Here is a 125,250-nt window from a genome sequence, read left to right as displayed (position 1 = left end):
TAGGATGGAGTCAAGAGGCTTGGGATTGAAAGATGGATCTAATAATAGCGCGCACTCCCCAGGTGCGGGGCGTCTGAGGATACTTCATATCTACTCGGAATCAATTGCGTCAGGCACAACAGAAGAGTCTCAATTTTCTGTGAAATTCAGTTTCCTTAGGCTCGGAGAGATAAACAGCACAAGTGTGCTCCAGCTCCAAGGTTAAGTGTGAACACAGACAGGTTTTCTTCCTCGGTTCTATGCAATTTCTACTCGCCTCTCTGCACTTCATTGAGAAAGGTACTTTTCAGATAGTACACGTCATCACGATTGATGGCTCCAGCAGTTAGTTACTCTTCTAACTTCCAAGTCCCTCTGAATATGGAGTGAATCGTGCTTGTCAACTGCACCAAATAAACACTACTTCTTCATGGGATTTGTGACTTACCATGTGCAGTAACAATAATCAGAGATAATCCTTTTCTTAGGGTTTTATTGCTGCACAAACATCCTGACCAAGAAGCAAGTTGGGGAGAAAAGGATTTTTTCAGCTTACACTTCCACATTGCTGTTCATCACCAAAGGAAGTCAGGACTGGAACTCATCAAGCAGGTCAGGAAGCAGGAGCTCATGCAGAGGCCATGGAGGGATGTTATTTACTGCCTGCTTCTCCCGGTTTGCTCAGCCTGCTTTCTTATAGAACCCAGGACACCAGCCCAGAGATGGCACCACCCACAATGGGCTGGGCCCTCCCCCAACCTTGATCACTAATTGAGAAAATGTCTTACAGCTGGATCTCTTGGAGGCATTTCCTCAAGGGACACACAAAACCAGCCAGTGCAATTGTATATAAATGTTAAATTTCCTTTCAGGCAGCTCCTGTGATATTACAATGATGAGCACAGAATATAAATCGAAGGCAGGGACTGGAGAGATGGCTCAGTGGTTAAGAGTACTGGCTGCTTCTCCAGAGGTCCTGAGTTCAAATCCCAGCAACTACATGGTGGCTCACTACCATCTGTAATGGGATCTGATGCCCTCTTCTGGTCTGAGGACAGCTACAGTGTGCTCACATACATAAATTTAATAAGTAAATCTTCAACAAAAAAAGACTGTACAAGCTAAAAAAAAAAAACTGAAAGTATATCTAGGAGCTCTTAGATTTTAACTATGAAGCTTTTAATACTGTACAAAATGGGCAGCTAAGGATGGTGCTGGTATAATTGAAAGGTAGGCTTTTGAAGCTGCATTTCTTAGTCACTGTTCTATTGCTGGGAAGGGACACCATGACCAAGGCAACTCCAAGGAAAGAAAGCATTTAAGTGGGAGCCTTGTTTACAGTTTCAGAGGCTTAGCCCATTATCATCATGGCAGAGAGCACAGCAGGATGCATGGCTTTGGAGGTCCTCAGGCAGAGAGAGGGAGGGAGGGGGGAGAGTGAGAAAGAGAGAGAGAGGGACAGACAAAGACAGAGAGAGACAGACTAGGCCTGGCATAGGCTTTTGAAACCTCAAAGGACAGGCCTGGCCTCATAAGACAATGGGTAGGAGTATCACTACTTAATCAGGTGAGGGTGGGGGTGGTTCACACCCTTAATCTCTGCCCTTTGGAGGCAGAGGCAGACAGATATCTGAGTTCCAGGCCAGCCTGGTCCTAGTTCCAGGACAGCCAGGACTACACAGAGAAACCCTGTCTCAAGAAAAAAAAAAGTGTCACTACTTGAACCATAAAAGCTGGGTTCCCGGGTTGGGGATTTAGCTCAGTGGTAGAGTGCTTGCCTAGGAAGCGCAAGGCCCTGGGTTCGGTCCCCAGCTCCAAAAAAAAGGAAAACAAAAAACAACAACAAAAAAAAAAAATAAATAAAAGCTGGGTTCCCAATCTATCTCCTATGAGTGCTGGAAACATGACTTTGGGTCTTTATCATACCATCCACAGTCATAATTATATATGTTTACTTAAACATTAAATAATGTATGTTACGTTTCCTACAGTTAAAAATATGACTTATAGAATGGAAAGTAAGCAGGTCCCAAAGATTCATTTATGATATTCATAAGCTGATAAGATTGTAAGGCTGCCTCAAAGAGAATTGGAGACAGCGTTTGTGATGTCAGAAAGAAGAGTACTGGAATAACATCACTTTGATAGAAATCTGGTCCTGTACAGAGCAATGAACTGAAGCTTACAGGGTTATTGTCTCTACCAGAAAATGATTTGTTCGTCTCTGACGCCCAAATTTATTTTGCTTCATTAACAGCTGTTTTCAAGTGGGGAATGATTTTGTTCCTCAGGGGACACTGACAATGGGAAACATGTTAGTTGTTACAATTCGGGGTGCACTAGAAGACAGGGATGATTGTAGGCACTCTTAGAACACCACCCATAGAAGACCTCTATAGCCTCAAATGCCAGCGGGACCAAGGGGAGAAAACCTGGTGATGTTTGCACAGGTTAACAGACACACTTACAAGATTTAAACTGTTCTACTCAGGAGAGAATTCCCAGTCAACCAGTGCCAAGAGAGAATTGGATAACCTTTGGCTGAGTCAGCTAAGCCTGAAGGAGCAGGAAAAAAAAACCTGCCTTTCCTGTTTCCAGGCTTCAGAGTCTGTTTCTCCCCTCCCACTCTTCCTTTTGTGGTGTTTTTGAGGTAGGCAGGGTATCACAGCATTGTCTGGGCATGCCTGGGTCTGGCAGTTCTCCTGTATCAGTCTTCTGGATGTCGGGACTACCGGCATTGCTACCAGTTAAACCGGAATTTTGTTTTCCTGTTTTTATATTTTATTTATTTAATTCTGTTGTTGAATTTTTCTACTTGAGAGTTTGATCCCAGGCTGACCTCAAACTTAGTTTGTAGGTGCGGCTGGCGTTGAAGCCCTGATCCTCCTGACCCACCCCAATGTGTGTATGCCATCACACTAGCCAGTATGTTTTCCTACTAGCATTTGACACTGCATCTAGATATGGTTAAATGCTCACGATCGAGCATTGTAAGATTTCGGTTTCTATGTAGTTGTCTGTATGCTTGTGTGGTAAACTAAACTCTCAGCAGACTTTGGATCTTTAATGAATGTTGTGACAGCATCACTGTCGGAAATGGTCTTCCTGGCAGATGATTGCTCACGGTCACTTTCAAGTGTTAAGAAAATTCATGTAGTCTTCAAACGAATGGATGGTGGCTTGTGTTTTAAAAGGCAAGACTTATTTTAAAAGTAACCTGAAAAACTAGACTCAAGAAACCCGGTCTCTCTCTCTTCCCAAAGAGGCTGTATTGTCAGATGGAGATGTAGGAAGGAAATCCACTGGGTATCTGATGTGGAAATTATGAAAGTGCAAAATGCCAGGATTGCAGTTTATGGCTCATTGACTGATTGGTTGGTTTATTGATACATAGGCCTAGGAACTCTGTAAACCAGGCAAGTTCTCTGTCAGTGATCTTCATCTCAGCTTTGACGGGGACACTTCTCATTGGCTAACACATGTTTTTTTTCCTTATGAGTAAATCGTATAGTATAGCAGGACTATCTAGGACACCTAAAAATATAAATAATGGCACTGTCTTAGGGTTTTATTACTGTGAACAGGCACCATGACTAAGGCAACTCCTATAAAGTCAACATTTAATTGGGGCAGGCTTACAGGTTCAGAGGTTCAGTCCATTATCATCGACGTGGGAGCATGGCAGCATCCAGGCAGGCATGGTGCAGGAGGAGCTGAGAGTTCTACATCTTCCTCTGAAGGCTGGCTTCCAGGCAGCTCAGATGAGGGTCTTAGAGCCCACACCCATAGTGACACACCCACTCCAACAGGGCCACCCCATCTAATAGTGCCACTCCCTGGGCTGAGCATATACAAACCATCACAGACACAGAGGTTTATTAATATTTTAAAGCTTAGGCCTTTTGCTAGACAGTCTCCCAACTACTGTAACCCATCTAATCCTGGCACTACTTCTACCAATGGCCAGGTCTACCTCTTGGCTCCACACCAGTCCTTCTGTTCACCTCTGTGACTGCTCCATGAATCTCCTGCATCTCAGTTCTCCACCCTGAGTCCCTGTCTCTGACGGGGAGGTTCCCCTTCCACATCCACTTCCTGCCCAGCTACTGTCCGTCTTTATTACAGCCAATCAGAGACAATTCTAGACTGTCTTAGGCAAGTGAGGAAGGTACACATGTTTACAAACTATGAGACCAATGATGGGCCATAGAAATAACCACACCAAGATCTGGCTACTCTTTAACTCTCTGCCAGTGTAGAGTCCACAATTGAATAACCAGAGACACACCTTTGCCTAACACAACGCACCCTAACAGTGTATGCATATCTCAGAAATAAGAAATGGCAAATTAAAAAAAAAAACACAGGAAAAAAAGATGCACAGTTCCTCAAACCCATCTTCTATAACCAGTTGAACAGCGTGACCAATAGTTGGATTAGTCCGAAACCAATTGGCAGGGGGGCCAAATAATGAAGCCTGGAAACTAACATGAGATGAATTGAATGTATTACTTGAATGAAGTCAGTAATTACTTTTAAATCTAATAATTATATTTATATAAGTATAATGGCATATACAGTGCATGAATGCATGAAATATTTGGAATATATGTATATGTTTAAAGGAGGTAAAATGTAAACAATATGATATACACATATCTTCCTAAATAGGAGTAGATATTTGTTATATAAATAAATAGCAAAGGATTGGGGCTGGTAAAAAGCACAAAGAACTACACAGAAGACACAGGAGACACTGCTGCATCCTGTAGAGCTAAGAAGGCACCCAGGGAATCTTTCCTGCCTTCCTTCCTCTGCACCGGGGTTGGCCAGGTGGTGGAGATGGCTCTGGCACGGCTCACTGAATGACAGGTCATGGTGGTGCATTTGCTGGAGCTTCATTCTCTAGAATGTTGAGGAAATCCACCCTCTAGAGGTATCTACCACAGCTGCTGACCTCTGGAGGCTGCCACCTGGAGGCTGCACAGTGGACTGTGCCTGGAAACTTGGTAAGATCCAGTGGGTTGGAAGCCCAAGAACCTCTGAGAGAACTGTAGGAGCGGCACCTCATTCTGACCAGGCCCTGTCACATGACCACACTCACTACCTAGGAATGTAGATCAGAACATAGTTCTCCATGCTAATGAGATATCTAGAAGCCCCGAGGGTTTAGCCAATAAGCCTCCCTTCTTGGACATTCCTCCCTGCAAAAGGTATTTAATCTCTGGTCCACCCTGAGGAGGTGGTATGCACCCATTTCCCACAATGAACAATCAATTAACAGTTTGGAATCAAGGAATATGTCTTTCTTTCATCAAGAACTGCCCTGGGAAGCATGGAGGAAACCTTGTCTACAGAGCTGCTGTCTAAGTCTCCTGCAGAAGACCCCTCTGTGCTCCTGGACTTGCCACCGCTGAGCTAAGCTGGAGTTCCCAATTCTCCTGTCCTTTCTCCGCTCCTCTGAGACTTCCAGGGGAATCTGGATGTCCAGGAGTTTGGGCGCTGGCCTTCTGCAGCCCCAACTCTGTTCCCCCAACTCTTCCCAATTCTGTGACCCTGCAGCATCTAGATGTCCAGGAGTTTGGGAGCCCCTGGTCCAGGGCTCCTCATCATAGGTCTGTGGACCCCTGACCCTCCATTCTTGACCCTCCATTCCTGACCTTCCATTCCTGACACTCTTCTGTGTGGTTTCCAGCAGTAACTGGACGAGGAGAGCCAGGGAACCCCAGCTTCAGTCTTCCACATCTTAGGCTTCATTTTCCCACCCCCTGAGCTTCTCTTAAGCCCAGCACCTGACAGAGGCACAGGGTAGATGTAGTCTAGTGTCTGTGAGTTTCCTCTGTCTAGTGGAGTTCCCACACCCCAGTGTTGGGATGAAACTGGGAGCCACAGCTGTCCTGTATCTAAGATGTTTGCCCTGAACTTAGGATCTGGACAAGGGGGTGGGGCAATGGGAGGATACATCTGCTGCAGAATCCTGGCCAGCAAAACCCTAGGCACACGAAACAAAACTCTCTCCTCCTGCCGTTTCTCCAGCAGCTACTACTGATGATTGCTGGTTTTTAGTGTTCACACATGGTCAGTGTGAGCTCTTCTGTGTGTGCAGCTGCTTGCTGTCTGTTGATGACAAAACAGTAACTGAAAGGGTCCCCCCTGGGATAAGGATGTCACCATCACCTAGCAATGTGTTACATCAGTGGTATGGACCTACTGCAATCTACAGAATCAGAAGTTCAAGGTGGGGACTGGTAGTCTATATTTAGCAAATCTTCTGAACGATTCTCAGATACACTACAGGGTAGGGGCAAGTCAAGTTTCAGAAGGGTGTGTGTGTGTGACAGGGGGTGGAGAGGAGAGAGAGAGAGAGAGAGAGAGAGAGAGAGAGAGAGAGAGAGAGAGAGAGAGAGAGAGAGAGAGAGATATTTCGAGCACTGTTTAGCATCTGGATCTTTAAGTACTAACATACCAGATGCATTTAGTTCAGTGCCATCCAGTTTCTGATGTTGTCTAGGACACGCTCTTCAGACTAGACTCTCTGATCTACTATTTACTAAATTTCTGTATGTACAGAGAAGTGATGAGCAACGTTCATTCACTCTGTAACTACAGTTCCCTCCCTTCACACCGCTGAGCGCACACTGAAGGATCCACTTGTGCCACAAACCCAAGGTCAGCACAGTCAGCATCATGGAGCTCCCAGGAACTCCTCACGGAGCCTTGCCCTATGGCTAACCTCATGAGATGGCTTGCTTCCCTGACTGGGCTCCAAAACTCCAGAACAGAACGCTTCATTTTCCCCTGACACAGCTTTTGCTTTCCCAGGCCCTTGCTTTGTTCCTTTCCAGGGAGGGAGAGGTGGTTTGTTTTAGCTCTTTCTCTGTGGTTCTTTGCTCTAAAATGGAAAGTCCATGTGTCTGTGCTGGGGCACTGTGGGGTAGTAGCTTGGCCCTGCTTCTGCTACTAGCTAGATAGGTGGCATAGGTGACCTCATGTCCTGTGGTTTCACTGGCCATACTGAGAAGCAGAATGGGGGCAGATGGTAATATCATAGCATGATTCTAAGTGATGGACAAGCTTACCCTTCAAAGGGAAGCTGGTGCCTACAAAGGTGAAGCTTTAATCTTATCTGCTGGCAAAAAATTGTGCATCTTAATGCAGTCATTATGCAACCTTTACTGCAGTAGTCTTGTCTTTTTGTGTGTGTGTGTGTGTGTATGTGTGTGTGTGTGTGTGTGTGAGATATGTACATGTGTTTGTGTGCATGCATGGGAATACATGCTTGGATGCAAAGGCCAGAGTTTGACATTGGGCATCTGCCTTTATTGCTTTCCACCTTACTTTTTGAGACAGTGTTTCTCACTAAACCCAGAGCTTACCAATTCAGTTAGTGTGTCAGACCAGCAAGCCCCAGGGATCCTCTTATCTCTGCCTTCCAAGTCCTTGCACCAGGATGTTTTTATTCAAGTACTAAGAACCCTAACTTTCACGCATGTATAACAAGTACTTCTGGTTGGGAACCTTAGCTTTTAAAAGCCAGCTACTTCTCCAGCCCCAGTCTTGTCTTTTCAATCTGCCATGTTTAATACTAAGTACAAGTCTTCAGCCAGCACATCCTAAAGGGATTGAGAATGTGCACATTTTAGCAGACTTGCTCCTTGTCAATATGGAGGGGGCAAACACTTGCTCCCTGTATGTTTCTGCATTCAGTATGATCATTGACTGATGAAGGAAACTGTGATCTGAAATAGCGCATACAGAAACAAAGCACTGGGACTTTTTTATCTTTAATTTCTGACTTTTTTTTTTTTACTGGTAAATAGTAAGCAAAAGACCTTAGTTTTCTCAAACTTAATACAATGTTTCCATTTCTAGCTTTTGCTGTTCAGGGCCTTACTACACTCCCTCACAAGGCAACCCTTCTCTCCTCATTTCTTCAAATGATGAAACAGAGCAAGAAGTCAAGTACAAAGATTCTCTATCAAGCAGTGACGATGTAGAGGGAACATCTCAGAAATGCTTAAAAGGAAGTCTGAACAACTGTATACATAAAACGTACAACCTGTCTACATAAAAATACTTATTACAGGTGGGCACGGTGGTGCATACTTCTAATCCCCATACTCAGGAGGCAAGTGGATATCTGTGAGTTCAAGGCCAGCTTGGTCTACATAGTAATTGCCAAGTCACCTAAGGCTACATAGTGAGAGGCTGTGTTTCCAAAAAAAAATCTATATTATATTTTCATCCCAAAAGCAACAAAATCCACTATGATAATAACTCAAATGACAGCCGCTCGATTTTGACAGAATCTTGACGAGGGAGGGGAGCAGACAGAAGCTGTGACAGACAATTTCAGTTCCTATTTCTCCATCCTTTCTTGCTAAAATATCCTTGCCTTGTCCTATGGCAACATTCCAAGGTAATGCTGAGTCAAGGCTGGCATGAACTTGTCATTAGGCTGTCCTCTGCCCAGCCCCCACACACTGAGAAGTGACCATATGGCCCAGTTCTGACAGGGATTGAGACCAAAGAAGCTAGATCAGAGAAGGCCTTGGAGGCCACAGGGCAGATTCTGAAACTTGCCCTTTAATCAAGGATAATTAAAATCACTTCTTTCAACAGCTTGGTCAAAACCATGTATGTGGCTGGTAATCAGAGTGTAGGCTTTGTTTATGTTTTTTATATGTGTACAACTCAAGCACTCACTACTTACTGATGAACGTTAGAAATAAAGAAATAATGACAACTGACCAAAGGAGGCAATGTGACAATATGTTTTGTACAAATTGAGATCATGGGCAGTTATTTTTATTATTAATAAACAATCTCCATACATGAATTCATGATTTTAATTCCCACATTGAAAGAGGCACTAAGAGATTCCCCAATTCACTTCTCCTGCCTGTGCTTTTCAAAGAAAGGCCTTGGTTTTATATATGATTGAAGAAACTATATGATTCTGTATTTCGGAGTGTCAGTTTCAGAAAACCAAGTAAAACATACCAAAAACGTCTATGGATATAAAAAAAAAAATCTCACAGAGACACAGTATTCGACAGATACAAGAAAGCCTATGGCTACAAGCACAAAGTCTCCAGGCTCTGCCTTAAACTGCTGACTCAGTCAATATGGGACCTTTACTTTGGGTAATGCCGTCAGTTGTAGGTGGGGGGGGGCACTGCTATGAGACCATTTTTCAAATTATATATTATAATCAATAGGAACAAAATGAAAACTGGAAAAAAAACATGCTGTGTAGTATACAAGGTTCATTTTGTAGTATGTGAGCATATGTATAAATACATACATATACATACAAATGCAGAATCATACACAGCACAGCACACATTGCTGGTGTACATGGCAATGGTTTCCCTGCTAGGTAACAGTCAGGAAATTTTGGCTTTTGTTCCTGTAGAGGGACTGACCCTTTGTGCACAAACTGTGCTGTGCCTCCCGCAGAGTGAGATCAAGCCATTCTTGCTTTCCTGAGAAGGTTCCTGTCTGGTGGCGTGCGCACACATGGCTCCGTATGTTGGGGAAAGTGTGAGAAAAATGAACATACAGACGAGCTGTCACTGCCAGAAAGACATACTGAAACTCGGTTAATGTTCTTCAGAATATCCCTTCAAGGGTCCGAATCCATCCCGGGAAGACTTGCTGCACTGCATCTGGGTGGTGTTATCACAAACCTTAGGAATGAAGAGAAAAATATGAGAACTTCACATCTTATTTGGTTAGATTGTCACATCCCAAACTGTAATCCCAAGAATGTTAAGATCACAAGGATTTCTGAGGCAAAAAATTTTGCTTTGTCCTCAAAGAATAACACTGGATCGAATTCTGTTGTTTTAATACTTGCATCAAAATGTAAGCCTGTCTGAAGAAATTAGACACCCTCGGTAGTTGAGAAGACTCAGAACGGGTTCAAGGGCTGAGGATAAGCACTGTTGAGTGCTCGGCCATGAACAGGACAGAGAGAGAAAGCACTAACTACCCTGCCCCCAAGGCTCAGAGAACACTGTAGAAGAGGGGGCAGAAGGAAGCGGAGAGCCAGAGTATGGGGAGGGATATGAACACTGTTGTTTGGATGTGACATAGCTGCTGTACCAGCGAACTCACTGCGACTGTGGTTCCCAGGACCTGCCCAAGATGGGGCCCACCAGCACTCTATCATAAGGAGGGTCTCCTGAGGCCTCACTCCTCCTGAGGAACTATTTGCAGCTAATGGTGTCAGGGAGAGGGTGGTATTTTCTGAAGTGGTGCAGCCACTGGTAAGTTGCCTATGCTCTGCTAAATACTCCCCTCATATGCACACTCAACACTAACTAAACTCAGTGTGGCAGAAATGACAACAATGGCCATAGAAGTTAACAACCAAAGTAAGCAGAGAAAACTCCATGAAAACTGGACACCATGTCCTAAGAGGAAGGGTTCTGTGGGAGTGTGACAGAATTCTGACAGAAAGTTACAGTAATATTATTTACTATGTAAAAATTATATTTCAAATCCAGTGTAGGAAAATACAAATACTTGATCATAAAGATTTCATTTTTCCATTTCTTATCCTTTTATCTGGTATCTGCTCTCAGACATCTTGGTTCCAACTAAAATATCAACACTAAGTTTTAGATTTCACCCTTGTGTATTAAAAAAAAAAAAGAACTCAGCTTTTGACCTTCTAATGGCTGTGACACTTAGTTTCATTAATAATAACCTCTACAAAGCTGCATACAACAGCATACCAAAGCCCAGGAATCACGACTGAGTTCCCAGTGCGCTCACAGCATCTTGTAAGACAGGGATTGATATGAACATAGTTATGATTTCTCTCCTTTTGCCTTTCCATAAAAATGCTTACAATCAATGTGTTTTAAAAATGAGATGGAAGTAATAACTTTTAAAAGGAGCTTGGACACTCCTGGTGTTAAGAGCACATTGTCTGTAACAGCTAGATGAGGTAATGATTACATTTTGCTTCACGATTCAGTTTTGAATTAGGACCGCACGACATTTTTTTTTATATAGCCTTCCTTTTCTGGGTTATTTATGGTTGTAATGATTAAACTCGATCTTTTTTATTTACCTATCAGTTTTATTACCTTGTCATGATCATGACTCCATTTTCTTATAATGAAAGATTTGCTGAACAGAGTACACAAAGTGAAGCATCCCAGAAGAGCCAACACCACCCTGGCTAGCTGAGGCTCAGGGCTAAAACAGGCTTTGCTGAGGATGTTTCTGGCTGGAAGAACCCGGAAAGGTAATAGATTACTATAAATAGCATGGTAACTTATCTGTGCAACAGAAGACTACTATAAATCTTGGGGGCAGGAAAAGTGAATCTGCTTCCAGGTTTTGTCTTTTAGTATTTCTGTTATTCTTATTTTACTCCTATCTGTGATCCAGAACAGATAGGCTTGAAGTGAACACTTCTTACCTATCTCTAGACTCTAGATGCAGGCAGGGAAGGTGTATGTGTGTGTGTGTGTGTGTGTGTGTGTGTGTGTGTGTGTGTGTGTGTATGTGGGAGGGAGAGAGAGTCTCACACATGGACAGGTACAATCTTGTGGGCTTACAGCACATGCTGCTACATGCCAGCTCTTCTTGGCCCTTGTGGCAGATAAAAAAGAACTTGAGGTGCCATGGGGAATAAAGCATCCGAGGAACATGACTAGGGGTCCCACTGTCTCTATTGTTAGACAGATACTAAGGTCAAATTTCAATATATCACTTAGTCAGTAGTAGGGAACTGGGTCTAAGTCTTGGCCATTACTGAGAAGACAGATACTGGTATCCAAGCACTTAAATGCCCCCAAAGCCTCTCCCTGGGCCAGGAAGAGGATCTGATCTCTCTTAGATGAGTAAGTAGTTCTGGCTCAAGGTTATCATTTATGAAAGCCGAACAGCCCTGGGCTGCATTATGGGAGGCCTACCTCCATCAGAGTAACATATGGTACAGGTAAGAAGGGAGGGGTGGGATTGTGGGGGTAGAGGGAGGGAGTCAGAAGATGGGGGTGGGACGGAAGACTTCGTAAGGATTATTAGTTCTATTTATAAGAAGAAACTTAAAATGGTCCTAAAATTTCCTCAAAGGGCTTCCTGCCAATGTGAAGGACTGACCTTGCAGTCAGCAACTATCAGGGTCAATGGGCTGCCCAGGTGGCTTGGATGGCTACTTAGAGAGGAACTGCTGAGGAGAGAGTCCATGGAATTCTTACCAAGTGACTGACTGTGGCCTACAGCAGGTTTTTCTCGCCCTAAACCTGGCTACATTCTTCCCTGCTGTTGAGGTCTATGATGCTTTCTTTCGAGCCAGCTGACTGTGACATTTTATCTGTGTCAGCCACAGGCCTTTTCCCTTTTCTGAGACAGGGTGTCACTCTGTAGCTGAAGTTATCTTTGAACTCGTGACGCTCCTGCCTCATCTAGACTTAGTGCTGTGACACAGGCATGCATTGCCAGTTTGGCATGGGAATCATTTTAATCGCTTCTTAACGATTTATTTTTATTACACTGAGCATGGTGACACATGCCTTTAATCCCAGCACTAGGGCAGCAGAAGTTGGATTTCTGTGAGTTCAAGGCCAGCCTGTTCAACATAGTTCAAGGCTAGTCAAGGGTACGTAGTGAGACCCTTACTTAGAAATATTTTTTGTTTGTTTATTTGTGTGTGTGTTCATGAAAGAGGGGGCAGGTACATAAGCACACAGTCGCCACCGGTGGCCAGAAGAAAGTGTCAGATTTCCTGGCAGCTGGAAGCAGGAAACTGAACTCTAGTCCTCTGAGAGCAGCAAGTGTTCTTAGCAGCTGAGTCATTTCTTTAACTCCCATTTTAATTCTTTTTCTGGGGGGGAGGGATGGCTTCTGTAGCTTTTATTTTTGCATGTAAACCACTGGGGGAGTCTTGACGGTGGGCACCCTAGAGGTCATACTGGAGTTCTGAGGGCTCCAGACACTGGCTGGGAAATCAGGTGACAGAAACGATGATTCAGACGGATCACATGATTACAGAGCTGGGGGCTCCAGGAGGGTTCAAGGTGGTCAGGGGTGGATGTCTAAGGAAGCAGTGACATGGGAGGGGCAAGCACTGGGCCAGCCTTGAGCCGCTTGGATGACTTCAGGGACAGAGGATCCGGTAGCTCCAGGGATCTCCAGCCCATGCCTTACTTGGCCAGGGGTTTCCTGAAGGACCTACCAGCAAACTTGGCTTTGCTGCCCAGCTCCTCCTCGATTCTAAGGATCTGATTGTACTTGGCCAGGCGCTCAGATTAGCAAAGGGCATCAGTCTTGATCTGTCCAGTGCAGAGCCCCACCACCAGGTCGGCAATGAAAGTGTCCTCAGTCTCCCCAGATCAATGGGACACCATGACACCCCAGCCATTGGACTGGGCCAGCTTACACACCTGCGGAGACTCGGTCACAGAGCCAATCTGGTTCACTTTGAGCAGGAGGCAGTTGTAGGACTTCTCGCCTGCAGCCTTGGGGATCCGCTTAGGGTTGGTCACTGTGAGGTCATCCCCCACCACCTGGATGCCTGCAGTAGCTGTGAGCTTCTGTCAAACATCCAAGTCATCCTGGTCAAAGGGATCTTCAATGGACACCACTGGGTAGTCCTGGATGAAGGACTTGTACAGGTCAGCCAGCTGGTCGGGTGTGATGTACCGGCTGGCGTCATCTGGAGACTTGAAGTCCAGGTCATCCTTGCCAGCCCTGTAGAACTCGGAGGCAGCCACATCCTTGTTGATGACAACCTGGTCAGTGTAGTAGCCAGCCTTTGCCATTGTAGTCCTGAGCAGCTCCAGGGCTTCTTTCTTCTCCAGGATGTTAAGTGTGAACCTGCCCTCATCACCCACATTGGTGGCGTCTTCCCCATACTTCTCCTTGGTGACGTTCTTCAGGTTGTGGTAAACCTGTGCTCCAATGCGCATGGCTTCCCTGAAACAGGATGCTCCCACAGGAAAGATCATGAACTCTTGCATGGCCAGCTTGTTGCCAGCGTGAGAACCACTGTTGATCACATTGAAAGCTGGGTCTGGCAGGATGACTTCAGGGTTGCCGGCCAAGTCAACAATGTGAAGGTAAAAGGGTACCCCTTTCTCCACAGCACCAGCTCTGCAGACAGCCAGGGACACCCCCAGGAAGGCATTTGCACCAAATTTAGATTTATTCTCCGTGCCGTCCATCTCGATCATCAGCTGGTCAACCTTCTCCTGCTCCACAACATTCAGTTTCTTGCTAACCAGAGCAGGTGCGATAGTGTTATTGATGTGCTCAACAGCCTTTGAGACACCCTTCCCCTTGAAGCGGGTCTTATCATTGTCTCGGAGTTCTAGGGCCTCGTAGATGCCAGTGGATGCACCGCTGGGCTCCGCAGTACGGAAGAGACCTTTTGAGGTGTAGAGATCCACCTCAATGGTGGATTCCCACAGGAGTCAAAGATCTCTCTGGCATAGATCCTGAGAATAGACATGGTGAACTTCCAGCAGTCGGACCGCTGTGAAGGAAGGAAAGAGGGTTCTGTAGACTCTGAAGAGAGCCTTAAGGACAGATGTGCCCCACTTTAATTCTTGTGCTTCAAATGTAGAAGCAGTTAGAGTTAGAGATTTGTCCTCCCACCACAGTATCCCTTCTTTCTTCTTCTGGGTTCTTTATACTTTTTCTAATCTGCTTTCTCTATACAATTAAAAAAAAAAACAAACAGGTCTCACCTGGGGGTCTTTAACCATGACAAAGTATATGATTAAGTTCTGACCAATCACATGCCATCGCTCTGGCCATAGTAATATAATAGTTTAGCAAGTCATGTGATCCAGGGAATATCAATGCAAAAAATCTTCCCTGGATCATTTTAGCTGAGTTAAGTTGTAAAACTATTTTTTAAAACACTGTTGAAGTCTTCCAGGCAGTGGTGGTACATACTTGTAATGCCAGCACTTGGGAGGCAGAAGAAGGGATATCTTTGAGTTAGAATCCAGTATGGTCTACAGATTTGAGCTCTAGGATAGCCAGGGATATACAGAGAAGCATTATCTCGAAAAAACAACCAAACACACCAAACAAACCAAAATGCAAAACTGTTGGAGGCTGGGTTTACAGCCTAGTGGTACTAAGCAAAAGCATGAAGGTCTGGATTTAGTCCCCAGCACCACAGAAACAAACCTGTATAAAATAAATCATTTTTTTTTTTTTCCGGAGCTGGGGACCGAACCCAGGGCCTTGCGCTTCCTAGGTAAGCGCTCTACCACTGAGCTAAATCCCCAGCCCAAAATAAATCATTTTTAAGCTAGGAAGTAGTAAAGATAACGAAAGACCATGCAGCTCCCCAATTTACCCACTAATATCAACTATGCACAGGGTAAACTATCATTTCTCGTTGAAAGCTGACAGCCTGATTTCAAAATAAATCCAAACCGAACTGTAGGGAGCCCTGAGGACAAAATTCTAGCCTCTTACTCCAGCTAAGCCTAAAGTCATCGACACGTCTGGATTTTCTTTTCACTGGAGCAAGATTTAGCTGGTTTTCTACGTCTTTCAGAAACACTGTATTTGCAAAACAGAGACCTGGTGAAAATCTTTAAGAGAATAAAGCAAAGGGGGAGTTCCGAATATGACAGAATCTGCATCACAGCCCATAGGGCCAGTCTCCTGCTATGAGTTTAAGTAACATCCAAACTAAGAGATGTACCAAAGACACATATTTCCAAACCTAAAAGCTATCTGACAAGCAAAAGGATCAAGATCCAGCTGGGCACTGAATCTCTGACTTGAGTTTTAAGTAAAGGATGAATGAATGCAGTCCTTGTGAAATTTGTGCACACCATTCCTGGTGTGCAATCAACGGTTGTTAATATTCTTTCTCCCCCACCGCACAATTTGCCAGAACAACATTTACCATTTTGCTTCTCCAATTCTTGCTTGACATCTTCATACACTTGGGAGAAGAGGTCCTCTTCAGACCTTGTTCCGTCCAGGTAAACTGAAAAGGGAGAAACAGCAGTTCGGATGTTGACGGGCTTATTAGGAAAGGATGCTTTGGCGCCAATGGCTTTCACTGAAGAACCCAGGACTATGGCCTGAGGAAGGAAGGAGGGAGGGAGGGAAGGGATGAAAAGCAAAGAGAGAGGCTCTGCCTTGTGCATATGGCACACACTGTGTACCTATTTCTTCTGTTTTGGGTCACTCCCTCCTAGAGGGAGAAAGGAGGCTCGGAAGACTCCATAGTAAATGAATTTATTGGCTCATCGAACTCCTGAGAGTTAGATTCACAACAAGCCTTCCAGAGGCTGCATTAGCAGTAACAACTCTCACACGCCTAGAGCAGCCAGGTTACAGAGGCACTCACAGGGATGCCGCCTCGGTGAGGCATCACCTTGGTGGTGAGATATCGCCGTGGATGGGGAGGAAGGCTTTTTAGTGATGCAACTCCCTCTGAGTCACCCTGCTCCTGGCTGTAACTCCAATAAACTCACCGGGTCACTAAGCCAGACATGGGACAGTATCCTTGGTTTGTCCTTGGTGCCTGTTACACAATCTCACGTCAGGAGGCCCAAAGAGGAGCAATTTCCCAACTGGGATCATCTGCAATGCTTTTAAACTGTGTGTCAGTATACACTCTGTCACGTACTACCGTGACCAGAAGACGCATGTTTTTAATAAAACTCGCACAGACACTTTTGGAGAAAAAGAAGTTACCTGGGTTAAAGTAGTCATAATAATGCAGGGATAAGGGGATCTGGACAGAATTTCCTGTTGGGAAGTGTAAGTGGCTCATAGCAGGGGAAGGAACAGCCTGGGAGACGATGCTTCGTACAAGGGCTGTACCCTGGTGTCTGTTTAGATCTTATCCCCAAACGCTGGAAACCATGGACTGACCGCACTTAAACAAGGTGTCTGAATTTTGTTGTGATAAAACTCTCTAACCAAAAAACAGCTTGGGGAAGAAAGGGTTTTCTTGGTTTACACTTCTAGATCACAGTTCACTGAGGAAAGTCAGGGCAGGATCTCAGGGTACCTGTCCCTGGAACCCTAGAGGAATGCTGCTCATGGGCTTGCTCCCTGGGCCTCTCAGCTAGTTTCCTAGACATCCCAGGCCCACCTGCTTAGGGTCACATGCTCACAATGAACGAAGCCCTCCCACACCGTCATTAGTCAAGTCAATCTGCCACCGATGTGGCTACAGGCTGTCACGCTCTAGGCAATAATTCAATTGAGTTTCCCTCAGAAGACATTACAGTGAGGTTGACAGCTGACATTAACTAGGACACAGGGCAAGAACAGAGCTAGACTTGCAGTTTAGAAGGAGGAAGCAAAGGGTGTAAGAGGAAGTTTCTCCTCTAGAGCACAGTAGCTGCTGCTGCTGCAGGCCTAACCCAGGACTAGTGCTGAGATGGACTCTGCCCTTTCTGCACATATCAGAACAAAGCTGTCCTCCCTGGAGGCCATCGGGCTCCGTTCCCTATGGATGAGGTCCCTTTGTCCTGAAAAATATGCCAGTCTGATTCCTCTGCCCTGTCCAAGAGACACCGTCTACAGAAGCACTCTATTCCAGGGATAGTTTCTTAGCCTAGGTCCAAGTATTCATATTGCCCCCAAATCGGTACACTGTCTGTAAGGGACCTTGATCTTATTTCCTTCAAAACATATATGCGGTCCTCCCTCCCATATCTATAACCCCTTGACATTTTCTCCTCCAAAATAACACCTGGTGGTTCCCGGGGTGTCCGTCATCTTCAACGCCTTCCCGCTCCACTTCTACTGAGTGCTTGTGTTCAATACTGAGACCTCTAATTCTGCCCTCTAACTCTCAAGAGATCTTACTGAAAAGAGTATGTGTCAACCATGACCATGTTTCAAGCCTCTCTGTAGAGCTTCTTAATTCTTTCCAGATATCCTATTGTCATTAGAGGGCCTGGCCCGTCATTGTCATCGTAGTCATCATTGTTGTCGTCGTGGTCATCATCACCACCGCCATCAACACCACCACCACCACCAGCAGCACATCCTTTCCTTGTTTGTCTCTACTACAAACATGACAGCCTCTTTCAGGTATTAACCATGCCTTTCTGTTCCTAGGTCATTTCTAGGTTCTTCCTCTGGTCTAGATGACAGTCAGTCCCCTTAACTTTCTCCATCTCAGTCCAGTTAAAGTCATATGAGTTTGGCTACAAGGATCTTCTTCAAGGAACTTGGAGGTGGGCACTGACCTAATGTCCGTGCTTACTTGGGAAAAAGACCTGTTTGTAAAGCTCACACTTTTAATAGCCTTTCGCCATGACGTCTCAGCTGGGGAGAGTAGACTGGATCTGGGGAGAGTAGAGACTGGGTCTGCCTTGCTACCTTCCCTTGCCATGGGCAACATTCATGCACAAATGGTCCAATGAATGATCACTTGGAATCTGACAGGCTTGACAAAAACTGCCAGTTGACAAGGAAACCAGCAAGAATCAGCTGCAGAAGAGGGGAACCCAAGGAGCACCCCAGCACTTCTTTATAAACTCCTTAAGAAAAGTGTTTCCCAAGTCATCTTTCCTGTACTTTGATGTAAACGTAAGGAGGTAAGGGCCTTAAAGGGGTGAAAGGTTCTTACCAATGTCCCAGGTGATGGAGTTCATCTCCTGCCTGTGCTTCAGGTACATGGGCCACACGTGGCCATCGAAGTACCCTGGAGGGTCTGGAGGCTCATAGACTCTGGTACTGGAAAACATGCAGGAAACATGATGCTGACACAAAGCTATGACTGACAAAGTAAATGGGTCACTGGTCAAGAGAATGTGAAAATCATTCAGGTTAAATCTAAAGAGGAATTCAGGCTACTTGTTTTAGACTTGATTGTAGTGAGAAAGGCAGCAAAATGGATTTAGTTCCAAACCAAACCAAACCAAACCAAACCAAACCAAACCAAACCAAACCAAATCAAACCAAACCAAACCATACCAAACCATAAGCCTGCAATTCATATCTCATAATTTTCTCTGCCTCTTGTGTATTATGAAAGAGTTATGGGATAAGTACAAGAAGGAATAAGGAGGGAGATACTCACAGGTTGGCCTACTCTCCTGTCTAGCTGGTGTTCTCTGCAGTTAGAGCAGAACATGTTGTGAAGGGTGAGGGACAAGGAGCTGACAGGATGCCATCCTATCTTTCTTGTACTTTGATGTGAACAGGAAGTAAAAGGCCTTAAGGGGGAAAGGTACTTACCAATCTCCCCGGTGATGGTGTTCATTTCTTACCTGTCCTTTAGGTACAAGGGCCACACGTGGCCATCAAAGAAAGTACCCTGGGGGCACTGACAGGATGACACTGGCCCTTTTTCTTAAGAGAAGTTTCTGTATACTACCACCCAATGTGAGGAACATTTATAGAGGAGAACTTGACTTAGGGGTTCAGACACGTTCATTAATGGCACTTTTCTCGTTTTCCCTGGATTTCACCTTTGGAGTAACAATGCACAGACGTACCTCCTCCTTCTCTTACATTCTTCATATGGAACGGTCAGGAAATAGCTTCTGTTCCATATGGTGTCCAGAGGCCTACGACAACACCATATTCAGGTCACAAGGCTCTCCCTCCTCCATACCAGCGTCCCTCCTTCTCCCAGCACCATGTCCCTCCCCCACCCTCACAGTCCTTCACGTTGGTATGGCAGTAGGGAGGCTTACTTATAATTAAAGAGCAGGAACCCTTCAATAATTAAAATGGGAACCCCTTGAGCACTTTCCAAGGCTGCTGGCCCCGCAGAGCTTCCTGGGTTCTCCATCCAACAGGAAACGGCTGACATCATTTTTTCCATGTTAAGTGCTTCAAGCACTGAGGAAAACATAAAACACGTGGAATTAATATAGCAAACTTTTTTGGGGCTGGGGGTTGGCTTTTCGTGATAAGTATCTCCAGGGCTCTGGAGCCTTTTACCTATCCTTCAAGGTAACTAATAATAAACACTTTAACTGCTCAATTAAAACACGGATAGAGATATATTTAAGTGGTACGTCTAAAGCATTTTTATTATGAAAAACAATGATGTACAAAATAAAATACAACGAATATCATGCCACTCTTTCTAACTATAATTTTTTACATTGATGTATTTACTGTCTACGTTATGGAGGTTTGAGGACATCGTGAGGGATTCAGTTCTGTTCTTCTACCATGGAGGTCCTAGGGATGGAACTCAGGTTGCCAGGCTTGGTGGTAAGTGCCTTTTCTCACCGAGTTCTCTCACCTACCCTCCAGCCTTGACTTCTAAAAACTCATGGCTGACTACCACATCAACTCCTTCCTGACATTGAATAATTAAAAATTTATGGTACTGGAGACTGAACCCAGGATTTTCTGGGTTATGTTAAGCAAGCGCTCAACCATTGAACTATATGTCGAGCCAGACCTTTAAAAATAAAACTAATTAGGGCTGGTGAGATGGCTTAGTGCCTAAGAGTACCTGATGTTCTTCTAGAAGACTCAAATCAATTCCTAGTATCCACATGGTGGCTCACAACTGCCTATAACTCCAATTTTGGAAGACAATATATCTATATATGCATTTGAAAGATAAATAACATATGTTATACTATATTTGTAAAGTAGCTACTATTTTTAATAGTATTAAGTGAAAAGCTTTTATTTTTTATGTTTATGGGTGTTTTGCCTGCATGCATGTGTGTGCACGTGTGTGTGTGGTGCCCAGAGGTCAGAAGAAAGCTATTGGGTCCCCTGGAACTTTAGTTACAGATAGTTGTGAGCGGCCATGTAGGTGCTGGGAATTGAACCCCAGTCTTCTAGAAGAACAGTCAGCAGGTAACCACTGACCTATCTCACCAATTCTTAATGAAAACCCTTTACATGTAATAGGATACAAATGTCCCTTCAAACTCTGAAATATGCTACCTTCTAGAACTTACAGTATGATTCTGGAGCAGAAGAATGGGGATTCCTTATGCCTGGTCTTCAGAACAGCCCAGCAACTTGTTAGACATGGAAATTCTTAGCCTCATTCCTGGACCACTAATCATACCACATGACCTCACAAGTGTTTCTACCATAAAGTTTTAAGGTGTGGGCTAAGTTAATAGAGATAAGACTATTAAGACTTTCTTACAGCTTCACTGCTAATTTGTAAGTGTAACTTTTCCTAGGAAACTGTCAGTTTCATCAGAGTTTACAAATAAATCTTGAAAGAGTATCCATGATCTGGGCTACGTCAGTATGACCTACAGTCCTGCTGTCTCCCAAGTTTGCTATGTGTAAGTTGTGCCTTCCCTATTTATTTCTCCATCCCCTTTAATGAAATTTACTGTTCCACTGAACCCATTCAGAGAGTTGTACAATTTTAGTTATTACAATTTTTTTTTCAGTAACCAAATTTCTTCTTGATTCCTTTTTGAGATGGTGTTTTTCTGTGTAGTCTTGGCTGTCCTGGAACTTGGTCTGTGGATCAGGCTGGCCTTGAGCTTGGAGATCTGCAGGCCTCTGCCTCTCGATTGCTGAGTTTAAGGGTGTGCTGGCATGTGTCACCTCGTCTGGCTTTTGGCTTCTTTTTAACATCTACTGTTTCTTGGGGCCATTTAAACTCTTCTCTTGTCCCGAGTCTATCTACAGTCCTTGCTGAGCTTGTTTTTTTCAAAGCCACTTTAACATCTTTGTCAGACAACTTTGGCGGTGTTGTCACAGAGATTTAGCAGAGTCAGACAGTGAACCAAACTTCCAAACTCTGGTCTGCAGAGTCAGAAAGAGACAAGGTATGTGTAAGCTGGGCCCACTTCTTTTTTCAAATTGAGACTTGACTCAACTGCCTCTTTGAGTGACTTGGCTTTCAGGTATGTCCTGATGATCTGGGGCGCTGTACATTGAGGCTCCTATTTAATCTTTGTGTGTCCAGGGTTCAGAATGGCATGCGTATTCGGCATCCTTATGATGCTGGGATGAGGGGAAAGGCTCATATAGAAAAGGCTCCATTGCTGCTACCTGAGGGCAGAAGCTCAGCCTTCCACTGCATCCTGATGACACTGGTGACATGGTCTGGGTGAGGAAGATGGAGGGCCAGCCTACACATACCTTGTCTCACTCTGACTCTGCAACCCAGAGTTTGGAAGTTTGGTTCACTGCCTGGTTCTGCTAAATCTCCTACTGAGATTTATATAAAGGCCAGGTCACTCCATTTGCTGGTGGTGGGTGATCACCTCAGGGTGTAGCCCTCCACTGCTCCTACAGATTTTCCTTTTGTGCCAAGCTAAAGTGGGACAAAAGGACACTGTGTTCTGGTAGGCCACCCCCGTCCTGGTCCTTTGGTTGTAGGTTTCTGGGTACTTCTTTTGCCCACTACTGTTCATGTTGCGTGCATTTCTAGCACTCCAGGTGATATAAATATGGGGTGAAAGAGAAAACACAGGGATCTCAGGCCCATGCCATGCCATCCCTCGAGTCACAAAGCCCCCAGCCAGCTGACTGTCTTCTTTTGCAGTCTTTCTTCCTTTGTTATATTGTGTCCCAGGTTAAACAAAGGCAGCCCAGTGAGAAGAGGACAGGGAATTAAAACATTTTCTGTTTCTTAGTGATTTATCTTTTAGTCCAAGGAATCCATGTGGCTTGCTTCACATAAGATGTGATGATACTTAAGATTTGCTTCAAAAAATGCAGATTGTGAGAGCGGGTGAGAGTAGAGATGAACTATAACTGCCAAAAGATTCATCATATGCAAAGCTGGGTAGTAAACTCATGAGCATTTAATATACTTTTTTGGCTATTGTATGTCTGAAACTGTCCACAATAAAAATAATCTCTAGTTCTATCTATTTGTCTGCTAAATTTGTGAGGTCACCATTTTTAATAGCTGAGTAGTGCTCCATTGTGTAGATGTACCACATTTTTTGTATCCATTCTTCCACTGAGGGACATCTGGGTTGTTTCCAGCTTCTGGCTATTATAAATAAGGTTGCTATGAACATAGTGGAGCACGTGTCCTTGTTATATGTTGGAGTGTCTTTTGGGTATATGACCAAGAGTGGTATAGTGGTATATGTCTAATTTTCTGAGAACCACCAGAACTAATTTCCAGGTTACAGCAGCGTGCAATCCCACCAGCAATGGAGGAATGTTTCTATTTCTCCACATCCTCGCCAGCATCTGCTGTCACCTGAGTTTTTGAGCCATTTTAACTGGTGTGAGGTGGAATCTTAGGATTGTTTTGATTTTTATTTCCCTAATGACTAAGAATGTTGAACATTTCTTTAGGTGCTTCTGAGCCATTCAATATTTCTCAGTTGAGAATTCTTTGTTTAGCTCTGTACCCCATTTTTTAATAGGATTATTTGGTTCTCTGGAGTCTAACTTCTTGAGTTCTTTATATATTTTGAGTATTAGTCCTCTATCAGATGTAGGATTGGTAAAGATCTTTTCCCAATCCGTAGGTTGCCTTTTTGTCCTATTGACAGTGTACTTTGCCTTACAGAAGTTTTTTCAGTTTCATGAAGTCCCATTTGTCAACTGTTGATCTTATAACCTGAGCCTTGGTGTTCTGTTCAAGATTTCCCTTGTGTCAATGAGTTCAAGGCTCTTTCCCACTTTCTCTTCTATTAGATTCAGTGTATCTCGTTTTATGTTGAGGACCTTGATCCACTTGGACTTCAGCTTTGTACAAGGAGATAAAAATGGATCAATTTGCACTCTTCTATATGCAGACCTCCAGTTAGACCAGTATCATTTGTTGAAAATGCTTTCTTTTTTCCACTATATGGTTTTGGCTTCTTTGTCAAAGATCAAGTGACCATAGGTGTGTGGGTTTACTTCTGGGTCTTCTATTCTATTCAAATAAGCTACCTGTCTGACTTCATGAAATTTGCAGGCGATTGCTTTGTAGTGACCATGCTGTTGGGTCACTATCCTGCTATTATATGATTCTTTGTTTACTTCATAACTGGAGAAAAGGTGATTTCCAATTATTTGATGTTTATAGGCTGACCTGCTTGCTTTTTTGGAAGCACTTATTCACATTCTTAGCATTTTTTCTTATCTTAGTATTACTTTTTTATTAGCAGCTTATGAGAACTCTCCAATGAATATGAACATATAATGCTTTCAGACTGTTGACATTGTTTTTTTTCTCTTTCTTTCTTTTTCCTTTCTTTCCTTTTTTTTTTTTTTTCCGGAGCTGAGGACCGAACCCAGGGCCTTGTGCTTTCTAGGCAAGAGCTCTACCACTGAGCTAAATCCCCAACCCCCTTTCCTTCTTTTTTAAAATAACGAGTCTTGATTGGCCTGTGCTACTTGAGGGGGATGAATCTGGAGGAGTGGGTGGCACCAATAACAGGCTGGCCATGCTTCACAGGCTTGTAGATGATGGAGAACTCGTCCAGGTAGTGGCCGATCATCTCTGGTTTGATCTCCACCTGGTTGAAGGTCTTGCAGTCAATCACTTCAGGCAGAATGATCACATCCCCAGGTGGATCTTCCCCACCCCAGGCTTCTCCACGGGTGGCGCCTCCTTCTTGGCCTTTCTCCAGCAGTGAGTGTTGCTTCCGCCGACCACAGTTCAGGTGTCGTATCTGGTGGGTGCTGTGCAACTGCACCAGCTGCTCACAGGACATATCCAGCAGTCGGTCGAGGTCCACGCCGCCACCGTAGGTGAACTTGTGGAAGGCTCGCTGCTTCTTCAGTCATCTTGGCAGCTGCTCAGAAAAGGAAGTGTTTCTTCATTCTTTCTTTATAAAATGTTTAATAACTTTTAGAATAAAGGAAGAGAAGGAGCAATGAATCGAGGTTGATTGACCTAGAATAGCATGGAATGGATTTGGCCTGAAAACTTGTAAGAACTGGTACACAGCATTGGCTCCTCAGACTCTCAGAGTTAAAGATAAAGAACACATTTTTAGGAGCCCCCCCCCCCCCCGTTGGTCTGCACACACACTGAGGAGAGCTGCTACCTGTAAAAGAGTGAGGACACAAACTCTATTATGCTCGTCTCTACAGGCAAAGATGCTTTCTGGATGACTTTTATTCTTTGGCTTCCAAACAGAATTAGCCTGGGTCAAGAGAATGAAGTGAGTCTAAAATACACTTCAAGATTTCCTACGTAGTTCTTCTAAACATTCTTCTAGAGGCTTGGCTATCAGGAAGGGAAACAGGACTCATGAAAGCTTAGTGTGATGTAGATGAAATGTTCCCATGGGTGAGGGTCAAAGTATTCAGCCTGGCTAGCCACGCATGCCCCAGGCAGGAATGGACATACGGATGACAAACCTACTGTGTCCTAGCTTCTGGAAAACATCTACCATTACAGTCTTGAGTTTGAATTATAAATCTGTGGGAAATTTTCTACTTACTTAAATAGTTGAACAGAGATTAAAAAAACTACAGAGGCAGGCTTAAAGGATAGTAATCTTTAAACATTCAGAACTTAACTTATTCGTGGGTATGTGAGTGTGTAAATGTGTGAGTGTGTGTGTGTGTGTGTGTGCGCGCGTGTATGAGGGCACACGTGTAAGATGTGTTAGGGTATGTGTGTGCATTGCCGCAGCATACGTGTGGAGATTGGAGGGTAACTTTGTGGAGTCCGTGTCTCCTTCCACTTTTACAAAGGTTCTAGGATATCTTACTCAGGTCTTCCGGCATGCCTGACAAGTGCTTTTACCCACAGGGCCTTCTTGCTCTCCCTACGTAAACATTTAACATTATGTTAATAGAGAGAGAAGTTGTTTGGATTTGAAAGAGAAAATGAATATGACCTCATAATAGTCAACATGTGACGATACTTACCATCATACTGCAGAAAACCATTCTCATCTATGTCTATCTCAGACTCTGGCTGGAAAAAAAATTTAAAAAAAATCCATCAAAACAGTATGGAGGACAGAAATGATGCAATCACACAATTAAAAAGATAAGCCTTTAAGAAATGTTTTGGAAAATGAGGACCAAGATTGAAGGCGTTCACTGACGTATACTGCCATCTAGTGGACAGGTAACACTATGGCACCAAGTGTGTTCTCCGCAAACAGCTTTGGGCTGTGATTTAATTAACTTTGTCCTTAAACCTTTTCTTGTGTTCAATCAATTATCTAAGAAGCTTTATAGATACCTTGAAGAAGTCGTCCTGAGATATTACGCTGCAGTTGGGAAGGCGTTTCTGCAGGTTCTTAGCCAGTGTTGTCTTCCCTCCATTTGTCACACTGAGCCGAGATAAATCATGAGGTCCAAGAAGACATTAGGGAACATGAAACATCCTTAAACAGTATTTTTTAAAAGAATATTTAAAATAGTATTTCCTGCTTGTATTAAATGTTCAGAATACGGACACTGTCCGGAAGCACAGTCAGGTTCTGACTGTCAAAACAGCTCCAGGTTATTCTCTGCACACCAGAGAACCCCTTATCTCCCCTTTCTGCAGGCTTACAGAACTGCCCATGGTCACAGCAATTGTTTCAACCACACAGGAAAAAAAGGAGGAGCGGATTATCAGAAGCCAGCTGCCTGTGAGTCCACATTTCCTCCCCACCTCCTCTCTGTACCTGGGCCCAGGTGGAGGCCCACTGTTACTGCCCCCCTCAGGTCAGTATTTGTTGCCTCTGGCTGGACTGTGACACCTGGCGATACAGGTGCCTGACTAACTTGTGTGTCCTGTTTCCTGCTCTCCTGCATGGGAGAGGCAATTCTCTAGTTAATCTTTCTTTACTCTTTGGGTTTTTCTCTTGAAATGGTAGTCCCATGCCATCCATATTGACCCAGGTGTGTAGCCCAGGCTGCCCCTGAACTTACAGCCATCCTTTGCTTGGACCCTCCTGAGTGTTGGGATTATAGGTATCAGTCACCAGGCCTGGCTTATGCTATCATTTTTGCAAAGAAGTGATTAGCTCAGGGCTCAGTCACATGCAAAGAGGGTCTATGAAAGAATCCAGGGTCATTGTGAAGTTGAAAGAGATTACATCATCATCACTAAAAGTTCTAAGGGGATATTAGCAGCTTCTTTTATTATACCCAATAACCACAGTTGTGACAGTCCCTGGCCTTAGACATGGACAAGAACTGCACACTGAACTAGAGGTGGGCAGGTGACTTATCACCACTGCTTATTATTGTTTCAGACTTACATACGCTCTTTTTTTTTTCTTTTTTTCTTTTTTTCGGAGCTGGGGACCGAACCCAGGGCCTTGCGCTTCCTAGGCAAGCGCTCTACCACTGAGCTAAATCCCCAACCCCACATATGCTCTTTAGTACACTGCAATGATCTATCACAAGGTCACAGATTTGCTTGCAAAGACTTTATGGCTGTATATCAATAAGCTGATTTTCTTTGAATTCCGTGTCTTCTTTTGTGCACTTAAAGTCACCCTGAACAGAGATCAAGATTTCACCACACTCCAAACATTCATAGTGTAAAAATCCTGACTGCATATCTATTGGCAAGAAGCTGTGATTAGTTCTAGGTGAGATCAACGCCACAATGTTTATTATCTAGAGAGGGATACATTCATCGAAAGTCCTTGTTGTGAGGCTGGGCATGGTGGCATGTGGCTTTAATTCTAGTACTCAGGAGCCAGAGGCAGGTGGATCTTTTGTGAGTTCAAAGCCATCCTGGTCTACACAGTGAGTTCCAGGCGAGCCAGGGCTGCATAGTAAGACCTTACCTATGTTTAAAACAAAAAGAATTACAAAACACCAAAAAGATCCATCTTGCCAAACAATAAAAACAACAAAACCCAAAGAATGCTCACCATATATAAACTATCATGTAACTACTGTATTATATCTGCGAAGTAGAAGATATTCATTAATAAGGCTGTCCACTTTGCCTTACAATACACATGTAGGTAGGGTATGGGGCTACTACTCTTTATACTGAGAACCTTCTATTCTTTAACAAAAATGTGACCTTTCTTCTTTAAGAAAAATGTCTATAGATCATGCCGAAGTCCATATTCAGGAGGCCAACCTTTTGTTTAAAAGGATGCAACTTTACTACGGCCTGAGCAATCTGGCAAGAAACTTAGTCTTTTAAGATCGTATGACTGAATGGACAATAAGTAGAGCCCTTCCCATTGAATCAGCAGAAGCCACAGCAGAGCACAGACAGAGCGCTTTTTGTAGGAGTCCTGTAGGCAACGTACTGCCTGGGAATGAGTTTTATTACAGCACAGAGCCTGTAATCCACACGTGGAACGTAGCTATCCCAGAGGTCAGAAAACGCCTCAGGACCCACTGCTTTCCCTTCAGCAAGCTCAATCTCCCTCCCACAAGCTCTCCCTGCTCCAGGGAAGGCTTTAGGATCCAAGGGAGAGAACAGTGAGCAGCTACACAATGCATTGCCCTTCCTTGTTTATGAGTAAATGTACAGAGCTCCTCTTCTTTTAATTTTAAACATGTAAGGCAATAAGAGGGTGCAGCAATCCAGGCAGAAGCTAAAAATGGTGTTCATAGTTAATCAAACAAGCTGAGAATACTTCCGTAACAAGGTGATATTAATACCCTCACATCCCAACAAGGTGATATTAATACCCTCACATCCCAGCTGAGGAAAATGAGGCTTAGGTGACTGCTTACTGCTGGAGTGGGAAGCCAAGTGTAATTCTAGCAGGGGTCTTCTTTTGCACAAGGATTAATAGGACAGACATATGTAGGAAAGTTAGATGATTACTGGGCAGTGATGGCCTACTATGGGAGGGTAGTGCTGAATGTGAAATGAAGGGCAGGACAAGAGTAGTCTTGCTGAGTGACAAACACAGCTTTGGCTCTGGGCAGAAGGGAGCCACAAGGAGGCACACTGTGATGCTTGACTCACTCTTCATTTGTTCTGCCTGACTGCTGGGGAACCTAGGACCTTCCCTATGCAGGAAAAAGCTCTGCTGCCCAACCATACCCAGGACTCTGAATTGACTCCTGTATTACACATCTGAGCATCTCCCTCAAATTACATTTTTAGAATCTCAAAAGTTTTGTCAGTAAGACACACGTGAAGAGTGACAGACATAATCCGGTAGCAAGATCAACAGTATCTTCCCAATAGCTGCTTGATGTCACATTTGCACATCAGTCTCTGGTTCCACAGGTCAGGTGACCACACAGTTTGGAATGTTTGTGACGGTGGGATATGTGGATTCTATCACACCAGAGCAACATAAACTAGACATAAAGTAGCACCTAAGGGTGGAGGAAGGGGACTAGATATAAGGGAGTCTGTATTCCTCATGTCCAAAGCTGGCTGTACAAAACAGAAGGGAGTGTTTTTTTTTTTTTTTTTCTTACACCATGCCAGAATACCCACAAAAGAAAGAATAATCACCCTCCGCCAAAGGAGTGACCAATCAGGCCTCATCTCTTGTGTCAGCTCCAGAAAGCACATGGAAATCCTGCCGACCCTACCTTCGCCTTCCCTGGGACACCTTGGCCCTTCTCCATGGCAGCACTCTGGGACTCCCCACAGCTTTCTCTACCATGTCCACTTGAAAAGCCATCCAGACATCTGGAGCATCTCGCCCAGCTGTTTACACAGGAATTACTCACCCACCAATTCCAATGACAAATGTCTTCATAATTGGCTTTGGAAATCACAGCTTCCTAATATGTCCTAAAATATATAAAAATAAAAGAAAATCAGTATCTTTAGTTGTCTAGGGTTAGTCCTGAAAAGAAGTAATGGCTTACAGGGTGGTGGTGGGGGATTGGCAGTCCCAGCCCCATATTACCCACACTGCCTGTCAATAGCTGATGTTTTCATGGAGTCCGTTTACTAATGCTAGGCCTGTGTGACCTGTTTCCTTGGGTCACCCTGTGATAGGTATTTGTAGTTATCACCTGACTACATCTAGAATGAGCTAAAACTGAAGGATCTGGGTACACCTCTGAGGGACATTTTAATCATTTGAAGTGGGAAGACCCACTTTTAATCCAGATCTTCTGAGGTGGGAAAAAAAAAATCACCTTATGTTGGCAGCCTATATAGTGACCAAGGAAGAAGGAGCTTGCTCTCTTTGCCTGTTTGCTCTCACTCTTGCTAGCACGTCCTTTCCATCACTGGCATTAGAATCTACTTTGAGATTCTGGCATATACTGAAGACCAGATGACACATCCAGCCTCACAGACTGAGCAACTACTGAATTCTTGGACATTCTGTCCACAGTCAGCTATTGTTGGACTAACTGTACCACAGCCTGGAAGCCACTTGTCTTAGTTTGGGTTTTACCGCTGTGAGCAGACACCATGACCACACAAGTCTCATGAAGGACAACATATATTTGGAGTTGGCTTATAGGTTCGGAGGTTCAGTCCATTATCATCAAGGTAGGAGCATGAAAGCATCTAGGCAGGTACAGTGGAGGAAGAGCTGAGAGTTCTACATCTTCATCTGAAGGCTGCTAGTGGAAGACTCTTGTTTCCAGGCAGCTAGGAATAGGGTCTTAAAGCCCAGGCCCAGAGTGACACACCTACTCCATCAAGGCCACACCACCAAATAGTGCCACTCTCTGGGCCAAGCATATACAAACCATCACATTCTACTCCCTGCCCCCTCCCCCCACCCCCATAGGCTTGTTCAAATATGTGAGTCTATGGGGGCCATACCTAGCCATAGCATAACAAAAAATTACATTTAGTCCAACTTCCAAAGTCTCCATGGTCCACAGCAGTCTCAACAATATTAAAAGTCCAAAGTTCAAAGTCTCTTCTGAGATTCATCCTGTCACTTAGCTGTAATCCCCAAGGCTAGACGGGAAACCAGCTGGACAAACTCCAAACATCCCCACGTCTGATGTCAAAGCGGTCTTCAGATCTCCAACTCCCTTTTCATCTTTGTTGACGCAGCAAACTTCGTTCTGGGCTGGTTCCTCTCCCTGTTAGCCGCTTTCCTTGACAGGAGTCCCGCAGCTCTGGCATCTTGAACATCTTTGGTCTCCAAGGCAACTTCAACTTTACAGCTTCTTGTTCCAGTGTCTGGGATCTACCATGATTGTCTGGGCTCCTCCAAAGGGCTTGGATCACATCTGCAGCTCTGCCCTCTGTAGCCCTCTAAGTTCAGGTTGATCACTCCACTGCTGCTGCTGTTCTTGGTGATCTTCTCATGGTGCTGGCATTTCCAATACACCGGGGTCTTTTGCTGCAACCAGGCTTCACCAATAGCCTCTTATAGGCTCTCTTCATGGTGCCCAGCCTCAAATCCTTTGCATGACCCCTTCAGTCCTGGACTGTCAACTACAACTGAGGCTGCACCTTCACCAATGGCCTTCCATGTCCTCGCACAGTGCCAAGCCCAGCTGCTCTTCCTGACCCCTTCATGCTTCAAAACCAGTGCCACCTGGGTGACTTACACATTAATTACCAAGTCCAGCTGGAGCACCAGAACAACCTTGGTTATCTCTGGAACACAGCTCCAGAAAACATTTGTGCTCTCAGAAAACATTTCCCAGAAGATTTCACCTCAGTCAGTGATGCTGGTCTCTTCTTACCACCACTAATTTCTTAGCTCTGGCTAAACAGCATCAATTATCCCAGTAGTTCCTTCTATTCTTGACTCTAAAGCAAGAGCCACATGGCCGAAGCTGCCGAGTTCTGCTGCTTGCAGGAACTAGAACATGACCTCCAGTTTCATTACATCCTCACCAGCTTTCTGTTTTCCAACTCCTTCACTGCCTAAGATTGGCTGTCCTTGATCTTGCTCTGTAGATTGACCTCGAACTCAGAGATCCAAATGCCTGCCTTCTGGGATTAAGGGTTTGTATCACCATACCTGGATTTAAGCTTTTCTTTACCTACAATTTGCTGTCCCAGGCTGGCCTTGAACTCAGAGATCTGCTGGGCTTTATATGCTGGGATTAAATGTGTGTACCATCATGCCTTGATATAAATTTAGCTGGGTAGGATCTTGCCCCAAGGTCCTATCCCTTAATCCGTTATCTCCTAGGACACAGGATTTGGCTCCATTTCAATCCCTGGTTCCCCTTTCTAAACTTGCCATGCTCGTTCAAAATGCTCTTCATGAGGCTTAACCAGAGAGCAAAGTCTCCTGGGCTTTTCTGAGACTTCCTTTGTCAATGCTAATACAGCTCTTTACCTTAGCCTTTGGCAGTCTCTTCAGACAGTGGCAAAAAGCAGCCATGTTCTTCGCCAAAACATCACAAAAACAGTCTCTTGGCCCCATATTAAAGTTCTCCTTCACTTAAACCTCTTGAGCCAGCAGGCCTATACCGTTCAAATGGCCCTCACACCACCGACTTCCATATTCCTACTAGGCTGGTCCATTAAGCTCCACTTAGAGCATTCCATTGCTTTCCAAATCCAAAGTCCCAATATCCACATTTTTCCAAACAAAAGCATGGTCAGGCCTATCACAGCAATACAGTTGGTCCCTGGTACCAACTTATGTCTCATGGTTTTACTGCTATGAGAGGACACCGTGACCACAACAAGTCTTATGAAGGACAACATATATTTGGGGCTGGTTTACAGGTGCAGAGGTTCAGTCCATTATCATCAAGGTGGGAACATGGCAGCATCTAGGCAGGTACAGTGCAGGAGGAGCTGAGAGTTCTACATCTTCATCTGAAGGCGGCTAGTGGATGACTCTTGCTTCCAGGCAGCTAGGAGTAGGGTCTTAAAGCCCAGGCCCAGAGTGACAAACCTACTCCAACAAGGCCACACCACCAAATAGTGCCATTCTCTGGGCCAAGCATATACAAACCATCACATCACTCTAATAAAATCTCTCATATATGTATATGTGTGTGTGTGTGTGTGTGTATATATATGTATATATATATATATTCTCTTCCTCTAGAGAACCCTGACTAATCCCTTTATATGCCCTTTCTACTTTCCTAGTAAAAAAGGTACAGCTGTCAGTGGAAGAGGCAAACAGAAGTCAGTCTGTCTCTCATTCTCTTCTCTCCATTCCCCCTCCCTGCCCCACCTCACCCCACCCCCTTCTGAAAAGTTTACACTGGTACAGTATAAATTCTCAGGCTTTGCAGAAGGGCAAATGACCCAGACTGGAATGACATATCCTTCTCTCGAAAGCCAGACAGGAAACTAGATCAATTAAGTGAACGTCATCCTATCAGCAGGACAAGCTATGAAGCACTTTATTACCAAGAACACAGAAAGGATGGTGCACGTGTGCTAGCTTATCAGGCCTTGATGGGTAATCTGCGTCATCCTTATGATGTATTACTGAAGGGCCATGGATTTGCTGTGTACAGTTAATGGAAAATACCGGTTCCCTTCCTTCTTGACATATCTGTGCATATGCATCAGGATGCTGTCTCAGTTACAGAGGATAAAGTAATGTCTGGGGTTGTGACACTAGAAAGACTTGAAGGGTTTGTTTGTGAGGGAACTCTAGCAATGCAGAGAGGAGAAAAGAGGTGGAAGAACCTTATTATAACATCCCTTGGGTAAGGGGTGGAAACTTCCATAGCCGAATACAAGAAAATGGAAGGCTGTGTTTCTCTCAAATCAAAGCAGCACCCCCCCCCCCCAGCACCCCATCAGCAGCGTGATGACCTGGGTTACTTGCTGCTGCTGCTGCTGCTGCTGCTACTACTACTACTACTACTACTAATACTACTACGACACTACTACTACGACACTACTACTACTACTATACTACTACTACTACTACTACTACTACTACTACTACTACTACTACTTCTACTAGAGTTACTTGATGACTTGAATTCAATCCCCAGAACTGACATGGAAAGAGAGAACCAAGTCTTCTGAGTTGTCCTCTGACCTCTGCACATATGAATGACATTCCTCGGTCCACATATACACTAAATAAGTAAGTGAAAAGTTTTAAAATTCAAGCACCCTGGGTGTACATTAGTTAGCAACCCGGAACTGTCCAAAGCAGCGTCTGGGTGAATTCTTAACCTATCTCGCCAGGTACCAGCAGGTGATGTGAGAAGAGTGGAGAAGAATGCAGAAACAAGGCTGGGGGCCAGGCTGAGTGGCCAGTGGAGCTGTGAGCACCTACCACTTCCTTCAAAAACTGTGTTAGATACACAAGGCAATTCACTCTAGGTTGAGACATGGCACCATCAACTTCCATATCATTCTATTTCATTCTATGTTAGAGCCTCTTTAGACATGGCTTTAAAACCAAATGGTGAACAAATTGCAATCAAGGGTTGTCATGCTTCATATATGTGCTGGAGGGGTTTTGTTTCATTGTTTGTTTTAGAGGCCTTTGTGGCTCAGCCTGCCCTTAAAGCCTCTGTATAGTGGTACTTATACTACACCTCTGGTCCCTACTCTCTACCACTCAAGTGGTGGGAATACAGACGTGTGTCTGTACACTTGGCCTTGCAGGACAGTATGTTGTGAAGCACATACAACATGAAGGAAAGATAAACTATCTTATGATGTCTCTGGAGAGACAACCTTGTGAACTTTTCAGAGTCTCGAAGTCAGGGTATCCTGTCACCTTGAATCCTGTGATATTTGTGCAGTGTCTTCTCAGCAGCTAGTACCATTTGCACAGAGAGGGACAAGAACACGCTGAGAGAGAAGCAAACCTTAAATGACTGGTTTATATTTTTACAAATTTATTATTATTTATTAATACTATTTATATGTTGAGACAAGATCTCACTCTGGCCCAGGTTGGTCAGGAACTTGCCGCACAGCCAAGGCTGCTTCTGTGGCAAAGCTACCTTAAGTACTGGGATCATAGGCAAGCATTACCAAGAGTGGCTCATACACAGAACTTTTAAAAATATCTTTGACTTAATCTCAGTGAAATGTTAAATCTTCTTCACAGTTGGCTTATGTTTATACTTGATCTGTCCCACTTCAGAACACGGCTCATTTTGAATTCTAAAGCACAGAATGATCCCCAGGGATATGTGAAGAGTCAGTAGGCCGGAAGGAGACAGGGACTCTACCACCAACTCTAAGGAATGCAAAAGCAAACACATGTGCTCTTCAGATGAGTTCAAGGCCCATGTTGTCAGGACTTCTGGATGGTTCATGGATACTCTTTCATGGACAGGACTAATTTCAACTTTGATCCCTTTTGGTAAGCATAAATCTCCCACGGGTAGAGTTCCTGGGGGCATAGCCATGACAAAGTTTCTGGTAACCTTTGCCCCTTGAAGTTTCATTTTTTTTTTTTTTAACCTTCAATGGACTCGTTGACATTACATTTTCTAGAGGTTCTTTTTCAAAGTTGCTTTACTACTTACTACATTTCTATTTATGTTGTGTGCATGTGTGAGGGCAGGTGCATGCCATGGTTCACCACAGAACACATGTGCAGGTCTTAGGTCTACTTGTGGGAGTTCTCTTTCCATCATGTGGGTGCTAGAGATTGAACTCTGGTCAACAGGTTTGGCAGCAAGGGCAGTTGGACCATGGTGCTGCTGACCCTGTAGTTTCTTACATAACCGATGTTTTCACTTTTATTTCCCCTAATACAATAGGCGTATAAGACTGCAACACTATGAGTTTACTTATGTGTGAGCATAAACTCTGAGGAGAGGAGCTGTTAGGTTAGGATTGGGCAACTTGTGTGAAGTAACAGTCAGTAGCATAGTTTTGGCTTTGTGGGCAACTATTCAACAATGAAGCTGTTAATGAGAAAGAGGCCACAGTCAATGCATATGCAAACGAGCATGGTGCGTCTATGGAAATCTAAGTTGCCCCTAACTGTCATGTGCCACACACCACAAAATACTATGCTTTTGTCTTAGCTGTTTAAAAACCGCCAAAAGCATTCTTAGAAGCCTTTACAAAGACAGGTAGCAAGTGGGTTGGAGTTTTTTTTTTTTTTTTTTTTTTTTTGGTTCTTTTTTTTCCGGAGCTGGGGACCGAACCCAGGGCCTTGCGCTTCCTAGGTAAGCGCTCTACCACTGAGCTAAATCCCCAGCCCCTGGGTTGGAGTTTGTTAACCAGATGCTGCAGAAAAGACTGTCCTGTCCCCGTGGGGGATCAAGACCCGATTCTCCTGCCAGCAAGTGTGAGGTCTCCTACACTTAGCGGTGGCTAATTGCTTTTTAGGAACGTGAATCCCAACGCGGTTTCCCTTGCGGCAGTCAGGTTCCAGGTACAGCGCAGGAGACTCTGGAAGGTTCCCAGGCCTCGGCGTGTGTACGCAGCGAGCAGTGAGTACTCACCAAAGCGGGTTCGAATCCTCCCCAGCAGGGCCGCAGAGCAGGCTGCAAGACGGTTTCAAGCACACAACTGCCGGTTGCTCACCTGAGCAGCACAGCCCACTGTGGGCTTTCATAACCTCCCCTAAGCAGGGCCTGGGGCGTGGCTACCGCAAGGCTCCTCCCCCAAGAGGAGGGCGTGGCTCCGGCGCTCCGCGGCAGGCTGGACCTCCGAGGCGCAGAGGACTCCCTGCCGTAGCCAATCAGCAGCCGGCGAGGCGCGGCCACTTCCTGGTGGGAAGGCTGGGCTGTCTGCGGAGCTCGCTAGTCCCGGTGTCCCGCTTCGGGTTGCGCGCGGGTCCGGAGCGGGCGCGGCTAGCGCAGGCTTGGCTCCCAGTTCCTGTCTGCGTGTGGGGCTCCCGCGGCTGAGCCTGGCCGCTCCGAGTAGCGCCATGTCCAAGCCACCTCCCAAACCGGTCAAACCAGGTAAGAGTTCTGCGCGCTGCGGGTACGGGTCTCCAGGCTGCGGGACCCCGTGCCGGAGTTCCCGAGGAGCGCCCTCGGACTCTGTATGCACTGCTCGCCAGGACGTTCTGGCGGTGTGGTGGCAGCACCTAGGTCGCGGCCACTTCCTCATATTTCGGCGTGTCGCTGTCAAGTTGGAGTTCTTGACCGGCTGGCGAACGGGAAGTGCGCTACGGCTGGGTGGGGTTTGCACCCTCCAGCTGCGGGGCTCGGACTGGAGCGGAACGGGGACCCGAGGTTTCCAGAGAGCTTTGGAGAGCTACACTGGCACTGCCAACCGGACAGCTGGGCTGCAACCCTCTCGGCTCCTAGCTTTAGGACGTAACGCTCTGTCTTGCATGCAAGTGTTTTGCTTAGGGTGACTCGGGCGAACTAAACTGGAGAGAGTACGAAGTTCCTCAAAACAGTTTTCTTGGCCACTCTTCCTGGTTCGCTTTTTTAAAACGTCGTTCTTAGAGTAGTTTCTGTGATGTGGAGAAACGAGAGCATTTTAAGGGACTGTTATATGTCAGCTTGACAAAATAAACTCGTGGGAACTTTCATTTGGATAGGGAACTAACAGGAATCGTAGAAAATAGGAGATGAATGATTGACGAATTCCCAGCCCTCTTTTTTCCAGTCTCCTGCAGCTTTGGTATTACAAAGGCTGAAACTTGAGCCATATACTATCAACCTTTATAGCCGCTTATGCTGCTTCAGTGATTTTTTTTCCTTGAGTTTTTTTTTTATTAAAGTGACAGTCACTTAAACTTCAATAATTATCCAGTTTTCTTCTTTTGTAGCAGCATCAACTCCTGAATCTGAAAATAATGCACACACATTTGCGAAATAGGCATTCTCTGTCGACATAAATTCTTCAGGGCCGCATATGAAGGAAGTGGCTCAGTCTGGCTTTGGCCTGAGCCGAGGCTGGGTGGTGCTGGTTGAGGCTGCCTTCTATGTGAAATCTGAGAAGTTTGCAATTTGCAATTTAGATGCGGATGTATGAGGTGGCAGTTTTGTAAACTCATATGTAAGTCAGGACCTCAAGTGTCCAACTAAGCTGAGTTCTTTGATGGCTAAACAAAGCACTTGATTTTGAAGAATGTGTTAGACAATCAGGCCGTGAGGTTTTTTCATTCCTCCAGACACATTAAAAGTGAAGTCAGTGTTGGGTCTGTGGGTGCTGGCAGGAGTCTGCCTTTGTGTACGTGATTGTGAGCTTGTGTGTTCATGCACCTTTGGGTGTGGTTTAGGACTCAGCCTGTTACGAAGTGGAGATTGGCTCTGGAAACTAGTTTTGTTGTTTACATATCTGCCCTTTCCTCTCCAGCAAACCAGAAAACACATGGCTAAACATTTGTACTATTTAGAGAGAACTCTGACTTCACTGGGATTTATAAGTGAGGCCCAAACATACATAAATAGGGTTGCCATGAAAATCACTTTATTTACCTAGTAACAGAAAGAGAGAAATATTAGTGTTAGTCGAACTTAAAGCAATGTGCTGGCTTACTGGAAAACAGAAACCTTTATTTTCATACTGTCCCACATGTAAACCTTTATTTTCATACTGCCCCACATGTACTGGGTGCTAGGCACTGGTCTAGTCATCCATACATGTTTGAACTCATTCCCTTCTCAGTAACCCTACCAGGTCAGCACCATTTTTATTCCCATTGTCTAGCGGGGGGGAAGTAAGGCACAGCAGGTTAACTCATCTCCTAACAGCAGTGGGGTGGTGATGTATGAATCGTCGAGGAGTACAACACACACGCTTGATTCCAGGATTTGTGCTTTGCCCCTGTGTGAAGAGCCCTGAATATTTTACAACTGGATAGGACTCTGAAAGAACCAGGTTTCTGACCCCAGCCGGACTCTTATGCACAGCCGTGCTGAATCCCCACTGCAGGTGTACTGTGCTTTCTTTCCTGCTACTCTAGGCAAGACATGGGGATGAAGGTCTCCAAAGAAGCCCGACATCCACGAGAACGTATTTAAGTTTTAATTTTTCATCTATTGCTTTGTTTATACTCTCTCCAAATGTCTCTTCTCCAAAATAATGCTAAACATTCAAATTATCAAACAGAGTTGGGGAAGAGAGGAAAGAAAAAGGCTTGGGGCAGAGAGGGAAGAATAATAAGTAAGCGAGAAGAGAAGTAAGCTGGTAGGCATGCACGCCATAGACTCCTGTAAAGTTACCAAAAAGAGCGGTCACGTGATTCTCAGCCTCATGCAGACAGATGAAAGACCAACCATAAGGCCTGTAGTGCTCAGGAAATTAACATGTGTTCTTTATTCTGGGAAATAGTTACTTTAATGGCACTGAGATCTGGGACAAGAGTTCCCAGAGATTCTCTTCCTGTGTTGGACAGGGTTTCCGTAGTAGCAGAGTAAGACAACATGGCTTCTAATTTAATGGGCAGCACTGGAAAGACAGGAGCCAGATGAAGGGACAGCGAGGGTCAGAGGACTTACTGTAAGAGCCTAGAGGCAGGTCTTACTTATCTTTTTTTTTCTGCTGCAATTTAAATGATTCAGGATTTCTTTTGGCGCACAGTTCATGAGTATAGCCTACTACAGTAGGAAACTCCTGGAGACAGCTGGCCTCATGACATCTACATTCCAGAAGAGAGAAGGATGGATGCTCCCACTCGGATAGCATCCTCCTTTTTATCAGGATGGGGTGCTCAAAGAAGGATGGTGTTGCCCTTGTTTAAGATCAGAGTTCACAACTCAGTTAACCGCATCAAGGTAATCCCTCCAGACATTCTTAAAGGCTGACTTACTCTGGATGATCCCCATGGGTAAATCTGGAAGCTTGTCCCCTGTATGGTTCCACAGCCTGGTTCCATGAAGCATCACAAATAGCAAGGGACATTAAACAACAAAGTTAATGCATCTTTCCCACTAAGCAGCCTGTATGCAGCAAGGGGCCACTGGTGGGAGGAAGCTGCCCAGGCAAGTTCTGGTAGATCTTTAGAGGAGAAAGCTCTCCCAATCCCAACCCCTTTTTCTCCCATGAGGGTTGGGGGAGAAGGGGAACATTCAGAGTATTCCCCGTAGAAATTTTTTGTTTTCTGCTTTCTTTTCCCCTTCTGTTTCTTTCTGAGACAGTCTCACCATCTACCCCTAGCTGGTCTGGAACTTACTGTGTAGACCCTGCTTACCTGGATGGAACACTGAGCTCCTGGGTATGGAGATCCAAGGCATTCGCCACCCTCCTTGGTTTCTGGTTTAGACATTCCTTGATGTAGCCTGTATTTTAGGCTACTGGGCACTGGGAGTCCCAGGAACTGTAGAATGCAGCTTCATCCTTACTCGTTTGGTCCTAACTTAGTTTATGTATCTACAATTAGATGTCTGATTATACCCATTTAATTGTTTAATCTTGTGATTAAAAAAGAGAACAAAAAAAAAACCACAACAAATATGTATAGTGGTGTCTGGAGAGAAGCCTGGTTATACAGCATGCAGCACCTACCTCAAAAACCAAAACGTAAATAATAGAATATATTTTTTCTATTTTAGAATGACAAATACAGATAATAAACAAATAATATTAAAGTTTATAAACCATCCTTATCGCCTAGAAATAATCACTGGTTAGATGAATAAAATCTGTTTTTTTCCCCTGTAAATCAGTTTTAATTATGAAAAGAATACAGGAGCAGCTACCTTAGAATGCTGCCCAGGTTGTTTGGCTGGGATATGTTTCCATTCTGTTTTGTCTGTGATACACCTGAGGCATCATTTCAGCCACAGTGTGCACCTTGTGTGGCATTTTATCTTTTATGGGATCACTTTTGGCCCATGAAGGTTTGTCTCTGAATCCCGCTGCTACTCATTAGATATGGCACGGAGACTCAGTCTTCAGTAGGTCGACCATTCTCCTCTTCAGATCCCTCTGGCCTCTCAGCTTGTCTAGAGAGCTTTTGTGTGGTTTTCAGCCACTCTTGCACTGCAAGGAGGGTGGCTCTACCCAGCTGGTCAGTGTACAGGACAGAATGTTGTTCTCATAGACAGCGTTTGAGAAATCCGATGGGCCATGGGATAATACACGCACTGAACGCCACATGAACCTTGGGGGCATCTCATCTTGGATAGATTTGGTGACAGTCCACTGGGGTTGGAAACCTGATGTCTGACCTTGGCCATCTCCTTCAAATGGCTCATTGATTGTGGTGGCGAGAGGAGAGCAGCATAAATACTTCATGTGACGGGTGAAAATAAATGTGTGGTACTTACGAGAAACCTGCCAGGTCTCTGGGTTCTTTTGTCACTTACCGTAAAAATGTGAAAAGGGTTGCAAGTATGCTCTTTAAACAAAACTTGAGAGGAAAAGGGTTTCTGTCTAAACCGGTCTCAACTGTTGTGTAATCCATCCCTGCATAAATAATGAACCACCTGGGAGAGCAATCGCTTGACTTTCAGATGTACAGGGCTGCTGGTTTCTCTTATAAATGTGATGAGTTTACACCCAGTGGCTGAGTAAAGTCAGAGGGAAAACATTTTGCAAATTCCCTGGATGATGATGCCAGTGATGGGGAAACCTAACATTTCACTGGGTGCCTGTGTCAGGAGGGTAGCAAACACCCCGTGTCCTCTGTCTCCTGTATTTATTCTGACTTCCCTGTGAGATACGTCCCTGTATCCTTGTGAATGCTGTGGCTTGGAAATAGGACTCAGGCTTTAACTGGACATGTAGCTTTTGTTTGTGTGTGTGTGTGTGTGTGTGTGTGTGTGTGTGTGTGTGTGTGTGTGTGTACCATAGTGCAGCTGTGGAGGTCAGAGTGTAGCTTGCAGGGGTCTGTTCTCTCTTCTACCACATGAATCCCACAAATCAAACCCAGCTTGTTTGAGGTACCTGGGTTGGAGGTCCCTCAACCCACTGAACCATCTTCCTGGCTCAAATTAGAGGAATTTGGAGAAAAATATACATACTAGTGCCAAGAGAGCCTGGGATCCTTTAAAACTTTTTCTTTTTTTCTTTTTTTCCCCCGGAGCTGGGGACCGAACCCAGGGCCTTGCGCTTGCTAGGCAAGCGCTCTACCACTGAGCTAAATCTCCAACCCCGGGATCCTTTAAAACTTCTGCATGTTTGCTAATGTTTGTTTAAGGGGAATCCTCTGAGTGCAGTTAGATCATTTCTAGTCTTTTGTTATATTGGTGCTGTAACAGTCTAGTTTTGAAAATTTAAGACATGGCCCTGGAGTGGAATTTGTTTATCAGAAGTTGGGTTCACTGTCTTTTTCAGAGACATTTCGAATTTATTATTTCAGCTCACCTAACCACCAAAACTTATGGCCCAGCCAAAGCAGGAACTTAATCCATTTGCCTTGGATATCACAGATGATCAGAGGCCAGGAAGCATGGGGCACAGAGCTGGGGGAACTGAGATGTCACAGAAAGGGGCAATGTAAGAAGGGTCTTGAGGTCTGAATAAGAGTTTGCGGGAGTGTGAAGGAGAAAGTCATTTGACTGACGTACAGAGAAAACAACCCATCTGGTATGCATGTTTGACTGACTGCAGGTACCAAGTTTAGGAATCCAGGGGAACTTGGTACACACACTGCAAATTGTGTGTGTGTGTGTGTGTGTGTGTGTGTGTGTGTGTGTGTGTGTGTTGAATTAAAGTGAAAGCCATTTGCCTAGGTTTTGGAAAATGGTTCTGTTCCATACAGAAAGTGAGAACTGGGGCTGGAGAGATGGCTCAGTGGTTAAGAGCACTGACTGCTCTTCCAGAGGTCCTGAGTTCAATTCCCAGCAACCACATGGTGGCTCACAACCATCTGTAATGGGATCTGATGCCCTCTTCTGGTGTGTCTGAAGACAGCTGCAGTGTACTCATATACATTAAATAAATAAATCTTTAAACAAAAAAAGAAAGTGAGACCTGAGCTGCTCGCTCTGGTCCTCCCCCACATCGACGTGGTCGGGTATTGGTTCTCTGCAGTTGTTGAGTGTGTAGCTGTAGTGAGAGGTTAGGGACTTCCAACGGAGAGAACAAGCTACTTGGTGACTGATGCTGCCGGCTTCGTCTTTGCCAGATAGTTCCTACTTTATTTTGTAACACCTTTTCGAGTGTTACAGGCAAGTTTCTCAACCTATTTTGGAGCAGAAATTAAAGGGGAATTTTGAAGTTGTACGTTTTGATTGGTATGGGATTTTAAAACTGCAACATCCCAAAGATTTTGACAAGCTATTTTGGTTTTATATTCTTGGGATTCACCAAGCACTTGGAGTCCCATCTTTTCTGCTGGCTCCCTTCATGTTTTTGGGAACTTGTGAACAATTTAAACTCAACAAACTAAAGATAATATCATAACTAATAACATCGTATCTAAGCTAAAGGGGTTTAACTCAGGCCCCTTAAGAGAATCTGAAGAAGCACCAGGCAGGGTCTTCTTGACTTGCCTCATGAGAGTCTCCTGGCTTTCCTAACTCACTCCTGTGAGACCAGAGCTGTCTTCAGCATAGGGTTCCTGTGGAAAGGCCATGCTTTCTTCAGACTCAGAACAAGCACTGCACTTCCTGGGAGATGCTGCCACATCCCGACCCTCTGAGCACAGGTGAGGGAGGGCCGTAGATGACACCCAGCTGACAGGCGTCTCCGACTCAGGAGGTCTGGAAGAGAGCTGTGTCTCATCTTTGCTTACAGTCCAGATTCTCTCACTGACCTCTGATGCATCGCTTGCTGAGGTTTCTGGGGTTTTCTAGAATACACACTCTGCAGCTGCTTTGGGGTCTGTTTTGATGAACCAGTGAAGCTTCATCTTGGTTGTCCTCCTGGAATACCAGAATTGGAGACATTCTTACAATTTCTTTGGGCAGAGACACTGGCTTTGAAACACTGTATTAGAAACTATCCCCTCCCAAGTTTGTATACCAAGCATGTACCGAAATTGAAATTGAAGTTTCTGTTAACATCCTTAATTTCTGTTGGGGAAGAAAACTGCCTGTTCTGCCATGTCTGGGTTTAGGCTATAAATCCAAATCACCTACTGAGCTGCCTACCAGGATCTCACCCTAACATAAGCTGCATTCTAGTCAGAGCTGCTGCTGTGGCAACCGGTGCCGTCCTCTTACTGAGAACCCCTCCCATCCCGTGTGGGTTCTGGTTCTTGCTGAATACCTTCCTTCCCCTCCTGGAGTGCCAAGTCTGTTCATGAATGTTGAGGCTCCGGGGTTCTTTGGGGACTTTTGGTTCCTAGGAGTTGGTCTTGCTCTGTTTTCTATGCCAAGCTCTTGCCCAATTCCTGGTTCTCTGTCAGGACACCTGTTCTGGCACTCCCATTTGATTGGCATCTAGGTCCTGGATGCTCCCGCACTTAGGCAGACCCTAATGGCATGGCCAGCTGTTTTGAGCATGGTAGTAACATCTTAAGTATCAGGGCCACAGGCCTAGGAGCCTTAACATAGTGTCTTACTTAGGACCATCCTGGTCTTCCTCATGCACAACAGTTAGAACTTGGGTTCTTTTTTTCTTTGTCCATTGGCCCTCAGGATGAATTCACTGCTTCTCATCTGATTTAAAGCACCCACAGTGTTAACCCAATTATTGATCTGTTGTGGTTCCCATCTCCAAAATCCTCACATTAAAATAGAAGCCTGAGATGTCGCTCAGTTAGTAAAGTGCTTGCCGAGTGTGCCCAAAGACCGGGGTTCGATCCCCAGTATCACACACGCCAGGCATGATGGTGTACCCTGTCATCCCAGCACTCGGGAGGTAGAGAAAGGAGGGACTGACACTTAAGGCCAGATTTATCTATATAGCAAGCTTGGGGTTAGCATGGACTACGTGAGACCCTGTCTCAAAACAACCAAAAGGTACATATGCAGTAAGAAACAAGCTTCTAGAAAGGAACTCCCTGAATGACTCTGTAATGACCGGATTCAGAATTCACCTCAGAGTGACCTTTTGTATAATTTTCATATTTCTGAATAATCCCACCCACTTGGAGCTTTTAGTTATTTCCTGCCTGCCCCTAGCTTGGTGCTTAGTGCCCATGTGGCTTCACAGTCATGGAGAGAGGGAATACGCCAGGTCGGACTTCCATGAGTGATCCTGAGAGCAGAGGATGGTGTGAGCACTAGGGTGGGGTGTGGTGCTGTGATGAGTAAATCAGATTCCCATTTCACAGTCTCCAGCCATGCTGGGTGGTGTCGTGACTACAGCTAACTGGAGGAGACCATTGGGAGCCTGACAGGATGCTCCAGGGGCACCGTAGGCTCGGGTTCTAACGAGACCATTGTAAAATGTGACCGTGCGTGCATGGCTGCCAAGACAGGCTTTCTTTGTGACCTTTACTAATTAAGCTAACATTTTTATGATTTGAGGAACTTTTTTTTTTTTTTTTTGGAGCTGGGGACCGAACCCAGGGCCTTGTGCTTGCTAGGCAAGCACTCTACCACTGAGCCAAATCCCCAACCCTTGAGGAACTTTTATAATGTGTCTTGATCATATTTCTACTCTTCTCCCAGCTCATTTTAGATCTAACGTCTACCTCCCTACCCCTCCCAACTTTGTGTGCCCCCAACCCCCTTCCCGTTTTTAGTAACTCACTGAATCCCTTTGGCGTGTGGTCAACCTAGGAGCATGGTCCTAGCAGGGGACAGACATGCCCTTAAAGAAAACTGACTCTCTTCCAGAAGCTACCGACCCACATAGGATTTTATGTAGAAAGTGTTGGCTCTGTGGATGTGAGCTCTAGGAGTACGACTTGTAGTTTTTAGGAATTCATTCTCTGTGTAAAATATCCTTTGCAGCTCACCTTTCTGGAGCACTCCCATCTTGTCTTTCTGACCCTTATAAACGTGACAAGCCTAAACACTTAGGTTCAAGGTCAGACTCTGCTTTATAGGAACTCTCATGTTTGATTCTAGGCACGAGGGTTTTCATGGCTGCTCTTTAACCAGAGGGTTGAGAAGGCTTCCCCAAAGAGAAGGACTGTTCGCATGTTACTCTGCATGAATGAGGTGTGTGCATTCGACTAAGGAACTGAAAGCCTCCTCTTTCCTTCCCCTCTCTCCCCCAACTCCTAAGCAACGCTTACATCTGGGGTTAAAATGATGAGCTTAGGAATTTATAATTATAGTGATAGGAACAAGTTTTATTGTTGTGCCTTTAGGATTGGAAAAGTTATGTTTATAGAGGATTATAAGCCCTGACATATTAATTTATTGGGACAGATGGAGAGAGATGGCGAGCTCCATATGTGGGTGGATGGTATAGAGAGTGAACTTATGGTTATCTCAGGGAGTATAGTTCAGATGACCATGGCATGTGGGTCAGGCCACAGTCCTGAGGGTGCAGGCTTCTCCTTCTTCTGTCCCAGCCTCTCCTTTCTCATCTGACACAGCAAATGATGCCACAGGATTTGGGCTTGGGAGGGAATTAGGGCACCTTCAGAGTTTAAGGGCCAGTTCCTCAGTCTCCTCCCACCTATGTCACCACACTCATAATATGCATTAATGCAAATGACATTTTAAAGCCTAGTATGGCCTCAGAGGTGAGCAGGACCTTGGGTCTTTTAGTGTCCTGAAAGGGAGGTACTGTTTGTGGCCTTCAAAGGTTGTTATTCCCCAGTCAGGGCATGACAGAAAGGGGGGTTTCTACTCTCACTGTCCTGAAATTTACCCTGTTCTGATGGTGGCTCCAGAAAACCATCTTTTAGTTTATCTGCTCCTGTTCTCTGAGGAAGTTCTAGAGGCCTTGGCTCCCCTTGGACCCTTCCTTCCTAAATCTGAGGTGTTTGGGGAGAAGGTAACCTCTGGCCCTGTGGGAGCCTCTTAGACTTGCTGGGCTTTCCAGACCTCCTGATTCTGTCAACTCTTCCTTTCCACGAATGGTCTCAGCTTTGAAGACCATCTCTTACCACCTTCGTGTCTGCTGCTGAGTCGCCATGGTTGAGGAGATGGAGACTCCAGGCCAGGCCTTGATGGGGATAGCATTAGAAGTACATTGTACCATGTATGGGGGGCCACTGTCTGTCCCTGTCTCTCCCATGGAGGCATTCACATACAGGAGTGGCGCTGCTGTGCTTGAGAATCCTCTCAAGGGAGGAGTCTCCAGCTGAAAGCTAGTGTTGCAGTGAGTGTGACTTGTGGTTACTGTGTTGATTTCTTACAGATAGCTCCCCTGAGCTCATTTCCCTTTTTTAAGTACTCCCCCTCCCACCTCTCACCTCCAACTGGGGATTAAGCCAAGGGCCCTACATGCAAGCCTTCAACTATAGCTCAAGCCATTTTTTTTTTTTTTTTTTTTTTTTTTTTTGGACAGAGTTCTCACTAAGTTGCCCAGGCTGGCCTAGCTTGGCCTTGAATTTGTAATCCTCCTGCCTCAGCCTACTAAGTAGTGGTATTTTAAGACTTTACCATCAAGCCTGACTCTCTTAGACACCATCTTTGTGGTCTCTTGGGTATACTGTGGAGAAAAGTATTGAATCCTTTTGTTTTTGGAAGACGAAGGGCTCAATTTTCAAAGGTAACCCCTGTTGATTTTTTTTCCTGGCTCTTTTCTTGTGATTTTTACATTTTATACACACCCAGACTTTGCTGTGTTAAACCAGAGTTTGAGTATTAACTTTCTGCTATACAAATTTGGCCACTCTCTGGTATAATAAATATACTGTCCGACTACTTGAGCACTGGGCTTTGGTGGTTCTCTCTCGTACATTGTAAATCTTTGTTTCTGTGTCAGGTTTGAAGAGATCATATGTACTGGAGACATTTGTAGGGTTCACACATGCTGAACACAAATCCAACATTGCCTTGTCTTGGTAGTTATGGGCCCGTGGGGGCTGAGGCGAAGAGTGTCTCATTAATGCTAGTGTTCTAGATATTTAAATCTGAAGGGTTTTTTTTGTTATTGTTGTTTTTTTTTTTCACAAGATTTCTAAACACTGGTTGCACACATTGATATATGAAATGATCTGACCTGTGGTTTCAAATCATGGACCTCCCAGTGGTAGGGCAGGATGTCTGTGATTAGTTATGGCTAGTACACAGAAGGGGCGAAGATGGGAGTGCCGGAGAAAATAGCAACAGAAATATGAGTGAGTAACTGAAAGGAAAAAAAAAATTAAATGAAATTGTCTTTAGTTTAGTGTGTGTGTGTGTGTGTGTGTGTGTGTGTGTGTGTGTGTGTGTGCATCCCATGAACCGTGAGTCTTTTTAAAGCACTTGAGAGAGTCCACACATGACACATGGACCTAACTAAACACTTCTAGGAGAGTTGGTTACGCTTGCCTTCTTGTCTGATAATGTAGAATCTATACTCAGTTCTTAGTCCCTGGAAACAATATGGAAGACAGCTTAAGATAAAGTGTGGTCCCCTCTCCCCCACTCCTTGTCTTGAGAGAGCCCTAGCAGAGGTTCATGCCCCAAGCCTGAGCTCTCTCTCACCCTTTCTTCCACCCACTGTTGGGTGCAGATGATGACCAGCCCAGGATGCACTCCCTGCCCTCCAGCCCTTGCATACTCACTCTGGTCTCGGATCTGGGACTTCCTTTCCCTGCCGTCGTCTCTTTGCATGGGTACCTTATGCTATCATTTTACATCAAAAGAGATGTCGCCTCCTGTCACCTGTGCTGATTTCAGATTTCACCATTCAGTCACTTTGTGGATGTTTTTGCTATTGTTGGTATTTAACTGTCTGATGTTTCTTTTCATGGCCATTTCAGGGAGAAAAGGGGAACAAAGGGACCCCATTAGTAAACGCTGATAAATGCACATGTTTTCCAAGTTGTTCTTCAGTAGGATGCTAATAAAGAACATGTTTTCTTGTAATTCCTATTCACTCTCGACAGTTCATATCTAAAGGAAATAAACACGACTTGTAGCTTTGCCATGCAGGGAAGTAGCATTTGGTGTTTTCCTGTAGTTTCTCTGTGTGCATATCTTGCTTTACATAGCTGATTGCATGTACAGCCAATCTCTTACATATTAGCGAAACATAAATTTGTTCCCTCAAAGCTATATTTTTCAAACAGTACTGATCCTAGGGACTTGGATATAGGGGACCACTCTACCACTGAGCCAGGTCCCCAGCCTTTCTACTTTGAAACAAGCTCTTGCTCAGCAGTCCCAGCCTGAAATACCTGCTCTCCTATTTGGTGGCTATAAATTTGTGATCATCTTACTTGAGCCTTCCAAGTACCTGGGGTTATGGGATGGTGCCACCAGGCCTAGCTCAAAACCAATTTTTAAAGATAATGATAAAACTTAAGTTAAAGGTAACTTATATTCTAGAACTGTATACATGTATAGCAATGAATATTTTAGCAATGAATAATCCTATTTTCATGTCCCTAAATATGTCTTGAAAGTACAAATTTAAACTCCTTTAATTCTCCAGCAGCCAAGGGATCTAATATATATTCTGTTCCCTTAATAGAAACATTGAGATTTTTGCTAGAATATTGTATATGATGCATTCCCTACTATACAAAACTAGGAATTTGATAAGAATGTTTTTGTCAGTGACAACAAAGACATATGCATTAAGTCCCAAATAATGTACAAATGCACACAATGATGACTGACCCAGACACATGTGTGTCAGAAGAAGTACCTGCTACTTTGTCTATATTAATGTTTTCACTCTCAGGAACCTCTGTTAAAAGCTGGATTCTCTGAGAAGTGTCCAGTGCCGAGAGCCTGGGTTCTTCATTATGACCTCAGCGGTCTGGTCAAAGCCTCATGAGCCCATGTCCTTAGGGGATCTTCTTCCTGGTTCTGTGTTCCCAGACTAGGGGCTTTGCATCCATAACTGCAGCTATAAAATATGGGTAATAAACTCTTTGGCTTGTTTCAAGGATTCAGCGAATCACTGCAGGTTAGTGCTTTGCACGGTGCTTGGCCCATGGTAAATACATGTCTTGGAAATGTGAGTTTAGAAGGGTCATTTCATTTTTAATGAGTGGCTTTAGTGTTGGGGATTTCCCCTCTCGGGTCTTGGATATGTAGAGTCGTTTTCCTGGCTAATGTCTTATATAGGAGGAAGCCGAGCCCAGCCTCTTCGGGGGTCTTTGTAGGGCACGCAGGCTGCAGCTCTCCTTGCTTGGCCACAATGTGCCTTTGTCTAACTTGTTACCTTCAGAAGCGGCCATGGGATAGTGCTTTTCTGTGCAGGGACAGATACTGAATATTTCAGGCTTGGTGGGCTGCGTGAAGTCTGTGAGGGAGCCAGAGGATGTGCAAATGGACAGCCATGTTGTGATATATGATGGATCTTCACTTCTGGACACTGCATTTGAGTTCAGGTGATTTTCATGCACTGGGAACTACTGTTTAACACTGTAAAGTTTGTTCTTAGGTCATGGATCATATAGAAACAACTAGGCACTGCTGTCATTGTCAGTGCTGGGCTTCTGCCTTTCGCAGCAGATGGTCCGTGTAGTCTCCAAACTGGAATCATTTTCTTCCACTTTTCGGCAGTCTCCTCAAAACTACTGAGGTTTGGGGAATGGTTAGCAGCTGTCTTCCCCACTCTCGCACGTTTAGTTTAGTTTGGCAAAGAGCTTGTCCTTCGGAAGTTTGAGTCCTGGTCTTTCAGATATTTAAGTTGTATGTGGAAGAGATAGAAGGAGCCAGCGTGCGTGATCTTTCAAGAAGTGAGAAGTAGCTAGGCTGAAGGGCACTGCAGAGTAGACGCAAATGAAAGAAAAAGACTAGAAAGGCACAGTGTTAATAAACAGAACCCTCTTGTTAGGAAAACACTGGCTACTGTCTGTAAGGAGCCCGCCATTTCCACAGCTGAAATCAGGACACATCGCACACTCTTCTGCCTTCCCCATGTCGTCCTCTTTTCGAGCTGGAGAGAGGGGTAGGAGAGAAGAGGTCGTGTTGGAATAAGAGGAATAAAAGCATGGTTCACAATCTCTTCTGTTAAATATGAGGATTGATTTGCTTCAATCCAAGAAAATGCCTGTGTGGGAAGAAATGTATTCAGCTGCATTAGTCTTCACATCCACAGCTCTTGGACGTTACTGGGCCTCCAACACACTGACTTTCTTCCCAAAGAGTCTTTATTTTTGAAGCAGTGGGCTTTTGTGGAATGACACACATAGGAACCCAAGCCAAAGAATGTGTTCTGAGATAATCTCTCATTTATGGGCCTTGGAGTCCACAGAGCACAGCTGTTTCCTTTCACCTCAGGAGTGGAAAGATGGTTTTGGTTCTTGGATACCGTCCCTTAGACTCCTCTGTTTCGTTTCGGAACAGAAAACATCCTGTTTCAGGGGCTGGGGAGATGGCTCAGCAGTTAAGAGTGCCTGCTGCTCTTGCAGACGACTCAGGATCAATTCCTAGCACCTAAGAAGTGACAGCGTGAATGTAACTCTAACCCCAGGTGGTCTGATGCCCTCTTTTAGCTCCCAGGGTCCCTGCACTCACCTGCACATACCCATATGCAGTCATGAAGCCTGTATAAACAAAAATAAAACAAAACAAAAACTTAAAAACAACAGAAATAACCATCCTGTTTGATCGGGCGTGGATGATGTAATACATGTGCCTGTTAGAAAGCATTAATGCTTTCTTTCATTTACCCCGAGAATATTCCAAGGTAGTAACATTTGTTTTTGTACATGAAAAGTATAGTATAATATTAATATTGCTTTCATTATTTTAGGCAAATGTGAAAAATAAATGTACATATTAATTTCATGTTTTCTATAATTTATTTTTAGTCAAATAACCTTTTGAAAATTCTAAAATTGGTCATACTATTTGCTTTTGAGGGGGAGGGGAATGGTGTATTTTTAATGCGTAGCTGAATCTGACGGGGAAATATTTTGTACTCTTTATAGAGTTGTTTAGCAGATAGCCTGGAGTGTGCTTTTTTGAGTTTTATCTTTTGACCATAGCTTCTAGTGAGTAGCTAGTTACCGAGTAGTTGAATGCCTGAAACTGAGGGGCCATTCTCACTCAAGCCCCACCACACTCAACTCCCTCAATCCCATAGGCCTATGGTCATACCATAATGCAAAATGCATTTAGTCCAACTTGAAAAGTCTCCAGAGTTTTTCACACTCTCAATACCAAGTCTCTCCTGAGGCAAACTCTTATTTATAACCCCCCTATAAAATCAAAAGGCATCCAATGGGTAACAACACAGAATATACATTGCCACTCCAGAAGGGAGGAATGGGGTATAGCGAGGAAACACTGAACCAAAGTAAGACCAGAACCCAGCAGGGCAAACAGCAAACCCTGCAGCCTATGTCCAGTGCCTGCTACTTTAGTTTCAAAGGACTCAGAGGCTCTGCCCCTCCAGCTTCGCTGCCTGAAACATTGCTGGTTCCTCTCCCTTTATAATTCTGCTGGGCAGAGATCTCGTGGCTCTGGCATCTCCAGCATCTAGGGTTCTCCTCTGCTACTCAGCTCCACATCACAGCTTTACACAATGGCTTTTCACAGTCTCTTGCTCTTTCAGGGCCTTCATGCAGGACTCTCTTGTATACTGACTGGCCTCTGCAGCTCTTTGAAGCCATGGAGGACAAATCCAATACCCCTTCATTCTTGCATTTGTTATGCCCCTAAAGCCAGTCGTATCGTGTGGACATGGGTTTACACTGCTAAGTTCTGCTGCCAGCTTGGGATGGACCCTGAATCACACTACACTTCAGTGCTTAGTTGCTTCCTCTGAGAAGAAGATGCCTTTAGCTCTCTTCTGTAGTTTGGAAATCTAGCAAGTAGGATCTGGCCCTGAGGACATCCTCCTTTTGTTCAATGTAGGGCAGGCCTCTGCTTACTCTCTCTAATCTCTTAACAATCACAGCATCAAGCCTGTAACATCATCAAGCTTCCTGTTGTTCTTTTCTCTACAAACTCTGAATTTTGCCTTACTCGCTCTCTGTCATTGTAGACTACCTAAAAGTTTTCAATAATAGCCTTTCCACAGATTCAATATTGTGCTGCTTTGAAATCTCCTCTGCCAAGGAAATCAATCTATCGCATTTTAATTCAGTATTAGGCAGGTTCTTAGGACAGGGACAGATTGCAGCCATTTTTTTTTCTTTTTGCCAAAATATCACAGGACTGGCTTCTAGCCCAGCACTGTGAAAGTCCTTGCTTCCCTCTGAAAGCCTTTGAGCTGGGTGTCCATGGTGGCCTCTGTTAGTGCTGTTGTTCCCTAGGTTCCCATGAGGATGATTCTTTACACTCTGATATAGCATTCAACTGCTTTCAAGTCTAAAGTTCCAAATCCTCCTAAACACATGGCCACATTCTTCATAGAAATAGCCCACTCTCTGGCACCAACTTCAAGGCCAGCAGAGCATAAGAACAGGAAGTGAAATTTTTCTTAAAATTGAGTAGTATGATTCCCTACTCTGTCCCCTATTCCTGGACTCTTGAATCCAGACTGAAGTACTGTGTATTGGATGCTGATTCAAAGCATATATTGCCTTCCCAGAACCGTTAGGCCTAAGCAAGCCCTGAGAGTACAAGCAAGTTACATGAAGGAATTTCCCAAATGTCCATGGTTTTAACTCTTATTCTAATACCTTCTGTTCCCAAGCATGCACTGATGGCTTCATGGAGTATGCTTATGATCAGATACCTGAGGAAGAGAAGACTAGGGCTTGGTTTATTGATGGTTCTGTGCTATGTGAAAGCAGAAATGGACAGTTTCAGTGTTGCAACCCTCCTTTTGGGACGTCATCCAAGCTATCACCACCTTTGGTGCTATAACTGTGTCTTTAAAAGGCCATTGCCTCCGCCATTCTATCAAGCCATTTGTTTTAGGATGGTGGGGAACATGGTAAGTCTTGTGGATTTTGTGAGCACACACTCTGTATTGCTGTTCTTTGACCATGGTCAGAAGCAATACTGTGTGAGATAGAATGATAAGGCATTCAGTAAGACCACTGATAATAGATTTTCCAGATGCATTACATGCAGCAACAAAGGCAAATCTATAACTAGAATAAGATTTTATTCCAATAAAGTTAAAGCAATGTCTTTTCCACAAAGAACGTACAATCAGTATGCTGTCATGTTGTTGGCTGGTCATTCCTCGGACTTGTGCCATTTCTTTTTTTTTTTTTTTTTTTTTTTATTAACTTGAGTATTTCTTATATACATTTCAAGTGTTATTCCCTTTCCCGGTTTCCGGGCAAACATCCCCCTCCCCCCTCCCCTTAACATCCCCCTCCCCCCTCCCCTTACTTGTGCCATTTCTTATCGGTGGCCCATTGTTGGCCTCCGCATACAGCAGCAGCTGTAGCTGCAGCCAGGTCAGCCTTGGCAAGTAGAAGTTCATGTTATCAAGTCTCTGCACAACCTCCATCTCTGTCACCATAGCCACTTTGTTCATGGACCCACTGGGAAATGACCAGGGAAGAGATGGCTGGGGAAAGAGGCTGATGGTTCACAAAAATGGGTTGTCCTAACTATGAGTATTGGCTCCAGTGCTGAAGCCATCTCTTGAGGAGCACTTGCACAAGACAAAAATGTCCATTCGGAAGCTTTATCTACGTATTTCTTCTTCGAATGCCTTTCTCACCAATTTTTCTATCATGCCCCTTCCAAGTCTCTGACCGTCCAGCCAAACCACTGGCTTCAGTTCATGAGTCAGTAAACCGTCAAACATCTGGACATTTATACGTAACAAGCAAAATGTAAGGCCCAAAATTCTGCCCACTGTGAAGGTTTTCCTTTGCTACAGTGTCTTTCATGTTTGTCACAGAAAGGGGTTTTTAACACTGAAGCTCTCCACTTCTGGGTGGTGCCTTCATATAGTGAAGAAACATCAATAAACCAAGCCCTTGACTTTGCTTCCTCTGTCAACTGGTCATAGGGCAAATTCCATGAAGCCATCAGTGCATGCTTGGGATTAGAAGAAGGTGTGGTGACAAAGTTAAAACCACAGACATTTGGGAAACTTCTTCATGTAACTTGCTTTTTCTCTCAGGACTTGCTTGGGCCTAATCATGTGTATATTACCTCTATTTGATAATGGATTACTGCTGTGCACCCCTACATTATGAATTAGTGGGTCAGATAATACTCAGCTTGGTGTCCCATGGTGTGTGTGTGTGTGTGTGTGTGTGTGTGTGTGTGTGTGTGTGTGTGTATGTGTATGTGTGATCTCTCTACCCCAACCCCCTCAAGTTTCTACAAACTGTTCAGAACAGGTTAAGAGCTGTCTTTCAAAGGGAGACAATTCAGCAGACAATGATAGATCCTTACTTCAAAATCCCCCAAGTGTCTGCTATGATTTATTCACAGTGGTCTGTTTGAGACTGCAGATGTCATCCCTGTCTGCCACTGGCACCTTAAGTACTATCAGCTCTGCCCAGTCATATGGTCCAAGTGGCACATCAGCCAGGACCTATTGAAGAGCTTTCTCCTACTCCAGGTCCCATTTAACCATAGTGTCTTTCTGAGTGACTTGGTATATGGGCCAGAGAAACAAACCCAAGTGAGGAATGTGCTGCCTCCAGAATACAGAAGTGCCCACTACGCATTCTGTTTCTTTCCTGCTAGTGGGAGGGTGGATACAACCACTTATCCTTAACCTTAGGAAGGCTATTTCTGCATACCCCATACTACTGGACTAGAAAGTTTACCGAGGTAGAACACTCTTAAACTTTGGTTGGATTTATTATTCGGATGTACATATGCGTTACCAACATTTAAATCCAAGGTGTTTGTTGTCTCCTTTTACATGGTCCGATCAGTGTAAATCTTACCAATATAGTAAACCAGTGTGATATTTTGTGGAAGAAACGAATGATCAAGAGCCCTTCAAAATCAGTTATATCAAGTGCTGGAGAGTTAGTTGATAAACCCTTGAGGTAGAACAGTGAAGGTGTTATTGCTGGCCTGGCCAACTGAAAACAGATTACTTCCTGTGGCCCTTATGGACAGATATCTTCCTGTGGCCCTTATGGACAGATATCTTCCTGTGGCCCTTATGGACAGATATCTTCCTGTGGCCCTTATGGACAGATATCTTCCTGTGGCCCTTATGGACAGATATCTTCCTGTGGCCCTTATGGACAGATATCTTCCTGTGGCCCTTATGGACAGATATCTTCCTGTGGCCCTTATGGACAGATATCTTAAAAAAAAGTATTTCTAAATAAATACCTGCTCACCAAGCATCAGGAAATGTGTTATCTATTTAATTAAGATTATGTCTGAAATAGCAGCTGCGGTTAAGAATTACTACTTGATTAAGTCTTTGCTGGCAGCTGTCATAGTCCATGATCCGTCTGTCTGTCTTCTGCATAGGCCAAATAGAGAAATGTGGTGGGAATTACTAACTGTATGCTTCAAGTCCTTGATGGTAATGTTAGTTTCTGGAACCTATTCCAGAACGTGATACTGGGTCTTTTTGTTTTTGTTTTTGTTTTTGTTTTTGTTTTTGTTTTTGTTTTGCTGGTATGTTGGACTATCCAGACCATATCCTATAAGACTGTCTAATAAATCCCCTTTTAATGTATGTATTCATACTATCGGTCCTATTTATTTAAAGAACCCCAACCAATGCACCCACCAACACTAACACATCGTTATCTCCCACAGACAAATTTATAGTGCAATGTATCCACCATCACAGCACTACACAATCATTTCATTGCCCTAACATTTTATTTTTGCTCCCCCTTTTCTTCCCTTTGATCTTTATGCTGTCTCTGTAGTTTCCCCCTTTTCAGAAAGAGAGAGGGGGGTGGAGAGGGAGAGGAAGGGAGGGAGAGAGGCAGAGACAGAGACAGAGACAGAGACAGAGACAGAGACAGGGATGGGGTCAGAGATGCAGTAGTTTTCTCAGATTGATTACTTTTACTTAGCATTTACTTGCATTGAAGTCTTCTCCATCTTTTCATGACTTGTTAACTGATTTCTCTTTATTACTAATAGTATTCCATTTTCTGGCCATGTCTTTCTAGGCCAGTCAATTGTTGTAGCTTGAGGATTCGTAGCTAGGCATGTTTGGGACCACCAGCCCAGGGAAGGCACCATCTATAGTGAGCTAACTGGACCCTTCCACATCCATCTTCAGTTAAGAAAATGTACCACAGGCCACTTTCAGGGTGGGTGAAATTTTTCCACTGATGGTCCCCTTTCCATATGACTGGTTTCTGACAAGTTGACAGAAAATTGGCCAGTGAGGCCGCAGAGCCCAAATAGTATAGGCTTTTGCCAGTGTTCTAGATTATCATCCAGAACTTGGAGGTGAGACCTTATTACAAAATACACCAATGACTTAACATGCTTAAGTCATAGAACATTGCAAAATTATGCTGGTGTGGACCTGGAAGGTTCATCTTGCATGCTAGCTTTCACAGTGCTGGAAGTGCTCTCCGAGCTACTAGTGAGGAAAACTAACAGGAAATGGAGAGCAAACCAGTAAGCAGTATTCTGTGGCCTCTGTATCAGCTCCTGCCAAGTTCCTGCCCTGCTTGCATTCTGCCCTGACTGCCTTTAGTGAAGGACTGTGATGTGGAAGTATAACAAAAATAAACCAGTACCTACAAGTTGCTTATTATGGGCACACAGTTTTATCCACTATAGAAGCCCTAACTAAAATACTTACGAGTCAACAACTCCAAAAGAAGTTATGGACACCTGGCACATGGCGTTTTACTTGTTAGCCTCCAGTGTCCAGTGAGACACTGACTTTATAGGGTAATTCTGTCTTCATTGTTCTGTGTGTGGGTATATGCTGGTTGGATGCAGGCTTGTGAAGCTCTGCCAGCCCTTCATTAACGATAAACAAGATAGATTTGACATTTGTTGCCCACTTTTACAAGTTCTTAGTCATCTCAGTGTTGTCTCAGGGTTCCAGAGGTGCAAAGACAAACACTGGAAAAGCCTGCACTTCCTTTCCCTGCCCAGGAAAGACCAGATCTCTTCCCTCTACTTTCACCCTTCTGTGACCTTGGCCTTTATGTTTTGAAATCTAGGGCCAGCCTTCCTCCAGGGGAAAAGACAACACTTGGTTATTGATGACAGTCTTCTCTTTTCTAGGGGAAAGGGAGTTGGTGAGAAAAGGAAGGGGCAAGGCTGAAAAATTAGACATCAGAAACTGCGGCCGTGGCCAGTGGCAGTGCGGCAGTGGTGGTAGTTAGAACTGCTTAGTTCAGAGATCAGCTCTGTTTGGATTTTCCTGCAGTACCATCTGAATGCTGCTAGATCATCCCAGACTCATTTACGACATTCAAGATGAAGGTTATGTCGGGCCTTTTTGGGGGCCTTCATTCTTCTGGATCCCAATTTCAGACCATTTCCACAGACTCTTAGCCTCTGGGTCTCTCTGTTGTATGTAACAATACTTGGGTGAGAGACTGAGCAGAGAGGCTCAGAAAGCTGTGCTGCCTGTTCAGGAGCCCAGCTCTTTAACATTTGTGAGTCTCCCTTCCTTAGCTAAGCTCGGAATTGATCAATGTTTGTTCTTGATCTATTGTTACAATGCCTGTTGTTAGATGCCTGTCAGGATGTCAGCAAGAAACAGAGCTGGGGTTTCATCCCCTAGACACTGCTGTAAGCCTGAAGTCCACAGAACATCGTCCAGTGTTAACTCAGTATGTCAAGAGGACCAGTGGATTACATATTAGTATGAATTATTCTAACAACAGAATATTCAGGCCCGTGGGCCTGCAACTATAAGAAATCTTCTGGTTTTGTGATTCCTTAGTCTTTGGATGTTTCTGTTAAAGTCTATCATTTCTAGCTCATTGGATTTTGAGAATTCCAGCCCTGATCTTTTAGAACATGGAGTGAAGAGGAGAGATAAAAGGCTAACTAACGCCCTGTATTAAGCAGAAGTAGGGTGCTGGGGTGAACTGCCTTCTGCGTTTTGCAGATGGAACACTGCTCTGTGTATCTCGCTGCTTGTCCTGCAGTGTTTAGCAGCAAAGGGGAAAGAACTTGATCTATGCAAATCGGAGGTTTCTTCACTTACTTTGTATTTACTCTCAGGTTCTTTAATTTTTATTGAGTTTTATCTGAGCCCATCAAATTGTCATCGGATCTTGTTTACAAGATCATCCACGTCTTTCATCCTTATGATTCTCTGAAGGAAACTAGAAAGTTCTATCGGTGTTGATCACAAAAGAACTGCTTCTTTTGGGGCTTCCCTTTGGAAAGTTTGAGGTAACTGAGATAACTAATCCCACAGCTCAGCGCAAGCCTTTCCTGCAGCTCTGCCTCCTTCCCCTGCCCTCCTTGGTTTTTTTGTTTTTGTTTTTGTTTTTGTTTTTAAAGTTTTATGTATTTTATGTATGTGAGTACACTGTAGCTGTTTTCACACACACCAGAATAGGGCATTGGATCCCATTATAGATGGCTTCGAGCCGCCGTGTGGTTGCTGGGAACTGAACTCAGGATCTCTGGTAGAGCAGTCAGTGCTCTTAACTGCTGAGCCATCTCTCTAGCCCGCCTTCTTTGTTTTTGCACCAATTTTCACTATATAGAATGTGCTATGTAGATCAGTCTGGATCTACATGGTAGGATTAAAGGTGGCTACCTCTCACCTGACCTCTTCCTTTCTTTGGATGTTTCTTTTCTCCATAAATAAGGGTTGTGAGCTATGGATAGTCTCCAAACAAGCAAACTAATGAAAAGAAGAAAAAATTACATTTATTTCAGTCAGAGAACTTTCTCTTGATACAAACCAAGAGGGTGGAAGGGAGGGAGGGAGGGAGGGAGGGAGGGAGGGAGAGAGAGACAGAGAGAGAGAGAGAGAGAGAGAGAGAGAGAGAGAGAGAGAGAGAGAGAGAGAGAAAGATTTCAGATTGCCTCTGTGTGTGTGTGTGTGTGTATGTGTGTATGATGTGCCTATGTATGCTGTGTGTATTATGTGTGTATGATGTGTATGATGTGTATGCTGTGTGTATTATGAGTGTGTGATGTGTATGATGTATATGATGTATGTGCTGTCTGTATTATGTGTGTGATATGATGTGTGGTGTGTATGTGTGAGATGTGCAGTGCTGTGTGTGTGTGTGTGTGTGTGTGTGTGTGTGTGATATGTGTGTGTGTGTGTAAATCAGAGTTAACCTCAAGTGTCCCTCCTCAGGTGCTATACACCTTGTTTGAGCTATCTTCCCAGCCCTGTTTGCTTTTTCAGACCCTGTTACAGGCTAACCTGGACTTACTGTGTGGGTAGCCCAGGGTAGTCTCACACTCATGGCAGTCCTACCTCAGCCTTGGAATGCTAACATTGCAGGTGTGAGCTACTGCACTTGACAGAGGTTTTCTGGTAGACTCATTAAGTCACGGGAGAATCTGAGGTGCTTTTCCTTTGTGGGATGTTTACAGGAAACAGAATGGTTTCCTTCCCTGCTCAATATGAGGTATGGTTGCTATTTTCACATATTATAAATATTATATACATTCAGTGCAGTAAATGTAACTGCAATTTAAATTAGAAGGTGAAAGGCCCCATAAATGGTGTAGTTGTTTAAGGTATGTGTGTGAGCCTGTGCGTGCAGGTGTGTGTATATGTGTATGTGTGAAGGCCAGAGGTCAACACTGGATGCGTTCTTCTGTTGCTCTCCACTTTATATTTTGAGACAGGGTCTCTCACTGAACTTGGAGCTTCCTGCTTTGGCTATACTGTCTGGCCAGTTAGCTCCAGGGTTCTGTTTGTCTCTTCCTAAACAAGCCACCACACCCACGTTTTTACATGAGTGCTAGGAATAACCTAGGTCCTCATGTTTGCATAGCAGGAACTCTGCTGACTGGGCCACGTCTCTAGCCCAGATATTTTCTTTATCAATTTGCCACATGATGGGCATGTAGATTGATTTCCCGATTTGCTAACTGTTAGCATTCCTTTTTAATGATTCTATCATGCTGATGAATCAGAGTTGACTGGACATAGTTTTCTCCCAGTAGACATTAGGCTCATTCCCATCTTTCTGGTCTTACAGTCTTCAATATACTGGTTGCCAGCCGTGTGTGGTAGTTTACTGATGTCCATGGCTTGGACTTGGTGTCTGTGGTCTCTGATGCTGCCAGAGGCCCTGTTGAGGACCATGGGCCATCCTGCGGCTAGAGGCTGTGAATATCTGTCGTCTGTTCTCCCACTGGAGGCCATATTGATGTCTACAGCTACCACTGACATTAGCCATGTTACACTGAAGGCATGCGGCTGTCTGTGGTCTATGCTGCTGCCTGAAGCAGTGTTGATGTCCATGGGCCAAGCTGCCACTGGGGATCATACTGGTGTCTGTGGCTTGTGTTGCTCTAGAAGTCATGTTGATGTCTGTGGCCTGTGGTCCTGTGTTGCATTATGTTGTATTATAAAATATGTTCAAATAGCCACAGATAAAGTGTAAGGTGAAAACATATTCTGAAGCAAGCTTCCTTATCTGCCTCTGAGGCCAGTTTTGAATGGGACTTAGTTTGGATGTCATCTCTAAAGGATCTTCCAGAACATGGACTAAACTGTTACTAGTTTTAAGCAGACAGCCCTATTTTGATCTCTTTCTTAGCCTGCCTAACTTGTATTAATTTTGTGAACTTAAATTCATACTGTATACAAAGTAGCTGCTGGGAGATTTAACAAAGTCAGGCCCTTTCCTTCTCATTACTGAGCCAGTGCCAATGACAGGAGCGCTGGAGGAGTGCTGCGAGCATGTGGGATGCAGGGGGACACAGCCTTAGGTTCTTTTCTTTCCTTCCATCTTTCCGTCCTTTTGGAAAACATAAGTTCCTAATAGATTAATTTTAAAAATTTAAAATCATTTAGATTGTTCTTTATAATTTTTGTTAGGATTTTCATCTCTCTCTCTCTCTCTCTCTCTCTCTCTCTCTCTCTCTCTCTTTCTTTTTTTTGAGACAAGTATCTCTTTGTGTAGTCCTGGGTGACCTGAAACCTCAAACTCTCTGCTTCTTGAGTGCTGAGATTATAGGTGTGTACTACTATACCTTGCCTGGCTACTTACCTTTAAAGATTAATTTTACTATTCATTTATTTGTTTACATGTATATGTAGGCTGCATATCCTACATGTAGAGACAGAAGCGTGTTCAATCCTCTGGAGCTGCAGTTATGAGCTGCCTGAATAGGATCTGTATGGGGTCTTCTGAAATAGAGACAAGTGGTCTTAACCAATGAGCCGTCTCTCCAGCCCCCTCAGCCCCTTAGCTTTGTGTTTTTAAGTTTGATGTTACTATTAGGACTGTCTATACTTAGGGCAGAAATGCAGTGCAAATCCCAACTCCTGTCAAACAAAGCCATCTCTCAGAGACACATGCTAACATTCACTTAACAAAAAATTTAAAGATTTATCCAATAGGTGAAAAGATACTTCCTCTAAAGTTAAATTGCCAAATAAACTTTTAATTTGGGGATTCTAGCAGGGAAAAAAATCAATAATAACTTAAAAGTAAAGTTATAAAAGAATTGATCAGATGTTTTTTTTTTTTTCTTTTTTTAGGGCAAGTTAAAGTCTTCAGAGCTCTATATACGTTTGAACCGAGAACTGTAAGTATTCTGATTTAAACTGTAAAGTTGACCCAGCAATGTAAGATGACTTTAGTCAGACACCTGTTCTGGCCTAAGTAGTCTGCTCCTTCCGCGATACTGGAAATAATTCACAGATGGCCATTCGGTCCCTTTCCACTGCTCTCCTCAGTAAGCAGAACTAAACCCCAGGTTGATTTGACTGGCCTGAGACTCTCTCACACCGCTTCATCCCTTTGTATGATGACATCTGTTTCCAAGTCACCCAGTGGCCTGCATGCAGAAATATCGATAAGCTTTAGAGACCCAGTCTGAGTCAACCTTCATGTGAGTCACACACCAACTTTCCTTACCTTCTCCTTGACACTCTACCTCACACCTTCTGCCCAACAACTGGAGTAGTTCTTTCCTATCTCTTCTGTCTGCATTTTTCCATTGCTGTGGTCCTGGTTTCCATCCACCCATCCACTCATGGTTTAGCAAGCTCATCATCAGACTGGATGAGGCCTTGGTTATTGTAGCTGAAGGCTGAAGAGGAAAGCTTGCTAACCGTGAGTGAGCCAGCCAGCTCCACTCCCCTCATTTCTCCAGGTTCCTGCCTGAGCTCATGTCCTGATCTCCCTCACTGATGGAAATATGAGCCACACCAGCCCTTTCCTCCCCAACACTGCACAGGTCAGTGTTTTAATAATAGCAACAGGAAGGAAAGCATAGGAAATACACTCTTTATCTTTCTCCATAGCACCCATCCCTGCAGTCACATTCTTGAGTACTAATTCACTAGCGCCAGGTCGGAGCCTGCCAGGAGTTCACATTCTGCCCTCTCCTAAACCTGGATACCCAGTTCCTCATTAGCAATGGGAATACTGCTTACTGCTCCGTGCTACAGCCCTCCTTACCATCCTGACAAGGTTCCTACTTGAGGTTCATCACCTGGTAATCATCAGCCAGTGGCAGTGGTGTTAATAGCTGGTCCAAGTCTTGCATACTCAGATGAGCTCTTCATGGTGAGGAGGCTTCTGGGGCACAGAAGGTGTTGGTGAGGGTGGGCTGTGGATAGAGTGTTTGTGGAGGGGGCTGCTGTTGCAACATCACCAACTGGAAACGTTGGTCACAGACAAAGTTCTTTATAATCCTGGAAGCCAGGCCCCCCAGATTGCACAAAGGGCTAAGGCAGGCAGAGTAACCTGAGCAAATCTTTAATTTTGCTTACAGGGACAGTCTGATGGGATCAGGACCACTCAAGGGGGATAATTATGGAGGAGAGCACGCAGCATCAGTTGTCCCTGCCAGACTATACAAGTTAAGGCCACACTCCTACTCTAGAATGAGACCTATGTTCCGCAAGAGTAGATGGAGACTGAAATGACTCTTGACTCTTCCTTTGCTCTCCCCAGGTGTCGTGAGCTGGGTGGGTCATGGTTGTTCTTTCTCACCCACCTCCTCTTCCCATGTGACTCCTTGTGACCTTTGGCCTTTCCTCACTCTCAGTAGGACTCACGTTTCTCTATTCTGTTTGTGTTCACTGCTAGGTTAATGTTTCCAACGTGTTGGTTTGGGCCCCCATCTGCAGTGCATCTGTATTTGATTAGTTGGTCCTGTTTGGTCTAGCTCTTGTTTCCAGTGCTTCTGGCCTCACATTCTGCCCATCCTGAGAGTACCCAGAGGACTTCAGTAGAACCCATGTCCTCACCTTTTCTGGACCACAGTGTTGCTCCTCTATGATCATGTGAACTATATGCACCACTAGAAGTGGGTGCTTCTTCTACTGTGACCTGCTCAGGCACAGTGCTGTTGTATAGGCAAGCGTGGTCTGTGGCAGAACCCAGGTTCAGCGTCTGTGCTGCGGTTTCTGACTTGTCCTGTTTCCTTCCCTGCTTGTAACCTGGAGACTGCTTAACCCTTGTCTCTGTTGTCTCTACTGGTTTTAGTGAGAACTGTGATAATGTAAAGGCCCCAGCAGCTGGAGCAGTCACTGTTTCTGAGGAGTGCTGGATCAATAGACACTTAACAACTATTTTTCCTTGGTTGATAAACTGTTTACTAATTTCCCTCCATTTCTTCTTTGGAGAGAGTTTCTTTATGCTATTTTTTAAAGCCTTAGTCATTATTATACAGGAAAAGAACACATATTTAATTCATTCAGTAATTTAAAAATATTCCGTTTTTGAACTGTGACTGTAGTTTTTGATATGCTGGTCCTGAGGATCCATAATGGCCATTCTATATCCTGTCTCGCCCCCACCCCATACACCCATTCCTCCATGTTCTCCCTTCTGTCAGTCTAGATACTGAAGTATCTTGTCTAGTGGACAGGAGACTACCAACTCACAGGGCCTTCCTTTACCTTTTGTTAAACACTGAACATTCTCCCAGATACTCATTTACTTTTGTGAGTATGGGAACCTGTCCCTGGGACAATGCTGGAGCACAGTTGGTTCCCCGTGGCAGTCATTCCTCATCTTTGTAGGGGCACACAACATACTGAGCACTCAGCAAGTCATAACAAGGCACACACACACCATGACACAGGGACACCATAGCACGGCACACAGCACACTGTGTGACACACGGCACAGTGTGTGCTCAGCACACCATTTACTTAGCATACCCTGGGCACAGCTCTCTGAGAACACAGCATGTGGAGGTCATAACACACCTTATACGGAGCACACAGTTCACAACACACTACAGAGTACACTGAGTATACAACTGAGTGCATAGCATACCAAGTATACATCACACCACAAGCTCAGCCTCTGAGCTCATCGCTCAGTATACTGGGGTCACAGTCCTTCCACACTCTATGCCTCCACACCAAGTATGCAGCTCATCCCATGCATAGTGTGCCGAGTATATAACACATTGTGATTTTACCTCTTTGAAGTGTTGTAGCCTAGAAATATTAAAGGCTGAGCTGGAAGCTGTGAGCCCTTTACTTGCATATACAGCATCCTAAAGGCTATGGTCCTGCAGCTGTTGGTCAGGCAACTGTTGCAACCTGAGGAGACAGTGAGAGTGATGGCCAGCCCTAGGTTTGGTAATGGATTGATAGATAGAGCAAGGCAGTTGTGGCTGATTATCTTGCTTCAAGGAAAGGCATTTCTGGCATCACCCAGCCCACTTTCATTCTAACTCCCCGGGCCTCCGTTCAGATGAAGTATCACAGAGACCTGCCTGGACTGGGGGGACCCAGGTGAAGCATGTTGACAGGGAGAAACAGTGTTCATGAGGGGCACTGCTTTCTGAAGGAAGACCAGCTGGACCTGTTTGGGCCTACAAGGCTTGCTGGGCCGCTCCAGGTGATGATGTGTGTGAGTATTATGGTCTAGAGGGGGCTCCAGAAGCCGTGGCAGGATCCCAGCCATGCTCCTCACAGTCATCTCCAGCCTGTCTGTGCCTGTTCCCCAAACAGAGATACTCATGGCCCAGTTCTGCCACGTGAGAAGCCAAGCACACTTTGCACGGGAAAGGGGCTGTATTATTGAGAAGGCAGCGTGAGGAATATTTTCTGAAACCATTATTGTCGACCTAGATCATGATATCATGATGACCAGTAATGGCAAGGTGTGGTGTTTCTGTGAGAGAAAACAAGCTGAGGTTAGAATTGTGGCTCCATCGTCTGAATGTCACATGGTGTGACAATCTCATCTTTAATGGAGCAATAAGAAATTACCTCACTCCTTAGTATTGTTGGAGAGGATTAAAATAGTATTTGCAAAGGTGCAGACCAGCGCATGGCACACGAGGAGGCATTATAAAGTATTACATGGAGACATTCACTGGACATTTATTTTTTCTTTTCATTAATTTTTGTATCTTTAGGCTACTAAATCTAACACGTTTTATATGCAATTTGCCCTCAACACTGATGTGCACTTGCCCTCTGCACTGGTGTGCACTTGCCCTCTGCACTGGTGTGCATTTGCCCTCCGCACTGATGTGCATTTGCCCTCGGTACTGATGTGCACTTGCCCTCGGCACTAATGCTTATATGCACTTGCCCTCGGTACTGATGTGCACTTGCCCTCGGTACTGATGTGCATTTGCCCTCGGCACTAATGCTTATATGCACTTGCTCTCGGTACTGGTGTGCACTTGCCCCCGGTACTGGTGTGCATTTGCCCTCCGCACTGATGTGCACTTGCCCTCGGTACTAATGCTTATATGCACTTGCCCTTGGTACTGTAGCAGCAGTCCTTGCTAGTTTCTTTTGGCTCTTGCTTTACCAGAGACAGTGTCTCTCTCTGTGGCCAAGCCTGACCCTGAGCTCAGAGCAGTCCTTGTGGTTTAGCCTCCCGAGTCATGAGTCACCAAGCCCAGCTCACTTTGTTCTAATACCTTATGGTTCTTCAAGGAGAGATGAGAGCTTGTGGTTAAAACTAGGTTACAAGCTGATGGAATGACGAGCTTCAGGCAGCTTAGGTCACTGCTTTCCCACTTCTGTTCCGTGAATACAATGCCAGGAATGTAAAAGTACATCCTTATTGAACAGCTTACATCAAGGGGTCTTCTGTGGGTTCTTAATGGAAAATGTGATTCCTTTAGGTGAAGTCTGAATTTTAAGCCATACTTACTTTATTGACTATACTGTCCTCAGCAGGGTCAAGAATTTCATAAACCTTTCCTGAGCCCATGCCTTAATTTTGTATTTTTGGAAGAAACTGTGTAGGTAGCATGGTACTTGAGAGCTATTAAAGGAGAATAAACTCTAAAATCCAATAAAATAACCAGACTTTTTCTCTGACCGATTGGCGTCTGGTTGTTTGCCTCATTTGAACAACAAATCTGAGGGAGGCTGGAGGGGTTCAGTAGGGGGGCTGCTGCTGTTGAAGTGGCAGGGAGGGTGTGTGTGTGTGTGTGTGTGTGTGTGTGTGTGTGTGTGTGTGTGTAATAGCTACTGTTCATTTAAAGTCGAGTCAGCGCTGTGAAGTGTTCAGATGACTCAACTTGGTGAAATTTTCCAAATGATTCCTTTTACCAAGCCACAAAATATAAGACTCACCTAAAATGCTGAGAGCTTTGACTTGTTTTAAAAATGGGGCTAAACCTCACACCATATAGAATTAACCATTTCAAAGCAAACAGTTGAGTGGAATTATTACAGTTGCTATGGTGAACGACTACCTTCTCTACCAGGATTCATCATCCCAGAGTCAAATGCTATGCCCAAAGAGTGGCCGTGTCTCGTTGCCCACTCGTCACTCAGTTCACACAGAGGAGCAGAGATTTGATGAGTGCTAATGTACACATGTATGCTCGCTGTGTATTTAGGCTGTTTATTTGGCAGGGGTTTTTTCCTGTATTTTCGTTTGGTTTATGAGTGAGTGATCTTGATGGAAATTTAGGCAGACCTGACTTTTGAAGGAAAATAAAGGGACAGGGAGAGGTTTCTCCTTGGCTTCTCTGGAAGCACTGACTGTAGAGGGCTCACTGTGAGCTGTGAGTGGACAGGTACAGAACAGGAATGGTCTCAGTGGTCTCAGGACATGTCTAATGTGAAATGGGCACATCCGACCCTTGTAGAACTCCAGGAAGTACAGTCGCATCTGTGGCTGCACTCCACGCCCCTCCCCCTTCTACGTTCCTTCTTCCTTCTGGTGCCCTTCTAAGGAGATACAGTCAAGTAGTGATAAAATGCCAACTTAATGCTCTGAGATGGCCACTGTGTTCAGCTGCCACGCTTTGGTGATGAATGTGGGACTCTCTTAAGTGTCTCCGAGAGTCTCCTGTTTGCAGCTAGTCTTAACGGAAATTGTTTCTCTAATCACTTTCTATGACTGCAGCATATTGAAAGTAATATGGCCATCCATCTTCAAAACAATGGTTAGAGAAAGACCTCAGAGGTCTTTTATTTCTCTCCCCCGGACTATTATTTCAAATGAAGTTACTGTGTACTTCCTCAGGTCCAGTGGGCTTAACTAGTTTTTTTATAGCTTCTGCTGTGAATCTAGTCTCTGTAAATCAAAGTGTAAACATTATAAATGCTTTAGAAAGTTACCTTTAAAGGAAGTCATCCATTTTGGGGGGTATCATAAATCACCATTCACTAGTTTTTCTGCCCAAGTGCATCTCTCATCTGACTTCATACTGTGGTTGCTTTAAGCATGGTTCAGTCTTTGTTTATATTCAGGAGAAAGCAGCAGCTATAGTATAAATAATTGTGAAAGGAAATCCAGCACTAGGACAGACATATATACTCATGCTAGTCTGCTCTGGAGAGGAGGCACTTGGGGAAATGAATAGACAAAATGATTTGCTTTTCTAGTATTGTTTTTAATTATATGTGTAGAATAGGCAGATATACCAAGTCTTTTTTTCTAGATTTTTTTTCTATTAGTATTATAAAATGTACAGGGTAATAACAGCACATTTAGAATTTTTTTTGCGTAATTAATGTGCAATCATCATCTCATCCTGTGTTGTGCTTGGTAATTTTTAGCCTACTTTTGTAAGCACCTGGGTCCATAGCTGAGATTCTCTTTCAGTGGGCATTATACTTCCTATTTACTCAAAAACTCATGGTATTGTGTACTGGCAGTTAACAAGATGTGTAAGCCGTTGGCTTTCTTAAGAGAGTTTGCAGGATGCTTGATGAGTCAGGCCAGGGTGAGGCCCTAGCTATGAAACTAGGCCCTGGTGTTTCGAGCCTTTCTTTTTCTTTTCTTTCTTTCTTTCTTTTTTTTTTTCTTTTTTTTGGAGCTGGCTAGGCAAGCGCTCTACCGCTGAGCTAAATCCCCAACCCCGTTTCGAGCCTTTCTATAAGGGCAGTTCCTGCTTCTTGTACTTTAGCTCTTGGGCTGTCAAGGCTGAATTATATCTAAATACTCAGTACAAGAAACACTCATTCTCTGTGAGCATGGAGACCATGTAATAGTTTTTTTGAGAATGGTTTTACTTTTAGACACTTATTTACATACATAAATAAATGTTTATCACATATTTATCATCCACCATAATTTCTAAGGGGGAAAATGTTATTCTATGTTGGTGTGAAGATCCTTTGTTTTTTTAAACATTTATTTACTTATTATCTATAAATACACTGTAGCTGTTGTGAGCCACCATGTGGTTTCTGGGATTTGAACTCAGGACCCCTGCAAGAATAGTCAGTACTCTTAACCACTGAGCCATCTCTCCAGCCTGTGAAGATCCTTTGTAATAGGAGAATATAAAAGGTATTAGAATTGCATATTTGTGACACACACACACACACACACACACACACACACACACACACACAATTCTTTGATAGCATTCAGCACAGGACAAATCCAGCTTTAGAATTCAGTTTATTGTAATATTTTGTTATGTTTTTATTTGTCAATGCTAATATAGAAGTAATATTGTGTATAAGAATACTTTAGGATTTAAAATTACAAAATGAAAGAAATCACTATTTCTAAGATAGGAAAAATCTCATGGAGTCAATGTTTTTTTTTCTTTCTAGCCAGATGAATTATACTTCGAAGAAGGAGATATTATCTACATCACTGACATGGTAAGTCTAGCCATATTCTGTACTACGACTGCAAACTGTAGATATAGTAACACAGTGCTAGACTATTTATGCAGCCATGGTATTGTGGATTGTTTTAGGTATATATTTACATAAATATATATGTAAAGTCTTGCCTTTTGGCAAGACATCATTTTGGTAGCACATCATTGAGAGTCAACTTCCTCACCCATAGGAAACAGTTGAATAAGTTTTGTTATGGCCACAGATGGAGCTCTGCACCCATACAAATCAATGAGGATGTCCTTCAAATTATATTCTAATGTAATTCAAATGGAATATAGCAAGATAAAATGCATATATTATGCCTTACTTATCTAAGGAAGGGTTAGAGACTATAAATATCCCTCTATTTCTTTATTTTTAAAAAAATATTATTTATTTTTATGTATATAACCACACTGTAGCTGTTTTCAGACACACCAGAAGAGGGCATCAGATCCCATTACAGATGGTTGTGAGCCACCATGTGGTTGCTGGGAATTGAACTCAGGACCTCTGGAAGAGCAGTCAGTGCTCTTAACTGCCGAGCCATCACTCTAGCCTTATCCTTCTAGTTCTTACTTTGAAAATAAAGACTAAAATATGACTTAAAAATCAGTTTTGTTTATATGAAGAAAGGGAAAATAGATTTTTAAAATTTTAATTTTAGTTTTGAAAATTTGACTTTGTAATCATACAAATTTTTTGAGGCTGTAAAATTAATAAAAAGCAGCCCCTAGAAATTAAGAACAGAATGAATCAGATGACTTTAACCACACTCTGGCAATTAGCCTAGTCATACGGAAAGGAAGTATTCTCAGTAAGAGCTGGCAGTTTGACTCAACATCCCCAGTGACTATATCAAATAAAACAGACCTGTAGATAGGTAGGTGGGTGGATGGATGGATAGAAGGAAAGAAGGATGGATGGATGGATAGATGGATAGATGGATAGATGGATGGATGGTTGGATGGATGGATGGAAGGATGGATGGGTGGGTAGATAGAGTACCCATCTTGACAGACATCTGCTCCCAGGCTACTGTGAGTCTAGCATTTGAGGATAGCTGAGTCTCTGGGTCTCTGATGTTCACTGTGGGCTCTCAGCATAGACGGAGAAGGGTGTGCAGATGTCAGTCAGTGAAATGAAGTAGAAACAAAGGAGTCCTTTATTTGAATTAGAAAAGCATCACATTTTATCTTTGAAGGGGGCCTTAGAAAAAGGACAACCCAGTAATAATATATTATTTTCACTGAAAGGAAAAAGGCCTTTTTGAGAAATTACTGCTACCAGCCATAGGACATTAAATGAACTGAACATCTTGTGACTGTAATAGAAGGCAGTTTCAAAAGACTGCAAGGGCCACCATGCTGGCGTGATGAGGAAGCCAATATGCACTGCCCAGAGATGGGGCAATTTGAACATCAATTAAGGGCAGCAGCTCTCAATGATTAAAACTCTGTTTTAAATTTATGGTTTCCTAATGCTACCTTCAAACAGATACTGCGAGGGACCACTACGAAGTTAGGGTGTTTATTCTGACAGTGGGTAAAGGAAGGAATCAGTACTTCCTCCGTCCTTTCTTCTTGAACTTTACCTTGAATGACTTGAGAATTGGGAAGGGGAACTTCCTCTTTAAAGGGACATGCATTTATTTAACGGGGAATGTCCCCATCTTGCATCCCCTGTGATTATTGTGCAGAGGCAGCCGTGCCTTGTGTTTCCTTGTGAAGGCTCATGCGGTAGCCTTCCCTCCAAAGTGAGGCTGGGTCTGCCTTTGCTTTTAGAACTTAAAACAACTCCTGGGCAATGTACGGAGCAAGGGGGTGTGTTTAATGATAGCACAGGTATGTGGCAGGCAAAATCCAGACTGTTTCAGTTTCTGCACACACACATGCACACACAGACGCACACACCAAGAGCTAAAAAATAAATAACAATAAAGCCAACAAAGAAAAGAATGGAGGTGGAACCTGTATTAAATGCAGGGTAAGAGGGAATTAGTTGTACTATATGTATATGGTCCTTAGTAGAAATCCTAAACGTGGGCCATAAGGAATTCTGAGTTTCAACTTGAATATTTGATGATGTTAAGGAATTATTGGGAAACATTTAATACTGTGATAATGAAGTCACAGTTGACTGAGAAATGATTTATCTTTCAGATGCATATTCTGCTTTTTCAGAGTAAAGATTATAGCACCTAACACTAACCCCAGTAACCCAGAAGGAAAGGCAGATGAATGGTGGGTAGTATTGGTTGTCACTTTGTTCTTTCTGCTTCTGTATCGGCGTGAACTTTTCTATAACAAAAAGTTATCCAAAAGTGAAGATAAGACAAGAAAAATCTTTAGAAAATGTGACAAAACATGAGTATATCAGAGAAGAGATATAAAAATCTGGACATGAAATTCTATAGCTGTAATGTACACTAACATATTCCCTTTCTCTCACATGCTGGGTTTGCCTCACTGGAGCTCTGTGATGTGTATCTGTGTGGATGGGGCATACTTAGTACTTACGTTCATGGTAAGGGGAATGGATGCAGATGGCAGGGGCTTGAGGATGCTGACCAATGAGGAGAAGCACTTGTGGACTCAACTAGCTTCAGACACAGCCACATGCTGACCCCCTCGTTCTCTTGGCAGAGCGACACCAGCTGGTGGAAAGGAACATGCAAAGGCAGAACAGGACTGATCCCAAGCAACTATGGTAAGTGTCCAGCTAGCTGCACTGTGATGTTCCTGTTCATAAGACGGCCATGCACACCGGCTGTGCTCAGGCCTGACTCAGTGCTTACGACCGTTCATGGCAACGTGAAAAAGCCATACTTTCCAGAGAAACACTGTGGACTCACTTCTTTTACTAATACTTTCTTTGCAGTGTTCTTAGACTCTAGTTCTTCCAGTTTGTGCTGAAGGAGTCCCCCTTTGTAGACACATCTGTGGCCTGTCACACTCACCAAGTGCTTATCACAGCACTTTGTCCTTATTAAGATGCGGCCCCTTTGTAAAGTTATTATTTCTGGTTAAAAGATGGCACAAGGTTGGTAAACAAGAGTTCGAGATGTTAGTCTTTTCTTCCAGTTAGTAACAGGGTACAGTGCTAAAGACACCCCCAAATCAGAGTGATGCCTGTGGGATTCAATTCCCCATCTTTACTAGTGGGAGTACAGAGTTTAGATCACTATAAGAACCTTTATAAGGCTTCAATGGTCTGTAACTCCTTAGACTGACAAATGACTTGGGAAATGTCAGAGACTGTCCTTTGGAGACATAAAGGCCATGGCCAGGTCCTAGCTCAGGAGCCCTGCACTCTTGGCTTCGTGTGGTTCTCTTCCTCTGAAATCCGAACATACCTTTCCACTGTGCTACATTTCCAGCCTTGGCGCTGCATACTGAGGTAGAAAATCATTGTAAAGAATTCCTATCCAAGCCCTCTTAGGTCAGCAGGCGTGGGCCTCGAGCAGCAGGCTTCCTCTGGGCTCCCTTACTCATTCCAAGGCCACAGTGGAGCCTTCTGAAAGCAGGTAGACAGCAGCTGTCCCTTTGAATATAGTCAGTGCCAATGCTCTCGGCCCCTGCGTCTTGCCCCAACAGAAGGAATCAGGTGTTTCCCAGAATATGCTGTTTATGCTTGCAGTTAATTGCTGTGTTGCTGCTTTACTGCTTGGCTTGGTTTCACTTAAGCAGAACCCAGCCTCTCTTAAAGAAAGTACAATTAAGTTATTTTCTGTTATCTTTAATCCACATTATGTAAGTAATTAAGCTGTTGTATATGAGGCCCTGGCCACAAAGCTGGTGCCCTTGGGCATAACCAACTCCGGTGAATCACTGAGCAAGCCCAATGGTGGTCTTGTATCTTTCTTTTCAATCTAGTGGCTGAGCAGGCAGAATCCATTGACAATCCATTGCATGAGGCTGCAAAAAGAGGTAGGTCTGATTCTCTTTTGCTTTTTTGATAGAGGGTTTGATATATTAAAACTCACAGGCTTTCTAAAAAAATTTTCTTATTCTTTGAAAGTCTCATACATGTAAACAAGTATTTTGATCACTCCCCCCAGTTCCAACTCTCACTTCCCTATCACATGCCCCTCTCCCAACTGCATGTTCTCTTTTTAAAAAAAGCAACCCCTGAATCCAGTTAGTGTCCTTGTATACATAGCTGTGGGACCATCCACTGGGGCATGGGCCACCTTGGGTCACATCCCCAAGAGAAATGACTGCTTTCTTCATCAGCTGTCAGCTTCAAATAGCTCCTCAGCCAGGAGCGGTACGCACGACCCCTCCCACTCAGTAGGAGTTCTGACAGGTTTGATCGTGTGCATAGAACTAGAGCTGCCTTGGGTCCAGAGGAGCAGCAGCCACATCGTGCTCAGAAGACAGGGTTTTGTAGCACTCTTATTTGTTCTCTGGCTCTTAACATTCTGTCTCATTATTCTGCACCGTTTGCTGAGTCAGGACTGGAGAGGGGAGCTATGGACGGTCTGCTTAGTGCTGAGCCCTCAACACTCACTTTCCCTCCACACCGTGACTGGTTGAGTCTCTGCATTAACTGTTGCCCATTGCCAAAAAGAAGCTTCTCTGACTAAGGCTCAGAGCAACACTAATCTATGAGGATAAACATATATATTTAGAAGGCAGTTGGACATGACCGTTTAAACAAAACAACAGCTGTAGGTTACCCCCTGTGGCCTGTGACATCCCCAGTCACTGGGGCTGGCAAGGTTTACAGTATGAATTCCCATGCATGCACTTCCTCCTGTTTATCAGGCCTCAAATACAATCAAAGAAATTGATTGTCCCCATTAAAGTCATGTCACTTGGCACATCTTGCCTGACAGGTCAGAATTATAGCAAAAGGTGTGGGTTTTAATTATATGGTGTGATAAGTTTTGACAAGTACATAGATAGCCAGCGCTCCAACATCCAGATTAAGATCTCGGGCATTTTTGTGATCTGAGAGTGTTCTCTTAACATGCCTTCCCACCTAAGTCCCTGCCTTTTCTAGAAGCAATCTCTGTGCTGACTTCCCTCACCCTAGAAGGCGAAGGGTAGTGGTGTCCTGGGACATAGCACTTAGGAGAGTGTTGATGTCGGGGAAGCTCTGACCAAACGAGGATGGGAGTTGTCTTGACTTTCTTCCTGTGGTGACACTTACTTCCCACAAGCCTGGAGCACGTGGCACTGCGTGGCACATTTTGACTGTCTCAAGTGGAGGGATGGTACTGGTGTTCTTCCGGTAGAGACCAAGCTGTTGCTAAACATCCTGCAGTGCCCAAGGCGAGCCCCACTACATAAAATTTCTCTGAACCCCAAGTACCCTCGGTGATTCTAGTAGGAAACCCTCCTTTGAATAGTGGGAAGTGCTGGTGCAGCCTCAGCAAGGCTGTGTCTTTCTGTTCCATGACTTGATGTGCAAGGGGAAAGGAAGGGCTTAGACAATGACATATAAAACACTTCTTTGTAAAGGAGCTCTTAGGATATTAGCCTGAAGTTTTAAGTGGGTGTCCCTTAGCATAGAGCACTAGCTCTGAGCAGCTTAGTTAGTATAAGGTAATGTGTCTCTTATTTCCACGACCTGAAAATGTCTTCAAATATGAGTGGGGAGAGTTTCTGTTTGCGGTTAGGTTTTGTGTTACACCCCGCCTTTCAGGATTAGCGCCAATACATCTTTTTCTCTTCCTCCAAAGCAGAAATACCTTTAAACCTACCTTTGGCAACTCCTATTAAAAATAGATGTTACTGCTGCTTCTCAATGACCCCGGGGTGCAAATACACCGTCCTGAGGTATTAGTGGGCAGGTCTTGTTTTAAGATTTGCTGATTAACCCATCACAAATGGGAGCTTACAAAGGAGGAAACTGATTTAAAAGCAGAACAAGGAAAAAGCCTTTTCCTCGTGTGTTTTTTATGTGTAAAATTCTTTCAGGCAACTTGAGCTGGCTGAGGGAGTGCTTGGACAACCGAGTGGGCGTGAACGGCCTGGACAAGGCTGGAAGCACAGCCCTGTACTGGGCCTGCCACGGTGGCCACAAAGGTACCGAATCGTTCTGGTTTATGATTCTGTGCTGTTCAGAATCTCCTTTACCCAAGGAAGCCACCTTTCATGATAAAAGCAGTGCAGCAAAGGCTCTGTTCCTCGAAATTGCAGACCTCGGTGGTGGGGTGTGGCTGGCGAGCCCCACTGCGCAGACTCCTGAAAGGCTGGGAACTTCCCTTTCTCTCTCCGCCTTCAGGAGGTACCAGAGCTCACCAGTGACAGGACGGCAAACCCTGCCCACCTGCCACAGAGGGAAGGCAGAGTGGGCACTGTAGCCTTTCCCTCGCTATGCTTTTGGACCCACGTTTTAAGTTTGATGCAAAATTTGAAGTACCACACTGACTTAAGCCTGCAGTCCTGTTGCAGCCAGTAATAACAGGTTGGATTTTTCCAAGTAATTTTTTTCTAGCCCAAATCCCACCGTCCACTCTTTTCCACCAACTGAGATAAATCTTTGGATCTGAAATCTTTCTTTTGTAATCTACCTTTTAGGTTTTTTACTGAAGATAAATTTGAGAACTTGTAAGAATTTTCTGGAACATTCTCCTAGAACGTTCTCTTTTGCTATTATGATATCTGCTTTTACAAAGTTCACTGTTTCTGCCTTAAGAAACACCATTTCCTGTTTGAATTGCAGACATAGTGGAGGTTCTGTTTACTCAGCCGAATGTGGAACTGAACCAGCAGGTAAGGCCGCTTACTGTGGGGACCACATTTATCATACCCACCTTTCTTGTTCACACACTACAGCTTGTGCGCATATACAATATTTTAATTCAGATGCTACAAGCATATGGAGTTTTGTTGTTGTTACTGTGTTTCCTTGCTGTGGTACTTGGGTTTGAAGCCAAGTCCTCACACATGCTGTTCAAGTACACATGGTAGAGATAATCAGCTCACAAAGCGAAAAGCTATACTTCAGTCCCAGTTTGGGAGGTGCTCTTCCATGATCAATAGCCTCACTGCTCTTGGGCTGGGTCCAAGGTGAGCGGGCACATGGTGCTGCTGCTCAGCTTACTGTATCTATCTCCAGTAAGCAGTCTCATCATCCCCTTTGAGCATACACCTCAGGGCATGAAGGGTTCCTTCCCATGCCTCTGTCTTCCCAAAAGACACCAACTCCCTCTGGATAGCGGCATGCCAGGGGCCTCTGGGGACACTTAAAATCCAACCAGACCCTTCTGCTAAAGGTTCCTACCTCTTCCACATTCCCCAAGCATGGGCCTTCGGAGACAAAGCCCCACTTCTAGCCCTGGCACTTTCCAGTCTCTTTCCTACTAAGAGTCTTTGTCTTTGGTGTTCTAAACATTCACAGGGAAGGGCCTTAGTGCTATCTTTCACTAGTAACCACAATGAAGTCTTTTAGCCTGAGAAATTATCTTCTTTTACTGTTTCTAACCATTTTCTTTGCTCTTTTGATTCTACAGATTGAACATCAGAGTTTTTTTTATTAGAGATTTCATCATTTTTATCTTTTTAAAAAATTATTCCTCCTAAAAGTGTTTTTTAATTATTATTTTCACGTGTATGGGTGTTTTGCCTGCATGTTTGTACACCACATGCATGCAGTACGAATGGAGACCAGAAGAGGGCATCAGATTCCCCCAGGGACTGGAGTTGCAGACAGTTAGGAGCCTCCATGTGGTTGCTGGGAATTGAACCTTAGTCCCCTAGAAGAGCAACACATGAATAACCACTGGGCCACCTCTTCAGCCCTACTTTTATTTTTGATAGTTTTTAAAATTCTCCAGAGTTCTATATTCATTTTCTATTGCTCCATAGCAAATCATCCCTGGTTTATCAGTGTGTATTGGGGTGGGTTGCAATTCTATGCATAATATCACAAGATTCCCAACTCAAGATCTCACACTGTAAAACCCAGATTTAGTGGGAACTGGGTTCTTGGGAAGCTTGCAATCCCCTTCAAAGCCCACTACAGTTGCTGAGATTTGAGCTTTTTCCCCTGTAGTACTGATGCCCTGAGCTTTTAGAGGTTTCTCCTTTCTATCAGTAGCTCACAAAATGGCTGTTTGCTATTGTCCTCATGGCTAGTAGGTGCTGCTTTGGGCTCCGCTGTTCAACCTTCATTTTAAAAGCCTGCCTGATTAGATGTGGCCTACCCAATATACTCTCCCGTTGGTGGACCCAATAATGGTTGTCTGCAAAGTGATGGGCTTTTTATTTTTAAATTCAAGGTCTTACTCTGTACCTCAGGTTGGCCTTAAACTTGCTGTGTAGACCACGCTAGACTTGAACTCACAGAGGCCCACATAGCTCTTGTCTCCCGAGTGCTAAGATTAAAGATGTGTATCTCCATGCCCCAGCCAAGAGGAGTGATGGCCCTCATATTCTTGGTTTCACCCATACTTGAGGATGAGGGTTGTATATGGGATCTGTTTGAGGGTAAAGCGGAACAGGTATTTTAGGGGTCGTCTGAGAATTTTACTGATACAAGCTCTTTTAATAGCATCCTTTTCTTGTTTATGTAATACCCATGATATGGCTAATATGTTAATTATTGCTTTTAAAAACGCTCTCTGCTATTTACTGTGCTTTTCTTCCCTAGGAACTTTTTATTTTGTTTAAGTTGGCCTCTTCTCAAACACTTAAGCTGTTTTCAAATACTCAGTATCTTGGCTCATTCATTTGTTTGTGTGACTGGGGGCTGTGTGAACTTGGTGGGAGAGTGGGGTGCTCCTTGATAGACTTCTCCACAGGGTGACAGGGTGAAGCACCTCCTGTACTGTTGTGTATGCATAAATGCCACCCCAGTCCCCTAATGGGGGGTGCTTCAGAGGTGATGTGCACCGTCCTGCCGAGAGCACCACCCTTTCTGTCCTCGCTGGGTAGGAGCTGGGCTGATGTGCTGAGGGGAGGCCCTTACTGTTGGCTCTTTCATCGCTTGTGCACCACTGCACCTGAGCTTGGGGACTCTCTGGCTTGTGCACCACTGCACCTGAGCTTGGGGACTCTGGCTTGTGCATCACTGCACCTGAGCTTGGGACTCTGGAGATTTTCCAGCAGGATAATTCTACTCTTGTTTAATGGGGCAAATGCCAGTAGCTGGTCCTAGGGTTCTAATGAGGTATGAATCCTCTTGGCCACTCCTGTTTTCCCTCCATGCCTCATTCTTGCCCATTCTAGTCTTCCGTTCCTGACTGAAGTCTCCCTGACTGAAGTTGCTGGAGTCTCCCTCTGCAGGAGGCCGTGCCACAGCCTGTCTCACCACATCAGCTTGCTCCTCCATCTCTCCTAGAGTAGCCCCTCCCATTGCCTGAGTTCCCTTTTCACTTGGAATTCCATGTGGTTCTGTAGCTTTTCTCCTAATTTAGATTTATGTGGATTAAACTTATATTACTGCCTCCACCCAGCTCATTTTGTATTTTTAATAACACCATTTTTCCCTTTCTTTCACCATAGAACAAGCTGGGAGACACGGCTCTGCACGCAGCTGCCTGGAAGGGTTATGCAGACATTGTCCAGTTGCTACTAGCAAAAGGTAAAGTTTTTACTGAATTTTCCTGCTCTTCGCTTGGCTAGAAAACCAGCTCCTAATGAAGCAGGCCAGTTGAGATAGTAGGAATACTGTCTCCTTCCACTAAAACTGCACAACATTATTTCAATTGAGAAGAAATACTTGGAGGCACATTTATGGTACTTGTTTACTCTGAGTCAAGATCCCGACAAACTTTGAAAAATCCACACAAATGTGTTGCTTTTAAAAAGAACTTCCTGTGCATATAGGGCTTCAGGGCACCATGTCCTGAGAAGGTTGCTGTGAAGTTGGTGAGACTCCTGCTTGCTTAGGAGTCTTAATGGACAAGGAGAAAAACCGTAGCTGCTGATGCCTGACTGAGCCAGTGCTGAAGCTCATCTCTTGCTTACAGATTCACAGCAAACAGCTAACTAAGGGACTGTCCATCCACTTTTCTGCTTGTGCCATAAATATTAACCACTCTTACAGAGGGCTGGCCAGGTATGTCACTCAGATGCTTGGCCCGGAGGGCAATTCTGAGAAACCTTTCTTCAAGCCACAGTTACAGATTCTATCTTTTGGAACGTTTGGGGCAGTGTTGTGGAATTTATGAGCAGGGCTGCTTTTGGTTTAAGTGCGGTGATGCTGTCAACCCCGGGTCTAAAAGCTTACTTACTATGAGGGCTGTTGTCTTTTCTGAAGGACATGCTGAAGGCCTTGTGGGTGATGTGGCAGCCACAAGCTGTGTGCTGCTGAGCCACACTTGATGTTTTGTTATCAAAGTGGTTGCAGGCACCCATGGTACCGTGTGGATTGTGGACACGTTGTGATGCAGGGTCCATGCTTCCTGACTGACAGTTTGACAGGAGCCCTCGGTACCACTTCCAGTGAACTCTGATTAAACCTCTTCACAGGCTTGAAGGAAGATCTCAGTCCACAGCATTGTGGAATACACTTCTGTAGTTTTTTTTCTTCTTCAACAATGCAAAGGTCTCCATGGGTTCTGATGTGATTTTTAGCACAAAGACAAGGGAAACATGAATGGAAGAGATGTAGAGGGCCAGTGGTTTGGGGAACCATTGCCTGTGAGTTTATTGTTTTGCCGTATGCTGATTTGCATATGAGGGCACCAGAAGATGTAAAAAATTCATCCTCTGGCGGTCAACCCAATGGTCTTTCATAACAGTCCTCCTGAGCTGAGGGAGAGACAAAGGGTGTGTTGGGGTGAAGCCCCAAAGCCTCATGCTGAAAGCCACGTAGTGCATGGGGTTATGGCTGTGGCGTCATCTTAGCATTTACTCAGGTAATGGGTTCACCATGTGCAATCCCTTGGATCCTGGAAGGGAAGAGTAGGTTTACTGGAGCAGCAGGCTCTCTGGGGAAACGTGCCAGCCACATTCATTCTGGGCCAGAATTGTTTTCTGGTAGCCTTGCCAAAGTGATTAGCTCATGAGAGAGGATTGGCTGCCGGGTGCTAGTCTGCAGAGACACACATGGCTTCTGTTTCTTGTGTTGGGAAGGCGCGAGGACAGACTTGAGAAACAATGAGAAGAAGCTAGCCTTGGACATGGCCACCAACGCTGCCTGTGCATCGCTCCTGAAGAAGAAGCAGGCAACAGGTACTGTCTTAAGTCACTCTCCTCGTGCTTATGTCCAAGACTTTGCAGGGTTTTATGGCAAAGGTTGAGTCCCCCCTCCCCCCGCATGATAAGTGATTCACAATTTCAAATATACCATTGATCATCATCAGGTCTAAAGCAGAATAATAGTATCAAGCAAACAAATGTGAAGTCAGATAGGGTCTTTCATGTTGTGATTCCCTTTGTTCCTTGCTAATAATGGGTGTGCTTTCCAGCATCACACATGGCTTCTGTGAGCAGCTGAAGGTCGATGTAACTAAAGTTGATGCTCACCTCTCCACGATTGCCTTATGTTTCGATCTAATGAGTCTAGCAGTAAACCGTAATTGAAGTTTTTCTGGGGTTTGCCAAAGACTGTGGAGTCTATGCACAAATTGCGGATAGTTCTTAAAATTTAGAGATGAGGTGTATATTCTTCAAGATTAAAATATAGCTGTGGGAAAATACACATGAAAGAATGAAGTGAAGGTTATACATGGTGGTTGTTTCAAAAGAAAGGGGTTGTCTTAGTTATTCTGTGTCCTGAGACACCAGGACCAAGGCGACTGTTATAAAAGAAAGCATTTAATTGGGGGCTTGCTCACAGTTTCAGAGGGGTCCACAATCGTCATGATCATGTTGGCAGGGACATAGCCACAGGCAGGAAAGCATGGTGCTAGAGATGTCCCGTTCTGTAGGCAGCAAACAGAGAGAGAAAGACTGACAGATAGACAGACAGACACAGATACAGACATAGACCCAGCCTAGCATAGGCTTTTGCAGCCTCAATGCCCATAGCCAGCAACACACCTCTTCCAAGCACACAGTTACATTAGGTGTGTGTGTGTGTGTGTGTGTGTGTGTGTGTGTGTGTGTGTGTGTGTGTGTCTGTGTCTGTGTCTGTCTGTCTGTCTGTCGGTGGGATTCTCATTCAGACACCACAGGGTTTAAATCACAAGTCATGTGTACGTACTCAGAGACTGGCTGTTTATTGCCCTCTCTATATGTGTCCTGTCAGGGCGGGCCTTACATTCTCTGTCTCATTCACCTCACCTTTCTTTCTCTCCATCACCATGCCTTTCTCCCATCCATTTGTCTGTGCTCCCTGGCCTGTGTCAAGCCCAGAGTTTAGTCCCTGTCTTAGCCTTGTCTTTGGGATGTAAGAGAACCTCCCACATTATCCTACTTGATTGCCAGGTCCCATCATCAGGCTGCCCCTGAGCCTGCCCCTGAGCCTGCCCCTGAGCCTGCCCCTGAGCCTGCTGCTGCCCCTTTGCATTGTCTTCCGCTTCAGGTCACACACGGTGTAAGCCAGCCTGGAGCTTGGTGTTCTCACCATGGATAACACTCACTGGAAGAACTGGTGTTTCTCTAAACACATTCATTATTGATGTGGGTTCTGGAGGGAATGACAAAGTGTTTGTCAGCTTAGCCGGTGCTGTCCGGCTACAGACTTGGGAGAAGCTGTATTAGCAGCTGTGTGAGACAAAGTAGAAACCATGTTTATTACTGTGTGGGTGGCTTTTGCTTGAGGTTGACCTCCCAGTCCTTGCTGTCCAGTTGGGTCAGGAAGGAAGGCTGTGGCCTAACTTCCTTTCTTTGCCACTGACTTCCTGTTGCTAGACTAGTGCCTTCTGAGAGACTCCCCTGAAGTGTAAGGTTTCTTTGGTGCTGAAGCTTCTTTCTCATTCTCTGTCTCTTGTGCTTAGTCCTGACCAGCCAGTTATCTTCAATAGGATCTTTGCTTTCTAGCTGGCTAGGGTTCTAGATCCATCTTCTGGTATGCTCCCAGACAGAGTATGTCATACTTCCAGTGTAGTCTGGGCTGTGCTAGTGAGAGACCCCGATTTGGGTGACCATGCTACCCTGCATCAATTAAACTCTAACAGTGTTTGCTTTTGAGTTGCATTTTCCCTCCTAGAAGATCTGTTACTGTAAGATTTTGAGGAAGACAGCTGAAGAGGCAGCAGTTAGATTAGCTGTCTTCCTTTTGACCTCTGTGCAAGATTGTTTTTAATGGGGTCCAGAATTTTCATTGATTTTTTAAAATATTTATTTCAGTCTCTTGCTTCTCCTTAAACTTACTTTTTTTCTGAAACAAAATAGAAGCGTCTGTGTTCCCTCATTACTCACCTTTCTGTCTCCTGCCCTGCACACTGACTGACATGTGGAGTGGTTGCTGGGATTCCACGTTGGCCATGGTGCATGTGCCTGGTGTCAAATGACTAGACAGCACCTCACAGCGAAGCTTTCCAGGTTGGAAAGCAGTGATGGGAAGGGTCACAGGGAGAGTATAATCTCTGGGTCTGGGAAATTCATGTTTCAACTGCCAGAAGTACCAAGGTGAGGAAAAGTCTCAGTAGTTTGTAATCTCTGTTTGCTTCCTTCCTGTCTTCTCCTTAGATGGGGCTCGAACGTTAAGCAATGCTGAGGACTACCTCGATGATGAAGACTCAGACTGATGCCTCCCGGAGCTGCTTTGATGCCTAAACTTCTTTTGCTTTTGCCATTCCAAAACCTGGGTTGTTTTGCCAGAAGAGTATTGATAATTGTTCCTTTTACCGTCTGTATGAGCACGGCATGGCTACACTGTGACCTATGATGAGTGTGCGTGAGCGTGGGTAATTCTCACCTGCGGCTTGCCAATAAGAGAAGAGATACTTTGTTGTATAAAATACATATATGTTCACCAGGGTAAAATAAAAAACAAGATTATTTCTATTTATCATGCAAAAGGAATTTTAATAATTGTTTCTTTAAAAATCATTTTTTTAAGTTCTTTACCTCAAAGAATGAGATGTTTTGAGTGGGATTTTCAAAGGAGAAATGCTTGTTATAACAGTAGACCAAAACTCTCAACAGAAAATTGTCAGCTCTTCTGACAAAAATAAACATTTGAAGAGACCTTCTTCTCTGTTTTTGTGCTATCACTCATTGCTGGTAACTAAATAACTAAAGCTTTTTATACCAGGTAAGGACAGATTTTACCTTACTGTTAGATTACATTTTATGCTGATTAGCACAGAAGAATCACAGTAGCTGCATTTCTCTCACAGCTTCCTGTATCTGCTTTATTCAACTTAGCACACAATCGCATATCTAAGAAAAGATAAAATGTTGACAATTATGAAATACGCAAGGAATGCTTAAAGTGTAGAAACTCAGTAACCTCATTTCAGTTTGAATAATGTGTGGAAGTTTAAATTTTCTTCTATTTCCTTGTGAAAGCTGCCATAATTTTCAGGGTGATGTTGTTAGGAAACATGAACTTTTCTCTCTCAGATAACATTTTTTTTTTTAGAGCTTGCGTCTGGCTCATAAGGGTTCGGATTCCTTTGCTGAGTCAGGCAACACAGGGACCCTTGATGCTTTGCTTCATTAGAAGTTCTAATTTTGTGTCACTGTGTTAAAAATGTCACGGTCTCATAACATACCAGTTTCCCAGCCTGGGTCCGTCTTCGAGAACGTACTGCTCGTTTCAAAAGGTGTATTGGTCAGGAGAAGGAAATGTCTAAGCAGGAAGTGGGCGAGCTCAGGAAGCGAATCACACCTGTGTAGGCGGGTCTTCTGCCTATAGCTGGTTTTTCTCTCCGTGGGTCCCTTGAGAAAGGTACCTGGAGGAACCAGTTTGAGGTGGTCCAGATACCTCATCTAATTTAGTTGGAAATAACCTGTAGAAGCATTGACAGGGAAGCACAGCCTCTGGGATTAATTATGGGGTCTACTGCCAACTCCAAATAGATGCGCTATTGCGTTGTTTCTTTTTGGATGTCTGAGAGAGTCTCGCCAGAGCCCAAGCTGTCCTCAGACCCTGCCTCTGCCTGCCAAGTGCTGGGCCTGTAGGCATGAGCCATCACACCTCACTTGTTAATAAGTTCAGGCCAGCTGTTGGTGTTTCTCTATCAGCATAAACGGAAAGATACCAGTTCCCTCCAGAAATGTTCTCTTTTCCCGTGGAATTTAGAAGGAGTTTCCATGGACATAGGGTGTGTGTCTCAGTGCAAAGCTTTAGAGATCCTGAAATACTTCGTTCTTCTGTCCTTTGCAAGCAGTTGAGCAATTATTGACAGGGTAGAGGCGATGAAATATAAGCAGAGGCTGTTTTGTGGGGAACGGGTCACGTTTCACTAGCTAGTACTACCTAGGCATGCCAGCTGCCCATCCTTCCCACCTTTAGCTCAGGCTTTTCCAGAAGCCCCGCAGCCCCTTTCAGACTCCCACCTCTCACTGCCTGGGTGGGCAGGAACTCTTGCCGACATTATTTCTTGGGGTCCCAACTTCAAGTTACTTGATTCTAGTTCAAACATTAAGCTTCTTCGCTGCTGTGTCCCTTGCCTTCCTCCAGCTCCCATGTAATGTCAACACAGACCCCAGGGCAGATTGGATCCATCGAGCGAAGCCAACTCCCCCTTCATGCTATGTTCTGCCTTCCTGACATGAGCTGACTGAAGTCTGTGATGCTGTTTCTCCTCTCCTTCCTGAAGCTTCTTTTGGAAGGATTAGCCATGGTGAGGGTGAGAGCTGACTGGCAAAAGGAGGGCACTGGGTTTCAGGATCTGGAAGGCAGCTGAGTAACCCCTTTTGAGCCTAGCCTACAGAATTATAGTACCCCTCAGTTCACTGCAGCCTTTTCTACTCCAGACAGCAAATCTAACTCTGCCCCATGAGACAGAGAGGGAACTAAAACTCTCCAACCCCAAACTGAATGCAGGTAATTTTGATAAAATTATAATAGGTGCTTTTAATTAATATTTGTATATTTGTATATATTTAAGGTAAAGAGTAACAGTGTGCATGCATGTACACACACATTTTCTCTCTCCCACCCTCCCTCCCCTCACCCATCCCTCTCAACCTGTGATAATCCCAAAGGTTGGCCAGTTAGAGCTTTTTAGGGCAGGAGAAAGGGACACACGGAGAACTTGGGTGTGGCATCAAGTTTGGTGCAGCTAGACAGCTTATTTAGCTGTGGTTAAAATGCCTGCCTGGCTGATTTGAGCTTTCTCTGAGTTGCTTAAAGCTGACCTCAGCAACGACTGGGCAAGAGGGCTCTGGCTGTATTGTGGAAACGACTGGCAGTTTGCTGTAACCTGAACTTCTGACAGTCACTGTGGCCTATTCTGGCCAGTGTATCCTTAGGAAGAATGAGCCTTCCAGCCCCCTGGTGACAGTGACTCTGGGCCAGCCTTGGGCCAGAAGCTTCATGCAAAGGGCAGTTCTCATGTCAGGGCTTCTGTTTTGGCTCCAGCTGTTGCAGGTTCACTGTCGAGCAACCATCCATTCTAACAGCTCCTCGTGTATCTCTTCAGTGAGTCTTCACTGCCCCCCCAGCCCCCAAAGATTAGCCATGTTGTTATTACTTAGAGATGGAAGGTGAAATAATACTGGAAATGACATTTCATATTTTAAATAGAAGAAAATGATAATGTATTTGTTTTGAGGCCAGCTGGCCCAAGGGCTGATATTAAAGACGTGCACAGATGCCATCGACATAAGAGATATTATATAGAACCCAGAATTCTGACTTTGCTTTTGGGAACAGTCAGCCCATTTATATCTGATTGTCTGTATTTCCTTACTGGGTAGTTAGTGGGAATTTTCTTTCAAGATTTTTTATACTGCAAGTATGTATATAATGGTAATACCCAAATGGAAATATGTTATTTAGCCAAATTTGTAAGTATCTGGTTACTAGAATGTGAAGTTTTGGGAGAATAGTCAAAAGATTTGGTGGCCCCTATTTTCACAGCAAAAATAGCATAGGCAATGAATTTTCTTAAGTGCAGGGAAAACTTCAGGCCACAAATTTATGGGTTTTGTTTCCTTAGTTCTTAATAATATGCTTTTTTTATATGCCTCTCCCTTACAATGACATAAAATTAAATGAAACTGCCATTTATTAAGGCCTTCTACTGATTTCTGTGGTAGGCACTTTCATAGACATTACATCATTATTTTTCCTGTTCTTATTGCATTTATTTTATTTTTAAACATTTATTATAATTTTTGAGTATACGTGAGCACTGTATTTACATCATTTCAACCCCGTCTTCTTCCCCCCGGAACTCTCCCTATGTGTTTCCCTGTGTTTCCTATGTGTTTCCCCTTGTTTCCTATGTGTTTTCCTGTGTTTCCTATGTGTTTCCCCGTGTTTCCTATGTGTTTCCCCGTGTTTCCTATGTGTTTCCCCGTGTTTCCTATGTGTTTCCCCGTGTTTCCTATGTGTTTCCCCATGCTCCACCTTGATTTCATTGATCATTTCAGCCACTGCAGAAAACCAGCCTTAGCTTTGAGACGCTGTGGTGGTTTGAATAGGTTCGGGCCCCATAGATTCATGTGTGTCAATCCTTGGCCATAGGGAGTGGCACTAGTAGGAGGTAAGGCGTTGAGTGGAGTAGGTGTGGTCTTGTTGAAGGAAGTGTGTCACTGGGCTTTGAGGTCTCCTATGCTCAACCTCTGCCCAGTGTGGAATGAGAGTCTCCTCCTGGCTGCCTGAAAAAGATAGTCTCCTGCCTTCAGATCAAAGTGTGGAACTCTTGGCTCGTTCAGTGCTAAGTCTGCCTGCATGCTGCTATGCTTCCCACCATGATGATAATGGACTAAACCTCTGAAAGTGTAAGCCAGCCTTAACTATGTTTTCCTTTATAAGAGTTGCCTTGGTTGTGGTTCTCTTCACAGCAGTGGAACTCTTAAGACAGAAGCTGTGCTGTAAAGTTAAGGGGCTTGATCAAGGTTACTCTGCTAGAGGGTGAACACACGGGTCTGGCAGACAGATGAGCCCAAGCACCTGACAGAGGTTGACATTCACATCATGTCAGAAAAGCCTGCAGAGACCTCGGCTCCTTTGGAACCGGAACCCTGGTGTAGGCATCTGAAGAATTCAGCATGTCTGCTCCTCAGCCATGTCTCCTCAAACAACTCAACGAATGCTAATAGAAGACACTTTTTTCCTCTCCTGAAAATATGTAGGCAAGACTTTTCGGTTCCCAGCCCTCAAGTAAAATATGAGTTAGTAACAGCTTCCCACAGTCTACTGTGTATGCATGTGTGGAAGTCCTGCAGCTCTGTGTAACACGGAAATATTGGAGTCTTGGAAGGACCGCTGCTTGTGGGCATGCAGGAAGCTTCACAGCCCATGCACCCTCGCTGCTGTCCTTTGTGGAGGTCCTCAGTCTACAAGGCTTTCCCAGGATGCTCAACCTCAGGCCTCTGTTTGCACTGTCGGCTGGAAGGACTCCTGGCTGTGGCTGAGAGCTGGGGCAGAGCTGGGGCAGTCCAAGGGAAAACGCTAGGGAGGCACAGAGGACTGGGAGGAAAGTGGGAGAGACACAAAGGGGCAAGCAGCAAAGAGGTGGCCATCTTTTGTAAGCTGCTCCTGATAGAAACCATCAGAGTGCATCAAGACAAGTGTTTCCTCTGCTGCTCATGACCGGGGGACTTTGGCTGAGTTTCTTAAACACTGATTCCCAAAGCCAAAACAAAAGACCAAACAGCAGTACTGACTGTGTAGAGCAGTGATTCTCAACCTTCCTAATGCTGAGACCCTTAATACAGCTCCTCATGCTGTGGTGGCCCCAACCGTCAAGTTGTCTTCATTACTACTTCATAACTAATTTTGCTTCTGTTATGAATTGTAATGATGTCCAGGGAGGGTATCTGATATGTGATCCTATAAAAGGAGTGATGGACCCCTCCAAGAAGGTCGAGACCCACAGATTGAGAACCACTTCCCTAGGATACAAATGATATTGAATAATGCATGGCACAGTGATTGCTTGATAAATAAATGTTATTTATAAGCGGGGTAATAAAGATGTTTTCATTAGAAACAAATGTGGGTAGAAAAGATGCATCAGTGTTTTCCAGTCACCATCAAATATCCGAGCCACTTTCAGAATAACTGGATCTGTGTGTTCCCTTCCAGTCACGTAGATGTGCTCACACACAGTAGTGTTTTTGGAATATAAACTTGTTTCTTTGGAGAATTACAAGGGAAGGTCGCATAACTTGAAAGGGTCTGATTCAAGTCAAGTACCAGGAGTGGTTTTATACATCTATGATCCTAGCACTTGGGATGAAAAAGTAGACATAGCCCGAGACCAACCTGGGTTACACGAGGCCTTATGTCTCCATAAAGTAATAATATCTAATAACTCAGAAGGAAACTGGGGAGAATATCTGTTCTGCTTTGAGTTTTATATGGTCACTGGGGAACATGTAATGGACTTCAAAGGCTCCAATGCTCAGCATATACTGATTTCAAGTCAAAGGTGTTTGGTTTTACTATCTTTTATATCATATTCAAGTTAAGGCAGTACAAATGAATCTGCTTTAGAACTCCATGTTTCTCCCCTCAAGTCTGAGAACCCAATCCCATAATGTCAATGAGATAAAGATGGGATTTCAGACACTTAGAAATTAAGTTTCATGCAATCACTGATTTGAAATCAGTGAATGTGAAAAAGCCAACTTTATCATTTTCCATCCAAGGGATCCCTGTGATACCAGAAAATGTCTCCTGTCACAGATGACTCCAGGGTATGGAAATGGAAGCTGCTTGGACACAGGAGGGCAGGGAGAACCCAGCGGGGCCTTTCATTCCCTGAAACTGGCTGTAATTTTAGAGATGTCAATCATGACAATTGTCTCACCTGTCACTGGGATATCAGGGCTCAGGGTCCGCAGTCCTCAACCATCATTTCCCAGTCTGTGACACTGATCAAGGCTCTTTAGTCTTTCCAATAAAGACAGGATCAGGGGCTGGGGATTTAGCTCAGTGGTAGAGCGCTTACCTAGGAAGCGCAAGGCCCTGGGTTCGGTCCCCAGCTCCAAAAAAAAGAACCAAAAAAAAAAAAAAAAAAAAAGACAGGATCAGCTGATGTCACCTAGTGTGAATTCAGGGTGCCATTGCTACATTCATTTTCCGCCCTAAACCTTGTCCTTCGAGTCCTGATTTTTGAGAGTCTCAGATTACAGCATCACGTAGTGTGAGTGCTGGAACAAGTCTTCTGCATGTGTTTCAACTGCAGTTGTGCTTAGTTTTAGAACCAGGGTCCAAACGGTAGGTCTGAGGGTGACCAGGTGATCAGAAGCCTTAGACTTAGACCCAAGCTGAGTGAGTGAGTGTGGTCTGGTGTGAGTGGATCTAGTTGGAGTCACGTGGTTTTCACATATTAAGTCCTGGCCATCTACTCAGTGAATGCCCTTCTCTCAAAGTCAGAAATAGTTCTTACCATTTTTCTTCATTTTCATTCTTTTTTTTTTTTCTTTTTTTCGGAGCTGAGGACCGAACCCAGGGCCTTGCGCTTGCTAGGCAAGCGCTCTACCACTGAGCTAAATCCCCAACCCCTCATTTTCATTTTTGGTTAGCAATAGTTGTTTGTTTCTTTCTCTGCAGTGTGAGTTTAATGGTCACTACCATTGCTCCTACAGTCTCTGAGTATTAGGCACTTAAGAAATCTTTATTTAGAAAATTGGTAGTTTTCCACTCATATAAGAATGTTTTTAAAATTTTGTCCCTGACAGGCTTTCGATGTCCAGTGTATGCTCCCCTTCTATTTTTGAATAGGTGGAGCTGGAGCCCCAAAGTGATTTGCTGGAAGGAACGTGACAGCTGATGCACAAGCCAGGGATCAGGTTCAAGAGCTGTGAGAGCTGCTGATGGAGAGAGATGCTTCCCCGCTATAGGCATGTTTTTCCTTGAGGGAATTTTCCAGGTGTTTTATATCTAGCCTCCCCTCCCCTACTTCTCTTTACCTCTTGTCAGGGAGCACTGTAGCCACAAGGGGAGCACAAAGAGATCGACCAACTCAACATCATTTTTTTTGTTTTAATTTCATGATAAACGGTGACGTTATTAATATAGGAAGAAACTGGATGCTGACCATGGTGACATTTGAGATTCTCCACATTTCATAGCTCTCCATTGCTCTGTCAGGAGACCAGAGTTGAGTGTCCTGTGTCCTCTCTTCCACTGTGTCTTAGTCACTACAATAACAGGGTCACTTGATCCCCTGCTGTGTGTCTGGTGACAGAATGTCAGCCACTCATCTATCACCAACTGGCTTGTTTTTGTTTTAAGGATTTTTCTCTTTTAAGCTGAGGAATAAGAACTAACTGTGTGAGTTTAGTTAGTATTTTTGTAGGATCCTTGCCGTTTAGGCCATTGGAGAATCCTCAGGATGAAACCGGAGCTCATAGAAAGTGTTCCTAGTAAATATTGTGTCTGTGATATTGTCTTTTTAACTAAGAGCCCAGTAAACTTTGTAATATCTTTAAATAAATATGAATGGAAGGCCATTTTCTTTTCCTCAGTCATTGCTAAGGTGCCTTGTTTATTTTTAATGACTTGCATATATTTTTGTTACACTAGTAATGATTTCACACCCACATATAAAATTTCACTGTCTTCAGATTAGTTTGTGGCTCTTTTCTGTTACATGCAATCGTGGTTTAAGTTATAGCGATACACATCCAGCACTATTTAACTTCCTTTTATTGTAAGTTTTATGATAAACTTTATTCTTATGGAAGTCATGTTCACTTGGATATAATTTTTAAACTACTTTTGCTTGTCTTTGACAATTCTGTAATTGTATACAACATGTCACTTGATGATATCTACCTCCATCCCTACACTGTCAGTCCCCCTGACAGTCCCAGTGTCTCCCTCCCACCTTTATGTCCCCCTCCCCCTTTTAACACACTGGGTGCTGCCTTCTGGAATGTTGACTGACCTTGGGCAGGTAATAGTTGCTCATAGGTCTTGAGTGTTGACAGTCATCCCATGGACGGGGGACAGCATTTCAGAGCTTCCCTCCTTATCTTCCAGCTCTTACTTTATGTCCGCCCCCACCACACCCCACCCAGCCAGAGATGTTTATTGATCTGTGGAAGTGGGGCAGTTCTAATAGACTGCTTCTCAGCTGAGCACTCACAGTTTCTTACTCATCTTCACTAAATGCTGCCTGCTGCAAAGAGAAACTTCTCTGACCAGAGCAACACACATTTTGGGTATAAACATAAATGTTTCTAAGGCTGTTTGACAACATACTCCTTGCCTGACATGTTGCCTGCTCTCATCAGCTTCTTTATGGAACCTTTATACAAACTTCAGTGACTCCATAACTACTGTATTCATCAAGCCTGCAAAGTGAATACACATGGATTCCTACTGGCCCAATCCAAACTCTTATTTCTCCTTAATAGCACTAATCCCTTTAACATGTACAGCCATATAGTCCATGAGGACCTGCCATGTCCTCAACTTCATAAGAGCCTACATTCCTTTTCCCACCAAACTGAATGTTGTAACATCTGTCCTAGTTAGGGTTTCTAATGCTATGAAGAAACACTGTGATTGAAGCAACTTGGAGGGGAAAGGGTTTGTTTAGCTTATACTTCTGTATCATTGTTCATCATCAAAGGAAGTCAGGACAGAAACCTGGAAGCAGGAGCTAATGCAGAGGCTATGGACAGATGCTGCTTACTGGTTTCCTCGACCTGGCCTGCTTAGCCTGCTTTCTTATAGAACCCAGAACCATCAGCTTGGGGATGGCACCACCCATAGTGGGCTGGACCCTCCCATATCAATTACTAAGAAAATTCCCCACAGGCTGTCGTAAAGCCAGATCTTATGGAGACATTTTCTCAATTGAAGTGTCCTCCTCACAGATGGCCATAGCTTGTGTCAACTTGACATAAATTTAGCCAGAACTGTCTTCTGTTTTGTCATCTGTTCTTACTATAAATCTGGATAAACAGAATGAGCAGTAGCCATGCCACAACTAAGCTAAACTGTCTTTTAATTTTGTCTACTCAATAAATTAGCCATTGGTTTGGAATTTAGCATCACTCACATTTTTTGAGTACAGCCTGGATGTGATATGTTTCATCAAGCGACAGTGTGATGCAGCAGAGGGGGAGGCACCTCCCACCATATTAGCCATATGACAGTCTAGTATAAAATGAAATTTACTGGGGACATGGAAAGGGGGTCTAGGGGAAGGTAGTAGAAGCAGAGAAAGAAAGGGGATAGAGGACAGAAAGAGGAGAGAGAAAGAAGGGAAGAGGCTAGCTGGGAACACATGGAGAGTGGAAGAAAATGGAAAGAGAGAGTAAATAGGGAGACAAAGAGGAGAGAGAGAGAGAGAGAGAGAGAGAGAGAGAGAGAGAGAGAGAGAGAGAGAGAGAGAGAGAGAGTCCTTTTGTATATGAGCCAGGCTGGTTCCTGGCTGTTGCTAGGTAATTGTTGGGCTGAGCCTAGAGGAAATGTTAACAGAATGTAGTCAGATTTTTTATGTCAGAATATTTTTTGTTTTGTTTGTTTGTTTGTGTTTGTTTTCTTGAGACAAGATTTGTCTGTGTAGCCTTTAGCTGCCCTAGAACTTGCTCTGTAAACAAGCTGATCTTGAACTTGGAGACCCACCTGCCTCTGCCTCCTGAGTGCTGGGATTAAAGGTGTGTGCTGCTACTTCCCACTACTTCCGAGTCCTCATTTCAATTCTTGATTTTTTTTCCCAGAGAGTTTCATTTTTTAAAAAAATTTTTATTATATATTTCTTTACTTACATTTCAAAGGTTATTCCCTTTCCCAGTTTTCCGTCCATAAGCCCCCATTCCCTCCCCTCCCCCTCCCTCATACGGGTATTCCCCCTATACATCCCCCTTATTGCCCTCCCCCACATTCCCCTGCACTGGGGGTCTAACTTGGCAGGACCAAGGGCTTCCCCTTCCGCTGGTGCCCCAACATGGCTATTCTCTGCTACATATGCAGTTGGAGCCCTGGGTCAGTCCATGTATAGCCTTTCGGTAGTGGTTTACTCCCTGGAAGCTCTGGTTGGTTGACATTGTTGTTTTTATGGGGTTGAAAGCCCCTTCACCTCTTTCAATCCAACCTCTAATTTCCCCCCAAGGGGGTCCTGTTCTCAGTTTGGTGGTTTGCTGCTAGCATTGAGAGGGTTTCATTTTTATCAAAGCATTTCTTTTGGAAAACAACAAGAAAACAACAGCAACAGCAAAAACAGCTGCAACAGCAACAACAGCAGTAACAGCAACAACAGCTACACTTTTTTGATTTTGCTCAATATTTGGGGAATAGATATTTAGGCTACAGAACACATTTCTTTCTATGGTGCCTGGCCAGAAGATGTTTCTAACCTATACTGTAGGATCACAAACAACCTTGTCTCTTTTTTTTTTAAATTTTGTATGACTATTTTTTCCATCTTTATTAACTTGTGTATTTCTTATTTACATTTAGATTGTTATTCCCCTTCCCGGTTTCCATACTAACATCCCCCTAGCCCCTCCCCCTCTCCTTCTGTATGGGTGTTCCCCTCCCCATCCTCCCCCCTCATTACCGCCTTCCCCTCAACAATCGCATTCACTGGGGGTTCAGTCTTGGCAGGACCAAGGGCTTCCCCTTCCACCGGTGCTCTAACTAGGTTATTCATTGCTACCTATGAGGTTGGAGGCCAGGGTCAGTCCATGTATAGTGGCTTAGTCCCTGGAAGCTCTGGTTGGTTGGCATTGTTGTTCATATGGGGTCTCAAGCCCCTTCAAGCTCTTCCAGTCCTTTCTCTGATTCCTTCAAAGGGGGCCTGTTCTTGATAGAGTCCTTGTTGCTCTGTGAAAGTTCCTGAGCACAGGCTTTATTATCTGCACCCCTCCCAGCCAGCATTCTAAACTTTCAATTGCCCACTAAAGCTACCCATTAAGCTCTTCTTAATATCACTAGTGAGTCTTTAGCTTGTAACTCCAAACTGTTGTACATTCTTCTACAAACCATTTCTAAAGCCCAAAAGACCACAGGGTCAGATTTATCACAGCAATAGCACTGTTTCAGGTGTTATTTCTTTTAATTTTAGTTTTATTCTTCCTCCTAATTCCTCCCATAATCACCCTCTTCAACATCTCCCTGACTTTGTGTTCTCTTGTAAAAACAACTGTAGTCCAATTTGTGCTACACATATATACTCCTGGGTGTGGGACCATCCACTCTAATGTGGGTGACCTAATAGAGGCTACACCCTGAAGAAAACCAACTCTTCCCCAGAAGCCAATAACTGTGGGTAGATTGTCTGTTGGGGAGTAGAGACCCGTGAACTCTTTCTGCTGTGCTAGAATGTTGACTGAGTTGATCTTGGGCAGGCAACCACAGCTGACCTGAGTTAATGTATACAATGGTTCTGTTGTGTCTAGAGAACACTTAAACTATGGTCCTTTCCAATCACTACCTCTTATTTTCTTTGATTCTCTGATGCCAATTTAAGACACAAAAGTGCCTTGTGTTCTTCTGTGTTCTTCCTGGTAAGAGCCAATAGTAGCCGTAATTCAGAGTATGGTGGTTACTGTGGTAAATACTTCAGAAGTAGGGTTAGATTTTAGACAGGCCCAAATTACCATTTCACTTGGGAAAAGTAGAGATTAATTCTTACTGCCTTGAGACTCTGATGACTTTCAGGACATGGTTCACTGGTAGATAGCAGTGATGTGGGTCTCTGGGAGCTAGTGCTATGTTAGAAGAAGCCTGCCAGCTTCTGCTCAAGTCTCTTGGAACCTAGTAGGCAGGGAACCAGAGTAGCCCCATGGGAAGGAAACCAGCCTGTAGCTGAAAGTTGTCAGTGATCTCCTTCTGACAGCTAGGACCAGCATGTCAGGTAGAGAAGTGAGCCATCCTGGATTCAGATTCTTCAACTCTTGAGAAATCACCTTAGCCAATACTTGAAGCAGTGTGAATACTCAGGCAATCTCTTACTGTAATCTTTATCTGAAAAATTGTGAGCGAAATAAAATTGCCATTTTAAGCCAACAACTCTTAGGGTTATTTGCTTTCCGTTATGCAGGTCACATAACTACATTTCACATGGTATTTAATTCTCACAATAACCCTATGAGTGATGTACTATTATGTCATTTTGATGGTAATGAACTTGACCCAAATGTGTTAATTTCCCAAATGACTAGTTAGCCAAGGTGATAGGAACTCAGTCAAGCTCTGATGTAGCTCACATCTAACTTTTAAGCGAAGCTGCAAATTAATTGTACTATTTGAGATTTGGTTTACACGCAAACACAAACTTGTCAATGGAATATGTTAGGTTTTCAGAAGTCAGATTGCATCTTTTTAATCTTCATATCACAGTATTTCATAAACAGCTGAGAAATTTTGGATACCCAGAAAGTAAGCTGTTCTCCCCCCTGCCCCCCTTCCCCATATTAATGGAGTGCTCACTGGTCTCTGTCAGTCACAGAGAAGTTTTAAGTGGTAAGAAATGAAACAAAAGCCACAAGTTGCAAAACTGCTCCCAGAAGTCCTACCTTGGCTGTCAAGACTACCTAAGCCCAAACAATCTATATTTGAAGGCCAAGCTTTTTTTTTTTTTTTTTATTAACTTGAGTATTTCTTATATACATTTCAAGTGTTATTCCCTTTCCCGGTTTCCGGGCAAACATCCCCCTAACCCCTCCCCCTCCCCTTCTTTATGGGTGTTCCCCTCCCCACCCTCCCCCCATTGCCGCCCTCCCCCCAACAATCTAGTTCACTGGGGGTTCAGTCTTAGAAGGACCCAGGGCTTCCCCTTCCACTGGTGCTCTTACTAGGATATTCATTGCTACCTATGAGGTCAGGGTCCAGGGTCAGTCCATGTATAGTCTATAGGTAGTGGCTTAGTCCCTGGAAGCTCTGGTTGCTTGGCATTGTTGTACATATGGGGTCTCGAGCCCCTTCAAGCTCTTCCAGTTCTTTCTCTGATTCCTTCAATGGGGGTCCTATTCTCAGTTCAGTGGTTTGCTGCTGGCATTCGCCTCTGTATTTGCTGTATTCTGGCTGTGTCTCTCAGGAGCGATCTACATCCGGCTCCTGTCGGCCTGCACTTCTTTGCTTCATCCATCTTGTCTAATTGGATGGCTGTATATGTGTGGGCCACATGTGGGGCAGACTATGAATGGGTGTTTCTTCTGTCTCTGTTTTAATCTTTGCCTCTCTCTTCCCTGCCACGGGTATTCTTATTCCCCTTTTAAAGAAGGAGTGAAGCATTCACATATGATCAACCTTCTTGAGTTTCATTTGTTCTAGGCATCTAGGGTAATTCAAGCATTTGGGCTAATAGCCACTTATCAATGAGTGCATACCATGTGTGTTTTTCTGTGATTGGGTTAACTCACTCAGGATGATTTTTTCCAATTCCAACCATTTGCCTACGAATTTCATAAACTCATTGTTTTTGATAGCTGAGTAATATTCCATTGTGTAGATGTACCACATTTTCTGTATCCATTCCTCTTTTGAAGGGCATCTGCGTTCTTTCCAGCTTCTGGCTATTATAAATAAGGCTGCGATGAACATAGTGGAGCATGTGTCTTTATTATATGTTGGGGCATCTTGTGGGTATATGCCCAAGAGAGGTATAGCTGGATCCTCAGGCAGTTCAATGTCCAATTTTCTGAGGAACCTCCAGACTGATTTCCAGAATGGTTGTACCAGTCTGCAATCCCACCAACAATGGAGGAGTGTTCCTCTTTCTCCGCATCCTCGACAGAATCTGCTGTCACCTGAGTTTTTGATCTTAGCCAATCGCACTGGTGTGAGGTGAAATCTCAGGGTTGTTTTGATTTGCATTTCCCTTATGACTAAAGATGTTGAACATTTCTTTAGGTGTTTCTCAGCCATTCGGCATTCCTCAGCTGTGAATTCTTTGTTTAGCTCTGAACCCCATTTTTTAATAGGGTTATTTGTCTCCCTGCGGTCTAACTTCTTGAGTTCTTTGTATATTTTGGATATAAGGCCTCTATCTGTTGTAGGATTGGTAAAGATCTTTTCCCAATCTGTTGGTTGCCTATTTGTCCTAACCACAGTGTCCTTTGCCTTACAGAAGCTTTGCAGTTTTATGAGATCCCATTTGTCGATTCTTGATCTTAGAGCATAAGCCATTGGTGTTTTGTTCAGGAAATTTTTTCCAGTGCCCATGTGTTCCAGATGCTTCCCTAGTTTTTCTTCTATTAGTTTGAGTGTGTCTGGTTTGATGTGGAGGTCCTTGATCCACTTGGAGTTAAGCTTTGTACAGGGTGATAAGCATGGATCGATCTGCATTCTTCTACATGTTGACCTCCAGTTGAACCAGCACCATTTGCTGAAAATGCTATCTTTTTTCCATTGGATGGTTTTGGCTCCTTTGTCAAAAATCAAGTGACCATAGGTGTGTGGGTTCATTTCTGGGTCTTCAATTCTATTCCATTGGTCTATCTGTCTGTCTCTGTACCAATACCATGCAGTTTTTATCACTATTGCTCTGTAATACTGCTTGAGTTCAGGGACAGTGATTCCCCTGAAGTCCTTTTATTGTTGAGGATAGTTTTAGCTATCCTGGGTTTTTTGTTATTCCAGATGAATTTGCAAATTGTTCTGTCTAACTCTTTGAAGAATTGGATTGGTATTTTGATGGGGATTGCATTGAATCTGTAGATTGCTTTTGGTAAAATGGCCATTTTTACTATATTAATCCTGCCAATCCATGAGCATGGGAGATCTTCCCATTTTCTGAGGTCTTCTTCAATTTCTTTCTTCAGAGTCTTGAAGTTCTTATTGTACAAATCTTTTACTTGCTTGGTTAAAGTCACACCGAGGTACTTTATATTATTTGGGTCTATTATGAAGGGTGTCGTTTCCCTAATTTCTTTCTCGGTTTGTTTCTCTTTTGTGTAGAGGAAGGCAACTGATTTGAGTTAATTTCATACCCAGCCACTTTGCTGAAGTTATTTATCAGCTTTAGTAGTTCTCTGGTGTAACTTTTGGGATCACTTAAATATACTATCATATCGTCTGCAAATAGTGATATTTTGACTTCTTCTTTTTCTTTTTTTTTAAGATTTATTTATTTTATTTATATATTAGTACACTGTAGTTCTCTTCAGACACTTCAGAAGAGAGCATCCCATTACAGATGGTTGTGAGCCACCATGTGGTTGCTGGGAATTGAACTCAGGACCTCTGGAAGAGCAGTCAGTGCTCTTAACCACTGAGCCACCTCTCCAGCCCGACTTCTTCTTTTCCGATCTGTATCCCCTTGACTTCCTTTTGTTGTCTGATTGCTCTGGCTAGAACTTCAAGAACTATATTGAATAAGTAGGGAGAGAGTGGGCAGCCTTGTCTATTCCCTGATTTTAGTGGAATTGCTTCAAGTTTCTCTCCATTTAGTTTAATGTTAGCAACTGGTTTGCTGTATATGGCTTTTACTATGTTTAGGTATGGGCCTTGCATTCCTATTCTTTCCAGGACTTTTATCATGAAGGGGTGTTGAATTTTGTCAAATGCTTTCTCAGCATCTAATGAAATGATCATGTGGTTTTGTTCTTTCAGTTTGTTTATATAATGGATCACGTTGATGGTTTTCTGTATATTAAACCATCCCTGCATGCCTGGGATGAAGCCTACTTGATCATGGTGGATGATTGTTTTGATGTGCTCTTGGATTCGGTTTGCCAGAATTTTATTGAGTATTTTTGCGTCGATATTCATAAGGGAAATTGGTCTGAAGTTCTCTTTCTTTGTTGGGTCTTTGTGTGGTTTAGGTATAAGAGTAATTGTGGCTTCATAGAAGGTATTCGGTAGTGATCCATCTGTTTCAATTTTGTGGAACAGTTTGGATAATATTGGTATGAAGTCTTCTATGAAGGTCTGATAGAATTCTGCACTAAACCCGTCTGGACCTGGGCTCTTTTTGGTTGGGAGACCTTTAATGACTGCTTCTATTTCCTTAGGAGTTAAGGGTTTGTTTAACTGGTTTATCTGTTCCTGATTTAACTTCAGTACCTGGTATCTGTCTAGGAAATTGTCCATTTCCTGCAGATTTTCAAGTTTTGTTGAATATAGGCTTTTGTAGTAAGATCTGATGATTTTTTGAATTTCCTCTGAATCTGTAGTTATGTCTCCCTTTTCATTTCTGATTTTGTTAATTTGGACACACTCTCTGTGTCCTCTCGTTAGTCTGGCTAAGGGTTTATCTATCTTGTTGATTTTCTCAAAGAACCAACTTTTGGTTCTGTTGATTCTTTCTATGGTCCTTTTTGTTTCTACTTGGTTGATTTCCACTCTGAGTTTGATTATTTCCTGCCTTCTACTCCTCCTGGGTGTATTTGCTTCTTTTTGTTCTAGAGCTTTTAGGTGTGCTGTCAAGCTGCTGACATATGCTCTTTCCTGTTTCTTTCTGCAGGCACTCAGCGCTATGAGTTTTCCTCTTAGCACAGCTTTCATTGTGTCCCATAAGTTTGGGTATGTTGTACCTTCATTTTCATTAAATTCTAAGAAGTCTTTAATTTCTTTCTTTATTTCTTCCTTGACCAGGTTATCATTGAGTAGAGCATTGTTCAATTTCCACGTATATGTGGGCATTCTTTCCTTATTGTTATTGAAGACCAGTTTTAGGCCGTGGTGGTCTGATAGCACACATGGGATTATTTCTATCTTTCTGTACATGTTGAGGCCCGTTTTTTGACCAGTTATATGGTCAATTTTGGAGAAAGTACCATGAGGAGCTGAGAAGAAGGTATATCCTTTTGCTTTAGGATAGAATGTTCTATAACTATCTGTTAAGTCCATTTGGCTCATGACTTCTCTTAGTCTCTCTACGTCTCTGTTTAATTTCTGTTTCCATGATCTGTCCATTGATGAGAGTGGGGTGTTGAAATCTCCCACTATTATTGTGTGAGGTGCAATGTGTGCTTTGAGCTTTAGTAAGGTTTCTTTTACGTATGTAGGTGCTCTTGTATTTGGGGCATAGATATTTAGGATTGAGAGTTCATCTTGGTGGATTTTTCCTTTGATGAATATGAAGTGTCCTTCCTTATCTTTTTTGATGACTTTTAGTTGAAAATTGATTTTATTTGATATTAGAATGGCTACTCCAGCTTGCTTCTTCTGACCATTTGCTTGGAAAGTTGTTTTTCCAGCCTTTCACTCTGAGGTAGTGTCTGTCTTTGTGTCTGAGGTGTGTTGCCTGTAGGCAGCAGAATGCAGGGTCCTCGTTGCGTATCCAGTTTGTTTATGTATGTCTTTTTATTGGGGAGTTGAGACCATTGATGTTGAGAGATATTAAGGAATAGTGATTATTGCTTCCCGTTATATTCATATTTGGATGTGAGGTTATGTTTGTGTGCTTTCATTCTCTTTGTTTTGTTGCCAAGACGATTAGTTTCTTGCTTATTCTAGGGTATAGCTTGCCTCCTTATGTTGGGCTTTACCATTTATTGTCCTTTGTAGTGCTGGATTTGTAGAAAGATATTGTGTAAATTTGGTTTTGTCATGGAATATCTTGGTTTCTCCATCTATGTTAATTGAGAGTTTTGCAGGATACAGTAACCTGGGCTGGCATTTGTGTTGTCTTAGGGTCTGTATGACATCTGTCCAGGATCTTCTGGCTTTCATAGTTTCTGGCAAAAAGTCTGGTGTGCTTCTGATAGGTCTGCCTTTATATGTTACTTGACCTTTTTCCCTTACTGCTTTTAATATTCTTTCTTTATTTTGTGCATTTGGTGTTTTGACTATCATGTGATGGGAGGTGTTTCTTTTCTGGTCCAATCTATTTGGAGTTCTGTAGGCTTCTTGTATGCCTATGGGTATCTCTTTTTTTAGGTTAGGGAAGTTTTCTTCTATGATTTTGTTGAAGATATTTACTGGTCCTTTGAGCTGGGAGTCTTCACTCTCTTCTATACCTATTATCCTTAGGTTTGATCTTCTCATTGAGTCCTGGATTTCCTGTATGTTTCAGACCTGTAGCTTTTTCTGCTTTACATTATCTTTGACAGTTGAGTCAATGATTTCTATGGAATCTTCTGCTCCTGAGATTCTCTCTTCCATCTCTTGTATTCTGTTGGTGAAACTCATATCTACAGCTCCTTGTCTCTTCTTTTGGTTTTCTATATCCAGGGTTGCTTCCATGTGTTCTTTCTTGATTGCTTCTATTTCCTTTTTTAATTCCTTCAACTGTTTGATTGTGTTTTCCTGGAATTCTTTCAGGGATTTTTGTGACTCCTCTCTATGGGCTTCTACTTGTTTATTTATGTTTTCCTGGAATTCTTTCAGGGATTTTTGGGATTCCTCTCTGTAGGCTCTACTTGTTCTCTAAGGGAGTTCTTCACGTCTTTCTTGAAGTCCTCCAGCATCATGATCAAATATGATTTTGAAACTAGATCTTGCTTTTCTGGTGTGTTTGGATATTCCATGTTTGTTTTGGTGGGAGAATTGGGCTCCGATGATGCCATGTAGTCTTGGTTTCTGTTGCTTGGGTTCCTGTGCTTGCCTCTAGCCATCAGATTATCTCTAGTGTTACTTTGTTCTGCTATTTCTTTTTTTTTTTAAAGATTTATTATTTATAATATATGAGTACACTGTAGCTGTCTTCAGATACACCAGAAGAGGGCATCGGATCTCTTTACAGATGGTTGTGAGCCACCATGTGGTTGCTGGGAATTGAACTCATGACCTCTGGAAGAGCAGTCGGGTGCTCTTAACCGCTGAGCCATCTCTCCAGCCCTGTTCTGCTATTTCTGACAGTGGCTAGACTGTCCTATTAGCCTGTGTGTCAGGAGTGCTGTAGACCTGTTTTCCTGTTTTCTTTCAGCCAGTTATTGGGACAGAGTGTTCTGCTTTCGGGCGTGTAGTTTTTCCTCTCTACAGGTCTTCAGCTGTTCCTGTGGGCCTGTGTCTTGAGTTCACCAGGCAGGTCACTTGCAGCAGAAAAGTTGGTCTTACCTGTGGTTCCGAGGCTCAAGTTTGCTCGTGGGGTGCTGCCTACGAGCTCTGCCCGGCGGCAGCAACCAGGAAGATCTGCGCCACCCTTTCTGGGAGCTTCTGTGCACCAGGGTTCCAGATGACGTTTGGTGTTTTCCTCTGGCGTCAGAGATGTGTGCAGAGTGCAGTCTCTTCTGGTTTCCCAGGCGTGTCTGTCTCTCTGAAGGTTTAGCTCTCCCTCCCACGGGATTTGGGTGCAGAGAACTGTTTATCCGGTCGGTCCCTTCTGGTTCTGGCGGTGTCTCTGAAGCAGTGGATCTGCTGCTCCTGGGCCCTCCTCTACGGGGACCCAGAGGCCGTATACAGGTTCCTCTTGGGCCAGGGATGTGGGCAGGGGTGGGCAGTGTTGGTGGTCTCTTCCGCTCTGCAGCCTCAGGAGTGCCCACCTGACTAGGCGGTTAGGTCTCTCTCCCACGGGGTTTGGGAGCAGAGAGCAGCTGCGGGCAGGGATCCGCGGGTTTGGAAGGCCATGCTTTTATCACCAGCGCATTCACCTTTTGTTCAAGACAAATGCTCAAATGCTCTGTCGTAATTGCAGGGGACGTTTCCCATTTAGAGATGATTCTTGACTGTTCCACCTTCTCTTCTTCTCACCTAAATTCTGATTTCTCTACCTAGACCTTGTCCCTTTTCCTTCTGCCCTAAATCCACACTTTGGCAAACCTCCATGCCCTTTAGCACCCTCCCCTAGTGACCTTAGTTTGAGACACCCCATAGTTCTCATGAGTGTGTTTCCCATGCTCCAGGAAGCCAACATACCCGACCCTCTTTTGGTCACAGCTGCCTTTTAGAGATATTTGGTGGATGGAATTTAATGCTAGGGGGAAAAAAGGCATAAACATGAGACATTACACTGAAAGTTTGCCTAGTTTTCTGGAGCATGATTTTTCATAGTTCAGAGGCTATAAAAATGAGGCCACATTGTTTTCTCCCTAGACTGGCTGTGGCTACAGTCCCTCTATGCTAGCACATGTCTCTTCCCTGTGAATGTGCATCCCTACTACTATTTTGTGTGACCATCTTTCTCTTTCTTTTGAGGAAAGCAGTAAACTGTACTTGGGCTCATCACAATGGATTCTACTTAACTTAATTGATTTTTCAAGGTTCTGTTTCCAAACATCTATTGAGAGTTGGAATTTCAAAATATGATTGGGTTACAGGGAAGGCACAATTCTGCCCTTACCAAGGTTTGTGGATAATTGAGGTTGTTTCAGGTGAGTACACTGACTTGGGTTTGCAGGTATCAGATGATTCTATTTTAGTCCTTGAGGTTCTCTGTAATTATGGTTATTCAGGTGAATGTAGACTAAACATTGGTTAAGCCTTTGCCAGATGGAGGGTGTGAGCAACACAACAGGTGAATCCTCCTGGCTGCCTTTGAATGAAGATGTAGAACTCTCAACTCGTCCTGCCCCATATCTGCTTAGACGCTGCCATACAGCATCCTGCCTTGATGATAATGGACTGAACCTCTGAATCTATAAGCCAGCCTTGGTCATAAGTGTCTGTTCACAGCAGCAAAACCCTAAGACAGAAGTGGATACTAGGGACTGGGGTATTGCTGTGATAATGTCTGACCAGACTTTTGTTTGAAAGAATGTAGATTTTGGGACTTTGGCTTTAGAAAGCAGTGGGATGCTTTCGGTGAAGATTAATGGGCTATCTTAAGTAGGAAAATGGAAGACAGTGTTACTGAGGGTGATTTGAACTGTGTAGCCTGCCGGCCCAAGAGGTTTCAGTGGAGAAGAATGTTAGTATGTGGCCTAGAGATTGTTTTTGTGATATTTTGGTGAAGAACATGCTGATTTTTGCCATTGTCTGAGGAGTCTGCCTGAGGCTCAGGAGAAGAGGTTTCAATTAATTGCATTGATAAAGGAAGTCTCAAAATAGCCTGGCACAATTTCTGTTGTGTGGTTACTAAAGTGAACTCTTATGAAGAGTGTTTTAATGAAAAGGAACAAGTTGAGAAAGGAAAATGTAAAATGTATGGTGATAAAGGGGCACTAGGAAGTGAAATGGAGCTGAGTCCTATGTTCAAGGAGATAAACAGATTAAAGGAATGCTGAGTTTGGAGCAAGAGCCCATCAGGCTAACCTTAGGTCCAAGCATGGTAGTACACATCTTGAAGCCCAGGTGATAGAGGCAAGCAGATCTTTGAGTTTAAGGCCAGCCTGTTATAGAGCAAGTTCCAAATAGAGAAAAGCTTAAGTCTAGGCCCAGTGGTGCACATCTATAATCCCAACATTCAGGAGACAGAGCCATGCATATCTTTGAGTTCAAGGTCAAGCTACAGAGCCAGTTCCAGGACAGCCAAGCCTAGGTAATGAAGGAGTTGGAAAACAAAGCTGGTAATACTGTAACAGGTAAGGTAGCAGCAGAACTCTGCAGCTTTGGTCACATGGCTCTGGCTTTAGAGTCGAGAATAAAAGGGACTTTTGGGATAATTCATGCTGGCTAGCTGGAGCTAAGAAATTAGCAGTGATTAAGAAGAAACTGGCATCACTGATGTGAAATCTTCTGGGAAGTGTTTTCTGAAAGCACAAAGAAGCTGCGTTCCAGAGACAGCCCAGACTGTACCTGCTGCAGTTGGAATTGGTAATGTGTAAGAATCACCCAGATAGTACTAGTTTTGAAGAGGTCATGTGAATCAGCTGAGGCTTGGCATTGTGAGAGTTGGATAGGCCAGTGGTGAAGGTGCAGTCTCAGTTGCAGTTGATGGCCTAGGATTGAAGGGGTCATGCAAAGAAGTAGAGGTTTGGCACCATGAAGAGAGGCTATTGGTAAAAGTGCACCCTAGTTGTAGCAGAAGACCCCAGTGTATTGGAGATGCTAGTATGGTGGGATGACCACCAAGAACAGCAGCAGCAGTGGAATGGAATCAACCAGAACCTAGAGTACTACAGAGAGCAGAGCTGGAGAAGTAACCCAAGCCCATTGGAGGAGCCCAGAAGATCATGCATGGATCCTGGACATTGGAACAAGAAGCTGTGAAGTTGAAGTTGCCTTGGCTATCCCAACATGTTAATGATGTCAGAGCCATAGGATACCTGCCTAAGAAAGCTACTAATAGGGAGCCCAAAAGAATGAAATTTGTTGCTGCTGAATGCAAAATTTCCAATCGCAGTTAACAAGGATGAAAGAAATTGGAGATCTGAAGAGTGCTTTGACATCAGACATGGTAACATGGAGTTTACTCAGCTGCTTTTCTGTATTGCTTTGGTCCAGTTTTTTTTTTTTTTTTTTTTGGTTCTTTTTTTCGGAGCTGGGGACCGAACCCAGGGCCTTGCGCTTCCTAGGCAAGCGCTCTGCCACTGAGCCAAATCCCCAACCCCCTGGTCCAGTATTTTTGACTTTACATGAGATTTCATTTAGGAGACCGCATGAATCTCAGGAGAGATTTTGAACTTTGGACTTTTAACATTGTTGAGACTGCTCTAGACTATGAGGACTTTTGAAGTTAGATTAAATGTATTTTGCAGTATGCTATGGCCCCCATAGTGGAATGTGGTGGTTTGAATATTCTTGGTCCAGGGACTGGTTTTTTTAGGAGGTGTAGCCTTGTTAGAGTAGGTATACCCTTGCTATAGGAAGTTTGTCATTATGGGTGTGAGCTTTAAGAACCTCTTCCTAGCTGCCTGAAAGCCAGTCTTCTCTTGGCTGCCTTTGGACGAAGATGTAGATCTCTCAGCTCCTCCAGCTCCACATTGGCCTGGATGCTGCCATGCTTCCTCCTTGATGATAATAGACTTAACCTGTAAACCAGCCCCAATTAAATGTTGTTCTTATAAGAGTTGCCTTTGTCTTCGTGTCTATTCAGAGCAATAAAATCCTAACTATGACAGTGAGTGTGTGTTTGTTTGTGTGTGTAGTGAGGAGAAAGTGAAGAGAGAGGGACCAAAGAAATCACTTGGGAACCAAGAGGACCAAGAGATCAAGAGAGCATGTAGCCAAAATGGCTGAATTATATAGGAGTCAGGGAAGGAAAGACTAAGAAAGGGAAGGTTTGAAAGGTTCAGAGTAGCATGTGTGGAGTGAGGGAGTTATATCTGCTAGGATGACTCTCTAAGTGCTAAGTGGTACTTGCCATTCTGAGAACCAGGCAGCAGCATCTGCTTTTTTTATTTTTATTTTTGGCCCCAAATTTATTTGTAAAAACAACATAGAACACTGGTCCTCTGCAAAGAGTGTGTAGGTAGGTGTGACCCAGCACTTCATCTGTGTTCAAATTGGCAGGAGTCTTTTCTATGGGGCCTTCACAGAGGCCTGGGCAGCTTCAAGAGCCTGAGCTGGAACTGAAACCTGGGCCTTAGCTGGCACTTCGGCCTCTGCCTTGGTTTGAACCTTGGGCTTTGGTTGGCAGAGCCTGCGACCCTTTGCCATGTAGCTTTGAATCCTCTTCTCAAGCTTGGGATGAACAATGAAATCCAGAAGGCTGAGTTTGCTGCTGGAGCCCTTTGGCATCCTGGGATTGATGGACAAGGGCCTTGATAACCTCTGCATGTGCACTCACTGCCTTTGCATTGTTCACCTGCATCTTCTTCAGGACTTTCTTGTACTTCTTGGCAGAGGGCGTGTTCCTCAGGAACTTGGGGGTCAACTCTCTTAAGAGATGCGTATCTTTGTGGCTGGAGTTTCTTGGTGTCATTTCTGTGCCATTTGTAGCACTGGTTGTGTGTGGTGTGGTCCTTGGATGTAGCTATGCCTTCATGATAACCCTCAGCTCCCACAGTGGCTTTTATATGTTAAATAGGCACCTGGGAGAACTCCACGGGAATAATAGCATATTTTCTTCCCATTGTGACACAAGTGGAAAAGACTCATCAGGAAATCACACTCACAGTCAATTTCTTGTCACCTCCCACATGTGTCTAAGTGATCTTTTCTTCCTCTACCCATGAGCTACATTTAATGGAGGTGATGTTTTCTATAACACTCCAGAGACTGAATTCATATAAATAAAAATTCATATAAAATAAAATATTCCAACATGTTCTTCAGATAGTTAAAATTTAGTAATTTGATGCCTAGGTGATTCCGTGTCCTTCACTTTGGGCTTGTTTCTCTAGTTCCTCCGGAACTAACCCCATGTGCCTTGGGAGTCCGCTGTTTTTCAGTACTTCTGGAGAGCTCAGTATTTCTTCAAGTCACAATCTGTTTTAATCTCTTGCTCCCTACTGAGGAAGGCCCTGGATCTTCCTCCCACATCTTTACCCCATACATGGCCTCATTGACTCAAAATGCCACCAAGAGCAGTTGCCTGTGGCAGAGTTCACCAAAGGTGCTTTTTTCCATTGTTGCATTTGGCAGTGCCTCAGGGGAGCTTCCTGTCCACACTCTCCCCAGGCGTCACCTCCTGCTGCTTCCTCTGACATGTCTCCTCTGGGAAATTTTCCCATCCCCCTAACTGCTAGAAGCACCCTGAACATTTCTAAATGCACACAGTGTGAATTTAGAACACTGTGTGTTCAAAACCTCAACAGCCTTCTCTTGACCATGCAAGCCTCTTTGGTCACCATCACATGTCCCCATTTCGAGCCCATGGCCAGTTCTTTCCTGTAGTAACCTGCCTACTTCTCACCTTAGCCTGTCCATGCCACATCACACTCAGCTGCCCTTTGTCTAATAGCACTGTGTCCTTGAATATGCTCCATTGGATCAGCCCTGGGCCCTTTTGACTCTCACCACCACTGATAGGTTCTCATTTCTTTTTTTAGCGTAACCAGAAAATCCTTTAAAGAAGTCTGTTCCTTCTGGCCTTCACCCTCCTGTGTAGTCATTGTCACACTATTCTTCTTCTGTCTAGCAACCACTGACATTATATATACACACAAATATGCATCCTCCTATATTAGGTAGGAAAGGTTGTCTAGAGGAACAGACACAATAAGGTACGAACATGCATGTGAGTGTGTCTATTTTAAAGGGGGATCTAGTAGACTGGCTTACATAATATAGATTGGATAGTCTAATAGTGGACATCTGAATGCTGGAGAGATTGAGTCTGGATACTCCAACAGCCCTAATCCAGTACTGAGGACCTGAAGAACATCCTGAAGAGTAGTGAGCTTTTGGTCCACAATGAAGGCTGAAGAAACTGGTCTGATTTCACTAAAGGTTGTAGCAGCAGCAGCAGCAGCAGCAGCAGCAGCAGCAGCAGCAGCAGCAGCAGCAGCAGGAGCAGCAGGAGCAGCAGCAGCAACAACAACAACAGGGACAGCATGCTAACCCCCAGAAAGCACAGGCAAGCTTTGACATCAGGCCTTTTCCTGTCTGGACCACCTGTGGCACGGTACCCTGTACTCTGAAGAATTATCTTCTTCTTCAGTTCATCCTGTCTGAAAACTCCCATGCAGACATGTTTTTGTTGTGGTTTTGTTTTTTGTTTTTAAAGATGATTCTAGCTCTGGTCAAGTTTGATATCAAGATTAACCATCACAAATCCTTTCATGGAAAAAGCAATTCTTTCAACAGACCTGCTCATTCTCATTCAATGTTTATTACTAACATGCTCACACTCCGATCATTTCATTTTGTGCATTGCATATACTACATGCTTTTTGTATTTTATTACATTCCTCAAATTATCTTTATTACTTTTCCACCTTGAATAGTTTGATAGTTAAAATTTTATTTCTACAGTTTGGCTGTTCATTCTTAATTTTGTACCTGCTTGGATGGTTTAATGAACATTTATATTCTTAATTCCCCTTTCAATGGTCTTTTAAGTTCTTTAATGCCAATTGACTTTTTCCCTTATGTGTTATTATTGTCTGGCTTTAGTTCCTTTGTGTCTGCATCCTGATATCAGTCATCTTTACTTAGGAATGATGGAAAGTACTGAGGATACACTGTGGCTTCCTTCTAGATTGCCAGACAGTGGACACATTAAAGCCTTTTACCTGACTGGGGCTGGTGGGAAAAGGGAGGACTATGTTTGAAACGTTCATTCTAACATGGACCAGAGCCAAATAAGGACCTTGTGCTGGAAAACAGGCAGCATCACATCATCTAAAGACCCACTTCTCATGTTCATACTCTCTGTGGCCAGGCCCAAAGCATCTTAAGCATCCTAGAAAGAGAGAACGTGCCATTTGAACTAACTTCTTCCTGCTGGCGCCTATATTCCTAATGTAGGTAGATGCTTCTCAGCCCAAGAACATCTTTTCACCAATGTCAAGAGAGTGAACTCTGCTCTCTACACACTCGGTACTACCCCAATGTTTGTTTCAACTTAGCACATTATTCGTGAGCCTCTCACTGTCGTTTTCTCTTTTAGGCTTCATCTTCCTTCTTGCTGAACTGTATCATTTAGTGATTATTTCTAAAATTTATGTGTGGCATCTTCAGGTATCATTAATTTTTCTTCCTGGGGAAGAGATGAATTGTCTTCATATAGGAAACTCCAAACCATTTTCCTGAGAACTCTGTCTAGATACTCGTCTGTTTTCTGCATGGTAGACTGTAAAAGTCTGCTTGATCTTTATTTATTTCTGTGCATAAACTGTTTTTGCTCTCCTTGTGAGACTTTGGCATCCTCCTTTTGGTTTACATCACTTTATAATAATAATGTTTCTAAAATTCTGTCAATGATACCTTTTATGTTGAGATTGATATGTAATGATTAAAGTTAATGAGTATAAAATTGTCATTGTGATGTAGTGAGAATAGCGCAACCTGATTCTCTCTAATTCTACTCAGGGGTACTGCTGAACCTCTGTGTTTTCCAGTAGCCCAGCTGTGGGGCTATGGCTCATACTTTGGAAATGATAAGCATCCTTCTTCAGCATTCCCATTCAGTGGAAGGGTGTTGGAATTTTCTTCTATGGGGTGTATGATTTAACTTGATCATGCTATCAGGCTCTGCAGGAGAAATGTATGTGTCCCTGTCTGATTTTGTCCAAGTTCTCGTCTCTAGTTTTGGTTGCCGTTTAATAAAAACAGCATTCATATTGTATTAGGGTTCACCCATGCAATCTTATTTTACTTGAATTGCTTCTTTAGAGACCTTGTCTCCAAAGACATTTTGTATTCTGAGGTCCTTGGGGTTTCCGTTTCAACATATGCATTTTAATGTGGGGAAGGGAATACAGTTCAACCTGCAATGAGAAGAGTATCTACTGAAGGACTGAGATTATTTTAAAGAGGTACTTGCTAATTTATCATTTATAAATACTATACTTTTATTGTATGAATTAATAAATTTCTCTGACATGTTCTTATGCACTGATTCATTTCGATAGTTTTTATCTGGTCTTTCTTTCTTTCCCATTGCCTCCTCTCCTGCTTCCTTACTGGTTCTTCTCTTACTTCAGACAAACTTTACATTTCTACACATGAGGGGAAAGAGGAAATGACAATGTTGAAGAGGGAAAGACTTTTTAAAATAACATTTTGTTCATACAATATATTTTGATCACATTCCTCTCCTCTCTCAATTCCTCCCAGATTATTCTTACCTCCTTATCCATAAACTTTATGTTATTTGTTTTAAACACACACACACACACACACACACACACACACACACACACACACACACACAAATGAAAATCAAAACAAATAAGCAAACAAAACCAATAAGGTTTTTGCTAAAATCTTACTCCCCCCCCCAAGAGCTAACACAAAATAAAACAAAAAGGTCCCACCCCACTTCCAAAATATGGAGTCAGTTTTGTTTTGGTCAACTACAGCTGGGTATAAACTATGCTCTAGACTGTAGTTGATTTACTCAGTTCCACTATAGAAAAATGACTTTCCCTTTGTGTTGATAGCCAGCCAATGGATATCAATTGCAAATCGTTTTTTGATTGAGGGTGGAACCTGTGTTATTTTTCTGGAACCTTATGTGGCTTCAATATATACAGGTCTTGTGCGTGTTTTCTCTGTGAGTTTAAATGTGCATCAATCCCACTGTGTGTGTAAGGCCCTATGTCCTTGGAGTTACTCATAATCTCTGACTCTTACAGTTTTCCACTTCCTCTTCTGTATAGACCCCTGAACCTCGAGGGACGGTTTCATGAAGGCATCCCATTTAGGACTTCATGCTCCAAACATTCTCACTCTACCTATTATCTAGTTGTAGGTCTCTGTGAACAATTCCTGCCTACTATAAGAAGCTTCTGAGAAGGGTTGAATAAGACACTGATTTATGAGTTTACCATTATATCATTAGGAGTCATTTTGTTGCTGTTTCTTTAGCACAGTAATAGTATTGACTTTTCTTAGAGACCCATGACCTATCTAGCCTCAGGTACTTGACCACATTAGCAGTGTCAGGTATGTGTTCCATCTCACAGAATGGGCCTTAGGTCCAAAAACAAACAAACAAACAAACAAACAAACAAACAAAACACACACACACACAAACAAAAACCAACCCAAAACAAAACAAAACAAAACAAAACAAAGACTCAAAACAGTGATTGGTTTCATTTGTGAACCACCATGTGGTTGCTGGGAATTGAACTCAGGACCTCTGGAAAAGCAGTCGGTGCTCTTAACTACCGAGCCATCTCTCCAGCCCCCTCTCATAACATTTGTCTATACACTATATATTGTAGACAGGTTGTTGCTGAAGGTAACAGAGTTTGTAAATGGATGGTATTGATGATTATCTTTCTTCTCTGGTACCATGAAGAGAATCTTCCAGTACCATGGACACTAGCCAGAAGATTCTAGTTGGGGATCAACTCAAAATTATGTGTGTGTGTGTGTGTGTTCAGTGACATATGTAAGTATTGTATTCAGCAGCAGAGCCTTACTATCATGCTGTAGGGAGTAACTTATAGACTTAGCAATAGCCTATCATGTTTGATGGGTTCCATGGGATCCTATTGGCCAATAACTCAAAAAAAAAATGGATCCATTCCTGGTATTGGAGGTTTTACTTGGTGGCATAAAATGCCTATTTTGGGTATCACCTCCATTTAGAATGATATCTATATCTGTATCTATATCTATATCTATATCTATATCTATATCTATCTTCAAAAGCTAACATCTCTATATACTCTATATTAAAAAACCCAATATTTTTCTTTTGGGGTTAGAGTTACATTACTCAGGATGAGTTCTTCCTAGATCCATTCATTTACTTTCAATTTCTGTCTGTCTGTCTGTCTTTCTTTATTTCTTCCTTCCTTCCATCCTTCCTTTCTTCTTCCTCCTCCTCCTCCTCCTTTTTTCAAGATAGGATGTCTCTGTGTAACAGCCTTGGCTGCCCTAGAACTTGCATTGTAGACCAGCTGGCCTAGAATACCTAGAAATCCACCTGCCTTTGTCTCTTGAGTTCTGGAAGTAAAAGCATTGGACTGGAGAGGCTGTTAAAGGCTAGGTTCAAAGCAAAAATATAATTTAATTTTTCTTAACAGTGGAGTATTACATTATGTAGATATGTCATATTTTCCCAATTCATTCACTTAGGATGGACTTCTAGGCTATTTCCAAATTCTGAATATTATGACTAGAGTAGCAGTGAATATGGATGAACAAGTGTCTCTGTAGTAGCTATTGAGTCCTTGTGCATATGTAAGAGTGGTATAGCTACATCTTGAGAGAGCTTTATTCCCAGCTTCTTGAGGAACAACCACACTATTTCCATATTTATTGCGCCAGGGTTCACTTCCACCAGCAACAAATAAGTGTTCCTCTTTCCCCACAACCTCCCACCATAGGCTGTCATTTGCTTTACTGATCTTTGCTACTCTGTCTAGGGTACTATGAAATCAAATAGCTTTAATTTGCAGTTCTGGAAATTCTACAGCAGCCACTAGGTCTCATGCTCTATAAGCATCTGTGTTCTCCCCGCCTCAAGCATTTTGGCAGTTTCACTTTCTTTTGTGCACATGCTCCTGTGTGTTGCATGTTTTAACTCCTCTATAGATACACCTTCATGCATTTATTATTTTCATATCATCTCAGAATGGAAGGGAGGCAAATAAGTGTGAACTATCTGAAATTTCAAAGGGAAGAATAATTAATGATCAATATTACTGGTAAAGAAATTTCAAACAATGAAAATGTTCACATCAGCATATAAAAATCCATCATGTTTATGGTGTCCAATTTTAGTGATAGTTTTATGTTTTATTATTTTTATACATTATGAAGTTGCTGAGACTATTCTTTTGGGTAAAGAATTTCTGACACCTAGGAAGTCTGTATAGTTATGTTCATGAATTTACAATACTTTTTAAAGATTCTAATCAAATATCTATGATTCTGATCAAATAATATTTTGATCAAATATTGTAGAATTTCTCAAATAATCTACTACAGACAGCTTTAATATGTTACAAATTCTGCTACTGGCCACTAGAGGACACTGGTTTCAATGACTTAAAAAAGGATTACTAAAAATTGTGTACACATCATTTGTTGTCTGTAGTACTAACTCTAACATCATATCTGATCATATCACATGTAAAATGTGACTTTATTGTATTGATCTTGAGAAAGAGGTCCTTGTTTACTATGGATTTTCTGCTAAAATTGAAATGCAAAGTTATTTGTCTATAAGAGAGTGTATGAGAAGAATCAAGGAGTGCTGGAGACAATCTTACTCAAGGGAAAGAGAGAAGATCGAAGGGTAAGGACATAGAAGTAGATAAAAACCAAGTTGATAAATGGAAGAGAAGGAAATAAACATACTCCAAGTGTCTCCAAATATCTGAGAACATTCTGTTAAACTTTGTTTCTTAACAGTCCACTCTCTCTCAATCGCATCAGTCCAGGCTGTATGGCTTTAACATTTGCACTTTAGGGGAACACAACATCCAAACTGTTGCAGCTCATGAAGATATGGCCCCTAGGACTTCATTATAGTTAGGGTCTTTTTTTTGATTACTCTTTAACTTTATTATAAAAGTGTGTGTGTGTGTGTGTGTGTGTGTGTGTGTGTGGTGTGCACATGCACATGTGTGTGTTGTATATAAGATTTGCCAATATGTACATGTGGAAGTCATAGAACAACTTTGGTGAGTCAATTTTCACCTTCTACCTTTCACTGAGTTCTGGAGATTGAACTCAAGTTGTTAAGCTTGATGCCTTCACCTGCTGAGCCTTGTTGTAAGTCATAGGTGGAAATTTTTTTAAAAAAAATATTGTTTTCCTCGTGAAATCCAATGTAATAATTATTTATATTTATGGAATGCAAGGTCATGGAAAGTATCACATCTGTATCTCTGTACATTTATTCTTTCTTGGTGTTTAGCATCTTTAAACATCTGTCTTCTTATTCTTCATAAAATATAGAATAGGATGAAAACTTGCTAAGCATGTCAAAGTATTATCACTCCGAATTAGCAGCTGGGCCATAGGTGCAATGCCATGTGTCCTCATAAGAGCCAGATGATAAGAAGCCACACACAAGGGCAAGCTATGTGAAGACAGAACAGATATATGGTTCCAATCATGTATGACCAGCCACCAGGCCTAGGAAAAGGCAAGGAATAAAGAATGCTAGATGGGAGGAAGCCCCTTCAACACCTTGATTCGAGACTTCCAACCCCAGAACAACCAGAGAACAGATTTTGGTCCTTTGAGGCTGTGGTTTCTGAAAGTATCATATAACAACTCTAGGAAAGTAATTTGTGTATCAGGCCCATCCACAGGGACTGCTAAAGCACACATGGTTAAACACGTGGTCTGTCCTATACTCGAGTCAGTTGATTCCAGGTGTTGCTGCCACCCTGGGGATGGTACTTTGAGAAGAGCTTCTGCACCGTACCTCACGTATGTATCCTAGATAAACTTCAAGCAAGAGAAGCTAGGAGAGTTTGTTGGCTTTGAAAACAATTGGTGGCATCTACAAATACTTGCTGAAGTTAGCCAGCATTCTGCATGGCCACGACCTGTATGCTGTCAGGAGAATGTCACATCTGAGTTGGAAACAAGAACTTGAAGGCATTGATTTCTCTGCGTGTGTAAAACTACCCAGCCTTCCTTTTCTAACCATGCTTAATTAGAGTGTTCAGGATCCATGGGCTCTTGCTTTCGTCATACCTGTCACAATTTGTTTAAAGAGTCTCCCAGGTAACTTGAGTGAATGTGAGGGACTCTGGGTTATGCAGCATGATTAGACGGGAGCATGGGCACACATGGATTACCAGAATTTCCATATTAATTTCCTTTATAGATCCATAAAAGGATACAATGAAGAAGAATTAGATCAGAGATATTCTTTTCTCCTTTTAGGATATTATCCACCCTTAATAAAGATCCAAACTATAATGATTGAGTCATGCAGTCATGCAGTCAATCCAATCAAATTCAGGATGTCAAATGAGTGGATTAAAACTGGTGTTTTTGACTCCATGTCTTCAAAAAAACATGCTGCTTTGTAAAACTACAATTAATTGGAGTCAAAATGGCATTCATTTGAACTGGTAAACCACATAAAATTTTATATATTTATTTCTGTGTTTCTGTAGAACCTATGGATAAGATTCTAGTGCAATCCAAGTTTCTTTAATTCTAGGTATGGGCATAAAATATTAATGAGAGTCAGAAGAACCAAGAACTATTTCCCACCACACAGATATTCATCCATAATATTGTTTACAAAATGAAACTTGAAAAAGGATCATTAAATTTCCAACAATTGGGAATTGCTTAAATAAATTATGAAATTTATACGACCATTTAAAACACTGTATAGAGTCATATATACTTTAGAGTCATAAATATTGGTACAAAAGCTTTCATATATAGATTTACCTCTCATACATCATCTGTGCTGGTTAGTTTTCTTGTCAACTTGATACAAACTAGAGTGCCCTAGGAGGAGAAAACCTTAACTGAAAAAAACGGCACCCATCAGATTGGCTTGTGAGCAAGTATTTGTGGCATCAGGAAATGGAATTTGTGTGGGAGCTTGCCCACTGTGGGAGGTGCCACTACTGGGTAGACGGACACAAACTGAGTAAGAAGGGTAGCTCTGCAAGCCGTAAGGAGCAAGCCAGCAAGCGGTGCTCCTCCGTGATCCCTGCTACAGTTCCTGCCTCCAGGTTCCTGCTTGGAGCAGGACTTCCTGCCACGATGGGCTATAACCTGTAAGCCTGAACCTCTTCTTCCTTAAGAGGTTTTGATTACAGCGCTTATCATAGCAACAGTTCCAAACTAGGACAGCTTCTTAGAAATTCTGTTTCTCCGATTTGACTACTTAAAAGGGACTGTGTCTTCCAGATAACTTAAAATCATTAATTATTCTTTAAATCAAGATACTTTAACCCTAAGTCAAAACTATGGTTTTAGACTGTGTTAATTGCTCATCTGTTTTTAAAAATACTTTATTTTTATTTTATGCACATTCGTAATTTGACTACATGTATGTCTGTGTGAGGATGTCAGGTCCCCTGGAACGGGAGTTAAAGACAGTTGAGAGCTGCCAGGTGGTTGCTGGGAATTGAACCCAGGTCCTCTGATAGAACAGTCAGTGCTTTTAACCACTGAGCCACCTCTCCAGCCCTGCTCATCTATTTTTTAACCACAGCAACATACAGCATACTTGAGTTGGGCACTATTAGGTGGTTCCAGAGTACTTGGATGCACAGTCACATTCACACGGACGAAGGCACAGAGTTTGTGTCTTTACCATGCATTAAGGAGGGCTGTCAGGATAATGCTTCCCTTGGCTTCTTAGATTTCAGTCTTCTGGCTTACCATCTAAGTACAATTATGTCTTTGAGTGCGAAATAACAACCATTTTTTCCAAATTTGAAAAATTGGTAAATAAAATGGTGCCTAGAGAATCTATCTTTCAAGAGAATGGGTCCATCGGAATGATCCCAGACAGCACTCACTCTCAGGATCCTTCCTCACTGTAGAAATACAGTACTAGTTACTCATTGTCTAAAACCACATTCAGAGATTTTCAAGGATTGCTATTACTTTTTAAATTTGTTTTTTCCCTCCCACCTGCCCCCACTTCAGTCAGTTGAATGTAGTCCCTGCTAAACACTCTGACCACCTGCCTATAGGAGCAGCCACAGCCCACCGCTCCTCCTAGGACCGCACAGCCAGGCTCTCCTCTCTCCAAGGCATGGCGAACTCCCTCTCCCTTCCTTTCATTTCCCTTTTCCTCCAGGGTCCTGGAAGTCCTGCCTGTACCTTCTTCCCAATAATTGGCCTGTGGCTTTCTTTCTTTCTTTTTTTTTTTTCTATTTTTTTCTTCTTCTTCTTTTTTTTTTTTATTAACTTGAGTATTTCTTATTTACATTTCGAATGTTATTCCCTTTCCCGGTTTCCGGGCAAACATCTCCCTAATCACTCCCCCTCCCCTTCTTTATGGGTGTTCCCCTCCCCACCCTCCCCCCATTGCCGCCCTCCCCCCAACAATCACCTTCACTGGGGGTTCAGTCTTAGCAGGACCAAGGGCTTTCACTTACACTGGTGATCTTACGAGGATATTCGTTGCTACCTATGAGGTCAGAGTCCAGGGTCAGTCCATGTATAGTCTTTAGGTAGTGGCTTAGTCCCTGGAAGCTCTAGAAGCTTGGCATTGTTGTTCATAAGGGGTCTCGAGCCCCTTCAAGCTCTTCCAGTTCTTTCTCTGATTCCTTCAACGGGGGTCCTATTCTCAGTTCAGTAGTTAGCTGCTGGCATTTGCCTCTGTATTTGCTGTATTCTGGCTGTGTCTCTCAGGAGAGATCTACATCCAGCTCCTGTCGGCCTGCACTTCTTTGCTTCATCCATCTTGTCTAATTGGGTGGCTGTATATGTATGGGCCACATGTGGGGCAGGCTCTGAATGGGTGTTCCTTCTGTCTCTGTTTTAATCTTTGCTTCTCTATTCCCTGCCAAGGGTATTCTTGTTCCCCCTTTTAAAGAAGGAGTGAAGCATTCACATTTTGATCATCCATCTTGAGTTTCATGTGTTCTGTGTATCTAGGGTAATTCAAGCATTTGGGCTAATAGCCACTTATCAATGAGTGCATACCATGTGTGTTTTTCTGTGATTGGGTTAACTCACTCAGGATGATATTTTCCAGTTCCAACCATTTGCCTATGAATTTCATAAAGGCATTGTTTTTGATAGCTGAGTAATATTCCATTGTGTAGATGTCCCACATTTTCTGTATCCATTCCTCTGTTGAAGGGCATCTGGGTTCTTTCCAGCTTCTGGCTATTATAAATAAGGCTGCGATGAACATAGTGGAGCATGTGTCTTTATTATATGTTGGGGCATCTTGTGGGTATATGCCCAAGAGAGGTATAGCTGGATCCTCAGGCAGTTCAATGTCCAATTTTCTGAGGAACCTCCAGACTGATTTCCAGAATGGTTGTACCAGTCTGCAATCCCACCAACAATGGAGGAGTGTTCCTCTTTCTCCATATCCTCGCAGGCATTTGTTGTCACCTGAGTTTTTGATCTTAGCCATTCTCACTGGTGTGAGGTGAAATCTCAGGGTTGTTTTGATTTGCATTTCGCTTATGACTAAAGATGTTGAACATTTCTTTAGGTGTTTCTTAGCCATTCGGCATTCCTCAGCTGTGCATTCTTTGTTTAGTTTTGAACCCCATTTTTTTTTGGTTCTTTTTTTCGGAGCTGGGGACCGAACCCAGGGCCTTGCGCTTCCTAGGCAAGCGCTCTACCACTGAGCTAATCTCCAACCCCTGCAACCCATTTTTTAATAGGGTTATTTGACTCCCTGCGGTCTAACTTCTTGAGTTCTTTGTATATTTTGGATATAAGGCCTCTATCTGTTGTAGGATTGGTAAAGATCTTTTCCCAACTGTTGCTTGCCGTTTTGTCCTAACCACAGTGTCCTTTGCCTTACAGAAGCTTTGCAGTTTTATGAGATCCCATTTGTCGATTCTTGATCTTAGAGCATAAGCCATTGGTGTTTTGTTCAGAAAATTTTTCCAGTGCCCATGTGTTCCAGATGCTTCACTAGTTTTTCTTCTATTAGTTTGAGTGTGTCTGGTTTGATGTGGAGGTCCTTGATCCACTTGGAGTTAAGCTTTGTACAGGGTGATAAGCATGGATCGATCTGCATTCTTCTACATGTTGACCTCCAGTTGAACCAGCACCATTTGCTGAAAATGCTATCTTTTTTCCATTGGATGGTTTTGGCTCCTTTGTCAAAAATCAGGTGCCCATAGGTGTGTGGGCTCATTTCTGGGTCTTCGATTCTGTTCCATTGGTCTATCTGTCTGTCGCTGTACCAATACCATGCAGTTTTTATCACTATTGCTCTGTAATATTGCTTGAGTTCAGGGATAGTGATTCCCCCTGAAGTCCTTTTATTGTTGAGAATAGTTTTACTATCCTGGGTTTTTTGTTATTCCAGATGAATTTGCAAATTGTTCTGTCTAACTCTTTGAAGAATTGGATTGGTATTTTGATGGGGATTGCATTGAATCTGTAGATCGCTTTTGGTAAAATGGCCATTTCTAATATGTTAATCCTGCCAATCCATGAGCATGGGAGATCTTTCCATCTTCTGAGGTCTTCTTCAATTTCTTTCTTCAGAGTCTTGAAGTTCTTATTGTACAGATCTTTTACTTGCTTGGTTAAAGTCACACCGAGGTACTTTATATTGTTTGGGTCTATTATAAATGGTGTTTCCCTAATTTCTTTCTCGGCTTCTTTCTCTTTTGTGTAGAGGAAGGCTACTGATTTATTTGAGTTAATTTTATACCCAGCCACTTTGCTGAAGTTGTTTATCAGCTTTAGTAGTTCTCTGGTGGAACTTTTGTGATCACTTAAATATACTATCATATCATCTGCAAATAGTGATATTTTGACTTCTTCTTTTCCGATCTGTATCCCCTTGACCTCCTTTTGTTGTCTGATTGCTCTGGCTAGAATTTCAAGAACTATATTGAATAAGTAGGGAGAGAGTGGGCAGCCTTGTCTAGTCCCTAATTTTAGTGGGATTGCTTCAAGTTTCTCTCCATTTAGTTTAATGTTAGCAACTGGTTTGCTGTATATGGCTTTTACTATGTTTAGGTATGGGCCTTGCATTCCTATTCTTTCCAGGACTTTTATCATGAAGGGGTGTTGAATTTTGTCAAATACTTTCTCAGCATCTAATGAAATGATCATGTGGTTTTGTTCTTTCAGTTTGTTTATATAATGGATCACGTTGATGGTTTTCTGTATATTAAACCATCCCTGCATGCCTGGGATGAAGCCTACTTGATCATGGTGGATGATTGTTTTGATGTGCTCTTGGATTCGGTTTGCCAGAATTTTATTGAGTATTTTTGCGTCGATATTCATAAGGGAAATTGGTCTGAAGTTCTCTTTCTTTGTTGGGTCTTTGTGTGGTTTAGGTATAAGAGTAATTGTGGCTTCATAGAAGGTATTCGGTAGTGATCCATCTGTTTCAATTTTGTGGAACAGTTTGGATAATATTGGTATGAAGTCTTCTATGAAGGTCTGATAGAATTCTGCACTAAACCCGTCTGGACCTGGGCTCTTTTTGGTTGGGAGACCTTTAATGACTGCTTCTATTTCCTTAGGAGTTAAGGGTTTGTTTAACTGGTTTATCTGTTCCTGATTTAACTTCAGTACCTGGTATCTGTCTAGGAAATTGTCCATTTCCTGCAGATTTTCAAGTTTTGTTGAATATAGGCTTTTGTAGTAAGATCTGATGATTTTTTGAATTTCCTCTGAATCTGTAGTTATGTCTCCCTTTTCATTTCTGATTTTGTTAATTTGGACACACTCTCTGTGTCCTCTCGTTAGTCTGGCTAAGGGTTTATCTATCTTGTTGATTTTCTCAAAGAACCAACTTTTGGTTCTGTTGATTCTTTCTATGGTCCTTTTTGTTTCTACTTGGTTGATTTCCACTCTGAGTTTGATTATTTCCTGCCTTCTACTCCTCCTGGGTGTATTTGCTTCTTTTTGTTCTAGAGCTTTTAGGTGTGCTGTCAAGCTGCTGACATATGCTCTTTCCTGTTTCTTTCTGCAGGCACTCAGCGCTATGAGTTTTCCTCTTAGCACAGCTTTCATTGTGTCCCATAAGTTTGGGTATGTTGTACCTTCATTTTCATTAAATTCTAAGAAGTCTTTAATTTCTTTCTTTATTTCTTCCTTGACCAGGTTATCATTGAGTAGAGCATTGTTCAATTTCCACGTATATGTGGGCATTCTTTCCTTATTGTTATTGAAGACCAGTTTTAGGCCGTGGTGGTCTGATAGCACACATGGTATTATTTCTATCTTTCTGTACATGTTGAGGCCCGTTTTTTGACCAGTTATATGGTCAATTTTGGAGAAAGTACCATGAGGAGCTGAGAAGAAGGTATATCCTTTTGCTTTAGGATAGAATGTTCTATAACTATCTGTTAAGTCCATTTGGCTCATGACTTCTCTTAGTCTCTCTACGTCTCTGTTTAATTTCTGTTTCCATGATCTGTCCATTGATGAGAGTGGGGTGTTGAAATCTCCCACTATTATTGTGTGAGGTGCAATGTGTGCTTTGAGCTTTAGTAAGGTTTCTTTTACGTATGTAGGTGCTCTTGTATTTGGGGCATAGATATTTAGGATTGAGAGTTCATCTTGGTGGATTTTTCCTTTGATGAATATGAAGTGTCCTTCCTTATCTTTTTTGATGACTTTTAGTTGAAAATTGATTTTATTTGATATTAGAATGGCTACTCCAGCTTGCTTCTTCTGACCATTTGCTTGGAAAGTTGTTTTTCCAGCCTTTCACTCTGAGGTAGTGTCTGTCTTTGTGTCTGAGGTGTGTTGCCTGTAGGCAGCAGAATGCAGGGTCCTCGTTGCGTATCCAGTTTGTTTATGTATGTCTTTTTATTGGGGAGTTGAGACCATTGATGTTGAGAGATATTAAGGAATAGTGATTATTGCTTCCCGTTATATTCATATTTGGATGTGAGGTTATGTTTGTGTGCTTTCATTCTCTTTGTTTTGTTGCCAAGACGATTAGTTTCTTGCTTATTCTAGGGTATAGCTTGCCTCCTTATGTTGGGCTTTACCATTTATTGTCCTTTGTAGTGCTGGATTTGTAGAAAGATATTGTGTAAATTTGGTTTTGTCATGGAATATCTTGGTTTCTCCATCTATGTTAATTGAGAGTTTTGCAGGATACAGTAACCTGGGCTGGCATTTGTGTTGTCTTAGGGTCTGTATGACATCTGTCCAGGATCTTCTGGCTTTCATAGTTTCTGGCGAAAAGTCTGGTGTAATTCTGATAGGTCTACCCTTATATGTTACTTGACCTTTTTCCCTTACTGCTTTTAATATTCTTTCTTTATTTTGTGCATTTGGTGTCTTGACTATTATGTCACGGGAGGTGTTTCTTTTCTGGTCCAATCTATTTGGAGTTCTGTAGGCTTCTTGTATGCCTATGGGTATCTCTTTTTTTAGGTTAGGGAAGTTTTCTTCTATGATTTTGTTGAAGATATTTACTGGTCCTCTGAGTTGGGAGTCTTCACTCTCTTCTATGCCTATTATCCTTAGGTTTGACCTTCTCATTGAGTCCTGGATTTCCTGTATGTTTTGGACCAGTAGCTTTTTCCGTTTTACATTATCTTGACAGTTGAGTCAATGATTTCTATGGAATCTTCTGCTCCTGAGATTCTCTCTTCTATCTCTTGTATTCTTTTGGCTCCTTGTCTCTTCCTTTGGTTTTCTATATCCAGGGTTGTTTCCATGTGTTCTTTCTTGATTGCTTCTATTTCCATTTTTAATTCCTTCAATCGTTTGATTGTGTTTTCCTGGAATTCTTTCAGGGATTTTTGTGATTCTTCCCTATAGGCTTCTACTTGTTTCTTTATGTTTTCCTGGAATTCTTTCAGGGATTTTTGTGATTCCTCTCTGAAGGCTTCTACTTGTTTATTTATGTTTTCCTGTGTTTCTCTAAGGGAGTTCTTCATGTCTTTCTTGAAGTCCTCCAGCATCATGATCAAATATGATTTTGAAACTAGATCTTGCTTTTCTGGTGTGTTTGGATCTTCTGTGTTTGCTTTGGTGGGAGAATTGGGCTCCGATGATGCCATGTAGTCTTGGTTTCTGTTGCTTGGGTTACTGCACTTGCCTCTCGCCATCAGATTATCTCTAGTGTTACTTTGTTCTGCTATTTCTGACAGTGGCTAGACTGTCCTATAAGCCTGTGTGTCAGGAGTGCTGTAGACCTGTTTTCCTGTTTTCTTTCAGACAGTTATGGGGACTGAGTGTTCTGATTTCGGGCGTGTAGTTTTTCCTCTCTACAGGTCTTCAGCTGTTCCTGTCGGCCTGTGTCTTGAGTTCACCAGGCAGGTGGCTTGGAGCTGGAAGGTTTGTCTTACCTGTGGTCCCAAGGCTCAAGTTTGCTTGTGGGGTGTTGCTGATGAGCTCTCCGTGGTGGCAGCAACCAGGAAGATCTGCACCACCCTTTCAGGGAGCTTCCATGCACCAGGGTTCCCGATGGCGTTTGGTGTTTTCCTCTGGAGTCAGAGATGTGGGCCGAGTGTAGACTCTTCTGGTTTCCCAGGCGTGTCTGCCTCTCTGAAGGTTTAGCTCTCCCTCCCTTGGGATTTGAGTGCAGAGAACTGTTTATCAGGTTGGTCCCTTCAGTTTCCAGCGGTGTCTCAATTGCAGTGGATTTCCTGCTCCTGTGCCCTTACCCAAGGGAACCCAGAGGCCGTATACAGTTTCCTCTTGGGCCAGGGATGTGGGCAGGGGTGGGCAGTGTTGGTGGTCTCTTCCGCTCTGCAGTCTCACTTGTCTCGGAGGTGAGCTCTCTCTCCCACGGGGTTTGGGAGCAGGGAGCTGCTTCGGGCAGGGATCTGTGGGTTTGGGACTCCCGCTAGAAACTGGAGGTGTCCGGTCCTAGAGGAATTTTGCCTCTGTGTGTCCCAAGGCCACCAGTCAGGTCACTTGCAGCAGGAAAGTTGGTCTTACCTGCGGTCCCGAGGCTCAAGTTTGCTCGTGGGGTGTTGCTTATGAGCTCTCCGTGACGGCAGCAACCAGGAAGTTAAATTTGTTTTTTTTTTTTTTTTTTTTTTGGTGAAAATTATTTTCATATAACTGGTTGGGAAAAAGTCAATTTATTCAATTACAATTAATTAAAAAAATTTAAAATTTCATTGAGCAAGGTTTTTCCTAAATGACTAATATAGTTAGAAAACCTTTGCTAGATGAAATTAAATAAAGCTAGCTGAAGGGTTGGAGAGATGGATCAGTGGTTATGAGCACTGACTGCTTTTCCTAGAGGTCCTGAGTTCAAATCCCAGCAGCTACATGGTGGCTCACAACCATCTGTAATGAGATCAGATGCCCTCTTCTGGTGTGTCTGAAGACAGCCACAGTGTACTTATGACAAATAAATAAATAAATAAATAAATAAATAAATAAATAAATAAATCTTTAAGATAGATAAGAACTGTGGACATATTCTATCAATAATGAATTTGAAAAGTTGTGTTCTGATGTGAGATGTGGGTGATTGGCTGGTTGCTTCCTCCTCTTTTCTCCTTCTTCTTTCCTCTTCTGCTTCCACTTTTCTTTTTGCTTAAGTGGCAAGATGATGATTGGACCTACAAACTAAAATTTTCCCCAATAGGTTTTTTAATGTCAATGTCTGTCTAATGTAGCTTGAGATTCACCTTTGTATGATGGAGACAAATCGGCAGAGAGCTGATAATGAAAGAAAATTACAACAAACAAAGCAAACCAAAACCAAAACCCAATCTTAAATTTGTTGCTTTTGAAATCAAGAACTAGAAAAGTCAGTTTGGGAAAGTCATGGTTCTGTGAACTGGCCCTCCTCCTGTGTAAGGTGTCCAAGAAGCAGGTCAGTGGGACAAGGAGAAGGTAAGCCATCTTGATGGGCTGTGTTCTGAGATTTGGAGGGATCTTCTGAGACACATGGGTCTGGGTGGCAGGAGAGGACTAAA

At 43.4% G+C, this 125,250-nt stretch overlaps 2 protein-coding genes and 1 pseudogene across 4 annotated transcripts; 1 reads left to right on the top strand and 2 right to left on the bottom strand.

The window, feature by feature from the left end:
* Positions 1-8,771: 8,771 nt before the first annotated feature.
* Positions 8,772-36,211, bottom strand: Nmrk1 (nicotinamide riboside kinase 1). Of its 2 annotated transcripts, none has more exons than NM_001024292.1 (9): positions 36,073-36,124; positions 29,467-29,530; positions 26,048-26,138; positions 25,726-25,774; positions 19,641-19,788; positions 19,440-19,511; positions 18,569-18,675; positions 15,875-15,958; positions 8,772-9,671 (listed from the first exon to the last, which is right to left on the bottom strand). In NM_001024292.1, exons 2-9 carry the CDS (start codon positions 29,493-29,495, stop codon positions 9,664-9,666), a joined length of 588 nt encoding a protein of 195 aa, NP_001019463.1. In that variant the 5' UTR covers positions 29,496-29,530; positions 36,073-36,124; the 3' UTR covers positions 8,772-9,663. The 2 variants fall into 2 exon arrangements, with proteins under 2 accessions (NP_001019463.1, XP_008758512.1); XM_008760290.4 differs by lacking the exon at positions 8,772-9,671 and adding an exon at positions 12,467-14,476 and having other exon boundaries at positions 36,073-36,211.
* On the bottom strand, positions 19,814-36,145 carry Rps15-ps7 (ribosomal protein S15, pseudogene 7; annotated as a pseudogene).
* Positions 36,212-36,334: 123 nt separating the features above from the next.
* Positions 36,335-83,525, top strand: Ostf1 (osteoclast stimulating factor 1). Of its 2 annotated transcripts, NM_148892.4 has the most exons (10): positions 36,335-36,534; positions 61,955-62,001; positions 69,431-69,481; positions 72,130-72,193; positions 73,360-73,413; positions 75,412-75,519; positions 76,160-76,209; positions 78,943-79,021; positions 80,518-80,616; positions 83,020-83,525. In NM_148892.4, the coding sequence occupies exons 1-10, from the start codon at positions 36,501-36,503 to the stop codon at positions 83,076-83,078; spliced, it is 645 nt and encodes a 214-aa protein (NP_683690.2). In that variant the 5' UTR covers positions 36,335-36,500; the 3' UTR covers positions 83,079-83,525. The 2 variants fall into 2 exon arrangements, with proteins under 2 accessions (NP_683690.2, XP_063138445.1); XM_063282375.1 differs by lacking the exons at positions 76,160-76,209; positions 78,943-79,021; positions 80,518-80,616; positions 83,020-83,525 and adding an exon at positions 75,719-76,144 and having other exon boundaries at positions 36,400-36,534.
* The last annotated feature ends 41,725 nt before the right edge of the window (positions 83,526-125,250 follow it).

Source organism: Rattus norvegicus, chromosome 1 (genome assembly GCF_036323735.1).
Source record: "Rattus norvegicus strain BN/NHsdMcwi chromosome 1, GRCr8, whole genome shotgun sequence".
Taxonomy (NCBI): Eukaryota; Metazoa; Chordata; class Mammalia; order Rodentia; family Muridae; genus Rattus; species Rattus norvegicus.
Note: the sequence above shows the minus strand (reverse complement) of the source record. Positions and strands in the feature narration are given on the sequence as shown.

Excerpts from the sequence above, each read along its gene's own strand:
- Nmrk1 (XM_008760290.4), bottom strand. The coding sequence starts at position 29,495 with ATGAAGACATTTGTCATTGGAATTGGTGG. Across the intron at positions 26,139-29,466 it reads TTTGTCATTGGAATTGGTGG|TGTGACAAATGGAGGGAAGA; the intron begins GTGAGTAATTCC and ends ATCTCGGCTCAG. Across the intron at positions 19,789-25,725 it reads TGGTTTTCTGCAGTATGATG|TGCTTGAAGCACTTAACATG; the intron begins GTAAGTATCGTC and ends TGTTTTCCTCAG.
- Ostf1 (NM_148892.4), top strand. The coding sequence starts at position 36,501 with ATGTCCAAGCCACCTCCCAAACCGGTCAAACCAG. Across the intron at positions 72,194-73,359 it reads ACTGATCCCAAGCAACTATG|TGGCTGAGCAGGCAGAATCC; the intron begins GTAAGTGTCCAG and ends TTTTCAATCTAG. Across the intron at positions 79,022-80,517 it reads CCAGTTGCTACTAGCAAAAG|GCGCGAGGACAGACTTGAGA; the intron begins GTAAAGTTTTTA and ends TGTGTTGGGAAG.